Source organism: Ammodytes marinus (genome assembly GCF_949987685.1).
Source record: "Ammodytes marinus genome assembly, chromosome: 10".
NCBI lineage: Eukaryota > Metazoa > Chordata > Actinopteri > Uranoscopiformes > Ammodytidae > Ammodytes > Ammodytes marinus.
This window is the reverse complement of record NC_137214.1, coordinates 13,393,560-13,536,573: the sequence shown is the minus strand read 5'-3', so window position 1 is coordinate 13,536,573 and position 143,014 is coordinate 13,393,560. Positions and strand designations below refer to the sequence as shown.

The following is a 143,014-nucleotide window of genomic DNA, read 5'->3' as shown; positions in this document are numbered from 1 at the left end:
AAATTCACTGACACACTTATGACAGTGTGAAAGTGTGACAGTGACAAAGACACAGATCAAAAGGCAATTAAGAAAGCAGTGTGTGTCTGAAACAGTTGTCTGGCAATGCTAGAAAAAACTACTTGCCCTGAGGTAGAGGATGCTAGTCATGCCTGGCTCACCCCAAAGATAACTGAAAATCATGCTGACAGCTTTTCTAAAGTGTATAATCATTACATTACACTTCTGTTGTACTGGAAATGATCTGTTAGGATCATACACTTACACTTATTTTTTTGGGGAAATTGATTCTGGATAATAGCTCAAGATAGAAGAAATATGCAGCTGTTGCGCATGCATTTGTTCAGGAAGCGAGTGAAAGAGAGACGACTGGATGCATCGCAATGAGGTAATGTATTTATATGTGACTGTGTCAGATGAATAACAGCAATATAACGATGGTGAAGCAAAGTAAAGTTTGATGTCTGAATAATGTACTGAAACACCGGATGTTCTGGTTTGCCAACTGTGTCTCAAAAGCAAGAAGGCAATAAAGATTGTTAAGTACAATTTGTACTTTTTTAAAATCCTGGGTGTATGTCACTGCTTTTAAATTCAACGTGTCATTTGAGAAGAGACATAACGCACAAGACAAGCGTTTACTACATGAGCTCATTGAGTTACACACGTTTTAAAGTTCTATTCTGCTAAAAACAGCACGTCATGTCGAGAAGCCTGAGTGACCAGATTCCTCCAGGCTGTGAGGTGACCTCAGTGACAGGCAGGTGGTGGGGCAAAGCAGCACCTATGCTCAATACTTTAAGACTGGGTTCTGGGAATATACATTAAGCTGTAGGAATACAACTGGAAAGTGCAAAGCTCAATTTTTTTAACTTTCATATATTTTTTTTATGATGATATTTGTGCCAAATTTGCAGCATTTTCCAGGATAGGTCGAAAGAGGAAGTCTTAAAATGTCTTAAACAGTGCAGGACAACATTTCATTTTATAAAATTTTATTTTATGTCTCTATGTAATACAATTCTCACAGTCATTTTAAATAGGATAGATTTATAGATTAATATTCTATCATTCCTCAGGGGAAATTTTATTGAACACAAACGGAATGTTGATAAAAATGAATTTACACAGTAAATAATGTTAAACATATAATTTTGAACATTTAATAATATGATTTATGATAGGATTATGCCTTTCGTTACATGTTAAGTTGCACGTCTATTACAATGTCCGTAACATTGCCATATACATATACTGTCCATATAGTACTTTTTCCCCATGATTTTTCACTCTGCATAATGGAAAGTTCTTTTCCTAAAATAACACATTGCATTAACATGAGGATAACAATAACAAACAATTCATGTGTTCTTCTTAAACTTGAGTCCCTAAAAAAGAAGGCAAAGAATAACAAAAAGGGCAGAAGGATAGAGGCATTCCTTTTTTTCTCCTTTTATTATTCTCTCCATTCTTGGGCGCACTCAATCCTTTGTTGCATAAAACAACCCCCATCGTTGGTCTCCGCTGTTGGAACGTTCAAGTTTTTCTCTCCATCCATTCACTATTGCTAAATAGTCCTCTTCAGAGAATTCCTGCAGGGGACACAGAGGCATTTTTTGACAGCAGTCATCCGAATAATTTAGGAAGTTTAGTTTCTATGGTTCAAACCAACCCTGGATGATGTAAGAAATTATTGTAATATATGTGCAAGTATGACACACTGTCTGAGTGTGCATGTGTGTGCAGCATGCATACCAACCTTAATGTATTCATCCTTGATGGCCTCTGCTCTCTGCATCTCTGTTTTGATCACCTCTATGAACTGGGCTGTCCGGTCTTCTGCCCGGACGTTGCAGAAACCAGCTTCCTCAATGAACTACAGGAGGAGGACACAGAGGAGGTGAAGTAGAATGGGAACAGCAGCGCCATCTGATGGACAGTATTAGCAACACATCCACAGTGTGCACATTCACTACAATTGAGCTACTAGACAGGAGAAGACTTTGACTTTTTAAGAGTTACCCAAATGTGAGGATCTGGTTCTTTCATGAACAAAACTGTCTGGTGTGCATGGTAATTCCATATAAAAAAATTAAAAGGAGTTAGCAGAAAGTATAAGCACACACTACAAAATAGCACATTATCTTTCTCCTTGCCTGATTTTTTATGAAGCTTTTTTATTTTCTGCACACAGATTATTTATGTGGTGTTTTATTTCCCATTTACTACAACTTTTTTTTTTTGGGGGGGGGGGTCATTCTGCACCTTTATTGTATAACCGACAGTAAAGGGATGACAGGAAACAAGGGGAAAAGGGGGAAAGCGATGGCATGGAAACAAGATAGGTAGTTCCTCTCTTTTAAATTCTATTCAATATCATCTTTTAAAACCTGTCGTGCTAAATAAAAACGCCGTGATAAGGCTACACGTCCACTCGAGTTCTTCCAAAGGTTCCAAGTTGGGAAAGTTCCTGCGGTGTAAAATCAGTTATAGTGAGTCTTCACTGTATCATTACCTTGCCATACTGTGAGGGTGTAAAGAGAATATAGCCTCTCTGTTTGACGTAGGCCTCGAACACTGGGGTCCAGGGCTTCTTCCCGCAGCAGTAGTCGCTGATAAGCAACCGACCACCGGGCTTTAACCACGGCTGGAAACAAAAACAATGAGGATGAAAAAATAAGTCGGTACACAAAATACCTAAAGCAATATGTATGTGTAAAAATGTGCCAGATTTAATCTCAAAGAGGGATTTAAAAATCAATTAAATTAAACATTTTGAGTTAATGTTACTCTCACATGGAAGCGCTTGAAGAGGGCCAGTTTGTCGTCGATGTGCAGGATTGTGTCTCTGCTGTAGATCACGTCAAAGGAGCCTTCTGGGAATGTCCTCTTAGTGGCATCAGCCACCTCAAACTGAACCTGAGCACATGCCATTACAGATAGATATTTATGTATTTATTTAATTTTTTCAAAACAAACCATTAAACCAACAGGACAAGGGAACATTTAGATGTACCGAAGGCAGCTTCTCTGTGATTGCCCGCTCCATGGCGATGTCCACCATGTTTTCTGACAGGTCCAGGCCAAGCACTTCCACTCCAAATTTCTGAAATTTAGCATAATTAGCATTACATTTTAATCCTTTAAATAATTCAATCCTGATAAAATCCCACTATCGTCATGCATCCATGCTAAATTCCTTGTCTCTTACCTTTGCCATGTAGAAGTCTCCTCCACCAATACCGCAACCGACATCTAGGACCTTCTCTCCAGGCTTCAGGTTCAGCAGGTCCACAAACTCCTGTTAGCCCCCCCCCCCAAGAAACAACACCACCACCATCCATCTTTCTTTTAGTGTTCAGTATCTCCACTGATGGAAATTTGTATAATTTATCCAGTAACAGGACTGCCAGGGTCGGACAACACGATATCAGCCTGATTTCAGCCTGGATTGGGCATTGGTAGAAGGTTGTGTAGTGTTGAGTACTTGGAGGCGGAACTTTTTTTCCCTACCTTGGTGGTGCTGGGCCCACCCGTGCTCACGTAACCAGCGCCAAACATCTTCTCGTAGCGCAGGATACCACGGCTGGTGTACTGCTGGTTGTCCAGGAACTGCTGGAAGGTGCTGTATCCGGTCTGACTGTTGGCAGAGAGGGGAACCTTCTCCAGCAGCCAGCAGATCTGATTGGGATTGTTTTTCATCTAGAAAAAAGAAGGAAGACGACGAGTACATGGAAGAATAGATGGAGACGGAGGCAGGGAGTGGAGGAGAGAAAGGAGAGGGTTAACGGCATCCCTCGTGCCCACATAACGCACTGTTGTTTCCTTCTTGTTTATGTATTTTTTTGTTATCAGAAGACTGAAATGACTGTACCTCAACATAGGTTTGTACTTTCTTTTTCAACACAATGTTGAAACCAAACTTTTGTCCCTCCTCTGGCCCCTCCACTTGCACTGATGATACCATGTTGGTGTATTGTGCCTCTGTGCGGTAGCATGTTGGGTTGAAGTCCCTCTTGGAATCACCTTGGTAGAAGGTTGCAAGTAAAAACCTAATCTATCTATGTTTAAATCATTATGGTGAGGAAAGGGAAAGGTTTATTGTTAACCCAATACCTGACCGATGGTTGCATGACTCTCTGAAAAAAAGAAAGCCTCCGGGCCGCAGCCAGCTCAGCGCATTCTCCATGAAGGAGTTGAGCTCCTCGTCACTCAAGTACATCAGCAGCCAGTTGGAGAAGATTAAGTCAATGCTGGGGAGAGACAATAACATTCAAATATTGGTTAGGGTACATAAGGTGGCATGCTAAACCATAAGTGGACGTAAAGTGTCAGTAAGCCATAGATACTTTAACACACACCTGTTTTTGTCAACTTCAAGCTTTGTTACATCAGCTTGCATGAAGGTAGAGTTGCTATGGTGACCGTTTTCCCGCCTGTTCCTCTCCACAAAGCTGTCCATGAAGTCCACAGCTGTCACATGGGCCGCCCTCGTCAACAGATGTCTAGTGTAACGACTGTAGAGACACATACAGTACCTGTATAAATCTACAGGACTTAAAGCCAATGTAAACCCAAATCCACAAAATCTTTCCAACTATGTAATATGGGGAGTTAGTTTCATGATGGTAAGCATCTGAGAAAAATAGGCATATTTATCAATCCAAATGAAAATTTGTCATTTGAGTTTGATAAACTTTAAAATGTTTTTGGTTTAGATGGGGCGGGCTATGCTCTGGTTCTTATTCCACAATATTTTTAACCAATCACGGCAGATCTCGTACCAAATGTTAAAAAAAAACAATGACTGTCTGCTGCCATGGAGATCGTTATATACGGCCTAGCTCACGCAGTCCTGTCAAATGGTCTAGACAGTAAAAAAGCTGTTTTGACTATTTTCAATGGGTGCTATCCAGTGAAAAAATGTGAGCTTATCAGGCTCCCATGTATTCTGCTACAGGAATCAAACAGTCAGTGACACTACAAACCTTGCTCATATACATCCACTACTGGTGCACACAGTCTAATGCAGCTGTACTGTGCTCACCCAATGCCAGCCCCCAGCTCCAACACTCTGAGACCGTCCAGGCAGGGCAGCATGGAGAGGATCTCGGGCAGCTCAAGCTGTGTCAGCTCATCAGCACGGGAGTCCAGCATCATCTCCTCCACTGTGGCCTCCTTGGAGTGCTCCTTCCAAAACTCTGTCATGTCGCAACGAGCTGTGAAACACATACACACGCGCGCACACACACACACACACACACACACACACACACACACACACACACACACACACACACACACGTCCAGATATACAGTAATCTGTGCACAAATAATAGGCTAACTACTCATTCCATATTCACTATTACAGAAGGATGATGTTCAATTAGAGGAATTGAATACAACTTCGTACTGCATAGTGAAACAACAAGGGTATAAGACCCACACAGTCATATAATAATTATGATATTTAAATAAGAAATGCATGAGAATCCTAAAATGTTATAACAGCAGTAACAGAGCCGCATGTTAATTCATAACGTTTGAACTAACACTCTGTAAACAAAACAAACCTCAGACACCAAGTCTGGCACAGAGATAAATCATTAGTCAAACCTGGTTACAGCAAGCAACCCTAAAAACAACACACCACTGTGGCATGTCCAAAGCTACTGTACTGTGCAGCTTTTTCTAAAATATTAACCAGATTGACGTTACACTTGTTTTTTTTATGACAAATTTGAAAGTTTTGCACGCGTTTGCCTTTAGGGTATTATTCAGTATTTGTCTTCTTTCGCAACACAACCGTTTTGACTTGCTTTGTCAGAGAAAACATAACAAAACAGAAAGACCTGTAACCCTCAATGACCCACGCTCCACATGTTTGGTGATTATAATTTACTTTGCAGTTACCCGAGAAATGCATCGGTCTGTTCTTGTGCACCATGCAGCAGAGAGTGCCATGTGCTTCAGGGCATGATGCAACCATGTAGGTAGGTTAACAGAGGGAAGGTGCTAAGAGTAAACAACAACACACACGATGTTAACATTTAAGAAGTAAGGAAAAACTCAATATCGGACTTGTTTTCCCTCTGATCTACTGTTGCTTTACATCTCTTCACACATCCCATGAATTAAGCTTTTGTATATAGGCTGCCTGCCAGCACAACGAAGTGGGCACTAACCTAATCTCCCAGTAAAAAAAGAAGACCACTGAAGTCAAATAAATCCCCTACCTCGGTTACACCCCTAAGCAATGATGGTGTCTGCAGTGTAACATTCAGGCAGCCAAAGCTACAGGAATCATCCACTAGTACAGTGGCATTCCAGCACAGAGCTCACAGTGGGGATTACTTCCACCAGCTGAGTGAACAGTTAGCACAATAACAACATCAGGCAGGCAGCTCCCACAAAGTCCGCACATCTATTGCATCAGGTTCAAAAACTAACGTGTCAAGAGAGCAGCACAAGCAACTCTTCACACCAGTAAATAAATCCATTTGTTTTCTTCTCCTTCTTTGCTCGTACCTTTCTCCATTGTGCTCTTTAGTTGATTTAAACTCATATGTTAAAAGTTATCCTATTCTATTCTATTCCCATGTAGTCTGGCAATTCACTCAATAACAAGAAAAGTAGGTAGAGGTTAGAGCTCTCTCTGACAGAATGCAGGGTCCACACGCTGTGTGGGGGGCTCTTTAAATATAACAGGATGACCGTGAGGAGATGATCGACAGGTGGGGCGACTGACCATTAGGATGCCCTGAAAGTGAGGGCAGGGGAGAGGAGGGGCGGGCACATAAATAAGCCTTTTGGGACAAAGGTCAGTGGAAACCTCTGTTAAAAAAACACTAGCCCACATGTTTGTGTATGTGTCAGTAAAGTACACTCACATCTTTTTGATCAGCGCTTTGCGTAAGGTTGAATTTGGTTGCGTCAGCGTAACCCAGCGACAGTAGCCTAGGCTATCCTCCCTCGCCTGGTCCTGAAAAGTCACTTTTTTTGCCACCACACCGGCTCTCCTCTCTTCAGTTGTGCTGACGAGTAGCAGGAAATGTGCCATGGCATGCGCCGATTGCGCAACATTGCGTCATGGTGCATCTGAAAACCTCTGTTTGTTTAGGTGGAGAGCAATGGGTGTCGAGCGTCCATCCCCCGGTCTTTTTTAACGTTGCACTCCTTTTGTTTTTATTATTTATTTAGCCTATTTATTTAGACTTGTTTTTCCCTGATTAGACCTATTATTACAAAAGTCACTGCGAAGGGGTCGTTAGGGGTGAATGATGATGACACAAATCGAATTTATGATTGTATGGAATGAAAATTCAACATGCGCAAAGAAAAAATCCTTAACTTAAACAAAGAAGCTGCCGTGTCAGTCCGCAACTTTTTAATGATGGGTACATCCAGTTCAGTGATCTAGTGAGAGGACAACATCATTTGCATGTATGACAAGCTGCCACGTCTGCAGCTAAAATGTCATGTCATTAATAATTATAATAATACAATTTATACCGCAGTTACACATGTTAGTCAGTCTCGCTTTCTAAAAAGCCACATGGAAAAGTGACTAAGTCATCTCCTGAACTCCAGAACACCTTCCTTTCTTTCTTTTTAGCCCCAGGGCATCTTGACAGACTTTTTTTTGAGTGACAGTTGCGTCGCCGTCTGGATTAACTGTGGCCCATGAACGGGATGAGAACGTGGGGAGCCAGTTAGTCAACACACCTGTTTCACAACACTGTCTACTGTGTCCTCTTCTGTATGGGTTTTTTTACTGGGAGTTTTTTCTCAGCCGAGCTAAGGGTGTAAGGGCAGGGTGTCATATTGTATCATATTGTATGAATGTAAAGCCCACTGAGAGAAATGTCTATTTGTGATTTTGGGCCATACAAGTAAAACTGATTTGATTTGATTTTGATTTGATTTATGGGGCGCCGATTGTAAAAATGTACTTACATTTAACAAAGAGATTCAAATTCAATGTAAAGCATGATTTATGCAAGTTCAAACTAGCCTGGCCCCGCCCGCCTACCTACTTCCGCTCAATTTTCATTTAACTTCAGTAGTCTTCTGTACAAATGAAATGAAGTACGATGGTCTGGTTGGACCAGGCTAAGTTCAAACAGTATAATGAATCTCAATGTTAAAAAACTTTGAGATTTTACATTCAGATTTACATTTAACATTTAAATTTAGATGTAAACAAGTTTTTACATTCGGCGCCCCATACTTCTCCTGTACTTACTTACTTAAGTTGTCCGTCGATTTCGACGATGACGTCACATTTATGCCCTTATCTCCTGTACACACACACACACACACGCACACGCACACACACACACACACACACACACACACACACACACACACACACACACACACACACACACACACACACACACACACACACACACACACACACACACACACACACACACACACAACCAAGAGGTTATCAAGTGACAAGGACAAAAACGAACAAATAGCTGCTTTTGTGGCAGATGTTTCAATGATACCGCCTCAGCAGTAGGAGTGATAAAAAGTAAATTATATAAATTACCTTAGAGAGGTAAAATAACTTTTGTATGTAATTATGTGCACATTTACACTGGTGTATGTGTTTGCTGTGTCTTCGAACTTGACTTTTTGCACAGTTCCAACATGACAACACCAAAGTTCAAGTTTTTATTTAACCAGATGGAACAAGATTAGGTAAGCCATTCAAATAGGCTACAGATAGTGGCTCGGAAAGTCCCCATACACAGTTATGTACATTCGAAAGAAATTGCCTAAAAGGACGTGTCTAAGGCATCTTACTTTCATGTGAAGGCCGATACATATATCGACCAAGAGGCAGGTGTCACCAAGTCATAAATGTTTAACTTATTTGTATTTATACTCACTGTCCATTTGACTTTGTTGACTTGTTTCTTACTGGTGTTTCATCAGTTGTGGTTTCCCCCTGTATAGATAAGGGGATAGAGAGCTGGAAGTTGAGATGATTTAGGTGGTAATCAAAGATACAAAAATAATTCATACGTAGTATAAAATATTGCGATGGAGAGTTCATCCTCAACCTTGTAAACAACAAAACAATCAGTAGCTGCTGTGGAGCTTTTAATCCACCATGGCTGAGATGCATTTAAAGCTCTTAAAAGAATGAAACATTTGAACATCTACAATACCATGACAACATTTATGACCATGTCATAAGCTCAAGAGCATCTGCAAAAATGGAGCTGTTTTGGGTTGGGTTAGACTTGGTGTTTACATAGAAAAAAACTGACTTGTAAATGAAAAAAAAAATTACTGTAAATCCTAAATTACTGTAAATCAGAATTGAGACCCAAAGCAGCACATTTCTATGACAAATTTAATAAAAAGACTTATTGGCTTATTCACAAAGAAAAGTTCTAAGATCTGACATATGTCTTGTCCAAAGACTGCTCTGAGACAGTCTGATGAGTGTGAGGGCCAGCTGAGCAGGAACATGGTGTATGAACAGTATATACTGTAGCTCTGTTGATGCACCCCCCCACATTGGTAGAAGGATTGCAGTATCGAATAATGTCTGTTTGAACAGTCTGAGTTGAACGAGGAGGACATTGTTTTGGAAATGTACAAGAGTCACAAAAACCCAGTGCAGAGAAGAGCCTGTAAATGATTACTCCCAGTCATAATATTGACACGGCTGTTGTGAAAGACAGACTTCTTAAACCTAAAATATGTCAACAAAAGGGATTAGGCCTATTCGCTGTCTGCTGATTTTCAAAGACGTTTTTTTTCTTCAAATTGTACACAAATCATAATATGGCGAGAGTCATAACAATTAAAACCAAAATAATCCTGACTTTTGCTTTGCTGTAGGTGTATTTTGTTTTATTGACTTTCAAACATGCAGACTGGAAATCTGGGAGGCCTATCGTGCTGCAGAGAACCTGATGTCATTAGGTTGGAATTACAAATATTGTAGTGAAAAGAATAAATTATATGGAACATAGAAATATTTGCATTTGAAATTATTACAACAATATCAAAACATTTCAAAATGAATATAAAGACTTTATATGTATCTAATAATAAAAATAAATTCACATAGCACACAGCGGATCAAAACGATTAATCCAACCTTCCCCATTGTTAATGAAACACACTTTATTACTTTCTAGAATTATTTAAAGGTGCTCCGAGGAACTTTCAATTTGTGTTCATTCTTGCACCCCCTTTTGGACAAAAGCGGTAGTGTTTTTACTGTATAGAAAAACTATAAAAAAATAGCATTCTTTGCACTGATGGTCTTGTTTGCTGTTTAATGTAATTTATGATAATCAGAGGAAATATTTGATCGTTTAAGAAATATTTGAAAGTTCCTCGTAGCTCCTTTAATGCAATGTTTAAAATACAATCGTTGCATATAAGTGTTTGTGTTTTATTAACCTGTGCATGTACCTTTACATGCTGTCCTACAACAACTATACTATTACTCTCAACTGGCAAAACCAGCTCGTCCGGATTCGTGTTGACACAAAAGTGATGAGAGCAAATGTTTTGAGTGTGAAATGCTAATCCATTATCAGACAGTCTGTGAGAAGCTGGAGCCGTTGTCAACTTGAATTTCAGTCAGTCACAACAGATTCCAGTGCAGATAGATAGATATGGCATAATGGCATAATTTGAATATACTGTCCATACAAATCGATTTCAGATATTTGGATTATGCTGCATGGCAGGGGTAATTGAGGTCATTGCAATGAATATGAACACTTTTCAAATGGCCTGAATTGGGCTATAGTTCATGAAAATAAAACCTATTCATTGCATGACTGAGAGGTGAGAGTTGAATCTCCCCACTAAAGAATACCAGAATACCAAAGTGAAGAACACAGCCTCTCTCTACCACTAGATGTCAGGAAAGGCCCAGAAAAAAATATACACATACTGATGCGGAACAGTTGCACACAGGCAGTGGTTGTGGGTTTTTCTGGGTGCTTATGTGAAATTTAGACAGCCAACACAGATTTTGAACGTCTTAACCCCTTCATACCCGCATTTTTTCTGCTGGGCAAATATTTTTTTTTTAGCTGATTCAGACTACTCTTGAAGATAAAAACAGAGTGGATATATATTTTTTTTCAAACTCATGTTTTTATGAGTTTTTTTCATGTCCATTCCAATGGACGCCAGGACACGATGCACGTAAAATGCCATAAAAACATTAAAAATAAAAGGCATATATGTCCTCAGGTATGGCCTAAACATCTGGAACTGGATTTTTTTGAGTCTGTGTAAGTTTCTGAACATGCACAACTTGATAGGTGTATCACAGCGAGGGTAGGGAACAGCAGTGGGGTCATCACCAGGAAAGCCCAGTGCCTACTAGAAGAGAGGGAAATGCTATGACGCAATCTGAACATGCACATGAAGACAATATATGTAGGATTGTAGATAAAATGACATAAAAAAGACATCAGTTTTGCCTTCAGTAAAACGATCATGGAACTTCCAACACATAACCATGATTTTTATAGTAGGCTAATGAACCTTTAACAAGGTTATTCGCCCGACTCCTGATGTCCATTGCAATGGACATCGGACTTTGAAAAAATCCTACAAATTAATTACGTGACATATGTTCCAAATAACCTCCAAGATTATCACTTGCAATAGTTAAAATTACACTGAGAGCACGTTTGTTTGGCTAGCATGAACATAAATGTAGATTTTAGATTGAAAATGGGCAGTTACTCTTCCCTCTCTGGATTGGCTCAGCCATACTTGTCTTGTCAGATGTCTGTCACTCTCTCAGAGCATGCTCAAAGTCATTACATGATTTTGATTGGATAATCAGGATCCAATCAGTAACCAGCAGTGCTGACATCATCCAATTACAGAGTATTTATTGGTTTAGAGAGAAAGAAATATGTCATGTCCATTCCAATGGACGCAGGGTCTGAAGGGGTTAAGTTTGGCAAGCAGCAACGCAGGATGTTTAGGACATCTAGAGGTTCAACTTGGCAGATTAGAAGCATCATGAAAGTTTAACATTATACCCAGCAGTCGCTGAATACTGAACCCAATTTAAACCTGTGTACAGTAAAGGGAGTTACGGAGGTAAACTTGCAGCTAATCCGCTGAACCATGCTGACTATGATTTATATAGGTATCTATCACAGTGGCTACTATTGAAATAGAGTTTGAAATGTGTTGAAGCTAATGTCACATCCTGCTCACTACTTTCGGGGGGGGGGGGGGGGGGGGGGGGGGAGGGAGGTTCATTCAAAAAGGTCAAAAATTACGGTGAAATATGCTGCAGCCTTCAGTTTTAATGCACCCAAGCTCTGGAATAAACTTCCAGGGGACTTGAGGTCTGCTTCAACACTCAGCTCTTTTAAATCAGGTCTGAAGACTTTACTGTTTCCGTTTTAACCTGTCATTTTAAATTTTTATTTATTTTTTATTATTTTTAAATGTTTGAATTATTTTATGTTTTATTTATATTCATGTTTCTCATTCGCTTTTTTTTAATGTGTGCTCGCAGAGTGTAACACCTATCAGCTGCAGGGGGTGGCAGGGAGACGTCCCTGTCACTGCTCCGCCACCAGGAGACGTTCCAGGATTAAAGGAGTGAAACGTTGATGATTGGTGGTTCCTGGCTGATGACTCTGCAGCTGACCCGTGGGCACCGGAGGAGGTGCGACCGGCAGCAATGCCTAGCAGGTTATTCCATCTACCTGTTCATTCACTGATGTATTTTTATCTTGCATCTAGCACCTTGAATGGCCTTGTGTCCGAAATGTGCTTTAGAAATAAACTTGCCTTGCCTTGCAAAACCGCAGGCATCCTAACAATTGTTATAGGAAGTAAGAAAATAATAGTTTTCATCAATGTGTATGTGCAATGTGTGTGTGTTTCAGGCATTAGATTTCCAGCATGAAGAGAGGCGTAATGATTACGATAGTCCACTGCGATCATCGCTAGTAAATATATAAAGTCCTTTCATGTTTTTTTGTACTAGCCTCCAAAATGAGCGACTTCCCCAGGGACTGAAGAGCATCTACTCATTGTCCATTTTACAGTTTCAGTCCCTCTTAGCAGGGGAAGACAGGGAGACTCTATAACTGCCTAAGTGTTGTTATACAGTTAGGTGAGGGGGGTGAGCAATTTTTTTTAATTTTATTTCTGTCAATATGATATGGGAAATAAACAATGCAGAACTGGGTGTGCGTTGGGTCCCGGGGAGAAAATAAAACAAGTGCACTTGAGTTGAACTGGAGTGCAGAGGAGTGGTCACTGGAGGGAAAAAAGCCTCTTTGCGCATGAAAGATTGATTGGAAATCTCATTTACAAGCGCATTCTCTCCTTCCAGGTTTTCTCCCACGAGAGAAGGTGAAAGGTGGAACGAAGCATCAGGGGAGTAATCATTTAAAATGTATTTATTTATTGATTTTTACCGCGGCGTCTCTAAATGATGGAATACTTTTACAAATCCCTACTCTTAAGAATATATATGTATATTTTTTACTCTGTCTTCTGCTATCCACTCCATCCATCCGTCCTCTCAAATTTCTATATGAATCCCAAACTGGGCTGAGTTCCCCTCTGGTATCGATTGATCTCTGTGTGAACGACCCCACCCCCTCTGTTTCTCTCATCTGTAGATGACAAATGGAGACAGAAGTTATCAATATCCGGTTTTGCTTCAATGACAATGGCCTCTCAGTAGAGAACAATGATGAATCACGAAAGCCTATACGGTTCAGATGTATTGTCCAAGTTCTCTTGAAAGTTAATGTGGAGGGGAGACATCTTTAGACTCATTTCGAGGGCTTTTTATCATTTAGACTAATTATGGAGTGGGGGGGGTTACAAAGCCGACAGTGTGCCTCTGGATCCATCCCTCCATCCACACAGGAGTCCATTGCCTTTTGAATTCTGCAACAAGCAACAGCAGGCAGAGCTAGGCAAAGACTCCTGGCCCAGGGCGAGCACGTTAGAAGTGAAGTTGCGCCATTGGACTGGACTTTGTTATGGTACAGTAGGATGAAGGGGGTTTTCTCATGTTGCATCGGCTGCTGTGGGGCAAATGGGCTTCAGCTGGAGTGACGCCATGATCAGAGAGGTTTTCTTTTTACACAGCTAGTGTGTAGGAGGACACTGACCCCTATCACTGGAGCTACTTACCATTTACCAATCAGTTACAAGGTCTGCACTCTAGGTAATCTGATGGACAGGGGTCTGTATATAAACTTTTCTTAGAAAATAAATATACTGTGTATAGGCCACTAGCATCAGTGCTGTAAAAAAAGCCTTGGTGTGACCCACCAATCAGAAGGCGGCAGCAGCAAATTTCAGAATTCACACAAATAACGATAATATCTATACAAATACGAAAATAAACTACATCTATAACATTTCACCATGCTGAGATTCCATATAAAATACAGTTTCAGTGGAAGGATCAAATAGGTACATGTCACACAATTTTCAATACAAATGTCAAAAGATGGATGGATGGAGTGCATACAAATCAGATTTTGATATTTGGTTTTACTCATACAGTTAATCATACTGGTGCTAGACCTTGCCTACAGTATGTGAGTCTTATCTGATGGAGGTCGGATGAAAAAATAAATTGTTTGAATGACAGACAGTGTGTGGGACGTTTTACTTTAAAGAAAAAAAGAGTGTATAAAAATGTATTTGTTTTTGTGTCTAAACATGACAGCTTGATTGACGCTGATGGACTGAAAGAAAAGGAAGATTGAGAGAAAGATTGCCTCGTATTGGTTCAGACAGACACAGTCTTCTGTGTAGAACTAAAAATGTCAATCAGCGCCACTTGTCAAGTCAAGTTATGATGTACACCAAAACAAGCCCTGGAATAACACAACTGCAACATTTTTACTGAAGCACAGGCTTAAGATTTTACAGATACTTACATTACTTTCTCTCCACTGGAGCTCAGCCAGGAGAAAGACATACAGCAGAGTGTATATTGATCTAAAAAGACCTCTCACTTAATTAGCCATCTGACTGCTTTCGGTCAAACTTGAGAATTTTCTTTTACATAACACAAAGAAAATGAATTTTGTTCCCCATCTCTAAAACAGGAGTCTTAGCAAGAAGGGATTACTTCACTAGTAGTGTGACAATCAATAACTCTTTCAATGTACATTCACATGTGAGAATTGCAAATTTTTGTAATGATTTCATATGCGGGTAAATGCATACTAAACATAAACTCATCATTAACTAACAGTAATAAATACCTTAGGAAATGCTTGTTAAGCCTTTGCTAAGCATTAACTAACATTTTATTATTGTACCCTTATTGTAAAGTGTTACCCATATGCGTTTGTGCCTGGAATGTATGAATGGATGCTATGAGTTCCATGCCTGAGAGGTGTACTCAGGGTGTGATCTCTGGAGGACATTACAGCTAGAGGAGGGTGTTTGTTTACTAGCTGAATAAACTGTCAGGACTGTATAACATCCTTCAGACGGTACGGCCATGCTTTGTGATGCATGGAATCAGTCTACCAGTAGTAGCAAATCCTCACCTGACTAATCCTTCGCCCAGGGACATAAACCAAAGCCGCTGTTGGGCTGTGACGGGAACATTGTTTGGGAAAGTGGAGGAGAAACAGCAGATGTGTAATACTTATTCATCCCTCTACATCAACAACAACTGTCAAGGTCCCCTTGAAATAAAAAGTTTACCACAAAATAGTCTTGTTGATTTTCTGTGTGTCTGTCTAATATTTAAAATGCGCCTGGTAGCACCAAAGTATTAAACTCCATCATCTCGTCATTCACGCATTCCCTGTTATTGACAAATCTAGAATCTATGCAGATGTCCGTGTCTTTGATTTAATGTGAGCAAAGAAAAATGGTCTCCCGTCTGCATGTGCATGTGAAAAATAGGTAAGATGAAATTTTGTGGCGAGGGGGACTTCAAACTATGAAAGAATCAAGGACGTACACATGAAACATTAGGGAACTTGAGTAAGCAGTACAAATTGACGCTCACCTCTGTTATCTCAACCATGCACATAGAGAAAAAGTACAATTCACTAACAGAAAATGTAAATTTTATATGTCAATTGTCTATTCTCTCATAAAAAAGAGAACATTCTTTCAGTATGGTATTGAATATTAGTTGAATGTTAATTAATGTGCATGTCCATAAAAACATGCACATTAGGTGGCAGTATGCACCTTTATGTTGCAACTGCATTTGAACTGTGGGGAGAGGAAGGCTAATTGCTGCTTTATTTCATCTGTTATTTATGTCTTCTGTGAAATACACCTCCAACCGTGTAACCTGTTTGCTATAAGCCACAGTTGGATCTCTTATTTGCTTTCCCATCTCTCGCTTCGGGAGTGATTTTGCCAACAGTAGCACCTGCTCACTATATGAAGTAAAAGAAGCATCTTTGTCACTATGAGGACCAGTATCATGATACCAACTCAACCTAAGAGGTTGAGAATTTGATCAAACATGCTCAAAACATGGATGAGGAATGATTCCAGAGGATGATTAAAAGGCACTAATAAAAAAGTGCCCGGCCTATTGCATTTAAAGCCTCACAATCAAATACAAAATCACTATGCCTGTTAAGATTGATTTCCTTTGTCTCTTTTTCTATTCAGCAGGTTAAAGAAGACGGAACATAGCATTTCTGTCCTGAGGTGTTAGGCATTTCGAGATGAATTTACCACCTTGTCAGATCTGTGCGGTTAAGATGCATTCACACACACGCATGATGTTTAACAGGCAGTCAAAGCTGTAGGGAGCAAAAGTCCACAGAGGAAACAAGGATGACCTTTGAGTGCCTGGCTTTCAATAGAACAAATGAGATAGAGCCCTGGAGGGGGGTCATGGTGTGCACACTAGACTCTGTGTTCAGATTTGAATCATGCCCTCTCCAATCCTACCTGTACTATTTAGCTTTGTCCTGGCCTCCCCCCTTACCTCTGATGTCTTTTCTTTTGTTGGTTTGTCCTGGAAGATAAACTTAAGCATTGCATTACATCGTTAATGTCGGCTGCATCCAAACACTAAAAAACCTGGACGGGGTAATTATCGGGCTTTAAGACTCGGAAATCTCTGTTGCAGGCCAGGGCCACCAGGGCAAAAGTAATTACACAATCTGTTTAGGTGTCATCAGCACATAATTTCTGTGGTCGCTCAAACATGAAGGAGACCTTGAGGTGCCTATTTGTGTGTGTGTGTGTGTTGGTTGTGTGTGTGTGTGTGTGTTTGTGTGTGTGTGTATGTGTATGTGTGTACTCCCCCGTCAGACCTAGGTGAGCTGCTCTCAAGGTGTGGAAACGTAATAAGTAATAAGAGACGCTGTTCTATCGATTTCAGATGTCCTTGCTTAACAAACAGAGCCAACAACAATCTTTATGGGAGAGATTGATGGCAGAGAGGATGACAGATGACAATTCACTAAAGCATTGCTTATGGACCAAAGAAGTCTCCACACATACGGAAAAAGAACACAGTAGGGGAGAACGGGGTAAGTAGGCACACTTTTTACTCTAGTGAGAATTGCTTATCACCTACAACATCTTTCAATAGTTATTCCTACATTAAATTGAAGCTTAAGGTGTTGGCTTGAAATGTGTACCCCTCACTTTTTATATCTTATTGTAATAAAGAAGAAATTAATCATCAAAGACACCCTTACACATTGTGACAACCAACCCCATCAAGGGGTCGGTTGTCAAACACTATGGGGTTGTTTGTCACAATGTTATCTTAATGGGAATAATCTTAAAAAGAAGGCAAGAAAGTAGAACTAAATCTGAAAGTTTAATTGCATTGTCAAGTTGACAAATAGGCCTATATACACTCAACAAAAATATAAACGCAACACTTTTGTTTTTGCTCCCATTTTTCATGAGATGGACTTAAAGATCTAAAATTCATTCCAGATACACAATATTACCATTTCTCTCAAACATTGTTCACAAATCTGTCTAAATGTGTGATAGTGAGCACTTCTGCTTTGCTGAGATAATCCATCCCACCTCACAGGTGTGCCACATCAAGATGCTGATCTGACATCATGATTAGTGCACAGGTGTGCTTTAGACTGTCCACAATAAAAGGCCACTCTGAAATGTGCATTTTTTTGCTTTATTGGGGGTCTGGGGACTCAAAACCAGTCAGTATCTGGTGTGACCACCATTTGCCTCATGCAGTGCAACACATCTTCTTCGCATAGAGTTTATCAGATTGTCAATTGTGGCCTGTGGAATGTTGGTCCACTCCTCTTCAATGGCTGTGCGAAGTTGCTGGATATTAGTGGGAAGTGGTGCACGCTGTCGTATACGCCGGTCAAGCACATCCCAAACATGCTCAATGGGTGACATGTCCGGTGAGTATGCTGGCCATGCAAGAACTGGGACATTTTCAGCTTCCAAGAATTGTGTACAGATCCTTGCAACATGGGGCCGTGCATTATCTTGCTGAAACGTGTGGTGATGTTCATGGATGTATGGCACACCAATGGGTCTCAGGATCTCATCACGGTATCTCTGTGCATTCAAAATGCCATCAATAAAATGCACCTGTGTTCTTCGTCCATAACAGATGCCTGCCCATACCATAACCCCACCACCACCATGGGCCACTCGATCCACAACATTGACATCAGCAAAGCGCTCACCCACACGACGCCACACATGCTGTCTGCCATCTGCCCTGAACAATGTAAACCGAGATTCATCCGTGAAGAGAACACCTCTCCAACGTGCCAGACGCCATCGAATGTGAGCATTTGCCCACTCAAGTCTGTTACGGCGACGAGCTGGAGTCAGGTCAAGACCCCGATGAGGACGACGAGCATGCAGTTGAGCTTCCCTGAGACGGTTTCTGACAGTTTGTGCAGAAATTGTTTGGTTAAGCAAACCAATTGTTTCAGCAGCTGTCTCAGTGGCTGGTCTCAGACGATCTTGGAGGTGAACCTGCTGGATGTGGAGGTCCTGGGCTGGTGTGGTTACACGTGATCTGCGGTTGTGAGGCCGGTTGGAGGTACTGCCATATTCTCTTTGGAGACGGCTTATGGTGGAGAAATGAACATTCAATGGACGAGCAACAGATCTGGTTGACATTCCTGCTGTCAGCATGCCAATTGCACGCTCCCTCAATGCTTGTGGCATCTGTGGCATTTTGCTGTGAGACAAAACTGCACATTTCAGGGTGGCCTTTTATTGTGGACAGTCTAACGCACACCTGTGCACTAATCATGATGTCAGATCAGCATCTTGATGTGGCACACCTGTGAGGTGGGATGGATTATCTCAGCAAAGCAGAAGTGCTCACTATCACACATTTAGACAGATTTGTGAACAATGTTTGAGAGAAATGGTAATATTGTGTATCTGGAATGAATTTTAGATCTTTAAGTCCATCTCATGAAAAATGGGAGCAAAAACAAAAGTGTTGCGTTTATATTTTTGTTGAGTGTAACTTACTGTAGCCTTGGCAGCTGGTCTAGTTTGGGATGCACTGGGTTGTTTTGATTTTGTTGCCCTTTTTTCTTTTGCATGCTAGCTGCCTTTTCCTGCTCTATTCTTTCCTTCTCTGGGGTGTCAGTGAGGATACAGCTTGACAATTTATTTCGTTATTGGGTTCCTTTTCTGGCTGCAGCCTTGAGATAACATGTGACGACCAACCCCAACTTGAATTTCTTGCTAGCATCAAGGCCAACAACCATCTGACAACTAATTGGCTTGCTAACCACAATCTAAACTATAGTTTACCCTTCACACTTTGTATGGGTAACAAGTGTTTTGTTATAAACCCATTGTGTAAAAGCCTAGAAGAAAAATACTGAGGAGCTAAATATTTTCAATTTGACAAGAAAAACACAAACAGTCGTCTCACCTCAAATTCAGCAGTCTAACTCCAAGGAAGACTATGTAGGTGACCTCTGATCCCAATTCTGGATATTTACATACCAAAATTTCACAGACAGCGCCTTCTGGTTCCGAGATATAACGATTGTGACAACCAACCCGTGTGACAAATTACCCCGTTCTCCCCTACTGAACTTCAGTGTTACTACTACTACAGTTATACTGCTGATAATAATTACTGAATAATTGGTATTATTCAATATAGCCTATGTTATTTAAAATAATGTATTGCCAATAGAGTTTCATTATAAAAAAGGATATCAAATTGGTCTTTGGTCTTTGTCAGAGTTGCTGGAGGGACATACATATTCCTGATAGATTTCCAGGAGCTGGCAGGCTGAAGTACAGAAAGGGAAAAAGAGACACAGTAAACCAACTTGATATGGAGCGACAAGTCATGGAGAGAGAACACTGCAAGCATCCAAAGAGACCAAAGTGACTTTCTCAGGTATATGTTTACAGGCGTTTTACTGTGCTGCAGCTGAGCAGCTATATAGTAAACAAGCCTATAAAAGTGATGCAGTGCATTTTTTCCCAAGCGAAAGTTTGTTTGGTGGCTCTCTCAACCAGAGCTATGGTACAGGATGAGAACTTTGTTAACTAATGTTTGTTAGACTTTCGCCAGAGCTATTGTAGGTTGTTGCTGTGGCTCTTGCGTTGTGGAAAAAGATGCTGTCGGACAGTTCTACGATACAACTGTCTATGATTGCAATATATCTCATGAACGCTTCGAGGGATTTTCTCATGGGATTGTCGTCAAATTTGCTATAAACTCGCACGTTGTTTAGAGCATGAACTGATTTAATTTTCAAGGTCAAATGGTCATGATCACTGTGACTCACATATTGTGAACGCAATATGTCAAGAACACTTTGAGGGATTCACTTGAAACTTTGCAAAAAGTCGTCTCTGACTCAAAGATAAACTGAATAGATTTTGGAGGTCAAAGGTCAAAGGATACCACAAATTTACATATTGTCAGGTCACAGTGACCTTGTACCATAGCGCCAAAGGAACCTTACCTTGTTTAAAGTATTGCCGACCACCACTGTACTTTACCGTGGTTAACTGAAATCTTGATTGTATGTGGGGAAGGTGGATACACCTTCAAACCCTTAAACCATTTAAGATGTATAGGTCTGCTTTAATGTCATCAGGTCTTCTTTAGTGTCATTCATAATAACACAACGACTGGTTATTGTCGTACCAGTTAAATAAAGTCTTTCAAGGGATGAACCCAGTATGAAATATGTGATAGAAGGATCTGATCAATTATACTCATATGTGTCATTTGAACTTTCAGATGTAAAATTGCTACATAAATTTGATCAAGTACAAGCACAAACTCAAAAGTTGTAGTAATCAAAACGTAGCGGTGAAGGATGTGATTGATTTCCCTCCTTTGGACCAGCAGTGGACCGCAAGCAATCTCTTCCTTTATGTGAAAATCAATTTTTACAGCGACTGTATGAAATATTCCATGATTTATTGGTCTGCAATGTTTTAATTACATTTTCTCCCGTGCAGGCATTATGTATTACTGAGTCTTTATGACAATATATAGCAGCTAAAAAACTTTGCTTCCAACAAACACTAGCCGCTCACTCAGTGGTGTGTACTTTATTGTTGCCATCGATCCAAGGCTTTCCAATCATTACAAAAACGAAAAATGTATTTCTCAATGTGTTTTTTCCCCCTAACACACACACTTTAATAGCTATCACCATAATTAGAAGAGAAACAGACGTGTGGTCAGTAGTTGTATTGTAACAGTATTGGACCAGAATTTAAGGTCTGGGCCACTGGACTCCAATAACCTAAACTAAAGAAGCAGTTTTTGGGCTAAACTCCATTTCCATGCATCTACCTATTAAAAATTGATTGGGAAAAAAAGTGTGGTCTCCCCTTCAAAGCATATAAAACAAAGTGATCTTTTGTTGGTAAACACACTCGGTCAGCAGTTCCTCAACTTTGTGATATTTTTTACGTAAACTTTTTATGATTCAATTTAAAAAAAAAAAAAAAAAGCAAAAGACGGGCTACGGAGGTCTGACATTAAGAAGCTGCTGCCGATTTACATTGCCCACTGGAAATCTGCTGGCTATTCTTGCTTCTCCTCTCTTAACGGCACGGGGGGGCAGAGCTTTTCCTCATGCTTAAACTGACACCTGCAAACTCAGGCTGGGGGATAACGGCGCACTGAATCAAACAGAGAAGTGCCCCCTGTAAAAAGGCACACAGCTCAGGAGCCTGCATGACAGCATAAATCAGAATCCCCCAAGTGATTATTTCTCTTCCTCAGCCCAGGGATCAGTACCCCTTGAGGTGGCTCCCTGCTCGCCCCCTCTCCATCTCCAACCTCCCTCACATCCAGCATCCATTCTTGCCCTGACAGTTCTAGCATCTAATCCCATCGAATTCGCCCCCCGGGGTTGGTCGAGTTGACTTTTTTTTGAGTATATCGGAATAAAGGGTTGTATCAGAGAGAGATAAATGAGATTGAGAGGGGAGAAGACGGTATAGACAGACAGAGAGAGAGAGAGAGAGAGAGAGAGAGAGAGAGAGAGAGAGAGAGAGAGAGAGAGAGAGAGAGCGAGAGAGAGAAACACTGTTAACGAGGGAGGGGAAAAAAGGGGGAAAATGTCAAAACAAATCAGGGAAAAAGCCCTCTGCTAGAATTAAACTCCTGTTGACACTGAGGTTAATAAGTCGGCCCATGCAGGATTTGAACAGGAGAGCTGGGCGATCTTAAAGCACCTTAGAAAGTCTAGGAGAACAGCTTCATAGCACTTTTCTGTTCAAATGTGTGCAAACAGCATGTGAGCGTGTTTTGGGAGCCCTTGAGAGCTGCCATATTTGTGTTTAAGTCATTCTGTGTCCCTGTATGTTGCAGGTTTGTCTTTCCTAAATGCACAATCACTGTACTGTTTGTGTATTTTTGGTGGATACAAAACCTACAAAGCCTTTCCATGGCATGTGACCAAACTTTACAGTAAGAAACACGGATAAAGAGATGAAGCATTGTTAAAGTCTGTTTAGCCTGTCAGGGGATGTTTCCATTGGCTCAGGGTATAGCAGCTCTAGAAGCAACAGCATCCCAATAAACAGGATGGATAGGAAGGCATTATGTGGTCCACAGACAGGTCGTTTCACAAGCCTTCACGGCTGCTGCCCGCGTGATAAACTCCAAACTAAGATGTCAATTCTATCTAAAGCCCAATTCCAGAGCACATAAGAGATTCTGCGACATTGACGTAAACCTTAGTTGGATAACACCATAAAAAGCACTTATCGCTTTGCCACCAGCATCAGACAACATTTCATCCTAAATCCTTAATGCTTTCATTCCAACAACACATTCCAATTTATAAACCTACATTGAAACCTCTGCGACCCTGTTGAACCCCTCTGAATGACTATGTGATTAAACAGGGAAATTATACTGCTAAGGATTTTACAAGAATCTTTTCTGACATTTCTGCCATCACTTCAGACAATCTGTGGTTTTTTCGACACCAAAGTGAAAGAATAACAAAGAATACAGGGCACACCATGCGCCTGTTGCCCCTAAACTGTGGAGGCTTATTGTGGGTGGCAAAACACATTGACAGTTTTGACACAAACATTTATATTGCACCGCTGGATGCCATTCCCCTGTCTTGCCTCTGCTGCTACTGTTGCAGGGCGAATCACCAGAACTCTGCGGATGGACAAAAAGTCCTATTTGATGTCTTGTAATAACATGACTTTTCCCTTTCAATTTTTCAGCAATCGTTGAGACGCAAGTAAAAGGTCACAGGTCATGTTGATGTGGTTCTCTAAAAAGGTGTTATATCGGTTAGGCAGGCTGCATATAATAAACCCCCATATACGTACATAGATATAGGCTGTCTGTCTTTGGGAGATTTGAGCATACTGAAAGCTACATTATGTCATAGATTAGACAAGCGAACAACATGACCTTTAAAAGCCGTCATCTGAGTGCATTTTCTACACCTGAGTAAACATTACCCAATTAGCCTAATGTGGAAACATGTGGCCAGAGGCAGTCACGGATGACGGTGAGAACATGAAATAGAAATGTAGAATCGGTACTTATGTTGGAGAAAAAGAGTGTTTTGTGGTTCAGGTTTTTTACTCATATTGGTTATTTTCACCTGACTGCCTTTCAGTAAAAGTTTGCATGAAACCACACTTTTACCTGCTTTCCTTACCCTGTCGTCTAGAAATTACACTTATAAACAACTAAATGGGTTTTTCCTACAATACTTTTGAGAGGATATATAGCTGGTGGCTACATACAACTCTTGCAGCTCTTACAACAAAAAACACAGTCCGTCATTTTAATCTCGCAATTGTTGCTTCATAAAGCACAAGATGATAAAATGTTGACCTCAAAGAGCCAAGACTTTAAGCCCCTGGACTGTGTCAGAGTTTCTTTTTGAGTTTCTCTCTCGTTCTCAGTATTTAGTATCAGCCACTGACATTTGTAACCATCACCTTCTTTGCACCGTCTTTTTGTGACACACAGTTCCACATTATGCCATACCATCCCCTGGACTGCATTAATCATCAGAGTTGGCTTATTGGTGATGCTGTGTGCATCCTCTCGCCTGGGGAAAATTCTACAGTCACACAACAGTGGTTAGAAAGAGACTCTTCCCAAATGACACATGCTGGTTAGAAGCAATGGAAGAACAAAGATAGGCCTAGAAAGCATGGACACACCATGTACACACAAACACAGACTATTACATTGATTGTGGAGGGAATTCTTTTGTCTCATAAACAACACTAGTAAATTGTCAAAATAATATGAACGCATATGAAGCTCGTTACGAGGCATGGTAACTGCTTGAGTGCATTACAAAGAATCCCCATTAAAAATGAAAGGAGATCAATTCTTCTAAACAAAATAAAGGAAGTGTTTATCCCGCTTCTTCAGCCATGCTTGCAGACGTCCACAGAGTGTTTCATTAAATCATTATTTGAGGCTTTAGGAGCAAAGTAAATAGTTTTGCTCCAGGCTAATGTTACGTGGTGTCTGTGTATTCCAGACACACACACACACACACACACACACACCTACACACACACACACACACACACACACACACACACACACACACACACACACACACACACACACACACACACACACACACACACACACACACACACACACACACACACACACACACACACACACACACACACACACACACACGCAGCACACATCACAAGATTGTCTGTACGTTAACATATGTTTGGAAATAGTCTGGGTAGTTTGCACAAGGGACGGAGTGGTGAGTGGGAGGCAGCAGTGTTTACATTGAAGATGGCAGACAAGTCAACGGATATCTCTGTAATGATGATCGCTTTGATCTCAATACTTAATGTGTTTCGACTTATCTGCAATACTAGCCTCGGCCATTTACTTCTACCTTAACCCTACCGATCAATGATCATCAATCGCTAGCCAAGACAAAATAATCCTCCAATGGATGGAGAAATATACGCTTGTTAAACAAAGCCTTAGGTTGGGCAAGAATAATCACATGATAGGTGATTTGCTTTTAAAAAAATAACAAGGTCAGAGATGGGAGTTTTCCTTGAAGAGAAGGAGGAGGAGGAGGTAAAGAAATACTTCCACCTCAGATTGGAGTTGCCACAGGGAACAAGGCGCGAAAGCCAAAGTAGCAGCTGAGTGTGGGGCATGAACTTTTCACATATGACTGGACTGTAGCCTGGAGGCATGGCATAGTGAATCCCTGTACAGCTTTGGAAGGTCTGCAGTTGTGTTTTGAATGTGATGCATGGAGCGTGGGCCGCCGGAAGGAGGGATGAGAGGAGCTGTACGTGTTGTAACTCAAAATAGGGCTTTATCCTCGGGCTACTACATGAGCTGACATCTTGTTGAGATGATCGGATTGTTACATAAACAGATACGTGCACACATAAATACACGAGTATACACAGAAACAAAGCACCAAACAAACCCGACCTACCGTAGTATGGCCCTGGGAGGAAGAGCATCAAAAACGGCCTTACCGCAAACACCACATTTTCTTTGTGTTGCTGACAGCAAATGTTGCCCTCATGAATGCAATTATAAAGCTTATGTTTCTCGACCTGTCAGGAGTTACATTTCATCAACTGGAATCAAAGTCTAAAAAAAAAGGATTCATAAATTTGTTTTTCTTAATGTCTGTGTGAATAACCATAGTTTTATACTGTATAAAGCTAGAATGCCGCGCTATAAGCATTGCATCTCTCTGCATCTCTCTCCATGAGTCTCCATGAGAAATAAGTTTCAGAAAAAGTCTAAATTTGGGTTAAAGTGTGTTTCTTACCTCGTTTCACCAAGTAATTCTTAGAGACTGTCACATCCCTCACACTGTTTTGGAGGATGTCTTTGCCAGTGCTCGACAGACTTTGGTCTATAAAAGCTGGCCCAGGGGCCTGTTTCAGGTAGCTGGTTTTGAGGCAACCCAGAGTTTGTTCGCTCTGAGTTGGTGGAAACTCTGGGTTTTCCGTTTCAGGTAGCAGGTTCAGCGCAACCGAGAGTCAGTTACTGCGGCAACATACGCCGTGGGTCTAACCTGCTGGATAGGTGGTTAGACCTACCCGAGTTTGTTTTCACTTTACGCTGCAGCTCCGACTGAAGAAAGAGTGTCACTGTTACATGCGTCCCTGTACAGTTTGAAGCAAAATCACTCTATAGAAATCTCCATCGGGATGTTTTTATCATTTCCTGATGATTTTACGTTTGACCGATAATTTATCTGATCAGTAGCCTTGTTCTCAGCCCTCGGTCCGTTCATATAGGCGGCCACCTTACACATCGTGACATGCTCTACATTCAGATTAATAAACCTATTTGTAGCCTATTGAATGTTTTTTAACGTCTGTGCCACTGAACAGATTTATGTCAGGTGGATTCATGTAACGCTGCGGCTGCACGCGATCGTTGTAGTTCACTTGTGCGATCCTAAAGTCACAGACGAGCCTCGTTAAATAGCCTAATATGAATATAAAAATGATATAATAATTTAAACTGTGATCACTTGAGGAAAATGGATCTGGTAATAAATCAATCAGGCTCTTCAATGGAAACTGTCACCTAATGTGTCTTGACGTTAATGTATTTCACTCCCCATTTAAAAGAAGCGACAGTCTGTTCTGTTTACTGCACAGTAGGCTATTAGGCTATAGCTTGCCAACATATTATACAGCAAATATAAAACACTGTCAGCAATGCTGTGCCGCGCCAGCTTTATTACTTTACAGCTGATATGCGTAACTTTTTAAAATAGACTATGGCTTCTCATACGGAAGCGAAATGATTATCTTGACAAAAAATGTTTGCTCTGTTTTTTTTTCTGAATTGCCGAGGAGATTAGATCAGAGTTATGAGACAATATCCCGTTAATTCTTCTCCATAGGCTACCATAAGCTCATTCGTTAATATTTCTAACTCTAGTGGGAGGAGCGGAGATTTATTTTTTTCTTTTTTGAGAAGTGGAGAAGTGGGAGGATCAATCATTTGTTTCTTCTGTTTCCATGGTGAATCATGTTATCAGCGATCCATTGACGATGGCTTTTATGCACACGCTCCACCCAGAGTGAACACGCTCAGAGTTGATAAACCCAACGCTGATCCACTGTTCTGAAACCGAAAACCCAGAGTTGCTTATCAACCCTGCGCTCTGAGTTGACCAACTCAGAGCGCAGGGTTAAACCCAGAGTATGTAAAACCAGCTACCTGAAACAGGCCCCAGGTGTCCATTCTGTCTCCCCTCTTGCAGTCGACATCCACCCTGCATTGTATTGTTTGTATTTGCACCTTCAACACCTCAACAGCATGCATGAGACACGGCCATACATTGCTTTCATTACTGACTTTACTGATTCACACATTCCATGGTTTGCTTTATGTGTTAACTTTAGTTTAAACAAATACCTTTTTTTGTTGTTAAAATTCTTGTGTGGACTCCAGTTCAAGACAGGCACAACAAGCTCAAACCTGAACCGAAGGTGAAATTTGTGTATGTGTGATCTTCACATATGACACACACATGAATGCACTTAAAGCACATGAACACAGTTACCGTAGGTATATTGCCCAGTCTAAAAAGCAAGTGTGTGCAAGTTGTTTGCGGTGCAGCATGCATTTTTTTCTTGTGCTTTGATATACTTTGTCTTAACACAGCGTTTCTCAAAGTGTGGGGCGCGCCCCACTGGTGGGGAATAGAGACATGACAGGTGGGGCGCGAGGAACGGGAGGACATTTCACTTTTTTTTTTTATTATATTCTTTGATTTTTTTTTTTACTATGCTTTAATTTTCTATATACACTGTAACTCACTTTGTGATTCTGTCTGTGAAAAGCGCTATATAAATAAATGTAAATTACTTATTTTTCCTGTAGGCTTTTAATTTTTAGGTAGGAGCAAACGTTTGACAGACATAGCAACAGTAACTAATGGGAGTGGGGCTATGCGGAACAAACTTTCGCGCGGATGGGTAGCAGGCTAGTGTGTGGACCACAATTACAGAAAATGGATAAATTTGTGACACGCACCTCAAAGGTCGTCGAGCCAGAGCCAGCGCCTGCAGAGAAACAAAAATCTGACGGGCCTAATCAACCAAAAAGCAAACCGAAAAGAAAATATGATGAAGGGTATCTTGCTCTTGGATTCACGGCAGCGGTGGTGGGGGCAGAGGAGAGACCCCTGTGTGTTCTGTGTCTAAAACCGCTAGCAGCAGACAGCATGAGACCCAACAAATTAAAGCTCTGTTCTCACGGCGACACGAAACGGTGCAAACGCGGAAAAATTCCCGCGGTTGCACTATATCATGTACATGAAAACAGCAAACGCAGGCATGAAACTGCAAGCTGTTGTGGAAAATCCCACAAAACTACTAAATATTACTCAATCAACCATCTGCAGTTTGGTTGTAACTAAAGAGAGAATATGAAAGCTCCAGAGTGCCGAGTCAAGTGAATAGGTCAGGCAAGACAAGCAAACAGCAAACTGAAGGGAGGCAGCTAGGCTTAACAGCAGCAGATTTGGAAGTATACAACCAAATGCTATGCTTAACCTCGGGGCCACCAAAGACAAGCAGGGGACTGAGAATCAGACAGAGCATTACATAAACTGTGTGGAGGCAAAACCACATTTTGCAACACACACAAGTATTGGGCCAAAGTCGCCCACAACCCGGCATGCCATTAAGAAACAACAACAACATCAAGAAATTATTATCTTAAGAAATAAATAATTTTTGTCTAAATGTATAAAGTTTGAGAGCTTCAGCGTGCTCTTAGGAACAATGTCTGTGTTTTTCTATTTTAGTTTAGCTTCCAAGATTTCTACAACTGGACCTTTTTTACTCATAGCAAGTAATTTCTTGTGGTATTTAACACACTGAAGTTCTTCAAAGATGAACTCACTCACTCACTCACTCACTCACTCACTCACTCACTCACTCACTCACTCACTCACTCACTCACTCACTCACTCACTCACTCACTCACTCACTCACTCACTCACTCACTCACTCACTCACTCACTCACTCACTCACTCACTCACTCACTCACTCACTCACTCACTCACATTACAGTAAATCCTGAAAAAAAGTAATACACCCATTGCAAAGATAACTTCTTTCTACTGTACAAATGGACAGCCAGGACTAAAGCAACACCAAGCTCCCTCCTCTTCCCTTTGTCCATTTCCTTATCTAGCCATTCCCTTCTCTACCTCTGTGCTAAGGTTATGTGCAACAATGAATGCACATAAATGAGTAAGCAACAGGATGCTTTCAGAGCAATCAATATCAATCCAGATTGCTGCCCCTCCTTCCTTCTCAGAAAACATGTAGGAGACTGGTCTAGAAGTTTAGACCATTTTTTGTCAAAGCAAGAGCAAAATGAGGCTATAATGACACTCTCAGATGCCTCATATGGGGACATTTTAATATTGGCTGTGGGGAAATGTCAGCTTACTGATGAAAGAGGGCACTGTGGTGGCAGATATTGAATGTTGGAATGCTTATTAATGTAATAGGAAACATTGTATTTATCTTGTTTTACTCCTCTATGTCTAAGGTTAAATTCCTCAAATGTGCATTGAAGAGTACTCAGACTGTACCTCCCCAACCCCCCCTCCCTTGGATACCCCCCCTGCAACAGTAAACAGTCTGTCACTGAGCCCTCCCCCTCACCTGACTGCCAATTGAAACACACAACACTATTCTTGATGCTGATCTGACTTGTATTTAAGATGTGACTTGCCATCTGATCAGGGCCATTCTGCTCAGAAAGTCATCGCGGGGCTTGCTGGGTCGAATGGACCTCCATGTTCTTACTGGATAGAACATGAAGCCTCTGTTGTTTGATTGAATACTCCTTGCTTGATTATTAAATACACTTTGTTTGATTATTACAGTCTTAAGATCTCACTTTTCTCACTACAGCACTTAATCCACCCTGCTGTGGGGTTTGCAAGTGGACAGGACAGCGGATTCAGAACTGCTTCAAAGCCAGCTGAACCGTTTGTGACCTGCTGGCCTTTCCTCCACACCCGGTGTACGTTTCACATCTTCATTGCGGGCACTTTGTGGTGGAGCAGGAGAGGTGACAGTGGCTGTCCACACGCCACTGTACACTGCAGGGAGAAATCTCTATTCAGCTCCATTGAAGTCAGAGTCAATAGAGTCGAGAGGCACCTATTTGCAGACACATGGGGAAACGGAGCTCCACCGGAAATACGAAATTTCTTCTTCGTTTTTTTTTACTGGAGAGGAAGGTGGGCCGTGAGTATGTGTAAGGTTGCAGTTTCTCTTCACTGATGTAACAAATATATCATTATCCTGACTTCCAAAAGCTGCTTGTCTGAGTCTGCGTCTCTCTCCCTTTCCTGGCTCAAAACAGTGAGGACAGAAAGCCATTCTCGATACTTGTATAACAGTTGTCAAACGAATCATTGAATGAAGCTGATCATGTATCTGATCAGTAGCGTAGTTCTCAGCCCTCTAACACATCGTGAACATGCTCTACATTCAGATTAATAAACCTATTGTATTGTATGTATCCCATTATTTATTTATTTATTAACAGGAGTTTTTTAAACGTCTGTGCCACTGGCTATTTATGTCTGGTTGAAATGTAATTCTGCGGCTGCACGCGATCGTTACTGTTCACTTGCGTGATCAATAGCCTAATATTAATATAGAAATTATATAGTAATTAAAACTGTGATCACTAGAGGACAAGGAATCTGGTAATAAATCAATCAGGATCTACAATGGAAACTGTCACCTTATGTGTTAGACGTTAATGTCTTTCACCCCACTTTTTAAAATGAGTTGTTTATTTTAATGTGGTGGCACTTTTTGTGTTTTATTTCTAAGAGTTTATATTTGTATGTGATTGACCTACTTGTGATAATCGTGAATTAAAGAGACGGATTTCGGAAGATGTAGCCTACACAAAACTTTGTTGCTTCTACCTCAACATCTACTTTTTACCACCGTCCTGGCCACTTGGGACCCTTAACAAACTTACTTTACTTAGACTTATTTTACTGTCTTTTACTGTCTACTAGCACCATAACCGGTGGAAACTGTGTCTTGTTATTATTCAGCGCTAGGTGAACGCCGGCAGTAAAACAAAAAGAAGAAGAAACGCTGGGTGATCGCCGCCAGTAAAAAAAAACGAAGAAGAAATTTCGTATTTCCGGTGGAGCTCCGTTTCTCCATGGGTCTGCAAATAGGTACTCTTGATAGAGTCAGGGAAGCTGCAGACAGGAAGTGTGTTCAACACCAAGTTCATTATGATCAGAATGAGAGGCTTGACTATTTCTAGGACTTCAAAGGTAGGTGGGGGGAGGGGGGTGATGTGAAGTTGTATGAGACACAGCAGCAGCCTGACGATAATAACGTCGTAAACCCTCCTAAGGATCCGCAGATGATTTCTTGGAAGAGTGAGCAAGAGAGAGAGAGAGAGAGAGAGAGAGAGAGAATTCTATAAATGAATGCAAAGGAAGTATGACTGATTCATGTTTGTTGCTAGACCGGGCAGACTATAAATGCATTCTTTTGTTGAGTCCAAAATGGAACCAAACCATGAAGGGAATCCATCCACATACAGTGTAAAATAAGCAGCTCGCCAAAGATTTATTTTGCTGAACATACAGTCTATAATAAAGCTTATTTTGAAGTTTTTGATTAAAATAAAAAGAAAATCCACATGTCATTTTACTTTTGCAGCAATTCCTTAACCACTTCTGTGACAAATTTGCAAATCCCTGTATTTTTTTTTTGTTGGCATTGAAAGATATTTCTTAGACCTGTTGTAATTGAACTATTTGGCCACTTGAAGGCAGCAGAAAAAAAGTTGTTAACAACATTGACATACTTTATAATCATCTTATAAAGTGGTAAGGGTGACTGTGTTTGCAAACCAGTGCTTTCACAAGTCAAGAATACATTAATCAACATTCGGTGAGTCCAATATTCACCCTGAAAACACCAAGAGGATGAAAGGTTTCAAAAGGTTCCAAAATCTGGATCCTAGAAGCGAGTAAAGGGCAAACATTTGACAAGGCAAATGCAATCTGCCAATACCATGAGGAGCGGCTGATGGCATAACTCTTTGCCTGTAGTGTTTTATTATTCCCCTGCCCTCACATCTCATCCCTATTAGCGAAGAACATCTCTAACCAAGACAAGGTGACACAGGGGTCAAGAACAGTTATTTATAACGTGAGCTGTATCCAATCAAATCAACATGTCAACTTGGAACCGCCTGAAGCTAATAGGATTAGCATGAAAGATAGCTTGACAAATATCAGACAGACAAGAGAGGAGACATATGATTGGTAATACAGAGGATCACTTAACAGTTGATGATATAAGGCTGATTTTAGAGGACAGATCAGATATGTGTGGATCAAAGAGTCAACACTGTTCACTTAAGGAAAATTATCAAGCTGAATAGTGACCCCCCCCCCCCTTCCCCAGAGAGTAATGACAGTTCAGATAATCAATCATTGTGCAGTCACTTATACACTCTGTTTATGAGCTTGTAGGCCTCGCCGGGCCCCACAAAAAAGGGGGCCTGCTTTTTATTGCTTACAGTTATATCGCTGTAAAATCTGCCTCAACAAAGCTCACTTCTCAGTCAGTCCATATTAACTCTCCCTACCGCGGTGGCTAGGGGGAACTTATTCCTCACAACTGTCTGTGAAGTTCTTCTTACATCTTCATTTGGTGGTCTGTCTAAGCTATCTTAACTAATAGAAGGTTTATCCCATTCCTGTCCCGTTATCCGTCCATCTGCAGCAATGTACGGGAATATAGTCACAAATACTGACCTGCATCTTTCTGTCAAGCAATCAATTTTGACCTGCAACCAAGACTTCCAAGTGAGACAGTCCTGAGATTGTTTTTCTCAACCCATTAACCCTGTGAAAGTGGCTGCAGAAGATGATGATGATGAAGAGCTCCTCGGAGAAAGATTCCTCTGGCTAAACCAAAACTCTCTCATGGATTGTTTTAGCACTCAATCTTAAAAGATAGCTTGGTCAAAAAGCATCGCAGCAGACTGACTGCAAGCTGGGGTCACCGTTAAGTGCTTTAGATACACATTTACAACGCAGAGCTGTCAAAAATGATGTGGAACCGCTACCTGGATCCTTTATCTTCTCCAGACATCTCATATCAACCAGTGAAGGCCATAAAAAAATATCTGGAGGTTTACGAAATCTTTGGAAATGTATTGTTTCAATGCTATTAGGCTATATTTAATGTTGAAAGGTGGATTGCTCACTCAATTGACAGTTCTCTAAGCCAAACCTCCCGTTGTTGCTATATGCCTATAAGCAGCAGTAACTTTTGCTAAGGACCAAAACTGTCTTCGTTTCATTTTCGAAAAAATGTATCCATGATTAAAGCCATCTTCCTCTGACTCTTGGTTTCCATTTGACTACTTGAATCTCGTATAAAATGTTGCTGTGAAAATTTTTTTTTGATGGCTAACGTGAATAGACAATATCCTGCTAATAGACGGGCTGAAAACTACATGTCCCTGGCCAAAAAACTCTATCCTCACCAGTTCATGATCCGTGTAGAAGACATAGCCTAAAGAAATAAACAGCAGGGTGAACACTGAAAAGTGCACCAAAATGCATCCAGAATTGAGGTTTAGCATACAGTCATTAACAGATGGAGAGAGAATGAACCTGCCAACTCCCACCGTATCCTGCCCAAACCATTCCTAGTGTTTTATCCCAAAGCTGTCCATCAATATGTCAGTGACTGGAACACTATCTCTATGACACTAACACCCTGTCAGCTCCATAGGGAAAGACGGAGAGGTAGAGATTTCTGTTGAGATCTCTCTAAAGTACCTGGACGTATCGCTCTCTTTCAGCAGGACCATCAAGCCTCCCGGGGCTCCTTGAGACGCTTGATTGATTCTAACCATCAGAAATTAATCTAGATATCGACTGTGCGGTTTGAGCGTTGGTGTGTGTCCGGGTGTTTGAGTCTGAGAGAGAGAGAGAGAGAGAGAGAGAGTCTGATAAAGACAGAGCCGGTGGGCTGGGTGATATACAACCTGTTTAGATCCTCATTTCCCAGAGTTCATAGCTCTCCTTCATCAACTCCGCAGACAGTAAAAGCCAAGCCTTCCCTCCCACCGCTGGCGCCATGGAGGTCTAAATTCATCCTCACTCAGGAAAGGTAAAGGCTGCCTCTGTATGCCTCAACAGGTCCAAAGGCAACTCATTTTTATCACTTCACTTTGATCTTCGGTCTCTGCAAATTCTCATTTGTGTTGATTTATTATGTGGGGCGTGCAGCGTTGATCCTTCTGTTTTAAGGCTTCGTGTACTAAGTGGAAAAGAGAAACGGAGTCTCAAAAGCAAAAGGTTAAATAGGCGAAAATGTAGCCGAGGGAAAAAGGCAAACCTTATTACAAGATACGTGGGCCCTCCCACATACTGTACATACAGAAAAAAACACACAGGACTTTGAACGCCTACACACACTGTAAAGCTTACCCCATTTGACTGCACATCAGCCATTCATTCAGACAGATTTAAATAACTTCCTCCAAAGCAGATGGTAATAAAATGAGGCTTTCACTCCGCAGGTGCAGCTGGTGTTGGTGATGCTTGATGCAGATTTACAGTTCAATAAATCCAGCTGTGTATAATGTAACACTGACAGACCTGCAGTAACACTCCTCGCCACATATGCAGATGGCTAGCCATAGCAATGACAACTATACTATCTATGGACAAATCTAGCTGGATGTTGTCCAAAGGGGAGTAGTATTCCTCTGAGGTGAATAGAAATGGCACATTTCATTGTTGGACTGTTAACCCCGGCCTGTTGCACAAACATAACAATGAGTGGCGGCAGACATGCATTAGAAGCTACGCATTGGAACAGTTGTGGAAATAGGTATGCTAATGACAAGGCGGCTGTGCATTCACCCTCCAATAATTGTAATTGGAGACTGACTCGATTGGGGGTGGCTAGCAGTCTGTGTGCATTCAATGATGCATTTGCATGTACATTATTTGTACAACTCTCAAAGCTGCATCCGCAACAGTAACAGAAGTTTTATGTTTCAATGTGATTTACGATTAATCATTGTCAAAGTTAGGTGGCAAAAGGCCCCAGGCAGAGTTGAAAGTGGCCAAGAGACTAATTTTTGAGCCCACGCAGTTTTTTTTATAGGGTAATGTCTACTTTTTCAGTAGCATGTAGTGTAAGTGATTACAGTTCTTTACACTGCACAATCAGTAGTAACTCTCAGTTACTTATTTGCAGTTTTAAAAATGAGTTTGATAGAGTGTTAACATGAACTACCAGATATTCTCTCACACATTGAAAAGGAAGGTGGGCCTCCAATAACAAGCCCTATGCCTCACACACTTGTGGACCCCACCGAACAGTGTTTAGGCAAGGAGGTTTGTGATCCGTCACTGAAAACCCACAGTGGAGAAATCTAGCTTAAACATGTTTTAATTAATGAGTAATCATTTGTAAAAGTGTCAAGGGGCAGGCAGGTAATGAGCTGCAATTGGATTTCCCTTAGACTCTCAGTGTTAGCAGGTAGTGACCAGCCTGCTCAGCAAATTAACAGCCATCATTATCTACGGGATCCCTGCTTAAAGTGTGGTGTAGGACTTTTTGAATTTGAATCAAGTTGCTGTTAACAGATTTTTCTCAGTTCGTATGTGTGTTATTTGCCAATAATTTCTTGAAGGTTTTATAGAAATTTGGTGCTGATTACTGGAGACAATTAAAAAAAGAAAATGGATTTAGTTAGTTATGTTGAGCTTAAAAGTACTAATTTATTAACAAATGGAATTAACACATCGGAAGAGTACCAACTGGACCCTGTCTCTATTTAAGTTATAAATAGCGTAAAATGTTGAGAATTATAATTTTTTTATTATTTGATATTAAAGCATGTAAAATGAACCATTACGATCTCTTCCTTAATATCAACTGTACAAGACAGTACATGTCATGATGGCAGTATGCAACCCAACAGTCTGTGCAGCTGTAATGGGTTTCTGTAACCATCAACAATGCTTGTTCAATGTAGCCAATCTACACAAACTGATGAAAAACAATTTGCTTCAGTCACAGCAACCGCCTCCTCACTAGTGATGTTATAAATGAAGGCAACATCAAAGCTTCCACACTACTTTGGAAGGGGAAAACAAGTCTGAATATGTAGTTCTGCTTTAATGTTCTTTTGTTTGTTCAAACAATTGTTAGCAGACTTTGTGCAAAACCCATTAAGATACGTGAAACTCACAAACCTGTTTTTATCCTTCTCTTACTCCTTCTCTGTACAATAGATATAATACAGGAAAAAAATCTCGCTTTGTTTGGGAAAGTGGGGAGGGTGGAAGGGCTGTATGTGTTTTTGTTCTAGTGGTTTAACTGTCTTTTTGTTTGGGGCAAACTACTGTGTCACTGCATGTGTATTTTGGCGTATAACTTTGTATGATACCGGGGGTGATGATACAAGCAGGGGGGTTACCATGGTGAGCTGGAATGTGCGAGGCATGGGCCATCCAATTAAATGAGCAAAGGTTTTTTCCCATCTTAAATCTCTATCTGCCGACATCGTGTTCCTCCAAGAAACTCACATTAGACCATCAGAGCAGAACCGGCTGCGCTGCAGATGGGCAGGACAGATATTTCAATCCACTTTTTCTAGCAAAGCCTGCGGTATGGCAATTATTATTAAGAAAAACATAGATTTCAGACATATCTCTACAGTAACTGACCCGAATGGTCGTTTCCTTATAGTAACTGGGTACCTTTGCTCTGTTCATGTAACACTTCTTAACATTTATGGCCCAAATATTGATGACGCTACCTTTTTCCGTAAAACCTTTGATATGTTACCCGACGTTTTGGGCACAAATGTGATTGCTGCAGGGGACCACAATGTGATCCTTGATTGGCATATGGACAGGTCATCAAAGAAAACAAGCTACCCTTCTAACTCATCTACAGTTTTGAAAAACTTGATTTCAACGACTAATTTAGTTGACATCTGGAGAATACAGCACCCCACAGACAGAGACTACTCCTTTTTTTCCAAAATGCATAATTCGTATTCTCGTATTGATTATTTTTTATTAGACTCAAGACTCATACCCAACGTAATAGACACCAAATATCACAACATCCTGATCTCGGATCATGCCCCAGCGGCCATTATTCTTGACTTTGGGAGATCCAAACAGCGAGCTAATTGGCGTCTACGCCCTTCTCTGCTCAACGACAGAAATTTCGGGAAAAATCACTGAATATTTAGAGACCAACGATACCTCGGATGTCTCTGACTCCACCTTGTAAGAAACTTTTAATATGAAGGGTCTTTAAAGAAATCTAGAGAAAGACGTTTGAAAGATATTGACTTGGAGCTCACCTCGCTGGAGACATTATACAGAGGCACAAATGACCTCCAAACTCTGCAAAATATTCTTAGTCTTAAATACGAGTATAACACTATTTTAACGAGTCAAGTGAGTGATCAGCTTCTCAGACTTAAGCAACATTATTTCGAATTAGGCGATAAACCACATACTTTGCTGGCCCACCAGCTCAGAGGGCAACAAACCAGCAGATCCATACATACAATAAAATGTAGCAGAGGTGTGGCTTTAACTGACCCGAAACAGATAAAAAAACACTTTAAGGAGTATTATCAGGAGCTGTATAAATCAAAAGCAAATGGTGATATCGACGCATGGTTAAAAAAGCTAGACATACCAAAACTAGACAGCGCCTCCCGCGAGGCCTTACACTCTGAACTTTCCCCTGCAGAAATCACGGACGCTATCAAATCGCTGCATAACGGCAAGAGCCCTGGGCCAGATGGCTTCGTAGTTGAATTTTATAAGAAGTTTGCCGACCAAGTAACCCCGATCCTGCATAGAATGTTCTCCCACTCAGACGAAGCGAATAGGCTCCCACCAACACTGAATAACGCAAACATTTCTCTCTTGTTAAAACAAGACAGAGATGAAACTAACCCGTCCTCATATCGACCAATTTCCATGCTTAACTTGGATTTCAAAATTTTTACAAAAATTCTGGCAAATCTATAGAATCCATTATTCACACAGATCAGACCGGGTTCATCCCCAATAGGCTTTCATTTTTTAATGTTAGGAGAGTCCTAAATATTGTATAACAAATTCGAGAGTTCTTCCAAACAAGCTGTTCTGTGTCTGGACGCCGAAAAGGCTTTCGACCAGGTTGAATGGGGGTACTTGCTCAAGGTGCTGGAGGAGTTCGGTCTTGGGGCCCCTTTTATGTCCTGGGTGCGTTTAATATATGCCCATCCCACGCCTCCATTCTAACAAACCAGGAAAGATCCACACCCTTTGCCCTTCAGAGGGGCACGCGCCAGGGTTGCCCCCTCTCGCCGCTCCTCTTTGCGTTGGCCATCGAGCCCCTGGCTATTAGCATAAGAGGGCACGCACTTATAAAGCCAATATCACTAGGTGGGATGGACCATAAGATCTCTCTGTATGCAGATGACATCGCCCTCTTTGTTGCTGACCCCGAGAATTCCACCCCCCACCTACTCCAGCTAATTAATTATTTTGGCGACGTCTCGGGTTACACCATAAACTGGCAAAAAAGTGAACTCTTGTCTTTAACAGCATATCTGGACCCAACATTCCTAGCCATTACGAAGTTTAAAACAAATCTGGTCAGTATAAAGTACCTGGGCATTAAATGATCTAAAAACCCAAAGACACTTTTTAAATTAAATTTACGGAAAGATTGAACAAACTAAAGGAGAACATAGAGAAATGGAGAACACTACCGATCTCCCTTATTGGCCGTGTGAACGCAGTAAAGATGGTTTCCCTGCCGAGATTTCTGTATCTATTTCAGAATGTGCCAATTTATATTCCTAAATCTTACTTTAAGTCAATTGATTCTATTATATTGCCTTTCATTTGGGGATATAAAGCACATAGGATCTCAAAAGCCCATCTTCAGAAACCCAGGGAGCATGGCGGACTGGGGTTACCATGCTTTTTACATTATTACTGGGCTGCCAATGCTAGAGTGATGGTGTATTGGCAATTTACATTATGAAAAAGGCATTAGACCTGATCTGCCCCCCTGGTTGGCAATTGAAAAAAGCTTGGCCCCAAAATCTTCTCTTACTGCCCTCCTTTTCTCTTCTCCCAGACCGCCGGCCTCCTTTAGAGGAGACCACTTTACCTTGTCCAACGGTCAGAGAATTTGGAACCAAATTAGGAAGGCCTGTGAACTATCGAGCACGACCATACATGCCCCAATCTGGCATAACCATGCCTTCCCCCCATCGTTCACAGATTCAACATTCAGAGATTGGAGTCGGAAGGGAATAGTAACAGCTGAGGACCTTTATATAAATGGTCACTTTGCTTCATTTGATCAGCTCGTATCAAAGTTTTCTCTGTCGAAAGCTAAATTCTTCAGGTATCTACAGTTAAGGAATTATGTCAAACAGAATATATCATCCTTTGAATCTCTACCCACAGATGATTCTTTGTCCAAAGTTTTACTGGGCTCATCTTCTGTGGGAATATTTTTAGACCGGCAGGACAAATCTACTTCAAAAATAAAGCAAGCCTGGGAAAAAGACTTAAACATTGGAATAGCTGACGATGTCTGGGAAGGAGCGCTAAAAAGCATAAAATCCTGCTCTATAAACTCGAGGCTTCAGTTAATTCAATTTAAGGTCACACTTAGATTGCACTATTCTAAGGTTAAACTGCATAACATTTCCCCAGATCTTTCGCCTTTATGTAACAGGTGTAAGACTGCCGAGGGTACACTTGCTCACCACTTTTGGGAATGTCCAAATCTTTACAACTTTTGGTGTCTTGTATTTCAATGGTATTTTAATGTTTTAAATGTGTCCTTAACTCCTGAACCGGAAACCACCCTGTTCGGACATTCCACAGCCCTGGACAAATTGGACCACAATGCATGCATAATCATGGTTTATGGCATGGTTATTGCCAAAAGATGTATCCTGAGCCTTTGGAAGTCCGACTTGGCCCCCCAATTTGATACCTGGCTGAGGGAAATGGTGGGCATTCTACATGTGGAAAGGCTACGACATGAGCTGTCAGGCCACCCCCATAAATTCCCCGCTATATGGGGCCCAGTGCTGCGGCACTTAGGGAACCAAAAGGTGTGAGGTTTGCCCCAGTTTTGTTTTTGTTTTAGCTTTGTTTTGTTTCTTGTGTATTTATAGCTTATTTTCTTAATAATTTCGTCTTAGTTATTTATTTCACTTTTTTTTCTGTATGCCTTGTCTGTTTATGTGAGGGAGGGGGGAAGGGAGAGTGTTTTGTATGTATTGTATGTGTTTAATTATTCTGTTTTTTTTGTCCATGTGTATAAAACTATAAAACCACTAAAATAAAAAAAAAAAAAAAAAAAAGCATGAACTTGTTTCTTCACTGCTCAAACCAGATTGGGTTCTTGGGAAGTATTTTGTTGAAAACGTTTGAAAAAACTATTCCAGGGTCTAGAAATAGTTTTTTCTAGCTTTGGGTTAGATATTTGCACAGAATTGGAACAAACTGTCCAAGGTCATGGTTGTATGTGATATATGTGTGTGTGATGCTATATTGATCCCTGAGGGAGATAATTCATCTTTTTAATGGGGGTAGCAGTTTAGGGTCAGGTGCACACCAATGACCTTGGAGCTGATATGATTTCACTGCCGTGGTGTGGGATATTGCAGTGCAGACACAGAATCCTGTCCAAACAACATGCATATCACTACCAATTGTTTTGTGTTTCTCTATATTCACACATTTTATATGATCATCAATAAACGCATACACGTAATGGATTTAGGTATACTGAGATTTCACTGGTTGTCTCATTGTGAGAAACATTCCTGTCCCACAAGATACAAGCTAGAAAATAAATGAGCATATTGTTCAACATTTCAGGGTCAGTGTGTGTGTGTGTGTGTGTGTGTGTGTGTGTGTGTGTGTGTGTGCCATGCTTTCAGGCAGTGTGGGGACTCTATGTGCACTACAGTACTATGTTGTAGTAATGAGGTACCCGTGCCAGTAATGACAGATGATGGCTCAAAGGGTATAGCCCTACTAAGCCCACCCTGAGCTCAGGATGACCTGCCAACCTGGCAGCCTCACCCTGCCTGCCCCCAGCCATTTTGGAAGCTGAATTTAGAAAATTGGCATGCAGATGCCCCCTAGAAAGAGAATGAATTCACAGATCTTTTTAATTTCCATGAGGTGGCAAGATTAGAGGCATTAAAACATCAATATCTTTAAGGAAGAGTTGCTTATTTGGGGGATTACGCAGTTTGCCATGGCTCTATTTTTTTTAACTTTTTTTTTGTACGGATTAAACAAACAACATAAAATGTGTTAATTAGTGAGCTTTAGAGGTGCTGTTAGGCAGATTTAGTTTGTTTTGGACAGAGCCAGGCTAGCTGTTTCCGGCCTGTTTCCAGTCTTGATTAGAAGCATTTGATACATTTACAACCAAATCTTTAGCAGCAAATCTTCACTTACTCCACCTACTGACCAGCCTTTGAACTGCGACTTGGTCAATTACTGATGCATGACTGGAGTGAATTGGAATAGTGACATGACTGCTTAGCTAAGGGATAAAAAGTGAACAAACTATACAGCCAATGACTTTAAATCTGTGAGCTGAACTGAAGGAAATGATTGAAATCAATCAAGTGATTTGCTGTTTTCCACCTTTCTATATGCAAAACGAAGCTAACCAACTGCTGGGCCTATGGCTACAGATTTACTGCACACGGGGGGGGGGGGGGGGTATTGATTTTTTAATCTAACACTTGGAAAGAGAGCGAATAGGTGTATTTCCTAAAAGTCCTTGAAAGATCTTTTTGCATTCTTGTGGGCCAAGAACAGGGGAACATGTACTACTTTAGCTTTACTCCCTATCCCTTATTATTTGACTTGATGTATTCCTGTTTATCTCTCGTTGAGGGTTAAGGATAAGTCTTTGTACGAGCTTATAGATTTCTTTCTTTTCTGCATAGACTGTCTTTATGAAGGCAGATTTGGAAAGAGTACTAGGATATTGTTGCTAATTACTTTTACTTAAGCAGAAACTTGTGAAAGCAAGTCACATAAAATGAACTGTGAGAAAACATTATTGTACTACATCTGTAAAAGGAAAGGGGATAATAACAACACTGGTGGGACAGAATCACACTTCAGAGCCCTTATGACCGAAGCAATACTTATTTTTATTTTTAAAAAGAAGCACTGTGCAGCCTCTGCATACAACTGGTCATCAATTAATAATATACAGGCGCCTTCTTCTCTATGAACTTACTTAATTACTCAATATACCGAAAACAAGGACACAACTCATTCAAAACGAAAATAACAAACCATTAATAAAAAGAGCTGTGAACACTGCATGTGAGCCAATAATTACCAAGCTACAGAAAATAATGAGCTGTAACGTAACTAGAAGTGTTGATGTCCCTCTCTGTACAGTTACATCCATCACAATGAGTGTGTTGTTGTACTCACCTGTGGGATGGTTATGGGAGCCTGGTGCACTGTGATGTCCTCCACAGTCTGTCCCAAGTTCAACTCCTCTGCTAATACATTCCCTCAGCATCTTTGTCCTATTCTACACAGTGATTAACTAAGGTCAATGCCACTTTTTTTTGTTTTGCTGAGGTAAAATTACTCTAACCATATATCCCATAACAACAACAATGTGTAATCATGTATGTGTGTATGTGAATGTCTTAGTGTATCTTGTATAATTGTTTTTCATGTGCGAATAAAACAAAAAAAGAAATCAATATGCAGCATAATAAGCAACACAGCTGAGAAAAAGAATTGTGACTCCAACTCCACATTTGGGATCAGACTTTTAATTGGACTTGAATTCACATAAATAACATTGGTTCATATATATTTTGTATATTATACAACTTTATATAATATATATTTCCCCTCTATGATTTTACATTCCTCTCTGGCTAAAATGATCTCTCATTTCTATGGAAACAGAAAGCCTTGCATGAACGCAACGCAACTACTCTTTTTGTGCTGTTTATCCAGGTCCAAAAGCCAAAAGGAGAGGAGCGTGTTTCTCTCGTGAGTTTGTAAAAAATAGTTTCCAAAGTTACACAGAAGAGCAAACAGAAAAGCAAAAAAAGAGGAGAAACTATTGCATTGTCTCTAGGGTATTACACGGCACTACAAGGAGTGGGTAGCTATTGAAAAATCATTCACTGTATATATTTTACTGTATTAACCTGTGACACACACAAACAAGGAGCACTCCAAACTATCTGATATGCATGGCAATGAACATTTCCTGTCTGAGTGTTCTTGTCATGGTTTGATTTTTTTTTGCAAAAAAAGAGAGAAGAAAAAAAGAGAATATGCTCGACACAAGATAAGAAACCCCCATCATGAGGATAAGGAAAAAGAGTTATGAACCTGCAGCAAGGTCACATATACATGCAGTGACCCAGCCAAGCACACTTGAGCACAGATGAGTTGCGCTTGTCAGTCTGGATCACAAATCAACACACGGCTGTTTGGAGCCTGTGACAGACATTATTCAACAAGATTTGTTGGATATCGGGAAGCCAGGTAACATTCACTAATCTCCCTGACAGAAAAGAAATAAAAACCTTCCCCTCATACTGCAGTTCCTCGGGTGGATTATCACTGTTGCCTGTGGCGCCCGCAGCAATCAATACCTCCCTCCAACAGTCCTGACTGATGCATCACACAGTCGCCCTAAATGAACACTGCTGAGGTTGATAGGTGTAACACTGGGAGGCTATGACATGTCAGATTTTGCATGATTTTGAGTGTTTTGAAAAAAAATTAAATCACTGGACCTTTAGATGTGTTTTGCAGTGTTTTTTTTAAGTCAAGCAAATCGCAGCCTGTCAATTTAAATGTTACATGACATTCAACATTGAGTTCATACCTGGTGATGTGTAAAAATAGTGTAAAGGGCAGTGAGGTGTCAGGTTTTTCACATTTCACAATTAACAAGATGGTTTGTGAAACATCATTATTTTTCAACACAACCTCAACTGTCACTTTGTCTCAATCCCCACCATACGGTTTCCTGCTACACAATCTCTTAAATCTGCATAAACTGTGATACATATTTGATTGTCTGAATCAGAGCTGCTACCTGAATATTTCACCCACACTAGGCCTTCAAATCCAAATAAAAAAGCAAACGATGGATGCAGCTTTCCAACTCTCATTCAAATAGTGATGGATGACGAAAACAAGTACGAGGTCAAGTCAGTTGTATGAGCAAATGCGCAGGTGAGTCAGTATCTGATGAGAAAAAAAGATCTGGTAAGCTATTTACCAAGTATAATTACCAAGTGAACTGCTGTGGGATTCTACAATGTTTCATGCATTTATCACGACAAAGCCGACCTAAACAAAAAACCTGACGCGTGTGTTGGTCTGTGTGTGCATGTGCATTTGTGAGTGCTTCAACAAATCACAAAGGAGAACACAATCATGCCATGACATTGTGAAAGACAGCAAGTTAAAGTGTTAACCCCCTCCTTCCCTGAATAGTCGACGACAGAGTGAGCTTTTTAATTTTTTTTAAAGAAAAAAAGTTCATTTCATCATGGTAAATATCGCATAAACATCATCGCAATCATATCGCTTTTCTTAAACAAGATTAAGTTACTATATGCTATGGTAAAAAGCCATTGAAGGGAAGGTCACTGGTAGCGTTCAAAGCACAGTGAAATAACTTTAATAACCTTTTAGTCTTCTGTTTTATTGCAAAGTGCTTTGAGTGACCAGACTAGGTTTTAACAAAAATTCAAAAATTAAGTTTTATTGCAATGCACTTTATTATTTGCTTAGTTGTATTTCATACCCGCTAAGCATCATTACGTCTAATTATCAACCATAAATCATTTTCTAAATATGAGTAAATATGGTAATGTAGCTTCTCAGATTGAAAACAAGCAGCATTAGTGCTAGTAATCACTTTCCCTCCCCTTTACATCCCTGCAATCTCGCTTCATTTACTTTCATAACCTATTCATACAGGGGAAATAGTGTTAATCAAAAAGTGCATCATGAATATGTTGAGATTAATAATAAAAGTAAACCATCTTTTTTGTCATAAATAACACCTTTTTCCTCTTATATTCAATAAACCTCTTATTATACAAGTCGAGTAGTCACATGATGCGAATAATCTACCCCCTTGGATCTTGTTAATATCCGGGAGCAATGTTAACACTTCCTAAAACTTGGAAGCTACGGCCCGCTAACACACACAAGGCTGCTGTGTCAAACCTAGGAGGAAAGTCAAGAACAAGACTTTAGCAACGACCACTTACAGCTACTGAGGCTATAGCACATGAGCAGTGACACCGGAAGATTTGCAATGCACCCTGCTTGTAATGTAACACAACACAACTAGCATGTATCTGTATTAGCAACATGGTAGCATCTAGCTCACACAATAAATTGGACTCATAGCAGACACATCCTTAACGAAATTAATGTTTTGGAAGATTAATGTCTGCTTTCTTGTCAAGAGTTACACAAGAAGGTTGATACCACTCTTATGTCTGTAACCAGCAGTTAGCTTAGCTTAGAATAAAGAACATGAAAAAGGCTATATCTTTGTAGTTAAATCCATTAAAAAAGAGAAATGTAAAATAGACACTTTGTGGTTTTACAGTAAGTAATGTGCCGAAAAATTCAGACAGGAGACTTCCCTGTGGTAGGGCTCCGCTAAGCTAACGCTTACTGCTAGGTTTATATGCAGCATAGACTACAACACGGGAGTGGGATTGTTTTCCTCATCTAACACTAGCCAAGAAAGCAAATACTGCGGTATTTCCCTTAAGTCAATCTATTCCATTAAACTGCGAATTATGTTTAAAATCTAAAATGTAACAAATCTTTGTCTAATTTAGGTCACTAAAAATATTGCTTAATCTTTATGACACAGAAATATGGACAAGTCTTTCCATGCTATTTTCTGTGATGTTCATCTACTTTAGGTGAGACATTAAGTCATCTCACTGTCAGCATGTTGTAAATGGCTGACCAGAACATTCCCGCCTTGGTCTCCTGCCAATAGTCTAATCAGGAAAGAAAAATATCATAAAGGAATACCTTAAATGGCAAAGAAAAACCAGATGTCTAGTCCTGCCCTCAGTGACTCTATAGGCATCACAGGAATTTCAGGTCTATGGACGTTCAGAGTCAAGAGACCTTGTTCCCCATTCATTGATGGATTTGCAAAGCATTGGATGGCTACGAACTAACAGAACTGACAGTTTTTCCAGACTAGTGTGCACATTTTCCAACACCTTCTAAAATCCAGAAGAAAAAGTAACCGCTCAACTCTCAATGCAGAAGATAGAGCAGAACTCCAAGCCACACTGTCAATGTCCCTGCAGCTCCCCCCCCAATCAACCTTTCAGTCACCAGGGCCTGAGTGGACTCTTCTAGGCCTTGATGGGGCCTTTATATCTCAGTGGCAGGCCTTCATCCCCGTCAAGTATGGTGACTCTTGCCGACACAGGCCCATCTGTTGCTGTTGCTGCTCCAGAAGATCGGAGGCCACGCAATCCACAAAGTCGGGGACGGGTAGCCCTGAGAGGATCATGACCGACTTGTTCCAGATCATGAAAGTGGGCACGACGGGCAGGAGGAAGGAGACCTCGAAGGTGTGAATGTGCTGGGAGTTCATGGCATCGTGGAAGGACAGAGAGTTGTTGTCATAGTCCAGCAGGACACCCAGCCGCCTCAGCTGCAGGCTGGCCTCCACCAGCATGTCCTTGCCATCGTGTCGCACCATGAAGTTGTTGTTGCAGCGCGAGAACACCCACGAGGACGAGTTCTTGCCGCTCCATTCGTTTTTGGGGGCTGATTTGTAAGCCACGCCGACGGCATACCTGCAGGGAAAGGAACAATTTTGGAATGCATTAGTGATCTTAAAAAAAAACTTTTATTTTTTGCACAGTCAAGATATCTCATGCTGAGGAGGACACACAAGATAGGCTCAGGCCATTTGGGTCCTTTCCTGCATGAAGAGGTCTAGGGCTACTTCAGATCCAATTAGCCATAACGAATATAAATAGGATAAGAGTATACAGAGTGTGTGTGTGTTTGTGTGTGTGTGCCGTTCTGCATAACAGCCTAGATTTAAACCTCCCAAAAGAAAGATATTTTTGGGTTCATCAGGCTTGGAGGCTTATATAATGCAGTGTTTTTCTTTTGCGTTTTCTGTTTCTTACCATGTGGATGCTCCCAGCAGTACCTCCCAGTAGTGGCACCCGCTGTCAATGAAAGTATTACCAGCTGCGCCGTAAGAGCCGGTGCCGCCGAAACGCTCCGGGGTGTGGCTCTTCTTCAGCGAGCTCTCGTCCTTCTCCATGGTCAGACAGTCGTTGGATAGACGCAGCTTCTTGTGCGCCGTCTTTGGGTCCAACTTAAAGGGCTGACCTGGCGACAGACAGAGGAGTGTGTGCTTTAAATGGTCCTTTACTGTGTTTTGGCTAAGCTAATGTTGCTAATGATAATGATTATGTGATCATTATTATCATTAACATCATCATCTTTCTTTGGCCACTAAGCACCCTCTATATAACTCGACACCATTGAAAATGAGGGTCACCCCTCAATTGGTCTCTCGAGGATAAATAAAAGTTAAATGAAAAAAATGAAAATATAAAATTTGAGTAGCAAGGTTTAAACATGTCCCAGCTTGCCTTTATTGCAACACAGTGAATCACAAGACGTTACCATTCTTTTAATAAGCAATCATTGCGTAGATACTTTCTTTTTTCTCCTTATTTATGTCTGGATATGAATATGGAGATTTCCAGCAAAGAGGATGGTAGCAAAAGAAAGCAGTCATTGTGTAAAATTAAGCATTAAGTTTCCTTCGTTATTGCTTCCTTTCACTGACTATAGCTGTTATAATAAACATGTTGGAATACATGGAGTAACATCCCACTCATTTGACAGTCTTTCTAGACACCAAGACGACCAAGGTACTGCAAAGAACTGCAGTTAGTCCATCAATACGAGACAGGATACTTATTTGATCGGTTGTTAAAATGGTAACATGGTTCACTGCAGCATTAGGTGACACTTGGCTGAATATTGCCAATTTGTGATTGGACGTCACTAATATTTATTTCGAAATTTGTTCCTTTGTATTTTGTGTTCATAATCGCTCAAAAGTGTCAGGGTGCCGAAAAACCAGAACATGTCAATAAGATAAGAGTGTGAAAGAGTTGCAAGTAAGAATAAAAATGTAAGCAAAGTACATAGAAGAAGTTAGAAGAGAAGCGATCACAGGGAAGTCACAGGGAGAGACAGAAGAAACCGTCTGAAACACAAGAGTCTCAACTTCAAAGCCTCTCGTTGCCTCTGGTGCAAACATTTCATAACCGCGGAGGAAGCCACCCAGCATTCTCCTATATATGCCTCCCATCACATAGACTTGGAAATTAGCTTAAAGGAAAAGGCCTTTGCTTCCACTGCAGTAGGCATAGCGGTCGGAGCTATTCAGTGGATATGCTGCTATCCGATTGCACCAATTTAATTTGCAATGGCACCAGTAATTTGGGGGTAATGGGTGGAAAATTGAGAGGGCAAAAACTAGGTGACTGGCGGCCAGGGACAGGGGGAGTTAAGGACTAAGGGGAAGAGGAGAAGTTGAGGGGATAATATGAGGCTGAAGGTTGGGCTGAGCATCCCCTCTCTTCCTCGCAGTGTGTCTCTCTGTGTGTGTCTGTCTATCTGTGTGTCTGTCTGTCTATCTGTGTGTGTGTGTGTGTGTGTGTCTGTGTGTGTAGGCTTCATGGAGGTCAACCACGTCCCTTCCAGAACTGACAGTTAACTCTGACACCTTTCATCTCATCTCTCAGCCTCAGACTCGAGCCTCCCATAGCTTAATGAGCGACACAATGAGGACCTCCTCCCCTCTCTCTATCTGTCCTTTCCTTCATCTCTCTCCCCCCATCCCCTCATTCTCATCCTCTATCCTCTCTTCTCTCTCACACACACTCCCTTCCCCTAATCCGCGTGGTTGAGTGTGTGTTACCGCGTGTGGATATGAGACGACGGGGCCAATGTGCTGCTGGCAGCCAATTACATTAATGCGCTCTCTTCTTTGAACTGCTTATCGCTGCCAGCGCAGCCATTTCCAAACACTGGGGCTCTGTCATGCCTTTCCAGGGGATGACTCCTGAGAGCCTGGGCTATAGGCCTGAGGTTTGGGGAGTGGGGACACATGTGATGGTAGAGGACAAGTGCACACACACAACTACGTGCACACACACACACACACACACACACACACACACACACACACACACACACACACACACACACATACCTACGCACACACACACACACACACACACACACACACACACACACACACACACCTACATGCATGCACACACACACACACACACACACACACCTACATGCACACACACACACACACACACACACACACACACACACACACACACACACACACACACACACACACACACACACACACACACACACACACACACACACACACACACACACACACACACACACACACACACACACACACACACACACACACAGCATCCAGTCCAGGCATACACACAAGTAAAAATACAGGAAGTGGCCAAGTGGAAATGTTTTTGAACCAACGCCAGGGAGAAGTCATGCATAATAAGCTTGAGGTTAAATGTTGAATCATTCCTATGTGAGAGTTAATGAATATACAGTACAGAGGCAAAATAGAAGGTGTACCGCTGCAAGACCTGTTGCACCTGTTACATATATTTTCTTTTGCATTGTATTGGCAGACTGACAAATGTAAATGTTCACACAGTCTTCAACTGTTCAACATGGTCATGTGAATGGTTCATTTGTATTGTAAAGTTTCATTTTGCATCCTGAATGAGTAGCAAGTACTGTACTTTAGTAACATTCTGAGGTACTTGTTGTTTACATCAGTAATATTCATTTGATTTTACTTTATTCTTCTCTTTCAATTCAGAAGGTCATATCGAAATTTTTAGTGCACTATGTTCTTAAATTGAAGTCATCCTGCTTCACTGCAATTAGCAAATTTACCCAACTCTTAACAGGGGACTTTTACTTGTAAAACTTCTAATTTTACCTCAGTAAATAATATCAGTGATTATAATGGTAGTTTGCTGGCAGCACTCAGAGAACATGCTGATTTAGATTTCTTCTGGATTGATACCGTGCTGCCAGCCCCAGAGGCATAAAGCACCGGTTGTGTGGTGTAATATATCAAGGACAAGATCAATTCAAAGTAAGAAAGTAGGTGTCAAAGAAAGTTCTGCATCTTTTAGCATTAGCTGAAGTAGAGGCAGCACACACACACACACACACACACACACACACACACACACACACACACACACACACACACACACCAAATTCACCTAGATGCACACACACACACACACACACACACACACACACACACACACACACACACACACACACACACACACACACACACACACACGCAAACACACACACACACACACACACACACACACACACACACACTGGATTTCTTAGCAGCGTCTGTGATTAGTTTGCGCCCACTCTGTAATAGAGAAGTAATTAGAGATGTGTCCAACTGTCTGCAAAGGGGATAACTGCTTTCTGTTTGGCTGCCTTGAAGCTGCGCATTGTTACCAACTTGAAGGGCTTAAATGGAAACGTGAAACACGCACACACACACACACACACACACACACACACACACACACACACACACACACACACACACACACACACACACACACACACACACACACACACACACACACACACACACACACACACACACACACACACACACACACACACACACACACACACACACACACACACACACACAATCACGGAAAAGAAAGAGGAGAAATAAAAGGGGCCACTGTTAGGGGAGCAAAAAGCAATTTAATTCTAACTTCATTTCTCTGGGTCTTTGCTGAGATACTTGCAGTGGGATGGCATCTGGGTAATCGACTTTATTTCAATTCATTAGATTTCACTCACGCTTCTTTTTTTTGTGTGTGTCCTGGCTCACATTTTTGCAGAGGGATAGATTGGGTCGCCTATGTAATGAGGAAGATGGAATAAAAAGATCCATTTTGCTGCATAACTAAACAATTACTTGCAGTAGAAACAGCAGCACCGGGGACACACAGCTCTCTAGAAACATTTAGTGGTAAAACACAACCTTATATCCCCACAGGTTTCTACCTCTCTGAAGTGTTTTTTGTACAGCTACTTTGAACTGCTATTGGTGCAATGAGTCCTTTCACTCATTCAAAATGCTAATTATTCCATGCCATTAAAATGCATGGCTGCACGCCACTTGGCCTCTAATTGACTGATCCATATGTAATGTAATTTGTGATCCAAGAGTGTTGGCTACTGTCATGGGGGGCTGACTAAAACACAGATTTCACATTTGTGACATTAAAGATACATCAATCATGTAACGAGTCCGTAGACGCCAAGGAGCACAGCACGCTTACAAGGTACACAACAGGAGCTCCTAGCAATGAGGCTACACGTGTATATCACATCTTGTCTTATTACTTTCTGCTTGGGCAATCTTTTTAACTCTCGCTACAGAACTTCTACAAAATGTCTCTATGTAGTGAGTGTGGTGAAGTGCAAAGACAGACACATCTTCTACAACCTAACCCTTTGATGAACACAATTTTTCCGTCTGTAGAGACTATGCTAAAAAGACTCCTTTTCAGCAAGCTTCAGGCCCTAATTTGGATTTTGCTGTGATTAAAAAAAAGCAGGTTTCGGAGGGAAAGTGTCTGTGATATAGTAAAAACAAGCAAAGAATTTTATTTTTTTACCCCGACAACAGTCACTCTCAGTACTATTGGTTAATTCAGTGGTTCTCAATTATTTTCTGTCCCTAAATTGAAATACTATTGAGAACCTGCTAATATATATTTATTTATCTGTACAAAACCACTGTATGAGTTTCTGGCACGAGCATTCTGCATACAATCACCTTATTATCAAATTAGATAACAAAAATTAGCTTAGAACTTCTGCAGCAAAAAAAAAATCAGATTATTAGCTCAATTTGTAACATTTAAACAAGACTGCTCAGTCTGTGTGAATCTCAGGACAGAGAAACAAGAGCAAATGATTCACTGAGGTTTGCATTTCATTAAAAAAATTAAACAGGCCAATAGGCCTTCTGTGATGCGAAAACCAATAATTCATTAATGTTATTATTAGTCTACTTGCTTGATTTTTTTTAAAATAGCCTACTGAGACACTTGGAGACACATGTGGACATTTATTTACTGCGAATCGCGGCCCTTCGCGCGGATATGACCATACACAGGCACACATCGCGCTTGCTAGCACTTTTTTTTTGGTCAGTTGGAAATCAAGGCAGCCCGCGCGCCCCCCCTGACAACTCACGGCGCCCCCAGGGGGGCGCGCCCCACCATTTGAGAAGCACTGGGTTAATTCATGAAATGAGGCCTTAATGATGCAAGTCATTTTAGCTGCTGCATTAAAGGGATAGTTCAGTATATTTGAAGTGGGGTTGTATGAGTTCTTGCGTGCATAGTTAAGTCGGTTACCTCATTGCAATGGCGATCAGCGCAGTCACTTTAAAGCTATAGTGCGTAACTTTTTCATATACATTTACAAACTGGTGCAGCACCCCGACACTGACAAAGGAGCTCAGAAAAATCCCAAGAAGATAAGAGTTGAAGAAAAGTTAATACAATTCCTTCATATGACTTTATTTTGATACCAACCCTGCGCAAACCATTTTATGTTAATACATTGAGTCTCCCTTTGGAATCAAACCAGGGACATTTGCAATCATGCAGTATTTATTTGACCACTATTCCATGGTGACACCCCTCTCTCCTCCTGTTTCAACCCTTTTTCTTCTTTTCCTCCAAATACTCCTCTCTCCTCTCATCTCCTCTGTTTACTATAGAGGTTGTGTGGTAGCTTGAGGCCTGCCATCAGAGATGCGTTCTAGGTAAATATTATTGCATATCCTTCAACAGATAGTAAAGAGGTATGACACATACCCCTGGGGCCACCTTGACATGCGATATTTTCAGCCCTGGATTTTTAAAGATTTACTCAATGCAGCGAAAAGGATCAGAGAAACACACATACTGTACATACACACACCCCTCCCCCCACCCCACACACAAACACACACACACACATACACGCATATATGCACACACTCTGAGATTGTTTGCAGACTCCACGCTTTGTACAAACAATATGAAAGCCAGAAATAGTTTACCAACAGAATGAGGAACGTTACAAAGTCAACAGTCCAGTGTTTGACTGTCAGCACAGTAGAGGGCCCACAGGGAGGCCAGTATGAATTCTGATTAGCTTTTGTTTTGATAAAAACAATATGTTCTCTCAAAATAGAGTCTTTTCTTGCTGAACAATACAGAGGGAGAGGGGGTTATTTGTAAAACTAGGATTTTACCAGAGTAGGCCCCTTTTTAGATACCCCACTCACAGTTGTTGAATCCAAACCTCAAATCCAACACTATTTAAAGTGCCGACTGCACTTTCTCTGACCGGACCCAGCAGTCACTGTTTTGCAGTATGGCATACTAAGCGTAATGAATAGACACCATGGATTCAGTAGCATACCGCAGAATTACACTCAGGAAGACGACTTTAACAAATATGGCCTACTTAAGCTGCTGATACTACACAGTCTCAATTTGAACCCTTCCCTCTGTCTTGAATTAAAAAAAAACTGGCTCTTCCACTGCAACTCGGTTTCCTGCTGTTGTGAAAACATTACTGAGACCGACTGAGCTAATTGGAAAGCATAAACAGGGCACAGTCTAATAAAAGCTTTTTATATTACTGTGGTTCCTTGGTCTGTCAGCCGGCACTCTAATAAGTTGCAACCAAACTCAGGCACAACCTATATCCAATTCCATGCTTATGGATGTCTAAAAAAATATATATACTGATTACTATGTTGTCAGCCAAAGGACGCGGCTTTTACATTTTTTAATGTTAAAATGGCTAGATACATGCTTGGATAGGAATTAACCAGATAGAAAGATCTACGAAATGGTAATCTGAAGCCAGTAAGAGAACAATGCGTTAAAAACTGAAAACAAATGCTTTGATTTTATATTTCGATAACTGTTTTTCTTTTATAAAAGGAAATCGCTTTCCCTTCACATTGAGATACCATAACCGGACCCGCTCAATTGCAATTTTGCCCACGTCTCTGTGAACCGCTCGTGCCTAGACTGTATTAATGGGTCAAAAGCAGTGGGTTAAGGGCACTCATGTCTGCAGCCACTCATCCCTGCAAAGAGCTATTTGGTGTCTTCTGTTCACTCAACACTCTCTCACTCTCAATCTGTCACTTTCCATCTACATTCATACTCTCTCTGTGTCTCTTTGCAGGTTTCTCCGTACACTTAAGATGACAGTCACGTAGAAACCTGGTCACGGTTAGTGCAAAGGTATGGTCATAGTAATAAAAGGTCACTCGCACGCATGCACACACACCCCCTTCCCAACAGGCCCTCCTCGTAGTCATACTTAATTCATACGTGTTTTTCACAAGCTGCAAGTTACTTCACATGTAAGCTGTGATTATCTAATGGCACGGTGATACTTTTCTCAGTATATGCTACAGCATTAGCGCCACAGTTCACTTTGAGACACTCAGGGTTCGATGAGTGGTTTCATTGGAGTGAGACTGGAGGGACCTTAAAAGCCTGTGAGAGCTTTACGACATCGCAACGTGATTTTAAATGTTGTCTCCATCACGCCAACTCAATTGCAGGAGGCAGGACTGCAGGAGAGATGTGAAGCCATTAAAGGGGTAGGCCTACTCCACCGATTCAGCAGCGGGCTCTCAGAACAACGTGGGACTCACGGTGGAGAGTTAGAAACAAAAAGGATCGAAATCGATGAAGCACAACTAGAGATATCCTTATTTAAAGGGAAAATTCGCCGATTTTCAACCTTAACTCATCTACCATAATATCCTTTGGGTTGCATTATATCCCCGTGTATTTTTTCAACATCGTCCGTTTCGCGGGGGCCGAGCTTCAAAAATCCATTCACCGGTGACGTTTCTGTGACGTTTCCGTGTCAAGGAAGAGCTCGTGCAGACTACAGACTCTTGGGTTGCGTTCCGAATCGCATACTCTTTCTTTTTTCTATTCTACATACTACATCCAACGATAAAAAGAATCTAGTTAGGATGCAGTAGACATACTATTGGGACATACTTTTCTCTCTTATTTCATCATAACATTGCGCCTTGATCTTGCCTCTTGCTTTTATATCCGTCGCATCCCCGTTTGTTTTCATAACATGGACCTATAGGCTTCGTCGATGTTACGTCACTTCACGTGCGCACTGGATTGTGGGTCAGAATCGCCCAAATAGGATGCACTTTTCAACACTAACAATCTTGGCCGCATGAAGTAGACCATCCGGGTATTCTAACCATCCTAAATCTGGCCACAAGAATCGGGACATCCTAAATCTTTTTTCTACATACTATATAGTAGAAAGTATGCGATTCGGAACGCAACCTTGGAGCCGAGCTCACCAACCCCCCTCTCTGTGAATCCAGGGGGCGGGCTCTAAAAGCACGTGCGAACCAAAACAAACCGTCTGTCCATGCCCATGGTCCGTGACAGTTTACTTGTATCATTTCCTGCATTGAAAATTGCATCTTTTCACACGGGCACAGACGATATGGATGAGGATACTTTAAAAAGTGTGTTGGCTGACTGGAATGAACCAGCAGGGTATTTAGTTGGGCCAGAGAAGCCTACACTGCTGAAGAAATTCAGCGAGGAAATACAGTATGCAGAGAGGCCGAGGCTGCAGCTGTTTCAGCCTTGGTTAGGGTTAGCCTTGTAAGACAATACAACTGGACCACCATTAGAAACCGAGAGACATTTTCAATATCCCAAAAATAATTTGGAAAAGACAACAAATACCAGCAAGACCGGGAGGGCAGATGATCATTGAGTGAGTAACATTATTTTTTTCTAGCATGTTGTAACGTTATCTTTGTCACATTGTGTTGTCTGAGCCATTGCACTGATGTTGCACTTAGCATGTCTATAGCACTTTTCAGAAGAACCCTTTACAACAGGTCAAATAAAATGACCAGTCTTTTGTTCTTACATTGGCTGCTATTGTTACATTATAGCTTTGTGGAGAGTAACCACTTGTTTTGTGTTTTAATTTCTTTAGACATAATCGACTTGTCACACGTCGGTTCTTGATTGAGTGGGTGCTCCAAAGGGGAGATACTTGGCAAGGGGACCGCATCGTCTTACCTGATTGTGTCATACAGCGCATCAGAGCCAAATATCCATCTCCAAATGGTCACTACAGGCGACAGGCTGAAGAAGACGCTACGTAGAAGCTACGGATGAGCTATGATCAAATATTTTGACCTGTAAATACTGCTGCTAACTATGGACACTGATTGAGATTTAATCATGTGAAAATGTGTCAATTCTCCTTGACTGTATTTACAAATAAAAATAATTTTGTATAAACATGATTGTTTTTTGTCATTGCATAGGTAACCATTTTAATACATAGGTTTGACTTATCAACTAAAAGTGAAATAGTTTCAGAGAATCAAACACTTTATAAGGCATAGATAGAGTTTAATATAACAAGCAAGTAAAACAGTGTGCATTATTCTACACACAACTGTAAAGTATGTACATATACAAATGTAAAAAAGAAAAATAACATTTTCAAAAGCTTTGAGTTTCCAGTGTGTTGGGAAAAACAATTGGAGCATAATGCTTCCTTCGTCAAGTTACTGTTGAAATATTGAGTGATGTTTAGCAGCAGCTTCTTCTGTAGTTGGTTTTGGACATGTTGTGAGGGAGGGCAGGCTGAGGGAGCTGTAGTGATGATGTCAGCACTTTGCAGGCAGCAGTCCCTTCTTCATGTGATGACGAGTTCTACGAGGGATGCTCTGAAGTGGTGCGTGTGTGCGGGATGTAAACAGTCTTCACAACAGAGTGCTTGGTCCTCGGACAATACACCATCTTCCTTTGGACCTCACCTGAAATGACAAATTATGATTGTATCACAAGGCCAGCACTGAAGAGATGACAAAAGAAAAATCAATGTGTTATACTGTAAAGATAATGTTGCTGTTGCAATAAATATATAAAACAGACAAACCACTATGTAACCATAGATAGGTCAGTCAGTTAGTGCACTAACACAATAGTAGTCTTTTGTCTAAGAAGACATGTTTATATTAGCAGCCAAGCATACTGTATGCCAGGGTGTGGCTATGCATTTGCATTAGGAAGAGCCAAGACGACACAAGACTAGGGACATCAGTGCTAATCACCCAGCCATCACCATCAGCATAGCAATTGTTTATGGTTTTGGAAAGCTGATCATTTTAACGACATCGCTAATAACCATGCACATGGAAAACAAACACACAGTCACACACAAACAGTCTTGCAAATGCAACTAAATCTTCCTCAAGGATACACAGAGGGGCCTACTGCCCCCCTCACGAGTTCACTTCTAACTTTAGCTTAGCGGCTAAGGTAACTTGGCTACAGCTACAACCGGTAGACTAATTCCTCCTTGCCCCATCTATCAGCCTTGGGCAGCACAGTTATTAATGTAGGGGAAACACTGATACTAACTACAGTAGGCTACTATGCAATTTAGCTCACGTTAGCTTACCTTTATTCGGATTCTTTTTCCCGGGGCTGGGGCTATGCATCACGCCGGTGAATAGGCAACAGGTAGGGCCTAGTATCTTCAGCTTACGCTTACTCCTGCTTCTTTTCTGTTTCCTAAAGTTGGCGCATCTAGGCACATTATAGGACGGCATGTTTTCTTTGTGGTAGTAGTCCAACAGTGAAATAATACGAAGCGCGCTATTACTGTACTGCTTACACGGGTCAGGTCCGTGCTGTGTTTATGTCACCATGGTAACGCGAGCAGCTCGGAATCTGGATCTGCAGAGCAGAGCGTACCCCCCCCGCGCAATGCATCCTGGGGCCTGTAGGAACTGTAAAAACGGCTACGTCAGCCCCGCGTCATCAGTTTAAATCCGAAATCATTGTGCTCTCTGCCAATTCGGATCAATTTTTGGGGGGCTTTTTTCAATAGACTACTAATATACTCGGCCCTGATATACCATTCACATGAAAATGGGCGAATTTTCCCTTTAATGTATTCCAATTTTTTGTCAAAAACTATAGCACACACTTTACCCACAATGCAACCTGACAGCTGACAGTTTGGTAAGAGATTCAGGTGTGTTATGTTAGTAGCAGCTAATGTAGCCCTGAGCTGCTAGCTTGAAGCAGAGATGAGGCGCGAGCTACAGAAGTTGTTGTTGAGCACACAACTCCAAACATACAGTACATATTTTCTAACTAATTACTAACTAACTAGTCTTCAGCCCCAACCGATGCTGACTCAAGTGACATCACTTAAGGCAATTTGTCAGATGTTGGAGCCTCAAACGGCTTCATGCTACTTTTTCACTTTTACAGCAAGTAGTACTCCACATGAGTATTCTAAGGTTCCTGGTTACCATCATATGCTATACCTTCATCATAAACCGTAAATGTTCTTTTTATGATATCTTAAAAATGTTTTTAGGATTCCAATTGATAAGGAGAACACTTTTAAACAAATGGTTAAAAGGGGTTATATAAACGTCATATGAAATCAATTCAATATAAATTGATTGGATTTCCTTCATACAATTGCGCAAACAGCTTTAAACACAATACCCCAGGTGTTTTCATAGCGAGTGGAGACCTTGAAGGCAGACTAAGCTGTGGCAGTTCAACATTGTCCTGTTTCCACACTTGCTCCCTCTCTGCCTCTCCATCAGACAAACACATTCACATATACCCACAGAAGTGAAGACAGACTCCTGGATGTGAAAACATCTGTGTGGGACTATACGGCAAGCATTTTCTGGCCTGTCCCGTCATGAGAGCGAAAGTTGAGGCATCTTGAGATAAAAACTGGCTTAACCTCTGGGGTGAGTGGACAGATGGCATGGAGATTGAAGAAAGGGCATTACTAGAAGAGATCATATGCCACAGCCAGGGGCGAAAAGAGCACACCATGCCAAGAGAGAGGGGTTAGAGAAGGACAAGTGGGGGAACATGGAGGGGTTTGAAGCCAAGGAAAGACATAGCATAAGAGAACAGACTTTTACAATGACTCTTGTAATCCAGGATGGAATTTCTTTTTCCAACCAATAGTTAGCAAAATCTGTCTTCAGTATTTGTTTAGAGCTGATCAGTGATGCTTCAGGTGCTTTCTTTAACTTATAGTGGATTGTATGCTCTTTTTTCAATTGCAATGGACGTCTTTTGGGTTTAAAATAGAGCAATTTTTTCACACAGGGCGAACAATTTTTTAAACAATTCATGTCTGACATTTGTCTATATCGTGTCATATTGACACACTCTGCTGCATTCAAATGCGCCCGCCCCTCCCCCCCGACACACACAAACATATGCACTGCAGGCTTTTTTTTACAGCAAGTAGTATAGTACTCCAGTTTGGGAGTTACAGTTTTGAACAGACGAGGCTGTGATGGATGACTTGCCAGTATCAGCGCAACTTGTCACCACCGCGTTCTTAGCTTTGCAATCCTGCGCCTGAAATATGATGAGCTTAGGCTAAAAGCCTCCCGAGCCTCTCATCTTAAAAAATGTGACAGCTAAACCCCTCAAATCTAGCCACAGACAGAATGAGAGACTTCAAGTGCGAGAGGGGGGTCGGGGGGAGGGGGGAGAACCATGAGGGTCCCAACTCTAAAGCTTGCTTCTCAAGCTTGTACAGAAGCGGAGTCTAGAGAAAACACCTAATAAGCCTGTCATGGTGAGATATTTGAGATCAGTTTTGTTGTGACCCATTTTAATGCAACAACATTGTTCGCCGTTCACCAGAACAGATGATGGAGGCACTTTAATCTGAAAAGCCATTCCTCTGAGGAAGACAGAGGGAGGGAGACAGTGAGGGATAAGAGAAAGCACCAGATGAGGACAGTGACAAGCCAAACAGATTGACAGATGAATGCAGAAAAACAAAACCTCACAGTGTTTTTTTTAGTTGTTGTTAATCTTGAGGGCCTGTTTAAATCATTCAGCAGACAGAAATGTTTGTTTGCCTATTATCTTAATAGCACTGCCCTACATTAACACTGGGCACCATATACTGTACTGTACAATGATAGCACACAATCAAAGTTGTCTCCTCAAAACTACATTTACATACTTATTAGGTTTTTGCCAATGACATTAAGTTGGGAAATGTAATTGCTGCTTTGATCATGTTATTTGACTAAAGCAAGTGCAGAGCTCTCCTGTCAACGACCACAACAAGTGCCCAAGTTGGTGCCCAACCATAGACATAAATTATATTTATTAATGCTTGAGTTGCTATGAGCACCTATTCCTCGGGTAAGCAAATAACATTCTTTGTTGATAAAATGTTTCCGACTTGCCAGGAACTTTAATAAACACAATATTTTCCTATTAGGTTAATGAGAAATTTGATCCTGGCAAAAATACTTTTCCTTCAAATGTGTTTTGCTGTTTGTAAATGAGCAGTTTATAAATGTAATTGACAGTGTTGCGCTAACAGTTTCCATGATACTCTTTCATGCTCCAGCTATGTTATTTTCTTTATATTTTGTAAAACTTTAGAAATTGTTCTGATGTCTTTTTGTGTAATGTGTAAAAGTAAAATATACAGAGTTTCATTCATTTCATTTTTAAGTAGCTAAGTTACAACCTAGAATACATGGTATTCTGTAAATGTAAGATGATTTCTTTGGCCTGTGTTCCTAATTATTTTCTAATATGATCTAATATCTTCATTGTTTCCCCCCCTTTGTCCACTATTTCTTTCTCTCTATGCTATAAAAACACAAATATTTTTCACAAATCTTGCTAATAAAGCATAATAAAATTGTAAAATGTGCAAAAGAAGAGATTATGAAGAGCATCTTAGGTGAAACTGCAAAGTGGCAAAACTTTTATGTATGTGTTGCACACTTTAAAATATTCCTAGTATGCTTTCGCAACATTTTTCTTGAAAGTCTAAGTTTCAACAAAGGCAGTGAAGCTTAATTGAACTGGACTGAATCAATAAACAGAGTCACACAACAGAAGTGAGATTGATGATCGAAAGTACGCCCACACACTCTCATGCTGCCTATCTGTGTCAAGGAATGACGGTATAGATTGAAATCCCGCTGAGTGTCATTTATGTTGTTCCCTGTTAGATTCATGACAGTGACTGCCAGCTCCAGATATCCTGCACTTCACCTCTGAACGCTCCCTGCCTACATGTCGTGCCCACATCACACTGAGGCGGTAATCCACTCTAATGCCATACGAAAAGACTTAAACCACTGACATGCTCCGTGTCCCACAGGCAGAGAGACACGGAGCGAGAGAGAGAGAGAGAGCGAGAGGTAGAGAGTCTGAAAGAGTTTTGACTTGGAGGGGAGGAGAGGGACATAGATTGAGATGAGAGGGCTCTGTGATAGTTGATGGATAAAGGGTTCATTTCAAAGTGCCAGATGGATGGCAGTATCAAGTACATGGGTGGGTCAGGTGAGCTGGTGGAGAGCCGGGTAAAGCCCACTTTAGAGGCCCCTCGTGCCTATTAAAACATGAAATAGATTTAATGGGTAATATGAACATAAAAAGTGGACAGAATGCAAAGTGTGCCTGTGTGTCCTATTAGCGACTACATTGCAGATTCCCCACTTTACCGAACCAATCCTTTCACAGTTTTATTAATATCAACTCTGTAAAGCCAGCAGGTATTTAGGGTCTTATCAAATTTTGTCTCATAAAAGCGTTAAGTACATCAGCAGCTGTGCAGACGTTGTGTTCTTTTAAACTAGCAGCAACGACAGATTGTTTTGGTCATCGGGGGGCAGTGAACACGCGTTGTGAACATAATGTCACCTTTTAAGTTTAAACGGTAAACAGTTTGTGTCCAATATAAACCCTTTTCTCTCAGCTCTGTTATTGGTCTCAAACTCTTAGAGAAAAAAAACATCTGGCTCTTTAAATTATAAATGCTCTTCTATGTTCACTAGCTCACTGTGTCTGTCTGTTGCTTGGTGCAGAGCAGGTAGCAAACAGTTGGGTTTTTACAGCTTTTTCACTCAAAGAAAAGCTGCCCGCTGTGGACAGAAACAATGCTATTTCCAGCAAAATCCTATTATTTCTTTATTCACTTGGTAGGTGTCCAGAAAACGATTGGCTCAAATGTAGAAACAATTTTGACTTATTAGTTATATAGAAGTTAAGAGAAGAAGTAAGCAATATTTTAGTATACGTATGCAATAGTATGCACAGTTTATAACACAGGTCTCCCAGTCATTCAGCTTTGCAGTAATTGCCAGATAAAATTCCAAGTATCCCGCTCGTTTATATCCAATCAGGAGATAGAGCGCTAAAAAGAGCCAGGTTTCTGTGCCCGTCAACTATGACTCGCTGCTCTCCTTCGTGGCACTGTGTGACATAGACGGCTGCATGTTGTTCATGTAGTGGTGACGTAGGGACGAGGGAGGGGACTGCTAACTACAGTCACTGACAGGAAGTTAGCTAAAAGGACCATATCGCTTACTTCTCCTTTGTTAACAGCAAACAAACATCAGAGCTGTGCTTATTTTTGTCTGTGCTTCATCATTAGCCCTGTTGCTGGAGCTGAAAGTTCAAAAATGACTGTTTAGAAAATACATAATGACAAGGTGGAACATAATCCTGGATTAGTAACAGATTGGTACACCTTAATGTGTGTATGTGTGTGTGTGGGCCTAGGTTAGTCCATCTCCTTGTCCCCCCCCATCAGCTAACAAGTAAATTGACTCCTGCAGTTCCCGCCTCACACCTTATTTCACCCAGCAGTCTATCCACATTACAGCTCATCCCAAAATGCCACAGCCAGACTGCTGACAGCAGCTAAGAGGGGCGGCAAATCAACTCCATTTTACCTTTCGCTGCACTACCGCTGTTATTTAGGATGATGTAAACATTTTATTGAGCAGCCACGAGGCACATCCTAAATTAGCTCTATCGCTGTGTGAGATCCTGCTGACGAAAGGTTTGGGGGGTAGTTCCACGGTGGAGACTGATCTGCCTTTGAGGTGGCCAGATAGTTAACTTTTTATACAAAAGTGCCCCGTCCATTACTTGAACTCGGATTTCACTATATGTACGTGCCTACTGTTGTTTGGCACATATCTCCGTTTGTTTGCTCACATTCTGTTCACCTTTGCTTCATTTAGTTTCTCTGTTTATTGTTATTTACTGTATACTGCCACAGAGAACAGAGAGAATGTTAAATGAAAAACAGAGTTCAGAGCCAGGACACAACTCTGCAGCAAAAAAAAATAAAAACGTGGAGAGAAAAAAGGGCTGAAAAAAACAAAAACAGAAAAATAGACAAAAGTAGATAGAGAAGGTGTCAGTCAACCATCATTTTTTCTCAGTGAAAGAGGCCGCTTTCACCTCAGTTTGAGAAACAACTACCATACATGTTCCCCAGATAGGAGGAGAGTGCGAGTATCAGGGAAGGGTAGATGTCAGAAAGACTTTATTGACTTTATTTTGTAGAAACTTACTGTTGAACAAGAAACCAAGCAACTCGGCTTCGACAGAGTGAAAGAGAAATGCCAAAAACCAACGGAAAAAAGAGAAGCGACTATAAAAGGTGCATGTAATCCTACGTATTAACTTTTTCCACTTGTTGTTGTGCAACATACCAGCAGGCTTTCAAAGTCTGGGGCCAAGCATTCTGGATTTCACTAAAAGCCAAGCAACAGCTGTACTGGTGTTGTTGCGGCTTTAATCCCTGCTACATCTGCAGTGGTACAAAGAGAAGCTTTTGCTCAATTTAAAACAAGTTAACTGTTTACTGAATGCTGAACTTGATCCTAACCAAAGCAAAGATACCTTGATGAAGATACTGCAGCAGGAAAGACTTGGGAGCTTGTTTAGTGATGCAGATGCAAACAGCCAAAAGTCTCTAAAAGGGGCATAAAGTCTACATAAAGAAAATGAATGAAATGCATACTCAGTGGTTATAAAAACGCTCCATGTAGACATTGAGCTAATGTTTCCGAACAAAATTGGTTATCAAAAGTTTCTCATGATGTTTATGGTTGAAAATACCGATCGTATACTGGGACACCTGTGTCCATTTCCGAATGCTCTGTCCTGATTCTGGCTGCTGCAACTCTCAACCTGGCAGCTTCTTGATTTGAAACATCACACAGTGGACAACACAGCCCACGTACCTCGTGGGAAGCATTAAATGACTAAAAAACAATGGTTCAATCTGTTACATTAGTAACATACGGTACATTAATTTATTCTTGGAATATTTACTTATGGACTATGCAATTAAATATTTTTTGAGCGAAAACCATCAGGCCCCAGAGACCGTCTCAGGTTTTTACCTTGTAGTTTTCCGGACAGAACATTTACCCGCCGGGCTGGAAACCAGAAGCAATGCATAAATATTTTCTACTTCTTAAATTGATCTAAATTAAGCTCAAAATGTGCTACCTATCCTTCAGAGAAAAAATTGAGAAGAGCTTCAGAAAATGACAGACTGGAAGGTATGGTGCACATATGATGTCAATTTTGAGTTGAATCATATATCAAAAAGAAAGTAAACAACGCTCCAAAATATCGATAGAAAGACTGTTGGAAGTCCTCCATGTGCTTTCACTTACTGTTGGTTTTGAGGCGGGCTGGCTCACTGTTGCGGCTCCCTGCCTGGTTGATGGCCTTGACAAAGAAGATGTAGCGGGTGCCACTCTGCAAGCCGTGCACCGTGTAGTGGTTCTGCTTGATGTTTGGTACGATCATCCAGCTGTCTGCCGAGTTGTACAAACCTGGGACACACACACACACACACACACACACACACACACACACACACACACACACACACACACACACACACACACACACACACACACACACACACACACACACACACACACACACACACACACACACACACACACACACACACACACACACACACACACACACACACACACACACACACACACACACAGCATGAGTTATAGAAAAATAGCAAGTTGAGTTGTATGGTATTTTCAGGGTAAGCAGAGCCACACTCAAGTCCTGCTGAGATTCTTCACCTTGATGTTTTGAGAAAGCAACAACTGTTCTCCCCAAGAAAGCTGACCTGTTGTGTTTTCTCCAAATCTCCAGTGAGTGAGTCCACACATAGCAAGACACTCTGAGATCATGTAATGTAACATTTATGGTGTACACATACACTGATCCATTCCATTCCATTCTCATGGGGGTTTATCATGGCACGCTCCCTCGTGGCCAGGTTGTGTGTGTTGACTGAGCTGAATCTTTAAAGCCATTAAGAACAAGCTACTCACACAATATCACAAGTGGATGTCTGTAGTAAGCGCCTGAGGGCAAAAAGAGTGTGGTTCCACTTTAATGTTCAAACGTATGGAAACGTGGGCAATACCAACATGACCCCTACTTGGGTGGGCACTTGGATTTAAAGCGGCTTGCAGTAAAGGGTTAGTAATGGCTGGGTTAGCTCTGCGGTCACCTGCGGTCTGAACACAATCTTTTCAGTCTCTCAGCTGCAGCCGACTGTGAAGGATGAAAAGGAAAAAAATCTCAGCTCAGGGCTGATGGTGGAGGATTGTCTACAATAGGGTTGTTTTTTTGGCCTCTAGTCTTAAAATAATGGGGATGAATCACCACTTTATATCACCTTAACTCACCCACCAAACTATACCATATATTTTTATCGAATTATACGAGAGGTGTGCATTAAAGAAGTTAGAGTTGTTGTTTAAGCTGTTCATTTAAATGAGTTATTACATACACTGCTATAGTTAAAAATCTCAAACTATACTACCAGAAACGAAGGTACATGAGCGAACGTTTGCATTGCGGCTCTCGCAAAGAGCCGCCGACCGCCATAGCTTAAACATTTCTTTCACCCTCCTAAAAATAAAAGATCGGAAGCCCATCCAGATAAATCCTCTGCCAAAACAAACAAAGCATCTCGTTAGTAGCTCTACAGCCGGGGATAATGTTTGCAGAGTTGAAGGTAGAATAACAATCCCGTTTTCATTGTCTCGACTTTCCTCCCCGCTGCAGAATTTGCAGGGAAATAAAACAAAAAAAAGAGAAACCCTGATAGGGAGAGAGAGAGCTCTCAGCAGTGCCTCATGCCTGCCTCGTCCCTTGTGGTGAGGATCCGCTGTGAATTATTGAACAAGATGGCAACAGCATGCATAAGTAAAAGCCGAGAGTCTGCTTGTAAATATAAATACTTCACGGGACGCAAATAAGGCCTTTAACAGTGAGGAGGCTTTAAGAATGGATGAGGGTGGGGGTCGGGGGGAATCGTTAAAACTCAGAGTGAAGGCTGCGTATTCACATACATGCCGACTTCCACAAGCTTCTCTCAGACAAGGAGAAAAACACCATAAGGAGGTATTTTAAATCTCCCTTTTAAAGGTGCACTATGTAACTTTTGGTGTGCAAGATAAGGGAACATTTTCTTAAGTATATTCTCATAATTGAATAAACAAACTTTTACTCACAGGAAAAGTGTATCCCTGGAACACTGTTTGTAGTTTGAAAGCTACCTGATACCCTGTTACTGTGTCACTGCAGTTGTTTACAGCAGCAGGGCCCACAGTTTAGTTTACAAACATATTCTAGTCTTACGTTTGGTACCAGGTGCCTCATTGTAATTTGGTTTTAATTTATGATGACAAAATGATACAATAGTGAGGGTTACACATAGTGAAAATATGTTTTGTAAACTAACTGCGAGGCCCAGCAAATGTTAACAAATCCCCCTCCCTTAAAACTGCGTAGTGCACCTTTAAGATGAGAATGAGTTTAAGATAACTTTCCTTACATCTCGCATTGATGAGCCATTTTGTACGCAGAGATGGCTTGAGGATCCATCTGCATTTTGTTTTGGCCAGCTCTTATAACAAACACAAATCCATTGTCAACAATCAAATCCCATTGCTGCCTCCCGCACTAAAAGCCAGCGTGTCGTTCCACTCAGACAGCTGTCCCTTGTTGTGATGAAAATGATGCCTCCCACCTGTCGTTTTCAGCCACAGCCTCTAGAACATTAGAGCGGCTACAGTGGTTTGTGGGCTTTCAAGAAAGAGATACATGGGGAAGAAGACTTCACGCTGTTTTCCATTTTTAAAAGCTTTTGATCTCCATAATACATCTCTCTCTCTCTCTCCTTTCTGCTAAATCAAATTAGGTCAGTACACAGGAATACGCCATTGCTACTTTTTCCCTGAGAAAAAGGGCTTTCTGACACTCACCAAGCCCCTTTGGAGAGAGCATGGTGACTTCAAAGTGTGATGGAGCAGTGCCTTAATGTGCCCAGGTGAAAAAAGAGAAAGAAAAGGAAAACAGTGTATGCATTGCATCCAGACATTGTGTGTCTGTGTGTGTGTGTATTAACAGTATGTGTCTGTTGTTTGTGTAAGTGTGAATATACTTTCTTGCTCAGACTCAGAAGTGTACAGATCAGATGGGAACAGAAAGTAGTCTGAAAATGGAAGGTTTTTCTTTGATGATGCAATACGGAGTTAATGTTAACTGTATGTGTGTGTATGTGTGTGTTTTCCCCTGCATGGGTGTGTGTTGCACATATTTATAAATGCTACTCTATTCTTTTCTTCTGTCTGTTTATGTGAGCGGCTATGCACCAGTAAAAATCATCAAGTTCACCTGCATTTTTGTCCACATAACTTAGACTTTTTGTAAGTCGGAGTAGTTTCCTGCAATGACTGAGAGCTCATCAACATTTCATCAAACACTAGTACGAAGCTTGATCCTGCTGTTAATCTGACAGATGCCCTGTCGAGATACAGACAGAGAGAGATTTTTCACTAACTCTGCGTTTCCCACTCGCCCGTTGTGATACTGCTGTTCACCTGTGATAACCATAATAATACTTGTCCACAGGCCATGGCTTATGAATACACATGAAAGGCCGATGAAGCTGTAAGCTACAGTCAGCAGGTATACACTATAGCTAGTGCGGTTAACACGCGGGCCTCCCAGGGAAATGAACAAAACGGCAATAGAAATCCGGAAAAAGTGGTTGAAGTCAAGTGGAGGTGGGAACAGAGCAGGACCTTTTACTAAATCCAGAAATAACTTAAAATGGCTTCAGCAGAGTGATGCAGAAAAGCAGATGTGTTTAGAACCAGTTAGGCCAATTTGACTTCTGAACCCTGTTGGTTTCAGAGGGTAAAAGCTGTCAATCAGGAAGTTAGTCACTCATAAAAAAACAGCAGCAGAATTCCTCTCAAGAATGTACATTTTTTTTAAAATTATTTTCTTTAAAGGTTTTAGTAATTAAAAGAATAATTAGCAAATTGGCAAAATATGCTCATTTGTTGGCCAACAAAGTGACATCATTTACAACCATCGTTATATCTTACTGTCGTGTTATGGATGTGGCAATAATTTATTAAGGAAACATCTAAGGGAAGAGTTACACATTGGACCCAACCCAAGGAGCATTTAATCAACCCATAAGGCTTTATATGATATAATAGGATTTCTATATTATTTAATCAGCATTCACAATATTTTTTCAGCTTTTGAGTTTGAATTTCTCTCTAGTTCTCTCGATCTCTGCCACCTTTCCTGATCTTCATGGCGGGAATCAACATTGACCAGTATAAGCGGATAGTTGCGGATGACGGTAAAACTAATGGGTCAACGACAGTAGACGGTATAACTTGCATAGGGCCTCAGGTAGCGGCTACACACTGGCAGAGCAGACATCTTTACTTGAGAGTGTCTTGGGCTTTTTTGACACCGCTTTACAGTTCTCCATGGGGCTTGGTTTCACTGCCTGATTCCATTTTACGTCGTTCTGCTCGGATGATCCTGCAGGATTCACAAGACTTCCACAACCCCCACCCCCCCCCCCTCTCTCTCTTCCTCTCCCTCTCCCTTCCCTCTCATGGGAAGGCCAAGGATGATGTCAGGCGAGAGAGACAGGGAGAGAGAGAGAGAGACAGAGAGACATATTGACGCTCAAGTGGGAGCATTTAACCACTTGGAAAGTTAGAGAAAAATGCTACGGTAAAAAAAAAAATCAAGTGGCATGGCAGGCTAAATGGGTTTCCCTCTTTCTCTCAGTTTCTCCTGTGAATCTCGGAGGACTCTGTGGCAGCACACTGCTGAACGTCTGAGTCACTCGGTCTAACACAGCTGAAATATATCCCCATGTTTCGAAGAAATGGCCGGGGCACTTGAGTTGCACGGGTAGATGCAGAAATGTCAGGCTATGCAGAGGAGATGATGAAAGGATCAAAGCAGGCAGAGAAAGTGGAGAGGAACAGGTGTGTGTGTGAGTGTGTGAGTGTGTGTGTGTGTGTGTGTGTGTGTGTGTGTGTGTACATGCTTGAATGATAATGTACATTAATAACATCCTCCTCATATCAGTGAGTGGTAATTTTCAGCTCCCTAACCATTATCCACTCTGATTTTCACCTGCGCTTTCGTCCATCTCGTCCTCCACAGTGGTCCTTCTCTCCTTGCATTTGTGTAGTAGCAGATTATCAGCTATAATGCCGGTCCACTACTTCTAGAATTTACAGAAGCTACAGTAGCCTTCAAGGAACAAAAGCTAGTTACTTGGGATGGTATAATCCAAATTGCCTCAAGTCTTTCCACATTATCAATTGATGATATAATACACCATACTAAATATTATTTAGTATTGTATTCTATTGTACTTCTACACCCACTATATATAAAAATGTGTAAGGCCGTTAAGGTTGTCCCTTCTGTGCTACCCTTGAAACATGGCAGTGCAACATGGTGGTGCCAGGCCCCCAGGATGCTGCCTTCTCCGAGCAGCCAGCATGGACATGTGGCCAACCCATTGGTATTGCATGGTAAGGGGTGGAGCTTATTTTCATGCGGCCCGTAGGCAGATGTCCCTGTCCACACAGTACAAGCAGCGAACAAGATTGTGTCTCTGCACATTTTTTCTGGATATCAATCATAGGCTCATACTTATCTTTAGACCATATACTATTAAAATGTAAGTTTTCTCATTTCAAAACGCCACCTCAAGCGTTTTATTAGCCCAACGGCTTTTAACGGCTTTCAGTTTGTTTTCGCCAGGCTAGATGCTACAGAACGAGACACCCGCCTCCAGTCCGCTACGCTTGCCGCCCTCTTTCTTGATAGGTCCATAATGCCGCTACGTCCATGCTACGTAATGCTTTGGGCCGCATGGAATTTCCGGATTATGCTTCCTTGTTGCTTCTCTGCGCCTATGAGCAGCTTTCATAGGAATGAATGGGCGCCATGTTTCAATACGGTGTCCATTTCTTTATATGTCCATGGGTGGTGCGCCCTGCTCCATTTTAGAATAGAACATTGTAGAAAATAACAACATTTTCAAGCGATTACACACTAATTAAAACATGCTTACGAGTATTATAATCCATTTCTACCAAGTCTGTTTTGAAAAAATGCCAATTTGTATAGCATCATAACACCCTACTGTATAACCCCAGTACGTGGCAAAACACCATTGCATTTGAAGGTTTGTTCAACTATAGGTGTATACTGTTTTTCTTCAACTATAGTATGTGCATGTCTCAACTTAATTTGGTTATGACTGCAAGGTGTGAATTCGTCACCCAACTAGGGAAAAATGAATACGCCTCCTCCTGGTATAATAGATAATTTATATTGAAGCTAAGATTCATTTTTGCAGTACAAAGGAGGCCAAAGGGCTGCATAGACAGCCACATGGTGGTGTTATTGTATCCAGAATCTGTCCAAAATCTGTAACAACTTTTGTACAGTAGTAAATGGAAGCGCTTTGAAAGAGGCCAGAAGTGATTTTATTTTCTCATCTATAGCATTGCCTATTTTCACAGTTTCAACAGTTAATTGTGAATATTTTCGTAGCACCCACCCCTCTATGTCCTATATGTCCTATATTTATAACAAGTAGTCTTGTTTACTCCTCTCTCTATAAATACAAGCATGGATGACAACAAAGACTAAGGCTGGACAGAAAATCTAGGTTATGCAACACAAATTGCATAAAATAATGATCATATGAAAACAGTATTGTGGTGCCCCAGTTTATTTCTCACACAGCAGTGCCTTCTTTTGGACTCTTGAGTGTGTGTTTGTATGTGTGTTAGGTACAGAAACAGTATGTATCTTGGCATGATAATGGCTGAGTAATTATCATTATGGTGAATGACCCTAAACATATATACTATATACTGTATCTGTGTGCATCTGTGAGTCAAATCAACCTTGTTAAATTGTCATAAAGTGAGACATTAAGATGGTAACTTTTACTTAACTGCAGACAGTGTTGCCACAAGTCACAATTACAGAATACTGATAAATACCAATGTGTAGCTTAACAACTACAAGTAGGGAAGGGTCATAGAGTAAGGACACTGACCCAGGAATGTGAGCAAACAGCAATATTTTAGTAAAATTAGCCATAAATAGCTAACATAAGCCAATGTCCATACTAGGCCAAGTGAAACCCCCAACGTGTACTGAACCAAACTAATTAAGCTTTTCATTCCAGGAGCAAGATTGCTTTATTTCTTCTTTTGAAAAATACATAGTCTCACTTTAGAAGGTCTTAACCAGCATGAGTGTTTTTTTTGATAAAAACACTCATGGTGATTAAAACCCTATTGACGCCAGAGACATCCACTGATCTGTTGTCTTTGAAGTTTCCATGCAGAAGCTAGCAGCCTTCGAGGATGCAAAGTGAATGAATCATGTATTACGAGTGTTACGCAATGGGTTCTATTGGTAACTGAATGGGATTGCTTGCTTAAAAGCTCAAAATAGCCAGTTAGAAATATATGTGCTGGTAAGGGGAACACTTTCCTTTTTAAACCAAATCAAAAACAAATCAAAACTTTCAAACTTTCTCTGTCACATTTAAACTTTTATAGTATGACCACAGTCTGAAGCCAATGTATTTGAGTCGTCTTCGGAAGCCCTTGATTAAAACAATCCACTAATTGCCCCTGGCTACTATTTAAATGCAAATATGTGAACATGAACTTACTTGAAGACTGTATACCTGTGTGTGTGTGTGTGTGTGTGTGCGCACATGACTCACTGATGAAATTTGTGTGGCCAGTGTAGATGGTGTACTGCAGCTCGTAGGAGGTGACGCTGAACTCGTCCTCCGATGTCCAGTGGACAGTGATGGTGTCGTGGGAGGCGGTGCACAGCTCGTCTCTTATGGATGGCGGGGTAGGAGCTACAAGTGGAGCAGAAATACAACATCGGTCATGGGAAAAATGACATCTTTAAATGTGAGATGAACGGCTGTCAAATACACCAGGCGAGGGAGAATTTCATCGACCCAGAGAGGACTGTTTTACATTCAAAAAGTTTAATCACAAGCTTTCAAGCTTTTTTTTTCTCCTGGAGGCAGCTGTATCTGTTGTAAGCGTTTATATGGGGACACCTTATCTCTACACTTTTTATCTGCACTGTGTCCTTGCACTACTTTCGTGTTTGTGTGTGTCTCAGGCGGCTCGATTCACTTGTGTTATTTTTCTTTTATATTGCATTGTTGAGAGAAGCCTGGGACTTAATAATTGTGATTGCGGTGCATATGAAAAAATAAACCTCTTGGAAAAAATAAATAAAAAATGGCCGCAGCTCTTACCTGTTAGGTAATCCAGCCCTTCCAGAATCTTCTTCTCCCGGGAGAAGTCCAGGGCAAAGTTGTCAAACGCGTCGTTCAGGTTGACGTCAGGGATGAGCACCTGGGAGGAGGCCGTCGCCATGGCAACCCTTTAAGAGCGGTCACGGGACATGGGAGCGAAGGCAAATGAAATGTCAGAGTAGAGAGAGAGAGAGAGAGAGAGAGAGAGAGAGAGAGAGAGAGAGAGCAGGGCAGAGGCCAAGAGGACGGGCCAGGAGATGAGAGGAGAAGAATAGAATATAAAATGAGAAAAAAAAATACAGTACACAAGATATCTACAACAACAAGCAGAAGCCCTTAAGACAAACCAGTTGCTGAATAAAAGTGCTGGAAAAGAGCAGCATAAAAAGGTGCTATGCTAGCTGAAAATGTTGCACATTTGCCATTTGTCTGCAAGAAAGAGTGAGAAGTCTGCCGAACCAGCCCCTTAAAATGATAGATGATTTTAAAAAAAGGGCCTGACATTGATTAAAGGATAGAGATGGTTATGATAATATAAGGCCTATTCAACCAGCAATGTTACTCTAAGGCTGGATTCGTAGAAGGAAAGTGAATACAGGCACACTCATTGTAGGACATTGTATTGTAAAACAAACTTGTACTCTCGAATGCATTTAAAAAAAAGTTCTGTGTGTCCTGCATAAACAAAGACGAGAGAGATGAAACCTATAATTTGTTATAATTACTGATTTCATACCCTACGTTATCACCTCCAAACAACCACCTTATGTTAGCAAGGATTACCTGCCACTTCCTCACTTTTTCTACCTCAGAGTGTGTGTTTGAACAGCTGTGTGTGTGTGTGTGTGTGTGTGTGTGTCTAGGTAATACATCACCCACCTTTCTGCTACATTTCTTGCGGTCTGGAGGAAGCGGGCGTGGTCGTTCTCCTTCAGGCTCTGTTCGGCCTGCGTTATGAGGGCGCTCGAGCGTTCCAGACACTGGCGACAGTTTGCAATCTGCTGGGCCAATTTACGCAGTTTCATCACCTGGGAAAAAAACACACAAACAGAGCACGTGTTGCTATGTTAGGACCTCAAAGAAATACATGATGGTTTTAGTAATTAAAGGAGAAGTAAGTGATATGATGGTTTGAGCTAACTTCCTGTCAGTGACCGCATCTAGCAGTCCCCTCCCTCGTCCCTACGTCAGCACCACATGAACATGCAGCTACATGTCAGATAGTGCCGCGAAGGAGAGCAGCGAGTCATCGTTCAAGGGCACAGAGACCCGCCTCTTTATAGTGCTCTGTCTCCTGATTGGATAAAAACGAGCGGGATACTCGAAATGTTATCTCGCAATTACTGCAAAGCTGAATTACTGGGAGACCTGTGTTAGTGTGAAGTGATTGCTGTATGAATATTGAGTGATTTAACACGTTTATTAACAAAACAATAACACTTACTTCTCCTTTAAACTGTTACATTTCTCTTTAACTAATGAGAGCAGGGACAACAATACAAACCGTACATTACCTGGTGTATATAAAGTTTCACAAGTGCAACCACCATTTTCCTCTATGTGTGAATGTGTAACCATATACAGTCTTGACACTAATTACCACTTCAAAAAAACTCAGACAAAAGTAATGATCTGGTGTGAAAAAATGCTTCCCGTTGTTCATTGCATCTCACGTTCCATCCGCTGAACAAATTCAGGAAAAATTACTTTAGAGCTCCCTGTATCTAAAAAAATCTGTATCTGAAATATGGCCCAACGATTTTGGTATGAGGTGTTATCATTGTGACATTGTGTCACTAATCCATAAATATATAATATATGTTATAATATAAATATATATTATAACACCTCCAGAAAGTATAAGCACTGACAGAAAGTCACACACTGGTAGCACCCACTGAGACGACTCCTGATCAGTGAAAGCAACAAGTTGCCATAACTCAGACTGTCTATAAGTTAAACTAAGTTTTTTCTTCTGTAAGAGAAAGACAATACTAAAACAAAAAAAATCCCTCTGTACCTTGGATAGATATTGAATGTGTTGGACAATGATCAAATGTCACCTCTTTGAATTATGTGATTTTTAACCTGTAGAAACGGTGAGTACAGAAAACTATTTGACAGCTTAGGTTTGGAAATTATGACAGGAAGGAAATAAATCTTACCTTTTCTTTCACCTTGTCACACACTCAATATTTAAACCTCTAGCTTCCATGTAAAAACACACTGACAGACACAGTGATACAGACATATTCATAGAAATAGACAGGAAGAACACAGAGACAGGAAGACACCAAGAATGCAGCAGAGTCCTGACCTTGTGGCCATGTTGCATAATAGAATAGCTGAACAGATAGCATACTTATAGGGACCAGGCTCTTGCATGCACACACACACACACACACACACACACACACACACACACACACACACACACACACACACACACACACACACACACACACACACACACACACACACACACACACACACACACACACACGTCCTGACTGCAATTTGTCAATGGGCGTACTGTAATGCCATTTCCGACTGAGCAGAAGGGAGCCATTATACGCTAATTCACAATTAAAATAATCCATTTATCTTTGTTACGGCCAATATCCTGATCCCTCAAATGAATTTAGTTTGATAAAACTCTCCACAGGAAATAACAGAAGCTGCTTGTGAGTCTCGTGGCTGCCAAAGAAAGGTGAGCTACAAAATAAAATACCGGCTTTAGTATCCTGACTTGGCAATGATGATTAAAAGAAACCTTGGTGAACTTGTAAATGGAAAACAGCAAAGCACAGATGCTTTGTTGTCTAAAGAAAGCATACCTGAATATCCATACACTAAATAGGACTAAAACTAGCTAGAACATTTAAAATAAGGAGTTCCCTTAAAAGGATTAGTCATTCATATTTTCAGCAACAAGTTTTTGCTCACAGAGCTTGAATTATGCAAAGAGGAATTAGGAAAAAAAAAAAGAAACTGGGTGGCAACCGGTTAAGAGCTTGTCATAAAAAGCTAAAGCTAAAAAGAATCAAAAAAGTGTATAATATGAACTTGCTTTTTTTTTTTTTTTTTTACTTTTGCTAGGAAACCTGCTGCTGCTTAAAAACCTTTTCAATGTGGCAACTTAATGAAGTTTTCAATCAACGTCATAGCTGCCCTTCCACCAAGTCCACCATAATCTGTTGTCACTATAAACAGGATGCGAGCAGGTTGTTGACCGCACAGCGAGACGGGTTTAATGGATGGGTTATTATTTTGCAACATGTGCTGCAAACAACATTTTTTAGAATCGATTAGTCTCTCACGGAATAGTGGACAATATGGCACGGTCTGTGTGTGTGTGTGTGTGTGTGTGTATATGTGTTTGAAATTCTGTTAAGTTGCTTTATTTTAGGGGTTCCGTGAAGGTAGGTCATATTTGTCAAGTATGCAGAAGTTAAGACAACAAAAGGGTTGATACTTGATGTTGTTTCAACCCACCAGAACCTTTAAGATAAATATGGCTTTTTTTAAACATCCAAAAGAGATGTCAGTTGTTAGTCCTTAAGGCTCTTAAGGAGTTAAAATAGTTTTTCGAAATGAGAAAAGGGAAGGAGGAAAGGCAAGCAGAATCATGTGATAAAAACACTGTTGCACAAACCAGCACCTGGGAATAGGGGCGTGTTATTTTTTATTTATTTATTGGGCATTGTCAGATTAGGCATGACTGCTCTGTCTCCTTTGGGAGAGAGCAGAGCAGAGCTTATTAAGAGGAGAAATAGAGAGAGAGAGAGAGAGAGAGAGAGAGAGAAAAAAAAGAGAGTGTGAGAGAGAATGGGAGCACATTGAACATCTCTGCTCACCCTGATCAAGCCAGCATAAGCCTGTTATTCTCTTGCAGTTCCCCCCTGAGCGTTTTTTCCTCCCTGACACTGTCCTATGTTAACATTATAAGCGACGGCATTAACGATGCTGTTGCAATACCTGAAATGACATTTACATGACCTGTGGCGGTTGCGGTCTCTCCCCTTCTCCTCTCCGGCCCTCAAATATTAACACATCACCTGGAGGCTGCCGTCAATCAAACGCTCCTCTGGTGTTTTGTGCGTTCTACTTCTCCTGCCTTTCCCTACTCCAGTCGCTACTAGACAGCCTTTTACACACACAGACTCTCAGGAGAACTAGCCTTGCTCTTTGTCTGCAATCACTGAGGACACACTCACACGCGCACACACACACACGCTCACACACTGGCACACTTACTTCCATTCTTGTGTTCAGGGCTTGGAAATCTTTCATCTCTTGACAAAGCTCTTTCACTGCCTCGGAGGATCTTCCTCAAGCACTTTAAACATCACCTCTGGGAGGCAGAGATTTAGAATTTGCCCCCGTCCTGAAACCCTTGGCATTCAGAGGGTCAGATAGACAACCACCCATACACACACACACGGGGCACGTGTCCGCAACACATTCAACCACACACACACACACGCACATGCACACGCACGCACGCACACACACACACACACACACACACACACACACACACACACCAGCACAGTAAGTCCTAGACCCTTTTTGGACAGCGAGGTACACAACAGTATTTGCTGCCATAAGATTCTTTCCACACACATTCAGGTTGGCTGCCTACATGGTAGAGGACGTTGCTGTTCTCTCTCTTTCTCTCTTTTTCTCTCTCTCGCTCTCGTTCTTTTTCCATTTCTCCCAACGCGTCCATGTGATGGGTTTGGGTCAACAAGCGGGCAACAACAGAGGCAGCCTTATAAACACCAACACTGAGAGACCCGATTGAAAATATTTTGTCCCCAGCCTTGCTGCTCACATATTCCTTCTCTTGCACAAAGCCACTGCTTCCTCACCAGGGGACCGTGTGACCCACAGCTGAGGCTTTCTTAAAGATGTTTTCGACAATTGGACTTGCTTGAAATGGCAGTGAGACGGGGTTGTTTGAAAAGAAGCAGTGAAACAATGTTGCGCGAACATCAGTCCCTTAAATAAGCCTTAAACTGCCATAATCAATAATCATTATGTGAATACTGAATCAAATTTCCTATTACGTCCAATGCAATGCTAAACCAGATTCATCTCTAGCCACGTTTAGCAATTTTTTTTTTTTAAGAAACATGTGCTCTGAATGGTTCAGTGCCACTGCTCTCATCAACACAGCAGCAGCAGGCAATGTTGTTCAGCAAAAGAAAAGGTCCTAAAAGGTCAGAGAATTACTTTTATTCTTTATTTATTTTTATTTCTTGATTTACGTCTATAAAGTGAACAGAAACATAACTCTAAGATAATGTCTGCTCTATGTCTGCTGCCAACTCGTTGCTAAAGCTAACCCCTTGCTAACTTTTGTAGGCATCATGTTATAAAGACTGCTTGTCCAGCTTGTTTTCTATGTTTTTGTTTTTGTTTAACACCCCAAAATGTTCACAATCACTGTGTATCTTTAACACGCTGAAACCACCCGTCCATCTCAATCATTTAAACCTAGAATATAAATAAATACTTCCAGTCGGAGTGCTCTGGTGGCGTAGTGGATAGAGCGCGTACCATATTAGCTCCGGCCTTCATTGCAGTGGTCGCGGGTTCAAATCCAACCCGTGGACCTTTACTACAGGTCATCCCCCCTCTCTCTCTGTCTCCCCATTTCAACTCTGTACTATCCAATAAAGTAAAATAAATATATATACTTCCAGTCGAATACATGTCTGGAGCCGGACTTGAAAACTGAAAAAGTATCAAAAGGCGTTGTGGTATAATCCTTTACCTTGGACTCTTTGATCTTCACAGCGATGACCTGTTTTCTCTGGCGGATGATATCCACCAGCTCGTCACACTCTTCCACCAGCTTGGCTTCATGCATGGCTGTGTTCACCTGGAGGGACAAACAGGTATGAACATTATTGGGAGATCCTACTATATACTATTCACTAGTTTTGCTCAGACAGACACGCATATTATGTGTGTAAATACACACTAAATCACACTCACTCAACCATAGGTTACATTGCATTTCATTGTTTACAGGGAACGCTCTAACATTTCTGGTTTGATTTGCAGCCATGATGATTCGTATCATTGCTCACACACAGAGCACTTCCTTTAAAAAAACAAAGAAAGCAAATATATGAATTCATTATGCCTTCTGAACACGATTAAAATCTACCTCCAAGAGGATGTGCACCTAGATTAGAATGAACTTGTGATGAACTGAGAAGTAATAGCCTAATGCTTCGTTTATGTCAGTGGGGACTGGGAGACTTGAATTATTTAAAGGACATAGCATACAGTAGGTTGCACATACAGGAAAAATACATGCAAACATAAGACACACTTATAGTTCCAGCGTAACGTATTTAATGTTGTAGTTGATGGGAAAAGAATAAAAGTTTATAGAGTTTTCTTTCTCATTCTTGCTCCTTGCTGCAGGAAAGTCTATTACAGCTAATAGAGATGAGAACATTGCTGCTGGATTCAATCCACCGCTTGTTTTTCTTTTTCTTCTGTCATATCAAATTATACAGGAAAACACAGAATATGTTTAGACAATTCATGTTACATCTTTAACTCATTATGAATGAGAAATATGTTGAAGATGGTTGGAATATTTAACATCAGGGCCTGTGTACACACACATGCCAATTGAATAGATTCTGTCATTATTTTAGTACCAAACGTGTGTGGGTGGATCGGTGTAACTCAGACACTGACACTTTGCACACAATTGAGCACTGAACCACTACCAACAGGTTTGCCGGCTGCAAAATACAAAAAACAAATAAAGAAACAATAATAATTTTTGAATAATTTGACCACATTTGAAATTTTACAGGGTCATGACTCTAAGCCCAACAACCAAGTTCCACTCATCACTCAACAAAGCTCATTACAGCGAGCCGATCCACTTAAGCCTCATTATTTACACACACACACACACACACGCACACACACGCACACACACGCGCGCACACACACACACACACACACACACACACACACACACACACACACACACACACACACACACACACACACACACACACACACACACACACACACACACACACACACACACACACACACACACACACACACACACACACACACACACACACACACTTAATCCTGCAAAGAGCCACCTTATGACTGCAGGTTAGTAATTAAGCAGTATAAATGCAGCCGCCCAGTATCACTGTGAATTACGGCGACTGGCTTGGCAGAGTTATGGAAAACAATCTCCATCCTAACCCCCCTCCCTGCCAGCGCCAGACATTATCCGTTCCCTGCTAAACAAACACTGTCACCTTCTTCACATCTCCCTAGTCATCGGGCCCATCTGCAGGTGCAATCTCAGTGCCAGATCCACATCAAAGTATAGGGCTATTATAGGAACATGGTGAGAACAACCACAGCGAGATTAAAAACACTCTTCAGTGTCAATGATTTGCCCAGCATCTCCTGCTGTGAAAAAGTGTATCTATCTGTGAGTATAGGCTACACCGTCTGAAATAAGCTACAAACAGACTTTACGCTAATTTAAGGGGGCAAAAAAGGACAACAAATGGATCTTTTTTTCAAATCCCCCAATAAAAAAAATGGTTGATAATATTTAGGATTACAATATTTTACAAACTAACTGGGATTATCATTTCATTCTGGGATTATGGTACACAAACCACGCCAAAAAGACATGTCATATCTTATTAGTTAATCCTTTGAGCATGCATATCTATTCTCACTCGGCTGCACATTCATCGTCATGGTGATGCAGCTGACATTTAAAGTGCGCCGCATTTAGTGACATCCACTCATTAACTCATGAGGCCAAAAAAAAATTAAAAATTAAGATGAAAAATATCACAGGCTCATGTTTTCGCATGAGCAGTCATAATTACACTCTATTACGTACGAAGATTAATACACGCAGACATAATTAGCAACTGAACAGTGTTAAGTAAGCCTATCAAGAGCATTATGATCATAATGTGGCCCGCGGAGTGCAATCTGACAGCAGAATCATTAAATCATTACAAACCTGATGACTTCATCGCGTCTTACACTTCTGGATCTGTTATAGGAGGGTTACATTGAGCACACATGCTTCCATACATCATTATAGGGCAAGATTCAGTTCATTCGCCTTATTTATTTTTATATTGTGGAAAATGAGTAATGAAGGGCTATTACCGATGTGCCAAATTGAAATAAAAATTAGCTATGCAGCATTTTGGAATGACTGACAGTCACCATTCACAGCCCAGCCATTACTGTTTCAGCAAAATAACGAGGTGACTGATGTGTGTGGCAGAACAGTGTTGTTGTGTGGGTGCCAGGGAAGTTGTCAATCACAACGAGGTGGGCGAAACCCTTAAATCCCCCCAGACACTGTGATTTAACGTTGTAATCTCTCACTTTTCTGTGATTTTTTTGAAAATCTGTTGACTCCAGATAAATGGGCCGAATTGTGTGTGTGTGTGTGTGTGTGTGTGTGCGCGCGAGTTTTAATAATTTCGCAACGCTCATTCAGTCCTGACAATGCAATGTGTTTTTGTCACAAAGAACTGCCAACAGCTGTAACAAAGCAAACATACATCTCAAACCCATGCCAAACACTGCTCAATTAGCCGCCCACGCTGAGATAACAAATCCCAATTTATTTTCTTGAACTGTGAATCTTTACAAACGCCTATTGTGTTTGTTGTATTGTTTATACGCATTGTTCAAACCTACATGACTTTAACTGGTCTATCAATCAAGCTACCAACGATGTCAGGCGTGGAAAGATTGCCCTATGAATTTAATGTGATATAATGATAAATCAAGAAAAATGCCATGGATGTGAATATCATTATATGTAGGTCCAAAGCGTCATTGGAATGAGTGGAATACATTTTTACATTTTTACGCAATCCATTTAAAGGCAAAAGAAAGAGTTCAATGTTGGAATGGCTTGCCTACAGTTCAACTTAAGTCTGAGATTTGTCATCTCTGACAAATGGCAACTCTCAGCCAGTCCGAACCGATCAAACAAGATGTGACAGCCATTCAGATGTGGTTGAGTCGTGTGGTTAAAAATGATCATGTGTCTGGGTTTTAACAAAATCCCACCCCTGTTTGCCCAAGGTTGTGGTTTCAAGGGGACCTCCCACAAGTTTTATGACATTTTAACATATAGTATTTGTGCAAATCAGAGCAGTCATGTAAAACAATTTTTTTTTGGTCGGCAGACAGAAAATGAGTGAAAGACGGGGAATGACACCCTGCTGGACAGTAATCAGTGGGGTGCATAGTTGGTGCCTAGGCCACAAAGGCTCTGCGACATACAGTAGATAATGTCTAAAGTCACGGTGGGACTTGGAGATGATTGAACAAATGGCTGCTACTGATTTATTTTTTGGTGGCATTGTGTCATGGTGACATAATTGGATAGTGTTGTCATTTTATTTCTTACAAAAGCTGTTAAAGAACTGCTCATACTGTAAATAATGATATATTTGAAATATATAATTCCAAGCAAACTGTAATTAAAACCTTCAGTAAAAAACAAAAAAAAACAAAAAAAAACACACACATTAAAAAACGTATTATAGCCTACCACAAAAAAAACTCACACACACATTAAAAAACTTATCATACCACATGTTAGTGTTACCATTCTGCATTCATTTTCCTTATAGTGGTGTTGCCCTAGATAACACCCACTGACTTCAACATGAAATCCGGGGTTCCAAATACAGACAACAGGCATGGACAATTGCACAATGGATGGCTCCAAAAATGACCAACTCCTGCCAAATTCAAACTAAACAAGGACTGGTCCGGGTTCAGAACAGCTGCTATAACCTCTTGCTGACACCAACACCCTCACATCCCCAAATGAATTCTGGGCTCATTCAACTCCAATCAGCCTGCCTTCTGTCCCACTTTACTTAGAGCCTCTTCCCTTCTGCGTGACTGCTTCACAACATTCTGTCTGCCCCTAACTGAGCACAGATCATATCCTCTTCTCAAAACAGATGAATGGATTAACAAATTATTAAACAAGGAATGTGCAGAAGCCTCAATCATCAGCCTTAGTTGTATTTTGTGCACATGGTGCCTGCTACACTTGAACATGTTAGCTTGCTGGCCTTAATATTTTGGCTAAAAACATTGCTGCGTTTGAAGTGCAGTCTCCCAGAGCTGCTAGCACGGCTGTAGACTCATAGTCCTGTTGACCTTTCGAAATATATAAACTTTTGACGCTAATGTTGTGGACATAAAATAATTGACATAAAAACTGTGTACACAATAACTGAATGTGAACAGCAACCGTTTAAATTTAATTCATTATATGCCACCACCCCTCTGAAAGGAGGTCTTTATCTTCGGCTCGAAAGTCAAGCCCGCAAATGGCTCTATGAATATAGCGAAGACAAACAACTCACCAGCGGATCGTTCCATCTCACTGATGCTCCAGAAGAAAGGTGAAGAGAAGCGCAAGACGAGACCTGACAAAGGATTTGGCAGAACAGAAGCCATCCCCACACAGCCGATTCCTATTCTGCACACAATGGGATCAGTGTACACAAACCTGGACAGGTCTTCTTGACTAATGCCTCATTACTTAATCAGCTGACATGTATGCCTGAGGATTAAAACCCACAATGCTATGTCTAAAATGTTTTCCCACTTTTCCCCCATCAGTACTGATACAGAGACACACTTAAAACAGCAACAACAGAGAGCTAACTTTTAGTTGCCTTCCAGCTGGCAACACAATTTCAGGAGTAAGAAAAACTGGCTGCTGTTTTGACTGCTCCCTCCAACAATGCTTAGAGCAAATTAGCTGCGTTCAGTGAGACACACAGTATGTTGCTGAACCCACCACCTGAGTGAGCACACACACACATACAGGGAGTAAGAGTGAGATAAGGTGGGGCAGAGCAATAGAAGATATGATCGACTGTCAAGTTGTCAGATAAATTCCAATGTGAGAGATGTGTAATGCAAAATCAAGATCATCACAACATTGAAAAAAAAGTTTTTGCTTTTAAAGTGGTAAAACATATTTTTTAAATAAAAGAAATCAGGCAACACACACACACACACACACACACACACACACACACACACACACACACACACACACACACACACACACACACACACACACACACACACACACACACACACACACACACACACACACACACACACACACACACACACACACACACACACACACAAATAAGGGCTAGCTGATTGTTGTGTGAGAGAGGAAGGACGAGAAAACGAGAGAAAGAGTGTGCAGACAGTGATTGCACAAGGTCGGTACAAGTGATTTGAACATATTTTGTATTTGAGACAAACAATTTGAAGGTCCCATGCTTTTTCCTTTGGCTCTACATTTAGTTTCAGTTGCCATTGTATCAACATCTATTTAAATACAAAGTGATTTTCAGGGAAGTGATTTTTGCCAAACAGCCTCATAGAGTGTCTCGTCTCTGCTGCCTATTTCCATGCAGCCCGGAAAGCTGGCACCGAATGGTTAACAGTGATGTGCGTTAAGTCAGCTGCAATCATGGCAAGAAAGCTCAAGAATATGCAATTTTTTTTATGCTTTTCCAGAATGTTGAAAATGATTCGGAATATCATCAGACACAGAGCCAGATATAACAGTCCTACACCCAATATTGTAAGACCAGGAGAAGGCCTCCTAAGAAAGGAACATCCTGCAAATCTTCAAGTCAAAAAAATGTTTTCTTCTAAGGCTGAGGGGAAGATAATTCCCCAAAGAGAAGCCCAGGGGAACAGGGGTGCTTCGCTGCTGCGTGTGCTGACACAATGGAAGCTGATTCACTCTGTGTTTGATCATATCTTTGACACATTGTACATATACCTCTTATTCTAATATTATTATTCCTATATTTTGTGTTATATATCGCAGTATAAAGCAACAATAATTTTTCACATTTCTAAAAACTTCTTATTTCTATCTTCCATACATCTATACCAAAATTTTGAGCAACTGTAACACAACCAAACTTCATGCCCCCTGGGGATCAATAAAAAAAAAATTCTGATTGTGATGAAGCAAACAAGGAGGAGAGGAATCCAGGTCATGCTCAAAGCCCTTCTGAGATTTCTCACTTTGCACAGACGTCTTCACTCTCTCACTCCGCTAAAATCTCTCTTCCTCCTATTCCCTGCCCTTGTTGTATTGCATTATTTCTGAGCGTTTTCTTCTGCACAGTGCCTGTATTGGCCTCAGTGGTGGGTAACAAACATCAGTTGTCACGCCAACCCCTCACATCCTCTTTCCCCTCCCTTTGCTTGCCCTCTCAACCCTGCTCTTTCTCTTCCTTTTATCTTCCTCTTTCCTCCTCCTCCTCTACTTTACTTACATCTCAGTCTTTCTCCACCTCCCTCTCCCCATTTGCGTGAAACGGGGACGCTCCCTCGTACTACCTCATGTCAATAATTAAAGCAGCCTCTTGACACTTACATCACACAGGAGAATAGCTTTGACTGAGGGACCAACAGGGCGCGAAAACACAACATTCCTTTTATTAATTTGCTTAAGAGTCAACGGAGCTCGCCCCTCCCAATGCTTTCTCTCCTCATTACTGTTTGATGAATACGTGATGAGATTCTGTTCTTGTTGTTGGCGCTGGTGGCACAACATCGGTACACAGACAGAGACAACACACAATACTTTTTTCTCCCTCTCTCTCTCTCTCTCTCTCTCTCCATGCGACGTTGACGAACAGTTTGACTGTACTGTAATGAATCACGCTTCGATCATTTAACTTTGATTGGGTGAGCGGCTGCGAGGGCTGTGTTCCGTGGACCTCGGAGTGACTCAGAGAAAATGGAGTCGGCGCCGCGGCTAATAAGAAATGAACTACGTGTGCGGAGTGATGGCAGGCACCAAAGTGCATTTGTCCTCTGTGGCCATTAATGTCAAATCTCACCGAGAAATGATGGTGCTTATTAAGAGTTGGTGTGTGTGTGTGTGTGTGTGTGTGTGTGTGTGTGTGTGTGTGTGTGTGTGTGTGTGTGTGTGTGTGTGTGTGTGTGTGTGTGTGTGTGTGTGTGTGGGTGGGTTTTTAAGTGTGTGTACGTGTGTTTGTGCAAGCACACGTTCGTGACAGTGTGCAGACGATGCTCGATGGCTAAGCATTAGTACTCTCTGGCTGGATTCACACAGCGGCTCCATTAAATCCCAGCGTGTGCCCAGATGGAAGAGGTCAGCAGGGACGAGACTGGCTGAGTTATAATCTGTGGACAGGCGTTGGGGGCCATGCTAGGACACCAGAGTGCAAACACACTCATCCCATGGTGTGTATTAACATTGCTCCAGGTGAGCTGTGACAAATGACTAGCTTTTTGACAAGTCAAATAGAAGTTTCCACTTGGAAGATATATGCCGTTGACAGATCATCTCATCTGCTTTGACTTGGCAGCATACATTTCTTGTCTGAGTGACACTGGTGGGAATTAAACGGCTAGCACATCGAGGGTAGGGAGTATTGTGTACAAGAACCTTTGGTAGTAGATTTCTCCACGTAAATATGGTCTTTGCGATGTTTCAGGTGGGTTCAATGCAGTGGCGATTTTGGGTTGGAAACTCTGGTGGGGCCATGCAGGAAAATGATCTTATAACGCAATCCAGAAATACCACATATTACTACCATCACAACAAACACAAAGTAGCAAGTGACAGAGGGGACCAAAATTGCAGCTGAATAATGCCATCACTCAAACACGAATCTGACAACATATATTAGGCTATTATAGGCCTATCAATAGCACCACCAGTGTTCAAGATCTCACAATATCAAAAACTCAAGATCGAAACAACAACGTGGCAACAATAAAAACACAACGGCGCACACCCTATACACAGCAATCAATATACAAAGCCACCACTCACAATATACCACAGCCAAAGAGCCATTTCACCACCAGAGACAGGTGAACTGCTCCCTCGGGAGCCCACGTGAGGTTGTGCCCCCCCCCTCCCCCCCACACACACACACGTATCGCCAGTTACGCATACAGCAATTCTAATTCAAACTATAATATGTAAAATACATTACAAATTCCACTTAGAATAAAAATAATTCCAAATTAGACTCAGCAATGACTCACCACTCTCGCTGACTTTGCTGTTAAAATCCAAAAGTCCGTGGATGAGTTTACTTTCAATAGAAAGCAAGTTTTGATTCTCCCGCTGTAAACCCCGCCCTTACTACAAATCAGCCAATGAGAAGCAGTCTGGGGCCCTAAGCTTCTGGCCCCACTGTCGAAACTAAAGCGGGCACTGCGCACGCGCATGCTTGCGCACCAGCTCCCCAGTCCGCGGCTACACAGCAGCAGGGCCATCTCTGCTGGGCCCCACCGAGCGGAACAGACGAAACGGAGCAATAAACTATTTCACACACAGCTACTACACTACAAAAAGTAAGACTATTGCGTTCACCAAATTAAAACTGCGGACATGTAATTAATTATTAACAATTAATTTATTATTAACTTATGCTCAATGACATTTTTGACCAAATTTTTTTTAATAAAATAAGTTTATAATCCTGCCCTGCCAAAGATGCCACTGGTTCAATGATATAAAGGGCCCCTTTTAACAGTTTGAGAGGGAATGGTTGCTGAGAACTACTCAAGCTCATCCTTTGTTCTTGAGTCATGGTTTGAGTCAGTTCCCCTGGAGAGCCTAAATGGTGTTTTCACTGTCACTGGATCAAATGACAGCTCAAATACATTGCAGTGACTCCAAAGAGACTTTGTCGATCAAAGATAAAATATAGTTAAAGAAACATTTGAGTCATTATAATTGGGTCTGTGTCTTCTTTGTCTTTGGCTTCCAAGTAATAATTCTTTAATATGAATTGTCTGAAAACGGTGCTGCCATGCTGATGTTTTTTTGAACCCAGAGTCAAATCAATATTTGATAGAGCTAGTGAGGGGAACTGAAGGAGTTGAGGGCTGATTTTATTGCTCACACAACCATAACCATAAAACACCCAAAAAAAGGGAATAAAAGGAATCAAATTTTTACCACTGAACTTTTCCCAATCAGATAGGCCCCAGTGTAAGAGACAAAGTCTAACGATAGTGGCATTAGCGCAGTACGCTGCTATACAATCAATAACATTGACAGACTTGGGTGTTAATGTGTCTCAGAGAAAGGGAAGAGAGAAAATGCATCCAACCTAAAAACTGGAAACCTTCGCTGTTGTGAGTAATTCATAGGAAACCGTGGCTTTTTAGGAGATTATTTCTCAGCCACTGACAGTGTATGGGCAGAATGAGGGGCTGTGTCTGCCTTATCTAAACAAATGAGCTTTAGTGGTGTGTGGCAGAGAAGGTTAATTATGTCCACCAAGCACCTAGGGTTTTAAAGCCACTTCAGACTCAACAAAACACGCACGATACATTGAAACGTGTTGCATACCTCAACCTGTTGACATATCTGGATGAGCTTTGCCATTTGGTTCTCCAGTTCACTGTTCCTCTTCACCAGGTTGGTCAGGTTGTTCTCCAGGGTTTGCTGTTGGGAGAGAGAAGGAGAAGGAGGAGAAGAAGGATGGAGTGGGGCAAAGGAGGAAGACCAGGAACAAGAGGACAAGACCTGACGTTAGCATATATAGACGTAACATTGTGCAGAGACAGGAGAGGTTAGGTAATGGACGTTACTGTGTATTCAAATGATTAAGCGTCCAGCTGGCAAGACACATGGCAAAAAATAATCCTGGTTGATTTTTTGGATTAAATTAATTAATTAACGTGCAATTGTGATTTCTCACCACACAAATAATGAATGTATCAATCGCTTGCACTAAGCAAGAACTAAAACATTAGATATGTTTTAAATACTACAATTACTGCTTTGCATTTTGTTTTTCTACATCGATGCTGCATTATGTATACTTTTCTTTGATCGTGGTCTGAGCGTTGCTGTGTAACATACGTGACCCATGCAAAAATATTTCTTTACAAATGTATGACTGCCACTGTTGCCGGCACCCAGTCAATTATACTTGTTCAGTAAAATGGTCCAAATTCTATGAAGGCCTCTGAGACCACAGTGATCATGGGGGGTCATACCCTAGCACTTATTGATCTTGTTTGGTTTATTGTGTGTATATATGAGTATGTGTATCTAGCTAATTTTTTTTTTATTGGTATGTATTTATTTGATTTGCACTTGCTCCTATGTATTGTATGTAAAGCACTTTGTAAAGCCCTGTTTTTAAAGGTGCTATATGAATAAAGATATTATTATTATTATTATTATTATTATTATTATTATTATTATTATTATTATTATTATTATTATTATTATTATTATTATTATTATTATGTAACAATGCGACAACAACTGGCTAATATAGAATTGTATGACATGAAAGCATGTTGAAATCCTTATATACAGTCTATGGTTTAGTACACTGTAGTATAGTTTAAATATAGGTCTTGAAACCTTCATCTTAAGCAAAATACTCACAACACTTACTTTGCTGCCAGCAAAATTAAAGTAAGAAAATAAATGAATAAATAATAATAAATAAATAAAAATGAAACCCCATAATCGAGGGGAATGAATTATTACATATTGTCCGAAAAATTATTGTTGGAACTGCTTGGCCATGTCATACTTTACATTAAAAGCCCCAAAATAACCACATGATTGCTGAAAAATTTAAACAATCTGTCTCCTCTGGCGATTTTAATGATCAAAGACTCAATTACTATCCCCTAGCTGGGACTGTTTGTCAAATGCAACACAAATGACAAGCACACGCACACACACACACACACACACACACACACACACACACACACACACACACACACACACACACACACACACACACACACACACACACACACACACACACACACACACACACACACACAGAGAGAGTGATACATCAAATAATAAAAAGATGAAAATGGAAACAAGCAAACAGCAATCCAGAAATAGAACGTCCATTTCAAAGGAAGCGAAAATCGACGGTGACGGCGAAGACTATGGGCATCAAAACAACACAACAACAACAACCACAGCTGCAAAGAGAAGAGTAGAACAAAGCAGCAGACAAGCGGCGGGCGTTTGATGTAGCTCTACTCATGCAAGTGAAAGGAAGGTGGGCTGGGCAAGCACCTGGCCTCAACTGTCTGACTGTCTGACTGCACCTTTCTCTCTGTGTGTCTGTCCCATCCATCAGGCACTGCTTTTTCAGTATCTCCTGTGCCTGTCGTTCAGCCTGGTTCCCTTCTGTTGTCTGTTTGACTTTGTACCTACTTAATTATTTATCTGCTTCCTTATCTTCCTCTCCACATCCTTTTCCCTATCCATCCAGGTGTCTACCTGTAAGCCTGTCTGCCATTCTGCAATCCAAGCAGCGGGGACAGGGAAGGAGGGGTGTGTGGGGTGTGTGGGGATTTGTTAAAAGGCAGCCAGGGGAACTCACCGCAGCGCTTGTCTTTGAAGCCTCCATTACCGCATCTGACACTCTGCCCGGGCTCACCTGATAAGCCTACAAACACACACACATACACTACATGTAAATGCACACATAAACACACAAACTCACACACAGGCAAGCCCCGATGGCATGAAGTCTGCCACCTTAACGCACAGTCACCGCAGAGGTCTTATGCATGCTCTTGAATGCAGATGAGACCGGGCGGCTCATAGCGCCTCCTAATAATTGTTTAGCTGAAACTGGAACGAGCATTTGGTTTGTTATGGTTGTGTTGTAGCCCTTGTGAGTGGTTATTACTTTTGTATAAGGGAGTTTGAAGTGGAACACCAGTGAGAGGGGACAGATGGGTCATTAATTATCATGCTGGAGACGAAGATGATTAATACATCAGAGCACAGCTGCCTCCCGTGAGGCTGAAGTGTTACAAACTCCTCCGTCCTCTACATGCATGCAGGTGTAGGACTTAGGTGCATGTGTATTTACATTTACATCCTGTATACTGTATATACATTGATGACATATTTGGGCATGCTTGTTTGCAGATGACAACTGCTTGTATTTGCAGATAAGAAGAGGCAGTAAACCTTTGTATGTGCGCAAGTGTGTACAACCCAACAAGTGACAAGATTAAAAATCGTCTGCTGGGTATGTGTAGACAGGGTTTTTGCCTGACTCGTTTTAGCACTACTGTGAGTGGGATGGAAATAGGCACATGGGTCCTGTGCTGAGAAGAGCAGCTTGACAGAGGAGCCCCGGTCTGGCCCGCCTTCCAATTCAGTCTTTTCCCTTGTTATCTGTCTTCTGTCGTTCTCTCTTCTCTACAGCGCGCCTCCTTTTCCCTCTAACCTGACTTTCTGTCTGTCTCCTCACCACGTGTCTCGCCTCTTCAGTCCTTATTCTGTCTGTCTCTGCACAGCTACAACTGCAGCTGCTGACAGCCCCTCATCTCGGGTTAGATCACAAACCCCAAACATGACTTAATTGTGTTGAGGGGCTCCTGGGTCACACTCGTTACACAGGATGGCATTTCTCTTTAAAAATAACAAAAATATTATATTATAGAACTAGATCCACTGGAGAGAAGGAATGTGGGAGGAAAAAAAATCGTTCTTACAGGACACTTGCGTATGATGAAGGCATCGACTCAAGCTGGAGGCTGCTGTAATGTTTTAATCTCTAGCCATTGCTGGTCAAACAGTCTGCAACTGTAGTTAACATTAAGCCAAAGCATGAAACTAGTCCCCCTAAAAAGTGACTTGTGTCTTCAAAAGGTGATAATCCAAATCCTCATGTTTTGGAGAAATCTAACAAGCCATACACTACTTTGTGCTTGTCTTTGTCTCTGTCAGGCTTCAGTAATAACTGTGACAGTTACTGTGACAAATGAACAGTCTGCAATTTCTGAAGTAATATAATGGTAATCCAATTGCAGTGCACTGCCTCACAACCCAACCTGAACAAGATGTTGTTCTGAGTAAACATAGTTAGTATGTTACAGGTGCATAACATGACTTTTTTCAGAGGTCAAATTCAAGTTACAGAGCCTCATCATAAAAAAAGTAGAAGACCGTAAGAGAGAGAGAGAGAGACTAAGAAAAGAGAGACGAATGAGCCTTGTTATAAAGCTTTTTATTGCTACACGGCATTAGCTGCCTAATTAGATGAGATTGTCCAGTATCTGAATCTCTGGGTCGTTAAAACGACAACAAAAAATCAACTGCCACCACAACAAAATTGGAACAGAATGCCCCGAGGCCAAGATTCCAACTTCAAAGTCCCTTTTTTTAATTAATCCGAGATTCCCTCCCCATGCACAAGAGAAACAACGAGACAGTAGGAGAAACAGAAATGAAAGCAGGCAGAAACAGGCAGAGATTAAACTCCAGAAAGAGCCAAAGAATAGAACAAGCTCACTTTACAGCTGTTGTTAACAAGAGGCTTTTCAGTGTCTGGACGTGTCAGTAACACAAGCCTTCTGGGAAACAGGATTTTTGTCTGAGGATAATATTCCATAGGGCAGAATCTCTCGAGGCCAACCAATTGTACTGAGGTACAACAAACGGGGAGTCAGGCTTCTCTCATAACCCGCTGGCCGAGGGCCAATTAATTAGACCAATAGGGATGCCCAACACTAGCTTAAACGTTAACACACTCTTTTTATGTCTGAGAAACAAAAGCAGTCCGTTTGTGCATTTCGTGCACCAATCTGTGCTAATACCCCTACCATCTCTTGAACATTATAAAAATAAATATACAAGAAAAGCATTTATAGAAATAAAAGTAAGGCTTTCATAATGTCGGCTCTGAACGAGATGCTACAGATGTCTGAACTCTGAATGAACTCTCGTGAACTTAAAGCTATAAGGGACTTTGTGAACGTTCAAGGGATGTCGAAACATCAGGGGAGCAGCAAAGAATGGTCGCAGACTGCTAGAAGATGCTTACTTTACTTTATAGGTCTTGTGTGGGAATTTAAGTATACGGTTGCTGTGAGAGGGAAAGAGAATGAGGCAGGGAAGGTTGCAGAAGGACAAGTCTTCTACCATTATCAGCCCCTCTTGGCACAACTTTATGAATCCCAATTGCTTTTCCCCCCTTAAGGCTTATTATGAGAAAAAGCCATCTTAAAATGGACACAAATCCAATAGTAATTGAAGTTTTTTAGCCATATGAGGGGATTAGTATCAAGAGATCTCTCTGAAGGTTTGAAAGGGAATGATGAATTGTCATGACTACTGAACAGTGGCGAAAGAGGGCAGACACAAGCTGGCATTTGATTTTGTTTATACGACTATCCCATATCCCATTGGCCTCTGTGTGCTTCTAGCTTCCCAATTATTTGTTTGGTCAGAGACAGAGTATACCAGAGGAAAGGACGTAGAGGAGAACAATAGGATTGAAAAAGAGAAAAAAGCAAAGACAGAAATATGCTATATAAGGCATACATCCATATCCATGACCATCTCCCAACCGCCTAGAGGCCTTTATTTGACAATTTGAGCTCAGATTACAGGCTAAGGATTCTGTGCTATTTGAATGTACGGAGAGAATACTGAAAGCTGTGGATTAGAGTGGGCCTGGACTGAGATGAAGTGGGGTTAGTAGAAAATTGTGATATAGTAGAATGAGCTTACAGTATCTATCTGTTTCATTTCAATTGGCCTTCACTGGATTCTTGTCAGACCAGCTTGATTCAGTTAAATGGATGAATACCGTAAAGTAAATTAACGTAAATTACCAGTGGTTTGGCTGTTGCTCAATGAGATGAATAACTCTGCTTTATAGAGAGCAACTGTTCTTGCACAAAAGTTCTTTGGGCCAACACTGATAGACTAATTGTGTTTCTACAAATGAACACACAAAATCAGCAGACCAACACACACAATTGGGTCTGAGAAATTAAGAAAATATGTTCCGGGAAATTGAAGTTCCTTAAGAAATGTCAGTGCTACAAATGTGACTTCCCCTTACCTTAATATACAACGCTACAATGATTAGTTTGGTAGTGGGCAATATACAGACCCTCTGACAAATGGGTCCAAAATATGCAGCTGGCTTTTTATTTTAAATCGCACTAAGGGGCATTCGGGCTGAATGCCATAAGTGTTTCGCTAAAAACAGTATAGTTATCAGTGGTTACCATATATTTATATTTACATTTAAATGTGTTGATGATCTTATTTACTGTAATTTGACCAATGCCTCCTACCTCATAGTATTCATTTCAAATACAACTACATGTATATCAATAAGACCCACTTTCTGTATGTGTGCAAAAAATGTGGGGTGTTATTTCAGATAATGCATTTTCATGAATTGTGACTAAAAATGGAAATAACATACATGAATGGTAATGACTTGACTTCGATAATTATGGCATTGACAGAGATGACATCAAAGTCAAAACCCTTTTTTTTTAAATTTTTTTTTGGCATTTTCAAGCTTTATTAGATAGTACAGAGTTGAAATGGGGAGACAGAGAGAGAGGGGGATGACCTGCAGCAAAGGTCCCCGGGTCGGACTCGAACCCTCGACCACCGCAACGAAGACCGGAGCCAACATGGTACGCGCCACCGGAGCGCCCCATACTGCAGATTTTTCAAAAACTATTTCCACCCTACAGTTGCGGGAGCCTACCAGCAGGTACGAGTGGATAGTTGCATCATCTGAGTTGTGTATGTTGTGCGGCTTCATAACAAATCCTTGTTATCCACATCCGAGTGTTATCCCCAGTAGATGATATCATTAGGTTTGTGCTACTGGCTGCGGGCTACATAGGGAATATATTCTTGTCCTCAAGACTGGAGCTGGAGCCAACCACTGTGACTCCTGCTTAAAGACACACCATATCATCATCATGTTAGCTTGCTTTGATAGGAATAAGACATCAGCATATAGAGTTATTTATAGTCTGCACACGGTTATAATGATGGTTAGGACCAGAGAAACAGACTGTACAGCTCTGAAGCTAATCAGCTATGGCAAACCCTGTCAAGTCAAATGTGTTTCTTTTTATCTGTGACTGACATCATGACGTACACAGCCTGTATCTCGGTAAAATTGCCTCGATTGTAAGACACAAGTGAAATGAACGCCAGTCACAAACGACTGCACAGGATGCTTCTTGAATGTCTGTTTTAGATGATTTTGCTTGGTATGCTTCACCGATGGATAACTATCCAAACAATGGCAATGTTGATTGCAATAAAAGAAAAAAAAATGAGCAGCAGAGAGGTACAATGTAACCGTCGAGGGAGGTGTAGATAACACTCACAGCCTATTTATCCATTTTCAGAAGACCACACTTGATAGGGTCTGGACTCCCAATGTGACAGATGTGAACAAAACACAATAAGAAGAAAAAGGAGAAATGAAAGAAACTGCAGTCCCACTGGTTCCACTTATCGTTGTCCTCAGCTAGGCTTAACAAGCCACAGTGCTGTCTCTGTATTGATTTCACACATGCCGAAATGATATTGATCTGCTCCTCTAAAAGTAGGGTAAGATAGGAGAAAAAGCGAATTTCACAATATTTTGGAAAATTCCTTCAAGGGCCCGAGCGGGTTACCCCATCATGTTTGGCCAGATGCCGTTTCTTTCACCAATGCAGTGCCTGTTCCTGACCTATACCTCCAACCTCTCTCAAAGAAAAACTTAAAGGACGGTATATCCTCTGGAGACTTTTTTCTTGCTTTAAAAAAACAAAAAATAAAATCAACAGTCTTGGCACCATTTGCAGATAGGAAATGGTTCAGCTCCCACGACAGCATGTTTGCAATGTCAGGCAAATTGGTTCTGCAGTATTAAAAACAAAACAAAGATATGCCTTTGACAATCTCGTATAACCTCCACTATTCTGATATTTCTTCAAAAATCTTCAAGAGTTTTCAGGGCAAACTTAAACAATGTTTTATAATCCATCTCAATGAAAAAGAAAAAAACAATCTTGTGGATATTTAGGAAATACAGTTTTCGGAGCTGCAAATGAATGACGACATGTGTGACAGCAAGGACACGGCCCAGCTCGTTAGGCAAGCTTTCCATGGCTTGTTACTAACCACCTGTCCTTTTCATTCACTTTCCATGGCACCAGCTCCGGAGTGGCAGCTTACAGCATGATGGGGCTTCTTTTCCCTGATTGGTTTCTGTTGCAAATGGATTTTAGATTCACAAATTAATTTGGCCATTATACCTGCTAAGCTCAGGCAAAGTACAGACGCCTTACAGCAAGAGGAAGCCACACAGACAGACAGGCCGCTCAAAGCACACATTGATTGGCTGTAATATAATTATCTAGCTGCTGGCTCGTTGGTATATTCATATGACTCGGTTATTCATTTGGCCTAATTTTCTAAAATGCAATAACAGAGAGATGTTGGGTTTGAGTCATTCTAACTGGCGGGACCCAGAAGGCCATTGCTTGGCTCTGGTGTTCCTTATACCCAATCAGTCATTGCTACAACAGGGAATGTTAAAAAAAAAAAACAACATCCTTTCAGCAAAGCACTGCTAGGAATGTCTACCAATTATAACACCATGAATACACATAAAAAAATATTTGTAATTACTCCAAACCAACATTCTTGAAGGCAATTTAAAAAAAAAGTTTTCTCTGTATGAAGTTGAACTCCCCAAACATAGTACTAATGTAAATCAAATTAAATGTGTGCTGGACAGAAACCGAGCAAGCACGTTTGTTAAAAAGCTAAATGTTGTGTGGAATTAAATTGAGGGGAAGAATCTTTTTTATTTGACTGTGAAATTAATCCACATGAACTGTTTTACAAGTAAAAAAAAACCTCAATCATTCAGTGGAAGTGCAGAGCCAGGTCAGCGACAAACAAATGACACCAGCATCTTCCACACATAAACAAATGGCTGCTGCAGAGGATGTTTAGAAAGAGTAAACCCTAGGCAACCCCATTGATTCCATGGGTGCAGAGAGTGCAGAAAATCCCCAAGATGAGGTATGACCGTTTTGTATATTCTGTGTTTGCACATAATGCGGATGTGTGCACAAGCATAAAGGGTACCTCATATTGGTTTTTGCTCACTGGAGACAGAGGTATTAGGGAGCAATTTCATATCAGATTTACGATTGTACATTGGCAGCATGAATCCTATTCCGACATCTTCTACGTTCATAACTAGATGTGTTTGATTAAATACTAAAATCCTATTTGATTTGAAGCGCCCCTAGGCGCTGTGCAAAAAGTTGCCACAGAGGGGAAATAAACATAGCAGCAAATGGTGCCTGGTTAGCTGATCAAAAATAATGTGTTGCTGAAACCAAGATGTTGTTCTGAGTAAAACCCTCCTTAAGCCTGTAATCACATAGGCATCTGCCCAACGTGATAAAGAGAGAAAACAATGGGGAGGCGTCAAAAGAAGACACATTTGGCACACATGTTAAAAGCTGTCGCCAAACCTAGTGTTGATTTGTACAGGTTTAACTACTAAATGTACATTCACTTTTACACAGTTGATCATTTGACACAAGTTAAATGATGCCACAAAATGCTGACCTGCATACTTCAAAATCAAAATGCGACTGGATGTAGTAGAACATATGAGTATATTTGGCATACTGCATTTGGCATGCTTGTATTGGGACATCCTAAATCTGGCAAGCTAAACAGGATGGAAGTATGGTTATTGGAATGTAAGGATTGTCAATAAAAAAAGGAGTATACTAAAGCTGTATATATATCAAAGCTTTTATCTCATACAGTAAAAGTGTAGTGTCATCTCGGTCACTGGCTTGACACTTCCACATTATGCTTGGCGTCTCGCATTAGATTTGAACTTCAAGGAAAAACTTTAATGTATTGAAATCAGCTGGGAAAAGACTGATAGCAGACAGTAGGCATTTTATTCCCTCAAGATGACACTCAGAGCTGTGCACGCGTTGCCTGTGAAAACGCAATGCATAACCGACATGACAGTTTCAAGGTTTTTCATCACGAACCCACAGCTTCCAGAGTCCTTGGCGGTGTTTTGTCAGATCACTCGTGGGGAAACGTGACATAGCAGATAATCTCCCACTCCCGTCACATGGACCGCAGCACATTTGCACTAGTGGAAAAATGCATGTGTACGTCACCAACACTGGATATGGAGGGCTTTCAGGTTGAGCTGGTATGTACATGCTCTTTATTTTTATTTTTTTTAAGAATTTTTTTTGGCATTTTTATGCTTTATTGATAGTGGAGAGACAGAGTTGAAATGGGGCAGAGAGGGGAGTGACATGCAGAGAACGACCGCGGGCTGGAATCGAACCCGGGTCCTCTGCTGGCCGAGGCCCATGGGGGGGACGCCCTACCAACTGAGCTAAGGGCGCCCCATGTACATGCTCTTTAAACCCATTTCCCGTCCTTCTGAGAGAAGGCTGTCAGGAAAGAAGCGACTGATGTGGACAAGATTAAGTGATTTTTCTAAGAGTGGTATCATGATCACCATTACTATAATCATCCCTTTCTATTCTATTTCATCCTTATCTCCCTGCTTAAGTGTTTCCCATCTTCTCGCCTATGTGGCAATTTAATTAAGAAATTGTTATTGCTCTTTTAAGACTAATTCCAGCATTATCCTATTATCCTCCAAAAGATTTAACACTAATAATACACTAAATTAGCCTGTCGGAAAGATAATTAAGCTTGATCTCGGACATGAAAGGGGGCAATTTGAGAATAAGTTTTTGAGCTTAAGAAACAAACACAATTCCACAGTACAGCTATTTTAATTTCTACATTTCTTTTCACACCATAGGGAAATATGGGTTTTAGCTTCCTCACACTACTCCTGTCTGGATGATAAATATGTAGCTGGAGCCTGTTTTTATTGTATGTACATGTGTTTATTGTATATTGCGCTAATAAGGCACATTTTTCGTATGCAAACATTTTCTTGGCAATACATCTGATTTTTCAAAATGAAGTTTTAAAACAGGTTCCACTATAGCTTTAAATCTCTGCTTTTATGTGTCAAGTAAAAAATATCTTAAAAATCTGCATCATACTAATTTGCAAAAAATCAAAATGGATCTATTCTTTCATTCTTTCTGCATCAAATGGACTGTGAGGATAGCGGAATCTTCACCTGCGGGCTCACCGGAGGCCAGGTGTAGAAGTGAGGGCTTGTCATTTTGAAACAATTAGTCACGTTGAGTGAAATAGCCCTGAACTCAACTTCCTAGAATCACAACAGATTCTCTTTCCCGCCCTCCATTATTAGCTTTTGCTCCCCAGCCACTTCTGATCTCTCATTCCCGTACTACAGCCTCTGCCGCGTCAGCTCTCCCACATTTCCTCATTTCTCCCTCGACCCTCACCTTCATCTCCTTGTTTGTTCTCCTCCATTTTTTAACTGTAAAAACTAGAAGATAGCTGTGACAATACATCTCTATGACTTTGTGCTATCTCTACTGCTGGCTGCTGGGATTAAATTGAACATGTTTCTACTGGGGGATTGCCTAAAAAGATATGGAGCAGACATAACAGAGTGGCTTCCATCGCAAAAAAAAGACAGCCCAACTGGAAATGAAATGCTTTATCTGATACCTTAATAATTGAAATTCAACAAATGGGATCTACTATCTCTTTGGACTCTTTTGTGCACGTCATCTTTTTCAAACCTTCAACTATAACAATAATCTGGTGTGATTGACACCTTCCGACCTAAAAGCTTCACACTTGTCGGCTCATAATACCTCTAGAGACGTTACATCTGAGCTCATGGACTACAGAAATTGGGGGCTTGTTCTGCGAGAGAACGATAAGGTTATGAGCCACAAATACACTGTACTCCTCCATTGCCTTGCCCTGCAGATTAAAGGTACAATCTCAAAATTTACCAGTGCTTGAAAAACGATGATTTTACCTGTGTCTTTTCTTAGCTTGTGCACAAACTAAACTATATTAAATTGGTTCCCCGAGCTCTGTTATTTTAGGGTATTTATGTTTGAAATGTACTTGCAGTACATAAAGGGCAAGTGGAAAAACCCCCTGCAGCATTATTTGATTTATGAAGCAAAACAGTCCGCTTTACGTTTGCTTCTGCTTCAGTGCTATTGAATGTGATAGTAGATAATGCCATTGGACAGAGCCGGCCCGAAGCATAAGCGAACTAAGCGGCCGCTTAGGGCCCCCGACTGCCTGGGGGGCCCCCTAAAAAAAAAATTAAAAAAAAAAAAACATTTTTTTTTTTTTTTTTTTTTTTAGTCTGTGTGTTTGACATCATACTATGCAAATGTGAGTTATCATACAAAAAAAGGAATAAAATGTTTTGGTCTAGATAATTAATAGCCTAAAAATGTAATCAGTTCATCTGGGAGGAAATCCGAAACTATCTGATCATGTCACGTTCACATCCATGCACAGTGTGTATTGAGTTTATTTAAAAACAAATGGAAATGGGGCTGCCCTCAGTTGCCCATGCACTGTGTATAGTCTATAGCCTATGTCAGCCTTGTCTGTGGAAAAAAAGATACAGTAGCTGGACAACAGAGTTCTTCTGCTTCGTTCCTCACACTGCATGTAAATGCATTCACTATATTACAGAGAAATATGTCCCGTAAAAGAAAAAGAGCTCCAATTCCAACCCATAATATTTTAATTTATATTAATATTTTTATGGAAAATCCATGTGTCCTTCTTCAATAGCTTCTAATTCATCCGACCCAGTGTCTCCAAATTATTTGTTCACACAAAATTTCTCAGATTTAGCCTCTTAATTTTCCTCTCAAAGTGCACCAGATTCATGCATTTCACTTTAAAAAGGTTAAAAAAATCTCCCGGGGGGGCATACCCCCGGACCCCCCTAGGAGGGTCTGAATCTCGGCTGTCTAATATTTTCGCACAGCCGCACAGTGGAGGCACTAGCGGAAAACACTGGGTGTGTGAATGATATTTAACAAAGATCTATAGTTTCAGCAGCGCTAACATTGGAGAGGGGCCCCCTAATCATATTTCGCTTAGGGCCCCCTGAAGGCTTGGGCCGGCTCTGCCATTGGAGACCCATTTGAGAGGAACAGGGACATTTTCAGCAAGGCAGCATTTTATCTTGGCCGAAATAGTGTGACCCCCTCCTGGGCCCTGCAGGCATTCAGATATAGAGCAGAAAAAAAGCAATATGCGTATAACAAATCAAACAAACACACAGCCACACCCGGACTCACAGTATCAAGAAACTATTACACCTGTCCCAATCCACACACACTCACACACACAGTAGCCGTGGTCAGGGTGACAAGACAGAGTGTCTCCATTAGTATCAAAGTGGCTGTGTCCACCCTAACAGATGCGCTTGCTTCCTCCTCGGTGGTCGAAAGTGATTTACTCCCATTTCCACTGTACTTTGCCTTATCTAATTGGACCCACTATGAAGCGGGCCAGTAAATCATGTCACTATCACGTATCCCGTATTTATAGATGAGGTCATGTAACACCAGTGCTGATGGCAGCTACATCTATATATATGACACCTGTTACTATGCCAGCTGCTGGCAGGATGCCCCCCCCAAAAAACAAGACGGATACGGCAAGAGTCGTACTATACCCGAGAAGAGGAGAGAGAAGCCAGCCAATGTGACAGGCAGAGACACTGATAGCAGGGGTAGAAAAATTCAGATTATCATTGTATCAGATAAGTATAACATCCCCCCAGACATATTGCTCCAGTTCTGACCGTGACATGTTGCGACACATCGTTGATAATCCCAGCTCCAGTGTACTTATGGAAAATGAAACCTCTCATGGGAGGAGGACCAAGCCCCCAGCTGAGGCTCAAACTTCAGCGCCATGCATTCCTGATTTGGCCAGACACCGACACCGTCACTTGAGTTACAGCAGAGGAAATCACTCTGGAAGAGTGTCTGTGATGGTACCAGGGCCTCGCCGCATTCCCCGCATTCTTGTAATTCTACGTGCTTCTAGGATGGTTTTTCTGGCGTCGACATCTGGAACCAACATTCATCAATGTCCGACTTCTCTCCGGGGGGTTGCGGGGGAGCGGAACTTCCTCTGTGTAACCCAAAACTAAACAGAAAACTTCCAGGGAGGTTCTGGCGAGGTCACTGATGTCAGAACTGGGAGCATGAAGTTCAGCACACGCTAGAGTAAAATATGAATTTATAAGGCCTGCGGACTTGACTGGAGCCTTTGCCTTTGCTTGAATGGCCAATTATGCAATGCAATCAATTAAATCGATTTTTTTTTCTTTTTTTACAAAATCCTGAAATAATTTAAATCGAGCAGCCACCTGCAGTATGTAAGGAATACAACTACACAACAGACATTTTTTCTCTTAAATCTTCCCATTAAAGTTTGGTTATGGGACGAAGAAGGATGGAATAGTAGAAGGAGCCCTGATGGCCGTAGTATATGTTTTATTACTGCATTATAAAATAGTTGAAGAAAGGAAAATCACCTAGTGCTATCAAATAAATAGAAAGCTTGTGTTTCTGTTTGTGCCTGTGCATGTGTGTGTACTGTATGTGAATGGACTTATTAAATTATTAAACACTAATATAAGCTGACAATTCAAAGAAGAAGAAGAAAATACTTGCAATTTTTAGAAACAAGAAAAGACCATTTCGAGGCATTTGCTGTATCTCTGTTGAGTGTATGTGTTTGTGACTATTTTGGGTAAAAATAACATGAGAAGGTCCACTTTATGCCATAGATCCTATGGGATAGTGTCTCCACGTTGTGTAGTGTATGCATGACCTCAGAGGTACAACCTTTACATCTGAGGGCATGCATGCTTTTTGCAGAGTTGTATTGGACAGGGTGCTGGCTGCTGCTGTCACCACCATGCTGCTGGCCACACAGAGGAGAGTAGGTGATGTGTCCCTTTTTAGATCCATAAAAGAAGAAGCCCTGCGTGCAATTAAGCATGCATCAGTGCGCCCACCCTTTCTCATCGGTTTTGAAGAGAGCAGGACATTGGAGCGCAGTGCAGTTTAACCTGTGTTGTTTTTCAATCTCTCTCTCTCTCTCTCTCATCTCATCGAATGAACAAGCTCCCAAGTAAACTTCCAAGTTTGCAGTCAGTTCTGGGGGCATATTGTTCCAGCTGTTCCTTGCCTTTAAAGCTCCTTAGGGCTGAATGTTCTGTCTAAAATCGTGTGAACCTAAATGACTGTAAACATCTTGGACTAACACTCTAACTCTGGCTGAGATGTCTGCTGTCCCTCACGAGATGCAGGTTAATTCGAGTTCACTCTGGGGAAACAAAGCACTGAACTGCTGAACACAGGAAAGCAGAGACTATTGCATAACTTAGATCCATTTTGTACTATGTGCCAGATGTGCCAATAGTTGTATTCAAATGTTTTATTGAGTTTAAGATCTTATATGTAACGCTTCAAAGACTAGGTATAGAGTCTGTCATTGCCGCCTTTAGATAGTGGTGTTAATGGTTTAATGTGTATGTGTGTGTGTGTGTGTGTGTGTGTGTGTGTTTTTGAAAAGTGAACGTGCATGTTTCAGGAAACAAGGGGGATTCATGGGAATGGAATGCACTGAGGAGCATTTTTGGTCCAAGGCAGCTGTGTCTGGGACAGAGCTAGATGTTTGAGAACAGTGTGGGAGAAACAAATCCTCCTCAGCCAGCCAAAACAAAACCAGCATGCTTAGAAATCCATTCTTATACGACTTTGCTTTCACCTCAAGATGACCTAAGGATTGTATTGTTTTACTCACCAGGACAGTGATGGTGTTAAAATAAGGATGGGAATACCTTTATGTAAGAGAAATATGTTACAATACATTTACACCTCCAAAATATGCTTTTCTCCAAAAGTGAACATCATTTACAACATCTAACACATTCTTGAGTTTTGCTCAAACTAAGCAATCAATTCCCTGTGCATCTTCGTATTTCACAATCCTGCAACCAACTCGTCTGTATAGCGCCTTTTGAACTTTCTAACTGAATAATTGTTGGGAAACTTTGCTTCTAACCACTTTCTACACAATCTCTCTTTTTATTGCTTTTCACCCATTTGTCTGGTGCTGTGAAAAGAAAATCAAATTATGAATTAAAGGCTACCCATTGAGAGATCAATAATAAACAAAGTAAAAAGTAGGCGCTCTTTCAAAGGAATTGATCCGTTTGCCTGCCGATAGTCTTTTATGATCATCTCTTCTGATGCCTTACTGGCAGGCCTTCACAGAGAAGTATTGTATTTGCTATTGTTTTAATGGAATTACTGAAACTGGTTGAAAATGAGCCTTCTTGGGAAAGTATTGGAAAAATGCTGCCTCTGTGATAGGAAGGCAAAGAGAAAAGAATAAAGAAAAAGAGATGATCAACCAAGTTTTATGCAAGCAGATAGGCAAACTGGCTTTACAACAACTGAGTGACTGTGGGTATGATGGCCTACATCCAATTTTTGGTCAGTTGTTGCTTATAGTCTAATTGAGCTCTTCAACTCTCTACCGAAAGGTGAATGAGGATGTTTTACATTTCAAGCAGTGGCAACAGTGAAGCTGCTAAAAGGGAAAGCAGCTGCCTTCGGGTAAAACCTGAAGTGGACAAAGCCGGTGCCTCCCTCATCCCTAACTATCAAATACCCTTCATAATGAGGATGTGCGATGAGAAGTGACAGAAATATTTTCAGGATCAGAGGGAATCATGCAAATGAGGCTTGTTTTACTAGCGGTTCTCAGACTCTGTCTACGTTGATTAGTCAGTGCTGCACCAACGTTTAGTTCAAAACACCTAATGATAAAATAAAATAAACACCTAATTTGACACTTCAAGTTGAAAAGAGCTAAATGGGTGCTTTAAAGTTTCAACCCTTCAGGACTAGTCATATTTCCATTATTGAAGTGGATTCTCCCAGATGTAACCAGACAGGATGAGTTAGCTAGCTTTTGGGTCAATGATATTTTGATACGACCATATCCATAAACTTGTATTCATTAATGCTGTTACTAAAATACTTATAAATAACCAACTGATACAGTTGTTGTGCTTTTTTTGTTAGCAAACCGTTTCCCATGTACACATCCGGCAGACACGGAACAAAGTTTTCAGTTATTTTGAAACCCAACATGTTTGCCACTTGGTCGCTAACTTTTGAATGTCTGTTTGGTGCTAGGCAGCTGGCATACTGTGAGTTTGAACTTTTTCCGCATAAAACAGTTGCGTGCTAGGACTACATCAAAACAGTGATCTAATAGATATTTCATAGAGCACGGGGGAACTGCATAGGAAATAATTATCTGTGATATTTATTACTAGAAGTGACACCGACTTTTCACATCAAACTAACTAGTAACTGCATGCATTATTGATTTAAAAGCTTCAAAAGTTAGGAAATGCATATTTAATTGTAGAAATGGGGCTTAAAAGTACAAGTACAAAACACAAGAATAAAGAATTAGTTTAATGCAGTGACACAGTAGTTCTCTTCCCGTATTAAGCTAATACAGATGATTTAATGCTGAAAACTATTATTAAACTATATGATTGTAGTTCCCTGAGTGCAGCTCAAAGAGTTCTACACACAGGGCTTTTTTAATTTGTGGGATGAATCAGAAGTCCCTGTTGTCCTCAGGCCAGTGAATACGTGCTGTTCATCTCACACTGATGTCATTAGCCCAAACTAAAGTCTTTTCCCAGTGGCAACACACAGTTCCTGCCTGGCAGCCTCGCAACAGGACACACAACTCCTCACGCACACAGACACCAAAACATACTGGAAAAAGGAGAAAACAGCCTCCAGCCTTTTGCACGCGCACACATAGATATTTCTGTATATCGTGTGTGTGTGGGATCTAAAAATTCAGAAGTTGACATTCCAGAGTCAGTATAAATATTCCTGTTATGCTTTGTGGTATTGTCGACTGTCCCTGAGCCACAAACCAAAATAGCTTCTAAAAGAGGGACGCAGGCACCTGTGAGTTACCTCTTGAATGATTAAAATCAGTGGGTTTTTACCGAGCATTAAAGTTGGTTATACATCGAATGGAATATCATTTCGATATCAAGCCTCATAGTAGTGCTCATAGACTGCATTTGTCATGAGTTTTCTCAAACAGAAACCCCATCTCCCCTTATATAGATGTGACACGCGCCACGGATTGTTGCAGATTAATACGAGGAAGTGCTTACTCATCAGTTTTTGTAAATACCGTGGCACTTTATAAAGAGGTTGGACCACAATGCTTTGGAAGCCTAGTGGAAAAATAACATCGGCCTAGCAAGATGAGTTTCCACCACTGTTAAATGTGTAAATCCTCTTATGAGTCGCTGCCAGCCATCTGACTAAAATACATAAGTAGAAATGACTTCATGAGCTGCCATTATGACAAATCATGCTGCATATAACAAACAAATACAGCTGTTGTAAAACAATGATTACACAACATACACACAACTCATTTGGCCTCGCATGAATGCATTCTAAGTGCTGTTATTGAGTGTGTATATGAGAGATAGAGATCCAAAAGTTGGGTTTATCAGCTGCTTAGTTAAGAGCGATTTTCCCTGCAGTGTCAAAATTGTTGGAGGCTCAGCAAAAGCTTTGCCATGTTGTCAGCTTCTAACGGCTTTGCGCTAAAATACACACGGCACAAGTCGTCAAGAGCCTGAATTTAAGTTTTTAAGCCTTGTAAAAAAAGAAGCAGAGTGAGAGAAAAAAAATAGCTGACAAAAAAAAAAGCAGACAAAAAGAAAATGGAGCAGCGTGGATTTAGCAGGCACATATTGGGATACAGGCTGAAGTTGATGGTCATAAGAATTTTTGTGCTGATATGAATACATGGATTTGACTATTCACACATGCCAAAATAAATCCAAGCAGGGTTTTACCTTGGCATGTTAAACTAAAGGAGCGTGAATAATCCAACAAAAGTTCAACAATAATCACACAAAGAAGACGCCCACGATAAAGACATTCTTTATGGCTAGCTCACCAAGCACACACACTTTAGTCCGAAAAACCGTGGGGGTTATTCAGACCTTTAAGTCAGAAAATACCGTTTTATTGCAGATATTTTATGTACAGTAGCTGTGTACAGTGGCTGTCCACATGAAGTTTGTTCATGAGTTAGAGATGATGAACAACGCCGATTTGATGGTGGACACCTCAGCAATGCCATAAGAAATTCACCATTCTTGATTTATAACAGTAGATGCCCTGAACCATGCTTTGGCTGTGGATAATAGTATCACCCAATATCTAGCTGAACTGAGAATAACAATGCTTCAAATATACAGGTGAGGATAAGTGTGGATAATGGCTACTGTATATGGGAATGAGAACATTTGTACATCCCTTCCGAAAAAAATATCCATACAAACCTTAGTAAAGATGAGTAATATCACTCACCCCCTGCATTTCCTAGTATCAATTCCAACACCACCGACCTCTTAAAAGCTTCTTCACTTTTTTTTTTACATAAATTGTGCATATACATGGTGCAGGGGCCGGGACACACTCCCCCTCATGACCCACTACGTTTTTACGATGAGCCTGGCGTGAAATATTTTCACAACACATGCATCATGCATTGACAGGGTGCGCCCTTGTGCACTTGGGGAAGTATAGGTGCTTCCTCGCGCACACAACACACTTATTTGTTAGGCGCGTTCGTGAACATACAGTAGGCAGAGAAAGGGGGCGCACGCATAAGCACACAGACACTAAAAGCTTTCTAAATCCTTGGTGGTTCCGTCAGCATGACTAAGTGTGCTCCATCTCACACTGTTCTCCAGATAGAGAGGCCGTGATTTCCCCTGGCATCACACACACTCAGCTCCCAATCACTCCACACATGTCAAACCTAATAGCATCTGCTACATCTCGCATGCACACCCGCATGTGCTTGCAGGCACAAACACACGCACGCACACACACACACACACACACACACACACACAAACACACATGCACATGCACACACGCACCTGTAAATACTGCATACAGGCAAACACATTTGAAGGAAACCAATATCCTCCTACACACCATCACACTGGAGGACTGTGAGTCTCCCTCTCAGCAGCAGCGGTATAGGCCTGCTGTAGTGAATGTAGGTTTGTGGGCGATGACAAGAGGAAGCAGTGTTACCTAAAACAAGACAGACTGGCAAGGGGCCAGATGAGGGAGAGAGGGAGGAGAGAAACGGAGCGACAGAAAACAGGTGGGAAGGAATGGATGCTGTTTGTGGGCCTGCATGCAAGAAAGGGAGAGGTGAGAAAAATGATAGTGCCAGAGGGCAGGGCAGCAGCGGCAGCGAACAGAGAGAGGGAATCTGTGGAAATGAAGGACAGAGTAGGAAAGTGCATGAAAAATTCAGCTTGCTTGAGTACTTGACCTTTCAATTTGCCCTTTTCATTAATACCGTCACAGTTTTGCATATACAGGTCAGGCTAACTGAGCACATTTGCCCGGTGTCTACTTGTGAAAAAAGAAGGAGGAAGTACTGGTGAGTTTAGTGGATGTGATTAAATGACCATGGATCGGTGTGTCTGTGAGAGTGCCCGTGCACAAACGTATACACAAGCTCATCACCCTCTGGATTAAGCAAAGCCAACGGCTGTAAATACGGCAGGAGCGGAGTCAGCAGCAGCAGACGAAGTGATGCACAAGAAGAGGGTTAGACAGTGTGCCTCAGGGGAAAAGTTATGGAAGATATGAGTGGTAAGGGACGGGTGAGAGAAGAAAAAGAGGGATGAGTAGGCTATGACTTTCCTCTCAAGAAACAGGAAATTAATCCAATAATCGCCTGGGAATGTTTTGCATATTTCTTCTTCCTCTCATGCACGGAACGGACTATCAACTGGTACACGTGTGTGTGAGACCTGTCAAGACCATGGAGACACATGCCCATTGCTTTAGTGGGACTCACTGCACAAGTGAGTCAGAGAGAGTCTTTTAATTGTAACTGCCGCTTGCTTCAAGTGTCGCGGATGTCAGCGGCTCTGCTATAAGCTTTGCCTCCATGTCAGCTCATTAGCACTCGACGTTAAAGCACGCACGCACGCACGCACGCACGCCCGCGCACACACACACACACACACACACACAAACACACACACACTTCAAACCCCTCAAAAGCCCCAAGAGTCAGTTTATTAACAGCAAGGAATGCAGAGGAGGACAGAGAGACTTCTTAGCCGTGTCACTTGATCCATTTATCATCATTTCTCCTCTTTCCTTGTGTGTGTGTGTCTAAGGTGCTTCCTCATTTGCTCCCTGCAGTCTCTTTTCTCATCTTTTGGCTATAGTCCCTAACCATTTCTTTAAAAAAAAAATGTCAGGTTTTTTATTCAATCAAAACATTGCCTACTGTGTGTGCTTTAGGTTCTGAGGAGCAAGTAAGTTAATTGCAAACCAATACACTGGCACATAAACATGTACTGACTACACATAACAGGCCATGTGTCATGATAGAGCAGACTGCCACACACATAAACAACAAGATCAGATGAGGCTGATGTAAATGATCTAGATAAACCCTTAGAGGCCGTGGGAATGGATAACTCTCAGTAAAAGGAAAACATCAATGAAAGCCTTGGATTAAAGATTAGAACATATGTTGCTGCATCGTGGGCGTATAGTTCTGTGTCCAAGCTTCCGCTCTATTCAGCAGTTTATTATAAAAGGAAGAATACAACATTGTAAATTAGTTTATTCACTTTCTTGCCTAAGGTTAGGTTTGAAGATCGATATCACTCTCATCATGTGGGTACGGTAAATATAGAACTAGTGTCAGCACCATTTTAGCTCAGCTTAGCTTGATGACTGGAAACAGGAGGATACTGCTAGCCTATATCCCTTTAACACATAGATGCAGACATAATGAAAACCCCCAAATAATTGCTTCTAGAATGAAGGGCCAAAAAAACACAAGCCATTATTGTTTAGTGCTCAATCTCAGTTACAATCTTTAAAAATTATAAGTTATGATTCACAATTAAAACACTCACCTTCTTAATTCTTAGGGACAATAAAAAGCAACAAGGTAATTCTAACCCTTTTTTGTAGCTTTAGAGTACCTGCATACCATATAAAAGACAGGTAAATTAATCTTACGTCAGCCATGACTGGGGTTTCACTTGCAAAATGATTGTGCTAAATCCCCCTACTTTGCAACTTTTCCATTTAAAAAAGGCAAGTGAATCTGAATGTACAACTGTTAGTTATGATCAGTCATGATTCATGGGTTAGCACTTTCACCATTGGTGTAACACTTTAAAAAAAGTGTTTTTTCACTTTCCAGTGCTACACCACACGTCAGGCCAAAACTCGAGAGCAGAGCAAACAGCTTCAGCCTCTGACGTTAGGCTGCCACAAAATGGAAGTCAATGACACCGTAATGAGCCTGCAATAGAGACGTTCAAAGCAGCCGGCGATGAAACATTCACTGCCAAGGCATGAATGTCTTTTAGTTTCAATGAATCTGAAAGTGTAAAAAACAAATAAAAGTCTTGGGTGAGTGGTACCTCTTTGAGCTGCAGTCTTTAAAGAATATCAAAGTGAAACACTATTATCAAGGTCTGCCAATTAGAAGACGTGTAAATGTCTTTGCTTCTGAGCAAAAGAGCTCTGCTTAACAGCCGCCTGGGGAATTAACTCACTTCTTTGCAGTTTCAGCTGTGCCACGTTCTGCAGTCTTTTTTTTTTTTACAGCGGTGGGAATTGTTGGCCTTTTAATCTCCTTCAATATCCATCCTTGTTGCCAAAGAGAAGCTTACCTTTCCCTCTTAATGTGTGAGAAATCACTTAGCGACAGTGTAGCTCCCAGCATGCACAGCAGACAGGAGGACATGATGTGAAAGGTAATCCACAGGTCAAAGTTCAAATGGAGTGAGGCAGGGGGTCAAACTGAGGCAAGTGAGTGCACACATTGAGTGGTATTGAATAGTGGCCAATTGGAAGAGCCAACTGGGGGCACTGCAAAAGACCACACAATAACAACATTAGTTACAAGTAAAGTCAGTGATTCAGGAGAATGCTTGTTGTAAAAAAAAATACTTTTCTTGTAAAAATCAATTAATATTTCCTCACGATCCGCCGCTACCTGTCCGTACTGTTTGGGCGCTGAAAAACAATCCAGCCTAGGCTCTGTGAACTGGTATGTAAACAAAGGTTATGTAAGATAGGGGGCACACCGAAGCTAGCAGTATGCCCATTTACAGAGCCTAGCCTGCGTATTCACATTGGATTTGTTTTTCAACACACACACAGACACACACTCACAGTACGGACAGTCAATCTTTCTTAAAAAAATTGCCGACCTCACCTACATATGATAGAATGTCAGTCTCAGACAGAAAAAAAAACAGAGGAAAAGAAAAAATGCAGGGGTATAAGCACACTCCTTTTTGACCTACATCTAACCTGATAAGCTATGCATAAATAAGACTTCCCACTCCTCTGCCTTGCCACAAGAGAGAAGAAAGATTAGAAGTTAGCTGCCACTATATACCACTGGTGAGCTGAGCCACCAGCTTGGACCGGGGCTGGTCTCCTCCCAGATTTGGGGTGGATTGGGGATTTAAAAAAGAAAGTTCAAAGCCCTGGCTGGGGGAACGTTCAAAAGAACCACATCCAGCCATGAAGTTCAGAGGGAAAGGACTTACAGTAAACTCTCACACAGTCTGCGGAGAATGCGGTGGCAGAAAAAAAGGGGGAGATAAAAGGGGGCAAAATGCTAGTGAAAATAAACTGCGCTCCTGCGGGCTGAAAGACAATGAGAGGTGCTGAGCAGAGGGAATTTTGCTGACATGTTGGCGCGAAAGGGGGAAGCGAGAGACACATTTTTAGGCAGCTCAAATCATCAATAATACAGAGCGTGGGACTGCGTTAACACTGAAATAAAAAACAATGTTCTATACGCTTCTGAGAACAACACCGCTTGTTGTTGTGTTCAAAACCCAAATGAGGTGGATTCTTGTTGTGCATAGAATGGTTGCAAAGGTCTCTTGAAAGGTTGCTTACATCTTCTTACACTCAGACTTATGTAATGTAGAGATAACAAAAGCCCAAATGTGAGGCAATCCAAATATAGTATTCTTTCTGAAATAGAATGTCAGCCTACAAACATTGGCCTTCTTTTTCTACAGATGAAGCCCTGAAACTAAAAAGGGAAGAACACCGTTAGTGTTTTTCTCAGGTGTCCATTATTTCCCCTTTGTATGCCGCACAATGCCATTACATTCGACACAATCCAACCATGGAAACACCCTCGCACCCTCGGGACCGAAAACATCAATGGAATTAACTTAATCTGAAGGATTTTGGGGATTTACAGTATGAAGTACAAAGGATTATTTTAAAAGTAGGACATGTAGATAATCTACACAGTGATACTTTATGGAACTTACTTCATGGAACATGTAGTGTGTAACTTTCACCTATTCTGGGCAATACTAGAGCCTGCATAGACATACATTTGACTTATTTTACATTTAGTTTTTTTTGTATTTACAAACCATTACAGCAACAAAAAGGATAATTAATAAGTATTTTATCTGATCACTGTTATATCAGCCCCCAGTATACTGACTGCTGTCATATAGTGTTCTATCTGTGGTAGACAGAATTATTCACTTGATGATGGTCGATCAATGGTTTATTGTAGAAACAAGGACGCTCATTCTCAGGGAGAAAGTCACAAGGCTTTAACCAGAGCATGGTTATAACTGTGTTCCATTATGCCAGTAAACAACACATAAGAGGAAACAAACCAAACACAATTCGCTTCCTTCCCCATGCTGGAAGAGGTGAACAATAAATAACAAAATAAATCCAACAATTACAATCCAACTTAAATAGTCAAGTCACTTTACTTATGCAAGTGTAGTTTAAAATCAGTTACACTGCAAATAATTGTTTTTTTTTGGGGGGAAAAGGTGCATAAAGAGTTGTATATAAATACACAAAAGTCAGACAGACATTTTAGGCCAGCAGATGTGGCCGGCTGCTTTATGTCTTTAGTGGTGGAATAAGCTCCAGTCCGTGCCTCTCTCTGTTGTTATTCACCCTGATTCAGCAGTCCTGGACTTTAGGCAGAGCCACTGAAAGCTCAGTGGCCACAGGGAATGCCAGCTCATCGACTATTATAATGACGGCCTCCCCATTGCTCTCCAACTCTCTCTGTCCTCCTAACCAGCACACAATCCCAATTGTGTGTCTCTCTCTCCACTCTCTCTCTCTCTCCTTCTCTCTGTGTTTGTGATCTGTCTTCCTGCCCTTCTTGCTGAACAAAAGGCTTGTGTGAGTGTGTATATGATGCAACTGTGGCAGTGCTGAGAGTTCATAGTCAACAGAAATGCACAGACATACCCGAGGTAGGAACGGAAAGATTAAAGATTTTACTGTTTGGCAAACTGCAAGCAAAGATATCATAATGAATGCTGCAGGCAATAAACAAGAACCTCTTTGTAAGTATGGTAACAGATTCAAAGCTCAACAGTAAGTCAACGGTACCCTTCAATCGAACCTTGTTCCGAATGGTGACTTACCTTGTGTGTCAGCAAAACAGATTTAAAGGTCACTTATTATGCCAAAAGCACTTTTTCATGGGTACCCGCTGTTACTAGAGATTACAAAATTATGAGCGAAAAACACCCTCATTACTAACCTAATTTAGAAATAGATATGCAAATCTAACTGGCAGTTAGATTAAGGGCCAATCAGAGCAGACTAGACTGGGCTTTTTGGACGGTGGGGCTTAAAGAGATATCCTCTTAAAATGAAGCGTTTCATACAGAAGCTGAAAAAAGGAGATTCAGAAATTGCACTGTGAGAATTAAAAAGTTTTTTTTGGACACTACACCGTGAAAATATCTTTTTTAGTAGGAACCCAAATAACAATTTGAAACTCAAAATGAGCATAACATGTGACCTTTAAAACAATATAAAGTGGATACAGATATTGCTGCTGATGACATGTTATTTGAGAACACTCGATGACTTACCTTGAGCTTATCGAAGCGCTCGGTGAGTGAGGACACCTGGTGCTCGCGGTGGCGCCCCACCAGCTTGCAGAGGGCGCAGATGAGCTGGTCGTCCACCAGGCAGTACATGTTGACCTTCTCGTTCTCGTGCTCCAGGCAGGTCAGGCCGCGGATGTGCGTGTCGGGCAGCGGCTCCACCAGACGGTGGCTGGTGAAGGGCTTCTTGTTGGGGTGCGTGGCGCGCAGGCAGCGGTCGCAGTACGACACCTCGCACGTCACACACGTCTTGACGGCCTCCCGCGGCGGATCCTGCTCGCAGAACTGGCAGCTGATGCGCGGCTCCATCTTGGCGACCACCTGAGCCGGGCTGTGGTTTGCGTTGGTGTGGTTGGCGTGGTTGGTGTGGTTGGCGTGCGGGTGGGAGTGGCTGGAGGTGGCCGGGCTGCTGCGGGCGCTGCTACCGCTAGTGCCACTACCACCTCCACCTCCACCACCACCACCGCCGCCGCCTAAGCTGCCAATGGTCCCAGCTATTGTTCCGCTAATGGTGGCGGTGTAGGGCCGCTGCGGCTGCAGACGCCGGCTCTCGGTGGGGGAGTTGGGGCCGCTGAGGGAGGCCTTTTGAAAGCGGTCAATGATGTTCTGCAGCGTCACATTGCGCTTAAGGCCCTCCAGGCCGCGGTGATTCAGCGTGATGACGTAACGGCACGTGGGGCACTGAAAGGCCGAGACGGACTCGAGGGGCTTGCTGGTGGAGCAGTGGGACACCAGGATGCGATGGGCACAGTTGAAGCACAGGCTGTGGGCGCAGGGCAAGAGCAGAGGATCTTCAAACAACTCCAGGCAGATCGGGCAGGTCAACTCAGACTCCAGTGTTTCCATCTTCAGTTGAACCACTCTAAAGGTGACATCAAATCCCACAGAAGCTGGCCGATAACCTATAACACAAAGAAGAAAATCACATGTATGAGTATTTACAGTGACAAATTAAACAGGCTTCTAAAGGGGGAACTTCAACCTCACTGTGCTTTGGTCTTTGGAATAGGCTACATGTTATTGCTGTGCAATTACAATTTTCGTCTTCTTTTTATACGTATGTATGAATATGTATATTTAAATAAAACTATTAAAAAGACAGATTCCCTCCCACCCCACCCCCTCAAAAAAAGTCAAATGCATGATGTTTCCAAGTCAATGTAATTATTGTGTTAAATAATCGGATCTGAATATCAACCAAAATCATCGTGATCACGATTTTTGCCATAATGGACCAGCCCTTCTTGTTATGGAATACAACAGCAGAACATCTATGTAGTGTTATTTCAGGTCACACGGACTGGCCTGTAAGGACTCAACAGGAGCATCACACATTTTCTTGCACCGTGATGCACTGGCCGCTCAGCTTGCACAAAGTGTGGACTTGGCCTCCTTGTCGCAGCCTTGAACACATCACTCCTCCAGCAGAACTCGTATCAGAAGAAAAGGAATTACTGCACAAACACGAAGGAAAAAAAGATAAAGGGCCGGCCGACTGGTATGGGGAGGTTGTAAAAATCAATGGAGTGAAGAGAATAGCACGAGAAAGAAACAGACAGGTGCACAGCTGTCAAGACAGAAAAAAGTGGAACTTGTGAAACAGAGGACTTGGGCATTTTATTCTCTAACACCGTGACAGCTTCTCAGGATTGCATTTTCAACTCTCCACTGTTCCTCATACATTTAAGTTCCATCTCTTTACTTCTCCAGCTCAACCACACATACTGTATATCGCCTATATTTTTCATTGCTTCTATATGGCGTGATTAGCTCGACATAAAAAACCAATAAAACGCTTAACTCCAAGGACATTTCAACTTTTAAAAGTACGATCCCGACAACAATTCCTCGGGACATCGAGAGAAAAAAGGGCTTGAGCAAAACAAGAACATTTATTCCAGATCCTCCTCCTCTTTCTCCGAGCCCTACACATCCTAACACCTTGCAGCCTGCATATCAAGCGCTCTCCCCTGGATGGCCTTAAAACCACTGAGATGAAAAATCACCAATAACCCTCCCAGATTAGTGGCATAGGAGAATGCCCATTCCTTTAAAAGAAACAATGCAGGCAGCGTGAAAGTGCAGTACTAAACTGGTCGACCCCCTCCCGATAGCTGACAGCGACAATTTCATTAGGTTAGGTGGTTCCTGAAAGACTGCCCTTCGTCTCCCTTTGTGACAGTCATAAAGGATTTACTGATGATTATGGGTTTTACGGGTTATGACTAATGGAAAAATACTATTCCCCTTTGGGACATGGTTAAAAGTCTAGAGAACCACCTCGCTGGAGCTTAGTCATAAAGATGAGTAAGATCAGACACTAAAAATACAATTAACTCGTGGTTGGAAACGTCATCAAGAAAAGGGCAGCAGATACTACGGGTGCCTGTGTAAGTCTATTACTTAAAATAAAGAAACTTTAAACAAGCACCAAATATTGTGTTCAGGAGTATCTTCATTGTTTAGTCAAAAAAATCTGAGAAAAAAAACTGTGACAAAATTGCCACCACAATTTCTCCGAGCCCATGAAGATGTCTGTGACTATGTGAAAAGCTTGAGATTTGTATTTTACTGTCACATATGACATAGAAAAGCAAATCCTCACATTCAAGAAGGTTACAGTAAAGATCAGTCAATTTAAGAATACGTCAAACAAAATACATTGTATTGTACAATGGCAAATATTACTTATTATTTATATGTATATATATATATTGTTTTTTTCTCCTCTTTGATACTTTGTCATCCTGATTTTTGTTGTCTAAAATAAAATACCAATAAATTAATTTGTTAAAAAAATACAATTTGGGGGTTGTTCAGAGCGTCCCAGGCCCAGGCCCTGCAGCAGACCCGGGTTCGAATCCCCCCCGGGTCAGTTCTTTGCATGTCTTCCTCTCTTTGCACCATTTCAACTCTGTCTCTCCAAAATCTGTCTAATAAAAAAGCAAAAACGGCAAAAATATTTATTGAGTAATTTACCATATATTGGAGCTATATGACCGTAATCAGTTAAACCTGACTCGATAAAGATAATAAAAATTACAACTTGCTCCTGCTGGATTTTGTTATTCTCTTCCTATTGTATCTATATCATTGCTCATATTGAAAGATACATTGAGCTAAGTCTGCCATCCACAGCCCACTTCGATGTGATATTTTCCTAAGTAAGCATCACAATTAAAATCGCACCCGTGAAGGACAAGCTAAAGACAATACTATACTATCTAATTTTCACTAAACAAAAGTCTCCTGTGTTGTGCTGCAGCAGAAACCATGCCGAGACACCGGGCTGTGTTGAAGGCAAACATGATTTGAGCAGCAGATAAGTGCTTGGGAAAGGCACTCAACTGAAGAAAGTACTTATATACCTTCAGCGGTTTTGTTACCAAATTCATTATCTGGAAAATAAATAAATAAACTGCTCGCAGCCAATCATGCAGATATTACGCTGATAAAAGGCAGTGGGAAATTGTGCGTGTGTGCAAATAAGTCTGTGTCCGTGTGTGTCTGTGTGAGGCTGCACTTAAGCATTCGTTTCAGGTATTTTGTCTATGATAATGCTGTGTGTACGTGGGCACCCGCACATAATCTCACCCTCCAATATTCACCTTGGCTGCTATTTATCAGATGTTTTATGTGGTCGTTGAGAGAGAGAGAGAGAGAGAGAGATATGCAAGTTACCACAGTGCAAGCAAGCATGAGGCTCTGCTTCATTCCGCCAACAATAGGTCTAATTTATCTCCACTGTATCGGATAGTTGATAACCGGGGGCAGGCGGATGGAAATAACGAGAGAAACAGGATATGTGGGCGAGGAGGCATGGACAACCTTTAAGACCTTTTGATGACAAGCAAGGCCACTGGCCCCTCGCGTTGTAGGATCAAGGTGCAATACGACATAATCAACCCCATTCACCTCTAGCTTTTGCACTATATATAACCATTAGCCTGTACATTTCATTTGATTCAATCTGGAGCCATGGTTATTTCACTTCTTATCTGGAAATATTTTAAGTAAAGGTGGATAGGTGAACATTGTGTTTGATCCTATAAATATACTAAATGTTACTACCTTTTACTACTACTTCCTTAAACAATCTGTAAAATAAGCACACTAATGGCTTAAGCCTGAGCAACATTTCAGCTCCATGCTGACTGCTGATTCAGTGGCCAATGTCAAAAAACAGGAAACAAGGCCAACATACATTATATGCCTATCAGGATACACATTGATTCAAGATCATCAGGTCATTCATTGTATGTCCATGTGAATGTTGCTCTGGAATCAGGTTTAAAAAAGTGAATGCAACATAAGAACAAAGAATGTCTTTTTGTCACAGCACCTGAATAAGCATGACATCAAAATCAATACTTTGATATTACACTCCAGAAAAATGATTACCTACAAATCTTTCCATTTTCTCCATCAGCTTTTGACAAATAAAACAAATGGAGTCACAAACAACTCCCTCAGTTCCCTCCCTACTCACAGAAATAAACCATTTGTCATCACACACACACAAATAATAATTAAATATGCTGTGGGATTGCCCATCTGTCACACCAGTAGTATCATAGAGTCGATCAAACAGAAACCAAATCCTTTTGCCCGTCGTATCAATAGAGAGGTGAGTGTGTGATCCTCAGCCTGGCTTTGTGCAACTGTCCAATTCAAATGTTGACAGAATCACCCGTCACCCTTTGTTCCCTAGGACAGAGCTCGACAACGGCGCTTATGCTAACGCTAATGTGACTGTGTTTAACGGGGCATGGTGTTATAATTAACACCGGGTTTTAAACACGCCATAGACAGGCCCATTACGCTTCGGCTATGTCACTCTGAGGAAGCGACGCCGGCTATGATAGAAGCCACTTAGGGCCTGAAATGGCTGGCTCAGTTTGTGGTAAGGGCATTTTTTTTGTGTGCAGAGAAGCTGGTACATTTGGAAAAAAACTAAAACACACACACACACAGCCAGAGCGTCACATTTTACAAGCTCACACTCTCTCTGTCTCGTCTCTAATCATCTGCCATTCTTGTTAAAGGTGAAGTGTGCTCATTTGGACGGGGAACAGCTTGAGCTGGTGCTTGAAGACAAACAAACACACACACACACACACACACACACACACACACACACACACACACACGCATACACGCATACACAAACACACAAAGATAAAAAGACACACGTAATCATACCATTGAAAGGCACTCCATTCTGATCTATTATTGTGCTGATTACGGTAGCAAGCATTTTAGGTCTCACTTTTTACAAAAGAGTAAAAACATCAGGGGCATCACTGGGGAGACTCATTAGTCTGTCTGAAGACGAAAGACATTTTTTTTAAAGCACACACACACACACACACACACTCATTCAGACTTTGGTTCTGTGCTTTATACTTATTTGTGTGACATGCTCATTAAAAGGTGCAAAAACACACCCATGTGCAGATTGCCATTTTATACCTGTTGCTCTTTTTTCACTGGGAGATGGTGGGCTATGTGGACAGCTATAGAAAAAGATATGGGACATGTAGGCTACTGTTATTGGCTCTGATAACTTAGATGGTAATAATACAGTCAACTCCTAACATGTTAAAATTGGTTGAAATCCATTTATGAATGGTTAAAGGAATACTTCACCCATATCATTATAAAATCTCTATTATAATATAATGAATGAGGTTTGTCTTCCCTCAGTCTTCCCTTGGCCCAGCTGTCCTGTTAATCCTAACCCTGCATTTTCCCTTGAGTGATGTCACACAAAGGAAAATGTTGGGTTAGACAGTGAGACCATAAAACACTCAATACACCTTCATATTTCCAAAGGTGAAGTAGGTCTTTAATATCCATAGTTATTTTCTGTTGATAATACTAATTCCTATAATCCTAATTTATATATTCCCCAACATTTAGATTTTATGTGCCCAATGTGTGCTCGGCAATGGTTAGGGTTGTGTACGTGCGTATGTGTGCACCAGAGTATTTATTCTATGCCTCAGTTAGATCCTCCTAAATAGATGTGGCAGGAGCAATACATCTCACTACCAGTTTATGAGACATTACCCCTGGGAAATTCCTCCAAAATAGAAAAAAAAAACACTGATGCTACGGTGTCTGCCATTTCACAATGCTGCAAACCTTCAAACAATAAAAAGAGGGCTGTTTATTTAAAAGGCCCGGGCACGGTCCCCTTGGGTGTACGGATGCATGTGCTTGAATTCACTTTGTTTGACGTATATGCCATCAGTCTAGAAAAAGAAGGCATTCGTGGAACAAAGACGATTATCCTCCCGGCGCAAACAATTGGCGTTGTAAAAAAGCAAACTGCTCCCCACTGAATAGTAATCACACAGCTGCGCAGCCAGAACGGGAGCCTAAAGGACACTTGATGATGTCGGGATGACGGGGCAAACAGTGAAATTCACCACGCCTAGACCTTTTGAACAACAACAGACACAAGGACAGTCCCACTGCGCCGGTTATATTTATTCTGTTAAAGAAGCATTGTCAGGAGCAGAGAAGAGATGTGATCATAAATTTCAACGTGTCAAAAGAGTCAGAAATATTGGACTACATTAATGAATATCCCATTTTCAGGACACATATTTTATATGTTTTTTCATTACTGAATTGTGCAACTCGAAGCCTAATTCCCCACTAGGATCTAATCTAATCTAATCTAATTAGAATCTAATCTTATCCAGAAACATCAAATCCGGTTCTCCTTTGAAACATTGAGTTTAGAAAATACAGAATTTGCCAGTACTGACTGGACGCAAGCGATATGTCCTACTTCCTGCACCGAAAACATTTCACTTCAAAAGATAAAAAAGGACACGCTGAGGTGCAACCAGAGCCAGATGTTACACATCCATCAAACAGACCTGCTCCCCGGTAGGAAAGCAGAATAAAAGATTACTTCCAGGAAAAGGCTTTGCTTCAGTGCAAGGTAGATTATAATGTTACTAACAAGGACCATCCATGCATACACATCAATGTGTGGATCCCTAACATGCAACCCACACACACACGTTGAGCCCATAGTCACCACTCCAGTACATGTAGCATTTATCAGTGACAACTGCCTCAATCTCACCACTGTCAGAATCTAAAGCATATCAACGTTTTTTATCGTCAAATCGACGGATTATCTGACACCCATTCATTCCCCCGTACCCAATCCCTCCACCCGCACTCCCACTACGCTCTCTTTCCTAAGTGTGCCTGGAATCTGTCCATCTCACTGCAGGCCGTCAATCATAGCTTCATCACAGTGAAGGAAGAGGAGCAGAAAAGAGTTGAGGTTTAAAGGCTCCAGAGAGCAAGAGAGGCAGTAAACAACAGCAGCAGGGGGTCTACCATCTTCCCTTTGCAGAGGTTTTGGAAAACACGCCCTGGCACAATGCTACGTTTATACCCGTGGGTTGTTAATACTGGGGGGAAAAAACACATTTATTTCGTCATTATGGGAAAATGCTACCCATTGTCATGACTTCAATTTGTTTATTTTGTAGCAGAGTGCTTCTATTAGTAAAAGGGATTTGGTTAAACATAATTGACTATTGCGTGTGAAACTAATAGTTTAAAACAATTTAGATATTAGTGAATTAAAGCCACAGGTAGTGAGCAAATTCACAATGTCTTTTAATATACTGAGGGGTGCAATATGCCACCAAAGTCTAACAGAGTAGTCCGAGCTCTAACAACCTTTTTATACAAACAGTTCTATTGTTGTGGAGAAAAAAAAATGAGACAATGGTGTTTTATCTTACTGCATTTCATGGCAGACAAACTTTGTTGATATCAGACAGATAAACAAAAAGATCCATCATTCAATAGATTGATAGATGGATAGATTGAACGATTAAATGAGAAGATCAAGTCAATACTATCAGAGCTTAGCTTAGCATAAAGACTAACCCTGAATTCCACATTGACTACTCTTTCTTTTAACTATACTACACAGTGCAGCAGTCCCTAAAAAGTGTTTTCTTTGCATACAATTTCCATTCGTTGGTGTTTCAATTGAGGGCGATAACACAAAATGTTAACCCCAGTGTGCATTTGTGCCATAATTCTTTGCTATGGGGGTCTGCTAGCGGTCAGCTGCATTCATACCATCAGGCTGATTCTCCACACTGGTTTGGGGCTGAACAAAGACAGATGCTTCTCAACTGACAACCCCAGTTTGTAGTATGTGACCTCTGCTGTGGACCTGTTGCAAACAGCTATACACAGGTCAAAAGTTATAGATGCTTATAACTAAATGAAGGCTTTCTCCACCAACTTGCTTTGCTCATGTGAAAAATGCAAACACATTAGTAGTAAAAAAAACAACTGCCTGAAGTTGTTCTAACATTATCCAACAAGATGTCTTTGTTTGTTTTCTCTCTGCCTCACACCACCTTTTTCCAAAATAAAGAGCTTTTATTCATTACTTTATGAGGTAACCAAATACCGTACCTTAGGCACACACAAGTCTTTCCACTGAGAATAACTGGCCTGTTTGTGTCAGTTTGGTAAATCCCAGACCTTCACACATTTTAGACGAGGAGGCACAGGTACTTATCAAGGGTGCACACATTCAGAATGACTAATAAAAACACCCAACGCCCACTGCGGCTCTGCTGTATGAAGACTTTCAGTGGCAACCATGTTAGCAAACATAAACCCCCTCAAGCTCTGGCCCTAAAAATGGCAAAATGGCATGTATCCTAATCACCTCAGCTGAGCATTTAAACCAGAGAGAAACGGGACATTGTTTGAGTGGCTTTGGTGGAATTCGGTTGATTTAGTGGGCTGAGAAGCTGGCATTTTTCAGAGGGCAATTTATTTTAGCATTTGGGGTCTAATGTACCCACAAGCATAAGACACATGTCAGGACCAGGCACTGCTGAGCTTTGCCAGACATCAAGAGACTACAGACTATTGACCGCTATGGTTTTGGAAAGAGGAAGTGGGGCAGCCCGAAAATATGAGAGCCCTCCAGTTGACCAGAACTGTACATGTGATTATAAAAGCTAGGATCAAGCAGCACATGAAAGTCGTTGTGTTACATTTCCGTGCAGCCTTTCTGACGGGAGCCATGTGTCTCAATGCAGCTGGGATAAAAAGGAATGCTTCAGCATATGGGAAACTGGCAAGGGTTCCATAGGACGCCCCCTTCATTTTTTCGCTGTTTCCCCTTCATCTTTTCCTCTCCTCTTCCTCTACTCTCATTCCTGTTCCTGCCTCCACTTGCCAAATCTTTCCCCTCTCTCTCTCAATTTTCCCCTGTCTTTTCCTGCCTCTCTTTCTCTCTCTTTCTCTCCCTCTGCAGCAGACCTGAGAGCGGGGCTGGTTTCACCAAACATGTGATTCCTATTCATAGAAAGTAAACAGTAATGCAGCCAAGCCGGTGTTTCCATTTCACATCCAGTGCAGTTGAGTAAGCTGGGATAAGCTTAACCCTCTCCCTGCTCCACTGGAGACAGCTTTTATTACAAAAAATTAAAAGATCATGTAATGTTGCATCTACACATCTCAGCGTATTTATACATCTTATATCATGTTTTCTTCTCGTCAATTTACGATTGGTATGTTAAGGAAATTGTCTTAAATAATCTTAAAGAAGCTGCAAAACCGATTGGAATCTTTTTTGGAGAACTTGTTCAAAAGGATGGTGTCAGGCTGACCTGCAAGAGAGTCCTTACAAGAGAAGCATTGCACATTTTAAAACACATTTTCAGCAAAAGCCAGTTTGTCATTTGTCTGGGCAAGATTTTGACACGCACCAAGGTCAGCCTGCTCTCACATCAGTAGAGACTGAAAAAAAAGGCAGCAGACAGAGCTGCGTCTCACCAAACAGTAGCTTTCACATTCCCCATGTACCAGTGTTAGCTCTTGGCAGGGAAAGAAACATGGGAAGGGACTCTAGAGACAAGTTATCTGAGTTCACCATACTGTGCCCCGGTTGATCTATTGCATGACACATGACTCCGAAATATTTGACATGAATGATATTGGCATGGTAGCAGCCGTGTGTGTTGGCCTGATTATTATTATGAATTGGATGTCATGCAAAGAAAGTGTTGACATGATTTATTGTTAGATGGTATATTTATTAAGCAAAGACATGCTGACATTTAAGTGTGACATGTACAAGCCATATACTGAGTACATGTCTTTGTATAAACATGAAGAATTAAAAGTTGAAAATACTGTGAAGAGTAAATATCGATAGAAAGCCAATCAAGCGTCATTTCTACAATGTTCGTAAAAAATTGGGATTTGTTTTCCAAATCCGCTTACACTTTTTGTCATTATACAATAAATAAAAATGGTGTTTGCATGTTAAACTTGCTTCTAAAACGTGTCATAGTCTGACTATGAAACAGAGGGGTGGTTTAATGTGCCATGCTTTAGAATCTAGTGTGTTAGTGGAGTTGCATATTCTTCTGCCTACGTATATTTAAATTTTGAGTGGTGCAGCCTTGCCCTGATTACATATTAAATTGGCTTTGGGATCATGTGTTTGTAATCATGTTTTTTCTTCACATGTACCAGTGTTTGTTTTGTCTATATGTTCACATGCGGTAGTGTCTCACATTGTGACAGAACCATATGGCTCTCCAGGCTTATCACTGTGTAGTGGCAAACACCCACGCTAATACTCACAGCCCTATTTCTTTCCTCATTTTTAACATATTGTCAGCAGTGCTGATGAGGGCTCCATTGTGTGAAGGGCATTTGCTGATGCAAGACACTGAAAAAATCAAAATAAACAATCAATTCTCGTGAAGCGCGAGGCCTATCCAGACTAATTGGCTTAATACATTTATACATGAAAGCGGATATAGAAATGAGATTTTCACAGGGTTGTGACAGTGAGTCGGGGGAGAAAACACCTCCTCTCATTTACCCTCTGCCTAAAACTTGTGCCTGTGTTACAGCTTGGCATGCCTGTGGGTAATAAAGTAAATACTGTCAGGCGTCTTCTCATCAGCTCTCTGAGGCTCCTTTTCGCCGGGGCGGGGAGCCTTATCAGGCCTCAACACAACACTGAGTAGCAGCCATTCCCCTCGCCTCACTTCATGCCGCTTCCATTATTCATGTGCATTTACCCAGGTGTGAACATTACCGGGATCCAGAAAGTTGGCAGAAACAGCTTATTAGATATTTAGAATCCGGCTGAGCGTGCTGGAGGGAGGAGAGGGATGAAGAGTGAGGGAGAACAGAGCTGCAGCTTACTGTCAACAGAGGTGAAAATGTCATCAATAAGCAGCAGGCTTCAAGCCCCGTGGCTAGTGTGTTGCGGGCAGTGGGGTGGGGCGGCGAACTATTGACTGGAAATCAGGGTTTTGAACTGTTACGTGATGTTCAAGTGGACAGTATGTAATGCCTTCCAATATTTTTCTGTTATTGGAGCACACTTTCAGAGCTCGGATACAATTCTACTTTGACATTTTAGAATCATTATTATATATATTTGTTCTCATAAACATATATAAATAGTTTTTTTTAAAAGGTGCTATGAGGAACTTTGAAATATTTCTGAAACAGTTTTTCCTCTGATGATCATAAATTACATGTAACAGCAAACGAGACCATCAGTACAAAAAATGCTTTATATAATTTTTCTTAACACCTTTGTCATGGGTACGCTGACGCTCACCCAAGAACAACAGCCATCATAGTAAAAACACTACCACTTTCGTCCAAAGGGGGTGCAAGAAGGAACAAAAACTGAAAGTTCCGATCATCCCTGATTTGCTATGTCTCGCTTATTTTTTCAGTTTAAAATACTGTATACTTTCTTCTTAAGCTCTAATTTTATCACTAGCCTATTGAGAGAAACTGTGAGAAAGTTTGCCCACGTACACAACGAATATTGACTTACATTATCAAAGCCGGTTCACCTTGAAGATTGTCCAAGAGCTACAGCATTGATTCAGTTGTATTTCCTATGACTAAGCTCCTCAGAACTAGCCTGGCATTCCCAGACCTGCCACTAGGCGCTGGCAAATTCAATTTGCTGCGCCTCTCCGTTGAAGCTTTTTCAAAAAGACCAGAAATCTGGGCTCACGTTTCAATTGGTTCTATCTAATATGGGCGGGCCAGAGCCCTTTGTATGGTACTCTGGGGAGGACGTAACCGGATGACGACAGTAACGTGCATGCGACGTCGAAGCCGTGATAGTAAACATCAAAGATGGCTGCGGATATGTTGTGCGAGTTTGAGACTGCTTTGGCCTCGACCCTTTACGATTTGGAAGATGATGGCACTGAAATATTTCATTAGCAAGTAAGTGGAATGTTCTGTTTTGCCGACCGACCACGGCAAACGTTTAATTTAACAGTTTAACAGCTGTTCGCTAAACGAACGGGGCTTACGTCACCTTGTGCATCGCTCTGATTGGTTGTAGTGCTATCCAACTGCGTGCAGTGGCATTTGAAATGCACGAGTAGGAGCCGCCCCTTGAGTTGAAAATTACTATTGATCGTGGCCAGACCCTCTATCGTTCAAGATATCAGGGTCTGGATTTCCAGGCTACCTCAGAACTCCAAAACTCAAAAAATTCTGAGCAAAAACGATTCCCCTCCATGTATTGATTTAACTAAAATGGCATAATATGAGACGAAAGAGTGGAAAAGCACACCCTGCAAAACATGAGAAATCTTTTCACTTGCCTTACAGAAAACAATCTTACTTGTTTTGACATTTTACACCAATTCAGCTTAAAATGTTCAATATTTTCATCTCACTGTGTGTATTTGCTCATGGTATAAGAGCATGGAAAGTTAATGGCTCACCTTTTACTGGTGTATCCTATATATATGTAAATTGAGTCTGCATCATGTGAAGAAGCAATCTAGGCGCCATATAAACGACACTCTAAGCTTCCGAAAAGGAGCATCTTTTCAGTGGGAAATTGCATTCCCGGCCCCTGTACACTTGCATTAGCCTGGAAAGACTGTCACCGAAACAATAGCCCCCACCCCCCTTTATGAAGATTGACGATATTCCAGAAAAGTTTGTCCCATCGTGAAAAACAGCTGACACCATTAAATGCATCATATTTGTGTAACAACAAATGAGCAGGCTGACTGATCCGTAAGGCGCGGGACACTTCATCAGTAGCATGCCAAACTGTATTAACAAACTATGTCATCCCAGTTAGTGTTATCGATTGTGCAGGAGGCTGACGGCCAGCTGGGTCAATACTGCGGTCTCAAAAGCATCAGCAAACCCTGACTGCTCATACAGTATGACAGTTGTCCTTATTAGGAAACATCTCGTAGGAAAATTGACCCGCTGTAACACTGAAACTACAATGGATTTGTCGACCTGAAAATGACATTGACAACTTTTCCCCCCTGACTGCAGGTATTTTGTAAGATATGAAAGAAACAAAATGTGTCAGGAAAGAGGAAAACCTACACCCTTGTTGCAGTTACAGATTCTGGTGTTGTGCTTGTGGTGATATGATGTAGATAAAGGAAGACAAAGAGTCAAAGATAGAATGTCTGGGTAAAAATTAATCAGAGTCCACATATTTATATGTGTGAATGCGACTTCATGTGCTGCACACTGTTTGCTAAATACACAGGCAGCTGGGGGTTCAATCTTCCAAACTGTCTGCACAGCCTGCCCGCCGAGGAAAACGCATTAAAAAAAAAACGGCTGATACAAGATAGTGCAGATATAAGACTTGTCGGGAGTTGAATCATGGCTGAATCATCCGTTACCTCATTACACACAGCCGGAGCAAGCAACCTTGTTTTGGGGACGACTCCGTCTCCCTCCCTTTCTCAATAGAGGAGTCGGGGAGAAAAAATAAAATGTGTGAAACGACAAAATGAAATTGACAAATCCATATTTTAAACCTTTAGATACATTTTCCATTCCGGTGCCTTCAGTGCAAAGCAAAAACGCCTTGCTACCTGCCACACCTAATTCTGCACGTTGTAGGACCATGTGCGCCCCTCAAAGTAAATGGGGGTGCATTTATCCAGAATTTGTCATAACCGGTAAATACAACCAAACTGCACCGAGCCGTCAGCAGTGAAAATATAGGCTGCTTGAACAAAAGCCGTCAAACAGAAGCTCTAAGTATGGCATTCAACTTGGGTCAAAAAGTCAGTACCCTCCCAAACATAATACATCAAGGGAAGCTATCTGCCACTTCTTCTGCAATGAATGGTGCCATTAAAGCTGGGGTGGAGGATTTGGGGAGAAAATGGCAGTTGGGATAGAGATTCGAATCCAAATACCTCAACCGCTCCACTTGTTCTCTTTGGTCCCTCCCGTATGGTCCCTCCCTGACAGGCTCTACACCAACACAGTCATGCCAAAGTGAAAGGACAGTCCCAACAGCCAATAAGAACAGAGAATCGGAGCCTCGCTCTGATTGGTCAAAGTGTACAGCTCATGTTAACTTTGACCAATCAGAAATCACAGGTGTTTGTGATGCGTTACTAGACTTTTTTTTTGTTATTCATCACGGCACAGTGTCATGGAGAATGAGAGGGGAAGAAAAAAATACAGAAGTAAATATAAGGAAGGGAGGTCGAGAGAAATCAGGTCAAAATAGAATACACGCCTAAAGAGAGAGAGAGAGAGAGATAAACAAAAAAAACAATAAAAGAGCAAGAGTGGATAGGTGGGAAAACTTGCCATCGGTGTGACCCCAGGGAGGGGGTTCCTGTCTGCTATCTTGGGCTTCACGCTCAACAAAGTCACAGCCTTCTATTTATACAGCACTGTAATGTTTGGCATTTCCTCGGAAGAGGGGGGGAGAGTGTGAGCCATTGTTTTCCTTGGCTGCCATTCGATGGGCTCAGCAGGCAGCCGCGCGCCAAAATGTCAGTGGCTTACGGCTCTATTTGTTCGATTAGTTTATATGATCACTGATGAACACAATCATTCGTTCCCTTTTTCGAGATGGGGAAAAATCTTGTTGTGAAAAGAAAGCGGTGCTGAATCGTCATGACAGAGTTTTTGTTTAACATTTTTCTTGTCTCTCCCTTTGCGAAATATTGATATGAGAAACGTTGTATGTTACCGCTGTGTACATCCTGATAGAGGCAACCTCTCCCCATCCCACTCTTCACCCCCCCGCCGCTGCTGCTGTAGCCGAAGCTGACACAAATCAATAGGTTGTTAGTTAAACAATGGATGCCCAAACACCGCCGGCATTTTTTAAAAATAGCCATTCCCCCAGGGCACGGCAAAAAACCATAGAGCATAATTGTGAAGGTTAACAATGCCTATTGCTACATCGCTATAACTGAACTCAACTGATGGCCTCGAGGGCTGGTTCACAAGACCTTCAACTCATAGTTAGTATGTTGCAATATAACCCACTGCAGGCACCGACAGACAATCAATATTTAGCAGAGTGTTGGATGAGAATGTGTGAGATTCCCAGTGATCACTGTAACTAACCTACCAGCAACCAGCAAGAGAGGGATGAAGCAGCTATCAGAAGCTGTTCTTTAAAAATGCCTGCCAAATGCAAGTGTGCATGTGTCTGTCTGTATGCGAGTGCACAAGTGAGTGGAGGATGGATTTTTTCTTACCCTCCTCTAGACTAGCCCCGTGACTTTTTGTCTTTGCTCTATGTTGTGTGTAGCTATTAACGGCTCACCAGGATAACTCCCGACATCTTTGAAGTTAAAAAGAAATTTGGTCTTTTCATGCCTCCTCCTGTTTACACCTACCCTCTCGATCCGTCTCTTTGAAGATGTTTCTTTCTCTCTCTGCCGTCGGTTTTGAATGCCCAATCCCACTATTATTATCACTACTGCATCCTAGCCAAAGCTGGCATTACTGAAGAGATTGTTCATTAAAGTGAGCTTCCCGCCTCTGTTAAATGGCCTAGAAATAGAAAAAAAGAGTAAGTAAAAGGTTTCCACTATTGTTAGAAATCTTAATGAAAACAATCTATTAATGCAGTGACATGTCGAGAAGAAGAGGGTTGGAATTTTGGTTGTATTTGTTTTCACTGCTTTAAGGTATGCATTTTCTAGAAACTATCATGAACCTCCTGAGATAATCCTTTATGTTGAAAATCAATGGCGGCATTTTTTATGCTCACATGCCGTGATGTTAACATTTATTTATTTTATTTTAAAAGGTGCTCAAGAAACTTTAAAATATTTCTGGAACAGTCTCCTTTTTCCCTCTGATTATCATAAATGACATGACACATCAAACGAGACCATCAGTGCAATAAAGATATTTTTATATCGTTTTTCTTAATGCCTTTGTCATGGGTACGCTCAGACCAGAAAGTACAGCTGGCGGCGTAGTGAAAACACTACCACTTTTTTCCAAAGGGGCCGCTGGAATGAACAATAACTGAGAGTTCCTCAGAGAACCTTTAACATGTGTAGTATTTGCTCACAGGCCACTCCACTTTTTCCCCGGGTCAGCAATCCACACCTGGCTCCAGCATCCCCGCGAGAGGAGGTGTGGTGCACTCCACTCCACCCAGCAGAGAGGCTTCTGGGTCTGGGCGGCGTGACGTTAGCACTGGGCCTTGATCCCAAGCTCCTGGTGCCAGCAGGTGAGATCATGGGAAACACGTGTGTTACTGTGGGAGCAGCACACAGGCAGCTGTCTGTTAACTAGCATGGTGGGAGGCTGGCTGCCTCCTCAGCTCAGCTGCTGCTGCTGCTGCTGATGATGATGTTAGGCTGGGGAGGAAAAGCCCTCTCTCTCTCTCTCTTTCTGATTGGGTGGATTCTTAGGATTTAGAAACAAGATTGTATTGTCTTTTGGGGTGTGTGTTTCTGACATGTCAGAGCAACAGGACAAGCTCAAGCCTTGTTCACACCTGCAGTTAGTTTCCATCCAGTTCACACCACACCCAAATATTTCTTCAACAACATTTGTGTATTTGGTTGTTTAGGTTCATGTTGTCAAGTTGGCAATGTTTATCAAGACCAAATTAATTAAAAAGGAAAATCCTAAAGTTGTTTAATCATTAGACATACTTTTTCAAGTTCGAATTATTGGCAGTCTGTAAATTAATACACTAATTAAATGTCTACATTTACGTATTGAAAGATGTCACAAGAGCTCAACAAGGATGTTTACCGTTTATAATATTCTACAAATACATTCCTAACTCCTCATACACCTTAAAAGTTAATTTGCGCTTCCTACATCACCATAGCTATCCAAACAACTGAATAACGCTTTTATGTGCAAATGGGCTCTAATACTGTCTCTCCATACATAATTAAAAATCTTCATTTCAAATCCATCCTTATTGAACTAAGCATTTACACTCTCTTTCAATGTGTACCCTTCTGCTAAGTAACTGGAAGTCACATTTTACGACATCCAAGTACATTTATTCAATGTCCTCCGAGTATGAATATCTTCTTCGCCTCACAAGGCAAACTGAAAAGTGGAGCAAAGTGACCAAATGCTGCAGCATCAACATCTCTTCATATGTTCTTGGTGCGGATGCAGCCTTATAATAAAGACATTGTTGTTGTGGCCATTGCACCTGTCCAATAAGGTGCAATCCCCGGCTGATGCAGTTTTAGATGGTACCACTCTCAAGTCAATACAATTAAGCTGCAGCAGGAGCAATGGGGAGTCAAATAGATTCCAGCCTCATGGGGATACCGATACAAACCAATGCTGTGTAATCCTATACTGTACAAGCCCTGCAGACATTTAGCCTTTTACACCAGGACAACACAGCCAATACATCTCTATAAAAGATATCTGGAGTAACGTTGGTAGTCGGTTGGAGATATGCTCCACAAGATAACTAGTTACTATTCTGGAACTGTGTACTATATGTTATCCATGTGTACAGCACTGGTGTATATCTCAATGTCGTTTAGGTAAACTGAAACTGTTTGCCATTGTGTTAGGTGACAATGAGCATGTTTACATGCACAGCAATACTCGGATATTAACACGGTACAGACCATATTGGGCTGAGTAACATGGAGATGTAAAAAAAGAAAAGAAAAAGGAAAGAAAGGGCCAGTAGTTGGACAATGAAAGACATGGCTTAAATAACTTAGTTCTATACTTGTCCTCCTTCATGCCTTTAGTATATTCGAGTCTTCATGTGTTTCAGATTATGGGTTTACATACTCTATTTCTCTTTCCTTGTGGAGTAGGTTGTTTGAATCTGACACAGAGGAGCCTGTAGCTGCAAACTGAAGCCTGGGCCCCTGCCTGCAGCTGATTTGCTTTCATTGGGTTTACCTTCAGAGGCTGGACCATGACCATGTTCTCTGCCACTACTAGTTTGTCATCTGAGCTACCCTGGCCTCTATGCATGTAAAGTTATAACCTATAAACATGGCTTCAAAGCATGTGAACCATTCCTGGCATAGCATATAGAATTTGCCCTAACAAAAATGGTTTGCATTAGCATTAGTAAGCCAAGCTGGGGTCTATATCCTCTTGTTAGTGGTCAGGAGTGGTAGTGCAGTTAAGTCTGTTCACTTCTGGTACGGCATTTTCCTTCCTAAATGATCCCACAATTTATTGTGTTTTCTAACATATTGCTAAGTTGCCTAGCAGAAGCCAGAACAAAAAAATGTATGCACGCTCGATCAGGTTTTGCTTTTAAGATATCAGTCTGGAAAACAACAGAGTCCACCAGGGATCAATTGAGAGAAATGTGAAGCCGGACCAATCAGCTACTATGGGATGTGGATAAAAAGATATTGGGAATGAGCACCACATTTGGTTTGCAGCTCTGTTTATATACTGCAGACTGAATTCAAAAAGCCATTTAGGTTTATGATCCCACCAGCCAAAGCAAATGTCTAGTGATCCTTGCCAGACCACAGTGCGCAAAAAATGGACTTAATAGGCTAGCTTTAGAAAGGCTGACAGTTTAGAACAAAAGCATTTACATTTGTGGTCAACTATAACAATTTGAGAAAACCAGTCTTTAGTTTTGAGAGCAGCACTCCAACAAAATGTATTGGCCATTCTTTATTTCTTTGTTCTGCTCAGTGCATGTCAGATGATAAAACATCAGTCTGCTAGATGTTTAACGCCTTACCAGCATAACCATACAGTCACGTAAGTATTGTTTTTTTGGGCCAGGAGGTAAAAAAGTTAAGCAACATAGTGCAATGCCTGACTACTTATGTATCTGAGAGACAGGCTGTGCCTCCGTTGGCAGGGATCTTCATTGCACTCAGAGCAATGGAGAGATCAAAGGAGTCTGGGAGACAAAAACAGGAGGCAATCTGTCACACCACACATCCATCCTTCCATGCAATGTCTGCCTCCAACTCCCGCATTCATTCCCTTCATCAATTCTATATCACATAGAAAAACATTTCCTCTGATAATGAAAGCTCCCATTGAAAGACTATATCAGCAATCTGGTAGTTACATTCGGTTTTTGAACAGCCCATGACTGACGACCACAGCATTCAAATATACATTTTATGCATAATTTCACCTCAGTCGTGGCCTACAAATCATAACTGTGAATAAAAAAAAGTGAGTCATTATTCCCGGCATGAACAAGACTCAACTTGAGTTTGTTTGACTGATGTGGAGGCGCTCCCTGAAAACCATTACTGTAACTGGGTTGCCAGGTATTGCCAACTTTTTGTGACACACCTTAGTCAATTGCAGGGAGCAATTTAGTTTTTTCTTAATCTCATTAAAAGTGGCTGGTAACGCCTGCAGAAATGTATCTGCTGTTTTGCCTGTTTTGACACTTCCCGGTTTTGCATAGCGAGCCACGCTTTGTTTTCCCTTTACTTTGCAGCTGTGCCAACTGTTGTGTTTAATATGAATATTTTAACAGATCCCTGTGGCTTTCGCTGCACTTTTTACACTTCAATATGTCCCATAGATATGATATGAAAAAGAGCGCCCTATTACAAAACAGACAAATACGAAATAAATTGCATTTCATCCTATACCAAAATAAAACAAACCTAACACCATATTCCAATAAGGTCTTCCACTGATAGTTCCGGCCCAACATTTTATCGATGCAGAAGACTTCTCTTAGCTCATTTACTCTCTGTATGGGCAGAAGCAATATGGCCTGTGGTAAAAAACTCTGGATGATTTAAGGGACAATGCCTGCTCACTCCAATGATTCATTTCAACCATTGAGAAGAATTTGTGGAATTGCTGTGGTCTGGGGTTGTTGCAGAAAGCACCGTGACGAATGGTGGGATGTGTAGTAGAGGAGGGGCAGGGATTTTAAAACATCAGGGGAGCATATCCATGGCTTCTCTTGGTATGTGTGTCAGCTGCATGAAACTACTGACCACCTCATTGAACACACACCAGCGTTCTTTATGGCTTGCCCTTGTCGTCGTGAGGGTCAGATTATATAATGTAATAATATTAGGATATTACTGGCAGCGGAATTACCTTTTATATTATCTGTTTTAAAGTTGCCCCAAGGTGAATAGAAGCCTTTTAAGACTTTTAATGCCACCAGAAGTATGACTTGTGTCACATCTGATAGAACAGGTCTGTGTAACTGGGTTAAAAATAATGGCACACACCTCATTATTCCGCTAAAATGTCTCAAGTCACTTGATGGAAATACTGTACGACTAGAGGGCAATCGTGAGATATTTATTTAGAGTTGACAGTGCGTGCGGGAGACCAAATGAAACCACTTGCCTGTCAGTAATAACATTGCATTTCCACACTCCCAAAACAGCACAAGGCTTGACTGTTAGAAGCATAGAAAAGCTTTGTGCTATGATGAACAATGTAAAAATGATTCTCTCTTGATCCATTGAATTCAGTTGGACAACATACATCAGTGGACGACAATGTTTTCTTTGAAGCTATACAGCTTTCCCCTTAATCCACTTGCTGTCTTTTTCTGGGAGAATTTCACACACACACACACACACACACACACACACACACACACACACACACACACAAAACGACAAACAAACAAAAGGTTAATGGCGGTTAAGGCAGACATGAAAGAGTCTGCTTCGCAATGCAGTGCACCTTAGAGCGCTGACAAGGAGCTGCACACACACTGTTCCCCCAGGGGAGAGAAAAGAGAGAGACTGAAAGAAGTGGATAAAGGAGGGAGAATGGACAGATGATTGATGGATGGATAAACCAAAAGAGAAATAAATGAGAGACACTTAGAGAGAGAGAGAGAGAGAGAGAGAGAGAGAGACCTAAGTAGAAACCTAAGATAGACAAGTGAGGAAAGAGAACCTATGGCTCTTGAAGGTATAGCAGCCCGGAGCCACTGACTCGCTTGTTGTCTAACTGGGATGGACGAGTACAGCAATGAGCGTGCCAATGTGAAATCGGCCTGATGAGCCATGTTGTCTAATGGAATGAGACAGGCTTTGAGGCAATGCAAAAAAAGAAAAGAAAAGAAAAAAAGAAAACAGAGCTAGGTAAACTAGTACTACAGTGCGCTTAAAGACCATGCACAGAGCTGATTGGGCTTGTGCTCTTTTTAGACCACCTTATCATGGTCTCTCTTCGCACGAACGGATTGCACAGAGAAAGAGAGAGGGAGGGAGAGAGAGAGAGCGGGTGAGGGAAAGAGAGAGAGAAAGAGGCAGTGGATTTTGGACTTAAGATTCAGCAAAGACCTGACCTACAGATTTGAAGTACAGGCTCGAAAAGAGAAAAAAAAAGTCCCAGCCAACAGCCTAGCAGCAGACGTTTATCTCACAACAGTGGTGACCTTCCCTGGTATACAGCTACACAACACTCCAGCATACGGAGGCATTGACAGCAGACAGACAACAAGCCCTGTTTTCCTCACACTGTCAGCTGAGCTCAGCAGGATCAACAGAACATAGCTGAGTTCAACATTTGGCATCCCAAACCACATGAGCTGAATGTTGCGCAGCGACACTTCAACAATCTCCCGACAACTTTGTGCTTTTCATCGCATATTGACAAGTTTTTAATTCCGGGGGATGCTACCTATTGAAAGCTAGTGTTTTTCTAAAAATGACACATGCACATCTGCCAAACTACACTGGTCGAGTGAGACCGTCGTCTAAAAAATGTGGAAAGTGAAAAAGAGGAATGGACATTCAATTAATTTGATAATGCACAACCATCACCTCCCAACTCCCATACTAGGCTTGTATCGGAGGAATGCTGAGAGGAACTTCAGAAGAAAATGAGAATATACTGTATAATTGCAACCATTTCAGTGTGACTATCAAATACTCACATCCTCCAAAAAGGTTAAAAAAAAACACAGTTCAGGATACTGCTTTTCTGTCGGAAAAAAGAATTACCGAGCAAGCTGGGCAGTATGAGGGGTGCCATAGGGACCCTATATCATTCCAAGTGTCTGTGTTTTTGAATGGCACACAAAGCCTTTAGATCCCCAAATGAGGCCGTAAGACCCCTAAAATAAGCAGAGGGATGCACATGCCAGTGAAACTGTTCCACATGACAGCAACACATGAATCACTCTGCTTAAATCCCACTGTAGTAACAATAGTATGCATCCTCTGGAGCAGGAGCACCCAAAGCAGGGTCCAGGGGGGCCACCTAAAGGTCCTATGGGAGTTATAGCAATGTGCAGAAATATTTGATTTCACTAAAATCATCCCAGGGAAGGAAAAACACACCTTGTTTATTGTATAAGTCACTCTAAAAAATAATGCATTTTGGCAGCCTGTATACCTGCAACACTAATCAATAAATGGCTTAACATTAGAATTAGTCCCGCTTGTCTTAACAAGACACGAGATACCCTGTTCATAGAGTTGTTTAAGTTGCAGCATTACACCAGCAGCCGACTCTAGACACGCATTTATCTGTGGTCCATTCAGGGGAAAGCTTAAACAGGGCACATCAACAAAATCCCCAAAGGGATGTTGGGAAAAAAATAACCACGGGCTCCCGTGTGTCTATTCCCGGGCGCCTCTATCTCTCTCTCTCTCTCTGTCCCCCCCGGCGCGTCTGTCTGTGCGCTTCCCCGAACCTGAAGCCAGCAGCACAACCAGACCCAGCCAGACACTGTCAGACAAGGAGACACCTACCAGCTTTACGCGCCGAACTCTCTTTTCTTCTGTCATCTTGAAAGTAGCCCCGAAATGAAGTTGGTAAAAAGGAAATTGACAGATCGAGATGGATGGACCGAGCCGCGGTATACTGGTGGTTGGCGACTCCTTCTCCAAAAAAGTCTGAACCACAGGACGTAAAGCAAAAATGTTAAAAAAATACCAGCTGGACGCGCGCACTCAGTAGGCTATAGTGGGGCTGCACCGCTCCGCTGGCGACAGCTCCCAGGCAAAGCGGAATATTCAACTTTGGAAGAGAAAAAAAACGAGAGGGGAAGAGGCGCACCGAGAGAGAGAGAGAGAGCGACAGAGAGAGAGAGAGAGAGAGAGAGAGAGAGAGAGAGAGAGAGAGAGAGAGAGAGAGAGAGAGCGCAGCCAGACAATCACAGGAAAGCGGCTCCTCCTACCCACACAATACAAAAAGCAAAAGCCAGCAGATAGAGAGGCTTCAGTGCGTTCAGCTGAACAGACACGTAACGCCACACTGTTACTGTAGCCCCCGATAATGTGCACGTCAGCAGCGGCATACTGCACGTCACACTCTTTTAGTTAAAAAAAAAAAAAAAATGTGTCTACTCTGGACCATCATATTTTAGGGCTGAGGGAAAAACATGTGACACCATTAAACAAACTATGGCTTTATGGAAATGAGTGACCTCGTTACCCCACCAACCAAGCAGCGCTGCTGACCAGTACCAAGGGTCAGACATTGGGGTTGCTAACGGTTTCATTCTGGGCCAGTCGGAGCTACATGACAGTGTTTTTTTTCCAGACCGGATGACGAATGAATTAATGACCACATATATCTCTTTTCATTTTTCTAATCCTGGGGAATGATGCAACCCTGGGTAATAAAGCAGCCGGGCTTCAGATACTGTAGGCCATTATAAAATCCTGCGTTTTTCATTACTATCAATAAGTAAAACATGGAGGTAATAAGCCTACAGTGCCATGTTCAATTGCAAAAAGGCCCCAAAGGCAAGACAATTAGAATATTCATAAATTCAAACTTGGGCAAAAGTGGTTTATAATAATGGCGATATCACGCTTTAATTTCGTCGGATTAATTACTCGGTTCTGTGCCCGTGAGTGTTTGGTCTTTGTGTGAGTGTGTGCGATAGCCTACTCCTTCATGACACAGTTTGTCTGCTATTTAATGTATGTTTTTATATGTCCCACATTTTCGTTATGCTTCCATCAAATTTCTATACGATATTAAACACGGTGGAGACAAACAAATAGAAAATTACTGCATCATTGTTGTTAGGAGGTGGGGGTCCCGTCTGTGTCTGCAGGTGTGTGTGTCATGTGTGTGTGTGTGTGTGTGTGTGTGTGTGTGTGTGTGTGTGTGTGTGTGTGTGTGTGTGTGTGTGTGTGTGTGTGTGTGTGTTTAGAAACACTGCAGAGGGGTTTGGCAGAGCACACTGCTCTAGCGTGCTGTTGCTGCTCTCTGCCACCCTGTTCTGCACCTGTGTGACCAATCGCAGCTTGTAATAGCATTTGTCGTCTGTGCATGGCTGTCTGAAATAGGCCAACGTGCTGTGTGTGTCCTCATAATAATAAGAATACAAATATGAATACAGATTATAATGGGGAAAAAATACTATTATATTGTTGATGTAAATAAACCGCTTAAAGGATCCCAAAGATTTCAGAAATGTGTATTTGAATAAAAAAAACTGGTACAGTATATAAACAGTGTTGAAGTTCAAAGGATGCTTTGAAGAGTAATTTCTGACTGTCGCGGCCAAAACTGGTCATGTTTCCTTATGTCAAACACCATTGTTTCCTCCGTTATAAAAAGGTAATACACAATACACATATTTCCAATGCAAGAATCAGTGGCATGAAGGCATAACACAGCAGAAAGGCTGCTGCGGGTATGAGCCTTATACCAGACAAGGTGTTGCCTGACAAGCAGGTGTACTCCATGACTGTCAACAATGGCCACCACAACTCGTCTGCTGATGACTGTATTTACCTGTCTACATTAAATATATCTACAAACCCTGTCATGTCCTTTTTTGTCTTGATAACTGTTTATGGATCCCCCCCTCTTTACCAGATCCCTCTCTTCCTTTCTGCAGCGAAACCTTGGCCTCCCAGCATGCAATTTGTTCGGCGCTGTACAGCTGAGTTTTATCTGTCATCTGTCTGTCCATCTGCTGCGCTTGTTTTCCCACAAATACACTTAACTGTCCCCTGTAAAGCCATTGTGGTGTTACCGGGCGGACACACAGGATTGCAGTATACACTAACTGAAATATCACACATAAACAAAATGTGTGCCCAAGTCAAAGAGATTGGATCTTAATTGTAGCTTTCAAAACAGTAGTTTTGATTCTGGAAGTGACTGACAGTATGATTTTTCAAACAAAAAAGCAGTGATCTGGTATGGTTGGATTGGGTTTACTCAAAATGTATCTTGTGCGTTTTTTTAAAGTCTTGATAAACGTTGCGAAAAGATGAACTTTATGCTGTAGACTATTTGATATATTTTTCCCCTCTCACTCTCTGCATTGAATTCCCACATACATTCAATATGCGATTATAATTTATTAGAACACATTTCCTTGAGCATATGGTTAAAAGAAGCTGCATGTGAATACTACACTTTATTCCCAGAGGGGGGTATTTGGAATTTTGAATAGGTATTTTTACCATTTGAGCCTGACAGAATGGCTGTGTGATTGACTTCACAGACATAGCCTGGAACCAGCCCCTGGGCACCCATCAGTGCTGCTGTCTTCACTCTGATATCCTTACTTGACCACGTGGACGTCTGTATTGCATGACTGTCAGTGGGTCTCCTCTGAAGGCAGCATCAGCCTCCAGCACTCTAAACGAACTTAACAATATGTGGGCTGGAAAGTACTAATTTATGTTTACTCATAGCTCTCATAGTTTGTGCAGAGCAACCCACTCGCTGCTTTGCTGTCATTGGTCAGAGGTTTGCTATTGACAATTTGATTGGAGCCTATTTCATTTTTTGGCTTTTCTGTCTCTCACTCTAGCTTGATCCACTTAGACTCAACCTGTTCTTACAGTACTCACATGCTTGGACACCAAACCCCCATGTGAAAATACACAACTTTAAAACATGCAGCATTTGACTCAGTTTGCCCTTAGGCTCACAGGACACACTCTTCTCAATGCGTACACGTATTCAGTGCACACTGATCATTATGAACGGGGTACTTAAGCTGTCTGTGCCTCATCAATTTTTGCTGCTGCTATGCATGCTGAAAGGTTAGCTGCCAGTGCTGCTCCTTTTCACATGGCATGTTTAAAAGGCCCACATCCAGTCTGGCAACCTGTTGAGTCTATGGCTGTGTTCCAATACCCATACATACTTCCCTGCTATTCAGTATGGTAGACAAATATTTATGATGTCCCAATACATATGGACAGATGCAACATGCTTAAAAATTATTAATTTACTTTAGCCTATGTTGCTGGGACACTTCTAGTCAAGAGAAATGCTAATGGCTTATCAATTTATACCTGCCTAGAGTACAAACACCTGATCACTTATATATCGCTGTACCTCTATGATCAAATTGTATCAAAGCAGTATTTATTTGACTACATTTGTTTAAAGCAAAAGCTTGTCTTAGAAAATAAAAGACACAATGAAAAGTGTGATGAATACTCGAGGAAGAAACAGGGCCAGAGCGACAGAATGAGGACAGACGGGGGATCGAGGCTGCTGTGGACAGTAAACACACTGTGGCCACTGGAGACTTGGCCTCACTATTTTGTTATACCGTGGCCCAGACGTGGTGGATGTTAAATATCGAATTACCGTCAGCGTCTCAACTTAACAATGCTTGTGTGTGTGTGTGTGTGTGTCTAACACACACAAAGACACACTCGCAACACAGTGTGTGCCCGGAGGAAATGCATCAGCTCCTCTCTTCCTCTGCCTGTCCTCAGCCTACATGTCATCAGCGACTTATTGTACAGCATGCAGTCTGTCTATGGACTGCAGCAACATGAAGTTATTGGGAAAACCCAAACCGCTCACTGAAGAGACATAAAAAAAAAAATTGTTTCCCTTTCAGAACATAGGAATTTTATGATCACCGTCCGTAACCTCAAGAGAAAGGATTTGGCATTGTTAGTAGTATACTAATTCTTACTTCAATTTGACTGAATTGAAGTAATCATTTATTAGATTCCAATCATACATTGTTAACCTTTAGCTGAGTGATGTAATATGTGAACATGTTGAGTGCTTTCATTTGGCAATTAGTGTACCGGTAGTTATCAGCGCCTCACAGTTAAAAGACAACAATGCCTTGTAACTCACATAACGTGTGCATACTATTTCTCCACTATTTCTGTGCTATAAAATGCCAGAGGATGGAAGTGATAAAACATTTGAATGCAGTTAAAAAGGTGACAAACAAAGAATGGCCTCATCCTTTTCTTCAATTAAAATTTATGCCCTCATAAACAGCTCAATAAAACACTCAAAAGGCCATAAACAAGTTGCTGGATGTGGCATCGGTCCATCAGCTTTCCATTAGTCCCGCCACCTCAAAAAACGGATATTTTTTCACCAATAAGAGTCAGTCGGCAGACATTTTGTTATTTCGCTGCTATCTAGATCAAGATGAAACACAATTTATATGTCACACGGTGACAACAACGCTGAATGTGTTGTGCATTAAAGAAACAACACTGGTTCAGATCTTCAAAACCTCTCCCGAGTGGAGAATTGAGGGCACTGAGGGTTGTTCTGACCTTTATAGAACTGAGACCATGTGCTGCTGTGCCTCTGTGGTAGAGACAAAATGGATCCTTTGTTTTTGTGGTCAAGGCAATTTGTAAATGTAATAGGTAATTCCATGTATTGTATTGTATTGTATTTTTATTTTTTTTAACTTTCGGGCTCACCGGGGTAAATATAATTGATTGGATTGGATGGTTAGAAGGAAACAGCCCTAAACCGCCACCAGTGAAACCTTTACTCAGAAGTTTCTTTTAAGTCATGTTGTGGCAATTCTGGCTCTCCGCACAGCTGTATGTATATGTTCCCCCTATCTACAAGTGCCCATAGTATCAGCCCTGTTACTGTATAGGCATATGTCCTCGAGGACATATTTTTGACAAAGATGTTGAAGAGATGCTTAACTGTGTAGTGGTGCGAGTGTGTGTGTGTGTGTGTGCGTGTGTGCATGTGTGTCTTGTCTGCTTAGTAGAGGGAAGGCCCAGACTTTCTTATCATAGTAAATTTGCCTTATTCACCCTCTGGCCCCATACCAAGACAGGCTGGAGCCTAACACAGGCTGTCTTGTCCACTGACATAAAAGAGTGACTATACGACTTTGTTTATTGATACTTTCACATAGAGAATTAAAAAAGAAGTGAATAATTAACGCTCACTTTCCACCTGTTCACATTTCTTTAAAAGGTTAGCTTTTGATAAAGATGTTGAAGAGATGCTTAACTGTGTAGTGGTGCTTTACAACGGTGAACAGATCAGACCTGTGTTGCACTGGAGACTGGATAAGATCTATAGTTGGTATGAGAAAACAAGATCCGAGCTGGCAGTGTTAACCTTAAACCGAAGACATGGTGACCCCTGTCCGGTGAAATTATTCTGTGTCCTTTGAATAG

At 41.4% G+C, this 143,014-nt stretch overlaps 2 protein-coding genes across 4 annotated transcripts; both read right to left on the bottom strand.

Moving 5' to 3' along the window:
- Positions 1–1,481: 1,481 nt before the first annotated feature.
- Positions 1,482–5,211, bottom strand: pmt (phosphoethanolamine methyltransferase; the record flags this gene model as incomplete). Its single annotated transcript, XM_080035160.1, has 11 exons — positions 5,048–5,211; positions 4,362–4,517; positions 4,117–4,253; positions 3,875–4,026; positions 3,514–3,702; positions 3,212–3,301; positions 3,017–3,106; positions 2,797–2,919; positions 2,516–2,647; positions 1,760–1,876; positions 1,482–1,592 (listed from the first exon to the last, which is right to left on the bottom strand). The coding sequence occupies exons 1-11, from the start codon at positions 5,206–5,208 to the stop codon at positions 1,482–1,484; spliced, it is 1,458 nt and encodes a 485-aa protein (XP_079891286.1). The 5' UTR covers positions 5,209–5,211.
- Positions 5,212–43,390: 38,179 nt separating this feature from the next.
- On the bottom strand, positions 43,391–137,603 carry mid2 (midline 2). 3 transcript variants are annotated; one of them, XM_080035776.1, is made up of 11 exons: positions 137,369–137,603; positions 114,345–115,261; positions 90,894–90,959; positions 88,871–88,966; positions 79,184–79,291; positions 74,281–74,429; positions 73,402–73,529; positions 72,844–72,987; positions 65,381–65,542; positions 47,799–48,006; positions 43,391–47,456 (listed from the first exon to the last, which is right to left on the bottom strand). In XM_080035776.1, exons 2-11 carry the CDS (start codon positions 115,203–115,205, stop codon positions 47,033–47,035), a joined length of 2,346 nt encoding a protein of 781 aa, XP_079891902.1. In that variant the 5' UTR covers positions 115,206–115,261; positions 137,369–137,603; the 3' UTR covers positions 43,391–47,032. The 3 variants fall into 3 exon arrangements, with proteins under 3 accessions (XP_079891902.1, XP_079891903.1, XP_079891904.1); XM_080035777.1 differs by lacking the exon at positions 137,369–137,603 and adding an exon at positions 136,549–136,682; XM_080035778.1 differs by lacking the exon at positions 90,894–90,959.
- Positions 137,604–143,014: the final 5,411 nt, after the last annotated feature.

Coding starts and splice junctions, on each gene's coding strand:
- mid2 (XM_080035776.1), bottom strand. CDS start 115,205: ATGGAAACACTGGAGTCTGAGTTGACCTGCCCGATCTGCCTGGAGTTG. Junction 74,430..79,183: donor TGAAGATCAAAGAGTCCAAG/GTAAAGGATTAT, acceptor TTTTTTTCCCAG/GTGATGAAACTGCGTAAATT. Junction 73,530..74,280: donor GCAAGAAATGTAGCAGAAAG/GTGGGTGATGTA, acceptor CCGCTCTTAAAG/GGTTGCCATGGCGACGGCCT.